The 144,179-nt window shown below is 49.9% G+C and overlaps 4 protein-coding genes across 7 annotated transcripts in view; 1 reads left to right on the forward strand and 3 right to left on the reverse strand.

Annotated features, from left to right (window-relative positions):
• Positions 1-3,676: 3,676 nt before the first annotated feature.
• akap7 (A-kinase anchoring protein 7) lies at positions 3,677-30,782 on the reverse strand (the record flags this gene model as incomplete). The annotated part of the gene is made up of 9 exons (XM_084453981.1): positions 3,677-3,897; positions 5,232-5,264; positions 23,434-23,581; positions 26,860-26,972; positions 27,359-27,519; positions 28,544-28,680; positions 28,991-29,124; positions 29,741-29,866; positions 30,602-30,782. The coding sequence occupies 9 exons, from the start codon at positions 30,780-30,782 to the stop codon at positions 3,677-3,679; spliced, it is 1,254 nt and encodes a 417-aa protein (XP_084310107.1).
• A 5,473-nt stretch (positions 30,783-36,255) lies between these two features.
• On the forward strand, positions 36,256-95,399 carry epb41l2 (erythrocyte membrane protein band 4.1 like 2). The gene is made up of 22 exons (XM_084453982.1): positions 36,256-36,374; positions 55,741-56,261; positions 57,856-58,047; positions 64,802-64,906; positions 65,574-65,616; positions 71,053-71,128; positions 72,118-72,339; positions 72,486-72,573; positions 73,612-73,764; positions 75,936-76,033; positions 78,927-79,099; positions 80,968-81,071; positions 85,506-85,565; positions 87,396-87,554; positions 89,435-89,488; positions 89,943-90,260; positions 90,357-90,698; positions 92,101-92,229; positions 92,390-92,488; positions 93,681-93,761; positions 94,262-94,370; positions 94,988-95,399. Exons 2-21 carry the CDS (start codon positions 55,755-55,757, stop codon positions 94,367-94,369), a joined length of 3,111 nt encoding a protein of 1,036 aa, XP_084310108.1. The 5' UTR covers positions 36,256-36,374; positions 55,741-55,754; the 3' UTR covers position 94,370; positions 94,988-95,399.
• A 23,891-nt stretch (positions 95,400-119,290) lies between these two features.
• Positions 119,291-126,275, reverse strand: tmem200a (transmembrane protein 200A). The gene is made up of 3 exons (XM_084453937.1): positions 125,781-126,275; positions 120,577-121,102; positions 119,291-120,372 (listed from the first exon to the last, which is right to left on the reverse strand). Exons 2-3 carry the CDS (start codon positions 121,080-121,082, stop codon positions 119,298-119,300), a joined length of 1,581 nt encoding a protein of 526 aa, XP_084310063.1. The 5' UTR covers positions 121,083-121,102; positions 125,781-126,275; the 3' UTR covers positions 119,291-119,297.
• A 14,139-nt stretch (positions 126,276-140,414) lies between these two features.
• Positions 140,415-144,179, reverse strand: part of l3mbtl3 (L3MBTL histone methyl-lysine binding protein 3) — a 29,244-nt gene continuing 25,479 nt past the window's right edge. For all 4 annotated transcript variants that reach the window (XM_084454126.1, XM_084454124.1, XM_084454125.1 and 1 more), the window contains exon 22: positions 140,415-142,299. In XM_084454126.1, the coding sequence (XP_084310252.1) occupies positions 142,156-142,299 (144 nt within the window). In that variant the 3' untranslated portion in view covers positions 140,415-142,155. The remainder of the gene's footprint in view (positions 142,300-144,179) is intronic.

Below are 144,179 nucleotides of genomic sequence, written 5' to 3' on the forward strand. Positions count from 1 at the left end.
CAGTGTTCTCTACTGAGAGTTCTCTATTCGGTTCTCTATTCAGAGTTCTACTCAGAATTCTCTACTCAGTGTTCTCTACTCAGAATTCTCTACTCTGTTCTTTATCAGAATTCTCTACTCAGTGTTCTCTACTCAGAGTTCTCTACTCAGTGTTCTTTAATCAGAGTTCTCAACTCAGTGTTCTTTAATCAGTGTTCTCTACTCAGTGTTCTCTACTCAGTGTTCTTTAATCAGAGTTCTCTACTCAGTGTTCTTTAATCAGAGTTCTCTGCTCAGTGTTCTTTAATCAGTGTTCTCTACTCAGTGTTCTTTAATCAGAGTTCTCAACTCAGTGTTCTTTAATCAGTGTTCTCTACTCAGTGTTCTCTACTCAGTGTTCTTAAATCAGAGTCCTCTACTCAGTGTTCTTTAATCAGAGTTCTCTGCTCGGTGTTCTCTACTCAGTTCAGGACTTCTCTCTGGTCTCAGGAAACATTAACAGCTGCAGAGCTGTGATGTCAGAAATGTCCACAATGAGAACAGAGGAACAACGCTACACTCTCTCTCAGGAACATCTCTCTTGCTCTCTCTTTCTGTCACACTTTTACTCTCTCTCTCAATTTCTTTTGTGCTTGTTATTGCCTTGTATGTGTCGATCCCCAGACTACCGAGGTCCTTTGTAGAAGCTGTGTGTGTGTGTGTGTGTGTGTGTGTGTTAACACAAGCAAACAGCCTTCTCTCTCTTCCTCTCCCCCCTCCCTCTCTCTCTCTCTTTCACAACAGAGGCCATCCTTCCAACACACACAGACACACACAGACACACAAGCTCCTCTGTGCTCCAGACTAACTCTCCTCAGCTGGATTCCGGGACATATCTTCAGTGTGTTATTGAGAGGGAGAGGAGAGGAGGGATTCCGTTTGCTTTAAGTAGCCTCATGCTTCATGAGGAAGATGCATACCCAACCTGGTGGGAATCAGAATTGACACATTTAAACACAGAGAGGAATGAACACAAGCAAGTGTGTGTGTGTGTGTGTGTGTGTGTGTGTGTGTGTGTGTGTGTAAACACAAGCAAATGGCCTTCTCTCTCTCCCCATCTCTCTCTCTCCCCATCTCTCTCTCTCCCCTCCCTCCCTCTTTCATTAAACAGAGGCCATCGTTCCAGCACACACTCTCACACACACACACACACACACGCGCTCCTCTGTGCTCCAGACTAACTGTCATCCGCTGGCAGATTCCTGTCAGCCACAACGGTAATCACACTGCTAACGAGACTACAGGGACTACACGTCTTAACTGTGTTATCGAGGGGGAGAGGATTGGAGAGGAGAGGAGGGAATTGGCTGGGCTCTGGCTGTCCAGAGGTCTCAACTGAAGCTCTCTACTCCTCTCTCTACTGATAAGAGAACAGAGAATCAATATCTCCGGTGTGGCGTCGTCCTCCTGACCGTGGCCCCGTGGACCGTGTGAATAATGACTCAACCCCGCAGGATGAATATGTCATGACTGGGACACGCACACACACGTAACTATGGACCCACATGGACAAAATAACATGGTACACTACTTTCCTTCCCATCCTCCCTCCCTGTTCTCTCCATCCCTCCCTCTGTTCCCTCCCTCGCTCTCCCCCCCCCGTTCTGACGTGCTACCGAGGTGACGGCAAAGCTCTCTGAGAACGGCGGCGTTATAACCTTCAGGCTGTTGACTTCCTGTCCTGATCCTAACCGGCGAAGCCGTCGCTGTGATGTCTGGAGCTCATGTTCCAGGGAAACGATTGGCTGACCCCACCCCCACCCTGTCACAATATCAGAAGAGCAACAGCATGTTTCTCACGTCTTCATTATGGTAAACGGTAGTGATATTGCGGTTTCAATCAAGCTTTGGAACCAACATTTGGAAAGGAGCAGTTAATCTGAAATAGTGAACCGATGGCCTACACTCTGGGCTCCGGTAGTCAGCCTGAGTCAGGGGGTGAGAGTGGCAGCTCTAGGCTTGATGGGTCAACCTGGATGAGTCAGATAGGAGCAGGAGACAGGCCAGAGAACAGATTCACACACTGATAAGTATAGAATCAATCTCAGCCTGTCAGTTATACACACACGCACACGCGCGCGCACACACACACACACACACACAGAGCTCTGTTGTGGCAGCGCAGATGGCAGAGTGGATGATCTTTTTCTTTTCTCAGTCATGTTAGAAAACATGACTGAGAAAAGAAAAACTCCCCCAAGACTCTCAGCTCTTTCAGACAGAGACAGAGAAAAATGGCTGATAACATTAAACAGCTCCAGGCATCGACACATCGACAGGAACACACAAATAACTGACCTAGCCAGCGAGACGAAAGCCTGCGAGGACACACAAACGCACGCACCTACACACACGCACACACACGTACACACGCACGCACACACACAGATCTGAATCAGTTATCAGAACACTCTGGAGGATATTGGCTCCAACTTCATTTCCTGATTTTATTGTTCAATGTGGCTTAACGTGATACACACACAGGATGATACACACCATGTTACGCACGTCCTGATACACACACACACACACACACGCATGCACACGCCCTCCCACACATATACACAGACACCCACACACACACACACAGCATGTCTTGGGTGGTAGTCATGGTGGGCACAGACAGATTAAGGGTCTGGTGAGCCTCTGACAGCTAGCTCCATCCTGTTACAGACCCAGATTAAGGCCACTTTGTTAGTGGTTAAATTAGCCTTACTTTCTTCAATAATAAAATCATATGAAAAATAATAAAAGCAGAAATTCATTCTTCTGAAATGTTGCACTTCTTCGGCAACCAAAGAGAGTTTTCTTTGACTTTTTTTTGTTACAAATATAAAATGTATCTGGTAGTTCATGTTATAGAAAGCTAACAGGATGTAACACCCGGCACTTCCTGTAGAGAAGGACTGGGGTGGTGTACTGTATCCAATCCTACAGGAGACAAACAACAAATCAACACACAAAAAAAAACTCCTTCTAATCATCATCATCATCATCAATAATGTGTTCATTAAACTTCATAAAGCATGACTAACAGCACACGTGAAGCCAGTCAGTCACGCCCCTCTGGGGTCATGTGTCAGGGAGGATGTAAACATGGGTCCACGGAGTGTTCTTAGCGTGTTATTAGCGTGTTCTTAGCGTTTTCAGACAGCAGAGTCCGGTTCAGCGCCTCCGCTCCGGGTCTGAGACGCAACAGTACTTCACACAGTATGTAGTGATGGGTTGGAGGTCATAAGGGTCATGGTTAAGGGTCAGGGTTAGGGTCAGGTTAAAGGGGACGGTTGTTTTTTTAGCTTAGTGATTGTCTCGGCACAGCACCGGGTTATGCGCTGATCCAGGTCAGTCTGTAGAGGAGCGGCCTGATCCGCTGCTGTCTGCCCCGGCTCTGGAATCTGATCCGAGATCAGCCGGGAGTGTGTGGCTCCCGACAGCCTCGGCCGTCCCCTTCGCAAGGTCCGGAACCAATCGCAGACGAGAAGAAATGGCTCCAGACCAATCAGACGGAGGGATGGAGGAAGGTGGCCTGTGGGCAGCCTTCCTCCGCCCTCCTCCTTCTCTTTCTTCATCCTCCTCCTCCTCCTCCTCCTCCTCCTCCTCCCAACCTTCCGACGTAGCAGGCTGTCTGTTAGCCGTCTGTCTGTCCGTCTGGCTGCGGTCACTTGCTGGCGTCGCCGTCTGCCGTAGTCGTGGCGACGGCGGCTGTAGCGTCTATGCCGTCGGCCGGCTGGGGCGTGGCCTGCTCCGTGGGCCCGCCCCCGTTCTGGCGGTGCGTTTCGTCCTTGTACTGCTGCACGGCGCGGAGCACCGCCTCCTCCACCAGCTTCCTGCTGATCTGCTGCAGCTCCGCATCGTCAGCCTCCAACACACGCTTCCCACCTGCAGGGAGGACAGCAGGGGGTCAACGCTGGAGAGATGCGCACGCACACACACACACGCAGGGGGTCAACGCTGGAGAGATGCGCACGCACACACACACACGCAGGGGGTCAACGCTGGAGAGACGCACGCACACACACACACACTCTCACTCTCACTCTCACTCTCACACTCACTCACTCACTCACTCACTCACTCACTCACACACACACACACACACTCGCACATACACTCTGACACACTCACGCACATACATACACTCTGACACACTCACGCACATACATACACACACGCATGCACGCACGCACGCCCGCACACACACACACACTCTGACACACTCACTCACGCACACAAACACACACACACACACTCACTCACGCACACACACACACACGCACACTCTGACACACTCAAGCACACACTTACGCTCATGCACACACTCACGCACACACACACTCACGCTCACACTCATGGTCTCACGCACGCACGCACACACACATACACACATTCAACTTAAAGGTAAATTCACAGGGGATACATTTCACCAGTCTTATCAGAGTTGTGGCCTATGAAGGATCTGAAACTAGCCTGTGATTGGCTCTGTGCACCAGCTTCACTACTTCCTGAAAGTCACTTGGCATCTTTATTTCCTGTCCTATATGATTGGATTAAGTGATTAATCAGGTGTGCGGAAGACCCAGCGCACACCTGATTAATCACTTAATCCAATCATATAGGACAGGAAATAAAGATGCCAATTGACTTTCAGGAAGTAGTGGAGCTGGTGCACAGAGCCTATTGGCTAGCTCTGTGAGACTGGATTGGTACGGGGCTGTTATGCGATCGGTCGGTACAGTGGCATTTTGTGACTGGCCTACAGGGGAACACGGTTACCGTGTGACCGGTGGTGGGTTTGTCAGGAGTATTAGTGATGTCAGAGCAGCACAGTGAACATGGAGGAGAGCGCGGCAGGACTAACCCTCAGCAACACAGGGACCCGGGGCCCCGGCCCAACACAGCCCCTGGGACCTACTGCCCCTACCACCTGAGGGGTAGGAGGGTAGGATGTGGGGGGAATGGGTTGGTTTGAGACAGGCCTGCGTATCAGAGGAGATGGTGCTGAGGCCAGAGAGAGAACGAGAGAGATGGAGAGAAATAGAGAGAGAGAGACAGCGAGAGAAAGAAATTAAGAGATAAGATGTTGACAGAGAGATCGATTGATAGCGAGTGACAGAGAGAGATGGATAGCGGGAGAGAGGAGGAGAGACAGACAGTAGGCCAGACAGAGAGAGAGAGAGAGAGAGAGAGAGAGCGAGCGCACAGGAGACACGTACTTGTACGAGCGCGAGGAGTGCGGTGAAATAGATCTGCAAAATAAACAATAAAATGAAAACAATAAATAAACAATAAACAAACAATAGATGCTTAGCAACAGGGTGAACAGTTATGACATCACACTCCAATCTCAACCAATCAGGGGGCAACTGTGAATTTGAGCAACTGTTAAATCTATTCCTCAGTTGATTGGTCAGACACAGTCTGAGACTGATTCAGATTTGGTTGATTGGTTGATTACATTCATCTCAGCAGGCAGAGTTTGATTGGATGTGCTGCATGTCACCACTCAGATTAGAGCTAAAGAGCGTCTAAGCCAGGTGAGGGTGGTTGTTAGGGTTAGATAACTGTTGCATTTATGTCTTTATGGGTCTGGAACGGGAACAAAGTCCCAACAAGACCCACCCAGACCAGATAAGAAATCCACCCCTCATCAATCGTCTCTGGGACAATTGTCTCTCTCCCACGCACGCGCACGCACGCGCGCGCACACACACACACACACACACACACACAGAGAGATTTATACTGTACGCAGCAGAGACAGGGTTAATGATTAGCTTCCATGACAGGAGGACCTCACAATAAAGTCCCCCCCCCCCCCAGCGTGTTGATCTACTGTACCCAAGGAGACGACCAGTGACATGCGGAGAGACAACCTTTGACCTTCAGAGCAGGCTGGCTCAGAGCAGCTATAGGTTAGTAACCGGTCACCACTCCCAGACCTCACCACTGACCAGACCCTGACAGACAGAAAGATAGACTGTGACTGTGTCTCTCTTCCTGGGTTTGTCTCTCTTTCCTCTCGCTCTTCTTTTCAGTCTCTGATGCTCCCCCCATCCCTCCCGTTGACCGACGCCCCCACCCTCTCTACTGACGCTGGCTGCGCTCGCTATATTTGGTTTCCTGCTACAGTAGGTCTCTGTCGGGTTTACAGCTAGGAGTACGAGGGGATGGGTGGATGAGGAAGAGGAGGAGGGATGAGAGAGAGAGAGAGAGAGAGGAGGACCGGGAAGGACGGAGGAGCTGGAGGAGGAAGAGGAGGGGGGAGGAGGGCTGGTATTTCCTGAGGAAAGGAGTGTTGATTAGTGGGATCCTGATACCCCTCCCTTCCCCCCCACCCCCTGACTGTCCCTCCCCCTGCCCTCACAGACAGACAGATGGGCGACAAACATATACTGTACAGGCAGACAGTCCCGATGGTGTGTGTGTGTGGGGGGGGGGCATCCCCCATGTCATTTTGAGCGTCGAACACTTCATTTCCGGCATGCATCTGGTGAACGTTTGGGTTTTTTCTGCATCGATTTATAGTGGAAATGTCTGGCTTTGAAATATTAATTCTCCTGCTCTGTGCTGCTTTGAAATATTTATTCTCCTATAGATCAACCGTTCTTTATTCATTTAATAGTAGCAGTGCTGAGTCAGCACACACACAGCCATGATTTCCTCTTGCCTTTGTGTCTTTTGATTGGGGGAGTAATGGTTCGTTCGTTTATAACTGGGAGGTGGCAAATTGCGACTTGCTACTAGGAATTTGCTACTAGGAATGATTAAATAAAACACTGCATGAACTCGCACTTCCTCATCGCAAATTCGGATATGTTTCTCAGCCCCCAGTTGCTCGAATGCACTAGATATAACTAGGTAACTGTGATATAATTGTATATAGCTCGAATGCACACAGGTCGGAGGTAGGTATTTTGCCACTTGCGACTTGCCACCACCTCCGACCACAAACGAACGCACCATAACATCTTTAACTGCACATGGCACCTATTCACATCAAGAATAAATTAAAGCATCTGGACTTTCATAGCTCATGTTTTTCAGCAAGATTTCTGTTCTTGTTCAAACCGATGATTTTTTAGACTTGTCTAAACTATGTAATTGATGCTGACTGAAAACAAGAATAGAACACATTCTGGCCATAACCGATAAACCCTTGAACAATAGTGTCTTCTGTTTGCCACAAAAGATTCAGTGTTTGTATGAGCTCATAATTCATATTCAGGGAGTAAAATAGACCCAGTGCTGAAGAAAAAAGGCCGACCCCTGTCAGAAACACTCGTGTCTCGGTCTCTCTGCTTCTTTCATCTTTTAACTGGGGGTGAGAAGTGTCCTTGTTCTAAATACTGAGGGGATGTATTCCCTACACTCCCACCCTCCTGAAATCTATGCCTATGGACGGACGGACGGACGGACGGACAGACAGACAGGTACTGTCTTTGACCGGGTCATTATAATTAATTAATACTAATATAATACTATTACAATATTGATATAGTACTATGATTTAATACTGATATAATAGTGATCACACAATACTGATATAATATTGATATAGTACTATCATACAATACTGATATAATACTATGATTTAATACTAATATAATACTATCATGGAATACTGATGTAATACTAATGCAATACTGATATAATACTATCATGGAATACTAATATAATACTAATCATACAATACTGATATAATGCTATAATTGAATACTGTTAGTGTTCATTTCGTTAACAAAAATATTGATGAAAAATAAGCGTTAACCTTTTTTCCATGACCAAGACGAGACACAAAAATGATGTCAAGAAAATGGATCTTTGAAATATAAAAACTGATTAAATCAATTTTTAATTTCATTACGAGACTTAAATAACAGTGGTGGACTAACAAACATACAAAATTGAAATTAATTATTTTTTCAGAATTTCACCTCGGTAATGACAGTGCATCCTGGTTGAATGTTCTCTCTCTACTCCACTCCCTGAGATCAGACAGGCAAGTGACGCCCACGTTATGATGGCATAAGACGCTCGGTACTGAAGGGGGGCAAGAGTGGATATCTGGGCTGGATGTTGATGGCTATGGCTATTGCAGCTCGTCTGTTAAAGGAATAATAGATATCTGTTACTAGCCATTAGCTGGCTTGTGTTGGCTATCGATGGCCGGCTTGGCAGATGTCTGTTCTGGCTTTTCTTCCAGACAGTGAGCTAACTTGAGCTAGCTAGTGTTAAGTTAGCTCTTCTAGCTATCTAGGAAAGTCATTGCAGACTATAGGAAATGCCAGGCATGACATTAATTAAGATACCTTGTCTATTTGAGCAATTGTTATTACCATTACCAGCTAGCTACAGTAACAGTTAATTTATGCTGGGAATGAGTAACGTTATTGCCAGGGACGGTCCGTGCACAGTGGAGGGACCGTCTGTGGCTCAGACTATGTAGGAAAAGCCAACATACTACTACTCGCCACAACTCACAAGTGCATCTCCTTCCTAAAACAAGTGACTAAGAGCATAATCTAGTGCTGAAGGCAAAGTGCAATAATAGCAAACAAAAAATACAATAGGTGCTTAAGAGGTAGGGTTGTGGTAGTATACTACAATACTATAATGTAATACTTATGTAACACAATACTTTCATGTAATATGATATGAAAGTATCCTTCCTGACTCATCAGTAATCTGGAGTCCTGCTGCTGTCCTACAGCTGAGTACTGGATGTTTCTGTCACCATGGGAAGCAGGCGGCTACACTCACACTGCTGGCCTTGGACACCCAGAACAAAGGCGCCGTGTTTAGCGTGGGTGTGTGTGTGTGTGTGTGCGTGTGCGTAGTGTGTTTTGTGTGTGTGTGGGGGGGAGAGAGAGATAGAGAGAGAGCCAAAGAGGCAGGCAAAAAACGACTAAAATCGATAGTAAAAAGAGAGGAAACAGCATAAAGGGTAATGAAAGAAAATGGAAATGGACAGATGAAGAGAGAGGAGGAAGACGGGAGGTCGGAGAGAGAGGGGGGGGTAGAAAGAGAGGGGGAGGAAGAGAGAGAGTGGAAGAAAGAGAGAGATGGAGAAAGGGGGGGTAGAAAGAGAGGGGGAGGAAGAGAGAGGTGGATAAAGAGACGGGGACAGAAGAGAACGGAGAGAGAGAGGAATGGATAGAGATAAAGGAGAGGGAAGAAAGATTAGGAAGGAGAGAAAGAGGGAGAGGAGAGAGAGCAGGGGGGCGGAGAGGGAGAGATAAAGAGAGGGGAGAGAGGAGATGGATGTAGAGGAGAACGGAAGGAAGAGGGAGAGAGGAAGAGAGAGGGATGAACAAAGAGCTGCAGCACAAGCGCACATGGCACAGGCAGACAGGAACTACCCAGCATGCTCCGGCAGACATGTCACACGCACACACACACACTCACACGCACGCACACGTACACACACACTACAATCCCACCAGACACACTACAATCCCACCAGACATCTGCACACACACACATACATACACAAACGTGTGCGTGTGTATTTGTGTGTGTGTGTGTGTGTGTGTGTGTGTGTGTGTGTGATCAGATGACAGGGGACTCACCCCTCCGCTTGTAAAAGTGCAGAGCTGTTGGTATTAGTGATGTCTGTCTGTCAGAGACACATGAGCTGACTGCTGCTGCTGGCCAAATATACAGCCCCCTCACATGCACACACACACGCGCGCACACACACGCACACACACACACGCACACATGCACGCGCGCACACATGCATGCACGCACACACACAAACACCAGGACGCACACACAGAGTGTGCACAAATACATACATACACACACAGACCCACACACACACTGCCGGGAGGCTAGAAAATGCATGCACGGATGCACACGCACGCACGCACATACACACACACACACACACACACGCACACACGCACACACCCTACTGCGCTCACGTGGGGTGACTATCGCCACCTCGTTGGATGACCATCTGACCTGCACAACAGCCCACTGCCCCCCCTTCCCCCATCTCTCTCTATCACTCTATCCATCTCCCTCTCTCTCTCCATCCCTCTCGTCCTATCTCCTGCATCCCTCTCTCCTCCACCCCTCCAATCCCTCTCTCTCTCTCTCCACCCATCTCTATCCCCTTCATCTATCTCTAAACCCTTCTCCTCCACCCTCTCTCCATCCCTCTCTATCCCCCTCCTCTCATTCCTCCATCCTCTCTCCATCCCTCTCTATCCCCTTCCCCTCATCCCTCCATCCTCCCTCCATCCCTCTCTATCCCCTTCCCCTCATCCCTCCATCCTCCTCTATCCCCTTCCCCTCATCCCTCCATCCTCCCTCCATCCCTCTCTATCCCCTTCTCCTCATCCCTCCATCCTCCCTCCATCCCTCTCTATCCCCTTCCCCTCATCCCTCCACCCTCTCTCCATCCCTCTCCCCTCATCCCTCCACCCTCTCTCCATCCCTCTCCCCTCATCCCTCCACCCTCTCTCCATCCCTCTCTATCCCCTTGTCTCTCACTCCTCCCCCACCCCTCATCTCTCCCCTCTCCCCCCCTCCTCTCTCTCTCTCTCTCTCTCTCTCTCACGCTGCTCCCTCCCCCCATCCAGAAGTAGGGCACCCAGCATGCTCACAGCCTCGCTGCGTGTGTGTGTGCGTGCGCCTGTTTAAAACAATGCAGAAAGCCAGCCTGGGTTTAAGATATCCTTATTAATACCCTGCTGGCACAGCCAGAGAGAGAGAGAGAAAATATACTGTAGCGAGAGAGATAGAGAGAGGGAGAGAGAGAATGGGAGACAGAGGAAGAGAGAGAGAGTGAGAGAGAGAGGGAGACAGAGGAAGAGAGAGAGAGTGAGAGAGAGGGAAATACAGAGGGAGAGATGGAGAGAGAGAGGGAGACAGGAAGAGAGAGAGTGAGAGAGGAGAGAGAGAGTGAGAGAGAGAAATACAGAGGGAGAGATGGAGAGGAGAGAGAGAGCAAGAGAGAGGGAACTACAGAGGGAGAGATGGAGAGGAGAGAGGGAGGGAGACAGAGGAAGAGAGATGGAAAGAGAGAGAGTTGGATGGAAGAGAGAGAAAGGAAGAGAGAGAGAGGGGGGAGGGAGAGAAGCTAGAGAAGAAATGTGCTACGCTGGTTTGTTGTACTATCTGATAAAAAGACAAGGTCTTAGTTATCAGCAGCTTTGGAAAACACTGACTGACACACACACACACACACACACACACACACACACACAGGAATGTCCACGTCTTCGGTGGCAAGGTCCATCCTCATGTCTCTAGCCCATAGGCGTGTTTATGACGTGATTTACAGCTGGTATGAGCCTCAATGGCAGGACAATGTCCCCGCACACGCACACACACGCGCACACACACGCGCACACACACGCACACGCGCACACACACACACACTTCCCGATCCCAGACTCTACTATTTCCAGCATCCCATAAATCACATTAGAAGCATGTCCACTGATTACATCTGACTGAACCCCCAGACAGACAAGACAGTTCGGACGGATAGACGGACGGAGGGACAGACAGACAGGCAGACTTACTGATCTTCTCCTCCGCACGCGAGAAAGGGAAGCAGCACAGCTGGCCCATGGTCGGTCGCGCCCTCCTCTCCTCTCACTTCTCTCCCTCTCCCTCTCTCTCTTTCTCTCTCTCTCTCTCTCTCGTTCCCTCTCTCCCTCCCCGTCCGTGGTCTCTCTGGCCAGACAGAGCGCTGCTAGAATCCTGTCACGCTGAGATGGAGCGAGGGAGTGAGCCAACCGACAGAGCTCTCTCCCTCTGACACACGGAGGAGGGGTGTGTGTGTGTGTGTGCGTGTGTGTGGGGGGGGGGAGGGTGAAGGGGGTGGCGACTCATGCTCCACCCCTTTTCGCTCTCACTGGCTCGAATAAGTGCTTTGGAATGGCCGGCAGCTGAGTGTGAATGTGTGTGTTATGTGCGTGTGTGTGGTGTAGGCTGCTACCGTGTGTTCACGCTACGTGTGTGTGTGTGGTGTAGGCTGCTACCGTGTGTTTACACTATGTGTGTGTGTGTGTGGTGTAGGCTGCTACCGTGTGTTCACGCTACGTGTGTGTGTGTGTGGTGTAGGCTGCTACCGTGTGTTTACGCTACGTGTGTGTGTGGTGTAGGCTGCTACCGTGTGTTTACGCTACGTGTGTGTGTGTGGTGTAGGCTGCTACCGTGTGTTTACGCTACGTGTGTGTGTGTGTGTGGTGTAGGCTGCTACCGTGTGTTTACGCTATGTGTGTGTGTGGTGTAGGCTGCTACCGTGTGTTTACGCTACGTGTGTGTGTGTGGTGTAGGCTGCTACCGTGTGTTTACGCTACGTGTGTGTGTGTGGTGTAGGCTGCTACCGTGTGTTTACGCTACGTGTGTGTGTGTGGTGTAGGCTGCTACCGTGTGTTTACGCTACGTGTGTGTGTGTGGTGTAGGCTGCTACCGTGTGTTTACGCTACGTGTGTGTGTGGTGTAGGCTGCTACCGTGTGTTTACGCTACGTGTGTGTGTGTGTGTGGTGTAGGCTGCTACCGTGTGTTCACGCTACGTGTGTGTGTGTGTGTGGTGTAGGCTGCTACCGTGTGTTTACGCTATGTGTGTGTGTGTGTGTGGTGTAGGCTGCTACCGTGTGTTTACGCTACGTGTGTGTGTGTGTGGTGTAGGCTGCTACCGTGTGTTTACGCTACGTGTGTGTGTGTGGTGTAGGCTGCTACCGTGTGTTTACGCTACGTGTGTGTGTGTGTGTGTGTGTGGTGTAGGCTGCTACCGTGTGTTTACGCTACGTGTGTGTGTGTGGTGTAGGCTGCTACCGTGTGTTTACGCTAGGTGTGTGTGTGTGTTTTGCTGTCTGTACTCTGTGGGCAGTCCGTCTCTCTGTCAGTCTGTCTACAGCTCGGTGAAACCAGCTCCCGATGAGTAAGAGCTGGGAGCTGTCCTCTGCTTGGCTAACATTTCACAAAATATGATCTGGTTGGCTGCCCGGCGTCGTACAAGGTTCAGAGCCGTCCTATGGATGGTCATCGGCCAACTTTCCAAGGGAAACGCATCATGGCCGTGTAGAAAGGACACAGACAGGAACTGCTTCACAGCAGATAGCCAGTAAGACAGTACGTCTGCCTGAGCTAGCTTGTTATGAGGAGCTACCTGGGCTAACCCTGCCTGGTGTCTAGACCTGGGCTAACCATGCCTGGTGTCTAGACCTGGACTAACCCTGCCTGGTGTCTAGACCTGGGCTAACCCTGCCTTGTGTCTAGACCTGGGCTAACCATGCCTGGTGTCTAGACCTGGGCTAAACATGCCTGGTGTCTAGACCTGGGCTAACCATGCCTGGAGAGAACAGAGGAGAGAACAGAGGCAATATCTTGAACCTCTCTAGAAAAAATAGAAACAGAACAGAAATACTTTCAATGTTAAAGAGAGAAAGATAGAGTAGAGAGAGAGAGAGAGAGGGAGAGAGAGATCACTGCTATTCTGTTCCTCTTCAACACCCCTCCTCCCCATGGCAAATACAGCACCAGCGTAACTGCTCTCTAACACACACACACACCTACCCTAACCTTTGACTCTAAAATTAACCCATGACTCGTAATGACCTACAAAATGTCCACACGAGACACCATTTTTCTTGTTTATCTATTCTTGTGGGGACATTGGGTCCCCAAAGTATAGTTAAATGTGTCCACACACACACACACACACACACACACACACACACACACACACACACACACACACACACACACACACACACACACACACACACACACACACACACACACACACACACACACACACACACACACACACACACACACACACACACACACACACACACACGTCTGGTTCCGCTGTTCTCATGGCCGGCTCAGTAGCATGTGATGCTGTGTGGGCCCTGAGCACATGGCCATGCCTTCTGGGCCTCACATGCAGGCCTGCTGTCTCATCGCCACACACACAGACAGACGTGTGTACTTTCTAAGGGCAGCTGTAGTAGGTACTGGTAGTAAGAAGTAGAAGTATGCGATTCGGAACGCAGCCTAAGAGTAACCTCGACTCCCAACTGAAATCATACGTGCGGTAACCGCTACATTGACATAACTTCCTTTTCCTGGTAGCAGATATTACGTCATCAGCGCACTCACAGTTCCTGAGAAGGGCTAACATTTCAAAAACTTTTATTTTGAAGTTTAATGTCACTTCCCATTCACCCTCTCCCCCTCCCGCGCTTGATTGATTCCATTGACGTGTGTTTGATTTCATAAAAAGAAAAAGCAATCAAGCAGAAGGCTAATAGGCTGCACCTTTCAGAAAAGGATACACAAAAGGCAATCAAGCATAGCTGTCGCTCTTCATGAAAGCAAAAAAGCAAAAACGGTTACAGGATCAAACGGAATGAATTCAAGCAGTGAGGAGGAAAGGGTTACACGACAATATGAGAAAACAATCGAGCATCCTATTGTCTTGTCATGAAAGCAAAAAGGAAATAACGGTAAAAGGATAAAACAACCGAGTATCCTATTCTCTTGTCATGAAAGCAAAAAAGGAAACAACGGTAAAGGATAAAATGGAGTCAAGAGAAATAACGATTGGACGGAGGGTACACGGACCCAGGATGTAGCCTATGTTAAAACGCGAAAGCAAAACCAACTTAGTTAGCAAGCTAAACAATATATTAACCTTACAATCTACAAGTAGCAGCAAAAGTTGGACAACAAGGGAATGACTGGCACATTGCTCAGCTTGTATTTAAGTAGATACTAGCTACGTCCAGCTAGTGCGAGACAAACATTACACACGATGCACCGCACCAAAATTTCCAAAGAAACTACAGTGTCCATAATAGGACATCCTCGGATGTCCACGAAAGGAAATTAGAATCGCATTCTTTGTGCAAGCGCAAAATAAGATTTTGTGACCAATAAAATTAATTTATTGCAACGATATATAAAGCAAAACCTTTGTTGGGCCACTTTTTACCCACATTGTGCATTAAAGGGCTATAGGGTAGGTTGAATACATCATGTTGACGTTGTTGTACATCAACGTACAGATATTCAACAGAATTTCAATGTCAATTTATAAGTATTTTATCAACCTTTTTCAACCATTGAGCATTCAATATTGTTTCAAGGTTGAAACGACGACTGACATTAATCCAACGATATTTCAAAGTTGGTATTTATCCTGCTATGCAATATATGTATATCAAGTAGTGTACAGAAGCTGGTTATCCTGAAACAGGCTTGTTCTGACTGTTGTGTTGCTTCAATGACTCAGTGTGCTACTAACTGTTTTCTGTCTCCCCTAGTGTCTCTCTCTCTCCCTCCTATCCTCTAACCAGGTCCAGTGTCAGCTGCGGAGCTGTGGATATCGTAGTATTTAGTACACACACACACGTACACACAGACACACATCAGTCCACATCCGGCTTAGGCCTGGACCTGATGCTCTTAGCCTTTCTTGCTCCGAAAATTTAATTTAATTTAATGTTATTTATTGTTCTTTAAATGTTCTTAGCCATTAGACAAATATATTCCAGGAGCTTGCCCCAGGTTGCCTGTTTCAATATCTGTGTGGTCTGTATGGCTCTATGTGCTACTAACCCTGATGATGATGATGCTTTTAGCCTCTCTCACTCTGAAATGTAATTTAATGCAATGTATTGCTTTATAAATGTTCTTAGCCGGTAGACAAACATACTCCTGGAGCTTGCTCGATCGCCTTGTTGAGAGGGGTCAGAGAAGAATTTTTACAGCTCACTTATCTGGCCCCCGGGTGATTACTGTTTTTTTTGCTTCCCTCTGGAATATGTAGAGAGTGGGTCGTATGCCCACCTCCCTTGTTCTCTGTAAAGCGCATTGTGTTGCCTCTGGGTATGAAATGCGCTATATATATAAAGCTTTGATTGATTGATTGATTGAGTTGAAGGTCGGTCGTGTGCCAGCTGGAGTAGGCTATACTATTCTTGTTAAAGTGCGAAGATAACATTTTATTGTTTTATTTTATTGCCATACAGTCATTTTGTGAGTAGTATGAAAGGACAACATTAAGCCTTGAGTTGTACAGTACAATCCTAAGACCATATACCGTAAAAAAAAACTATGCGTTCTTACGGTAGGCTACGTCCATAGAACGGCTACTGGCCGATATAGGTAGGCTATATAGTGAGCCGCGGTGGTTCTAGTGTTAAATCAAAAAGTGACATTATTCTTCTAAATATTCTCTCATGAACAACATGCCTGGCATTGCGATGCCTTCGCCTCACAACAATCACTGCTGCCATGATCAGCGGAAAGGCTGGCCATGACACACCCTTTGCGCTTAAATTGCGCGTCTCTGAAAACGGAATGAATTTCACTTTAACTGCGTGAAGCAATTGGCGCTGATCTTTGTGAATTGGGCGGATTTTGCAATAATGTTCATTTGCATAGAAAGGGGAACATTCTCCGCCCATATTACCCAATTTAAATATCAGCTAATAACACCGGCGCAGAGAAACGCTATGACGAAGGCAACGCACCGTATTTCACCCTTTGCGAGGGCTTTGTGAATAGCAAAGTTTATTTTTGACTTATTTGCACAGGTTTTGCGTCAGGAAAAGCTGCACAATCCTTTAGTGAATTCGCCCGTGTGTATATACCGAGCTGTGGATCCAAGCTCCCAATAGTACAGACTAATACCAGTACCTCCCATAGCAGTCCATACACACACACACACACACACACACACACACACGCACACGCACGCACACGCACGCACAACTCCAGAATTCCTTCCTTTCCTAATGAAACTCATCACCACATCTCTTGTATCAGGATGCTTTCCCTCTGCTTTCAAGACTGCCAGAGTAACTTCCCTCCTGAAGAAACCTTCACTTTACCCCTCAAAAAAACTACAGACCGGTTTCCCTTCTATCCTTTCTATCTAAAACACGTGAATGTGCTGTCTTTAACCAACTTTCTTCCTATCTCCACCAGAGCAACCTCCTGGACCTCCACCAGTCCGGGTTCAATGTGGGCCTCTCAACAGAGTCGCTGCAAGCCGCGAGAGCAAACTTTCTCTCCTATGTCCTGATTCTCCTGGACATGTTGGCACAGTGGACCACCAGATCCTTCTCTCCACCTTTGAGGAGAAAGGCGTCACTGGCTCTGCACTCTCCCTGTTTGCATCCTACCTGACGCGTCGCTCCTACCAGGTGACAAGGAGAGACTCAGTGTCGGAACCACGCAGCCAGACTACAGGGGTTCCACAAGGCTCAGTTCAGGGTCCTCTTATCTTTTCCTTTTCCTTGGCTTCTCCTAACATTGTTATGCTGATGACACCCAGCTAGTCCTGTCATTTCCTCCTTCTAACACACAAGTGGAGGCGTGCATTGTTGTGTGCTTGGCTGATATCTCGGAGTGGATGGCGACACACCACCTCAAGCTCAACCTGGACAAGACTGAGCTGCTGTTCCTCCTGGGGAAGGGTTCCCCACACCGTGACCTGGCCGTCACCAGTAGTGACACCAACTCTGGGTGTGACCCTGGACAACCAACTGTTGTTCTCTGCAAAAATCATTTATGTCCTGGCCCCACAGTGATGGAACGAACTGCCTGTTGATGTCAGGACAGCGGAGTCAATGCCCATCTTTCGCGGCAGAGAGACAGACAGACAGACAGACAGGTAGACAGACAGACAGGTAGACAGAGAGGCAGGCAGAGAGACAGAGACAGACAGGCAGACATAATAGGCCTCAATGTTATACAATGTGGATAAGGTGACACAAACACACACACACACACAAAGCCACACATGGGATAGTCGTTAGAGACAGAGAGGAACGGTCTTTAGAGGCAGAGAGGAACCGTCGTTAAAGGCAGAGAGGAATCGTCTTTAGAGACAGAGAGGAACAATCTTTAGAGACAGAGAGGAATCGTCTTTAGAGACAGAGAGGAATCGTCTTTAGAGACAGAGAGGAAGCGTCTTTAGAGACAGAGAGGAACCGTCTTTAGAGGCAGAGAGGAACTGTCTTTAGACGAAGAGAGGAAGCGTATTTAGAGGAAGAGAGGAAGCGTATTTAGAGGCAGAGAGGAATCGTCTTTAGAGACAGAGAGGAAGCGTCTTTAGAGACAGAGAGGAAGCGTCTTTAGAGGCAGAGAGGAACCGTCTTTAGAGGCAGAGAGGAACTGTCTTTAGACGAAGAGAGGAAGCGTATTTAGAGGAAGAGAGGAAGCGTATTTAGAGGCAGAGAGGAAGCGTATTTAGAGGAAGAGAGGAAGCGTATTTAGAGGCAGAGAGGAAGCGTATTTAGAGGCAGAGAGGAAGCGTATTTAGAGGCAGAGAGGAAACGTCTTTAGAGACAGAGAGGAAGCATCTTTAGAAGCAGAGAGGAAGCGTATTTAGAGGCAGAGAGGAAGCATCTTTATAAGCAGAGAGGAACCGTCTTTAGAGGCAGAGAGTGACGGCTAAATTGGAGACTACAGTAGAACAGCATCAGACTTCTCTCTTCTACAGGCTCTGATTGATGCTACTGGACGCATACTGGCAAGAGAATCATCTAACAACTGCCTCTGAGGTGGTAAAGGTGTGTCTAGGTGTGTGTATGTGTGTGTCTTGGTGTGTGTGTGTGTGTGGGGCGAGGGGGGGTTAACATGGTGGCTTCTGTGAAGGTGAACTCAGCATGGTGCCTGAAATCTGGTCACGGGGCAGGTGCATATGGGTGCACGCACACGCGCGCGCGCGCACGCACGCACGCACGCACGCACGCACGCACGCACGCACGCACGCACACACACACAGATAAGGAGCTGCAAACAGCAGATAAGTGGTTGTATTTCAGCCAGTATCCAGTTGCATGACTGCGACAGGTAGCCAAGCAGTCTCCACTCTACACCTGCACGCACGCACGCACGCACACACACACACACACACCCATGTAGACAGTACATGGAACACAGTGGAGGTCAATCCAGATGTAGGTCAGAGAGAGAGTATACCTCTCTCTCTCTCCCCTCTCTTTCAATCTGTCTCTCTCTCTCACTAGTTCTCTCTCTCTCTTTCTCAGTAGCCAGAACGTCTGGAGGACAATTGAAAGATGTTCACAGGTCCTCTCTTCCACCTCTCTCTCTCTCTCTCTCTCATTGTGTAAGCTGCACATCTAGACTGTATTTTGGCGTTGTGTGATTGTAGCTACTGTAGTTTCTACTGTCTGAAGATAGAAGCAGTCTTCCTTCCCCATGGCGCTAGCGAACTAAGACTAAGACTAAGTTCCACTGATTGTTACACACCTGAGTGTGTGAAATTTGTTCTCTGCATTTGACCCATCCCCTGGGGGAGCGGTGCCGCGCTCGGTAATCATTTGGTGATGTAGCCCCCCAATTCCAACCCTTGATGCTGAGTGCCAAGCAGGGAGGCAATGGGTCCCATTTTTATAGTCTTTGGTATGACTCGGCTGGGGATCGAACCCACAACACACACACACACACACACACACACACACACACAGCACTGAGGCATGGCACAAAAGAAGCGTTATTAGAGAGAGAAATTTTGTTTTTCTAGACTGTTGCCTGCAGGCTATGTACATGTACAGTAAATAGCTTCAGGGTAACTTTGTTTTATGTGCACAGACAGCAATGCTGCTGAGAGAATGTGGAGTTTTGAGAAGAATTTTACTGGCTCTCAAAGTCTAGACTGGGTACAGTCATGAGTTGTTTGGCCGGCTGAGGTGTGTGTGTGTGTGTGTGCGTGTGTGTGCGTGTGTACGTGCGTGTGAGGGAGAGTGTGTGAGAGTGCACGTCTGTGTGAGTGTGTGTCTGAGAGTGTGTTGGTGTGAGTGTGTCAGGGTGTGTGTGCATGTGAAAGAGTGTCTGTGAGTGTGTGTGTGTGTGTGTGTGTGTGTGTGTGTGTGTATGTGTGTGTGTGTGCGTGCGTGTGTGACCCCCCATGTATTTTCAAATGTACATGCAAATTCACTAGATGTCATTGTGATTGATGAGGAACACAGTGAGGGTCTCCTGCAGGAAGTAGCCGGTACTTTTGATTCTAGTTTAGAAGAAATGTTTCGATCCAAACAACAGCCACTGGTACAAGCCATTATACAGCAAAGCAGACTGTAAAATATTTCTCAATCTCCTCCATTATTGGCAGGTGCTGTATTTAGAGGAGATGTTTTCTCTACCCATACCTCCCCTGGTGTCAGTGAGTCAGACGCAATTGTATGCGTTCCGTATTTTCTGTATGCTCACTGTACATCATTATCATGTATATTATACCACCAAGATATATGTATGTATGTACATGTAAGTATATTGTGTAGATCCTAGAAGCTTGCTTGTAACGATGAAATGTGACACGTTAAAAGACCACACAACACGAGAGCAATGGAATTATATTTGGGCCCCTGCAATGTATTTTGAAAATCAGTGGCGTTTCTAGCTTGTATGCCACCCTGGGCGAATCTCCCGCTACGGCGCCCCCCGCCCCCCCCCCCCCCCCCCCACCCCCACCCTGTCACCCCCAGGGGCGGACAGGGGAAATAATTCAGCGGTGAGATGGAACACTTTCAGTTTCGTTTTGTAAAAGTGAAATGAACAGGCTTTCCGATTGTGAATAATAAACTGTCGGCAAGTTGTTGAGCGGGGGGCGGGTGGGGGTGTTGACAGGCTATTCAGATTGTCGTGCAATCTGTTGACAGGGGGTGGTTGTTTACTTTTTGCAGAGTTTTTTTTGTCTTCTCTCCTCCTCTTGCCGCCCCCTGCGAGATGCCCACATCGCCCGTGCCTAAATACGCCACTATTGAAAATAATGAATAAAGAATTTAAATGTGAGCGTGGGTGTCTCCACTTTTCTTCACACACCATTGTGTCTGACTGACAGTCTCCAATAGCCCTCCCTGAATGATCCGTAGATAATTGCCTGCTGGAGTCTCGCTCATTAATTGTTCTTTCCCTTTCACCAACCACCAAGATTGATTTGCCAAATGGGAAAATCTACCTGCACTTAGCACTTGGTGGGTGTTAATTATGGACCTTTGTCACCCCACCTGCTGCCTCCCTCTCTCTCTCCCTCCCTCCCTCCCTCCCTCCCTCATTCTCTCTCTCTCTATCTCTCTCATCTGGATCACATCTGGCAGCTGATCTCTTGTGATGTCACAGCCGTGGGATTACAGGATCAGAGTGTCAGGGAACACTGGATTAATCAACACTGCAGGAAGAGGACAGGATGTCCAGATTAAGGCCGTGTAAGATTACTGATTACAGAGAAGGCAACAGTAAACACACGCACACAAACACACACACACACACACAACCACACACACATACACACAACCACACACACACACAGGGGAGTGTCCATATGACAATATAGAACTTCAGAAGACATAGGAATAGGGATCTGGGCTGCTTCTCTCTCTCTCTCTGTGGATGTGTAATGGGGCAAAGGCTCCAGACAGCAGTGTGTGTGTGTGTGTGTGTGTGTGTGTGTGTGTGTGTTACTGTATCTGACTGAGCCCCCTGAGACCAGCCAGTATCATCAACCAGCAGGTGACTACATAAGCTCAACTACACCACAGAGACAGGAAGAGAGAGGATAGGAGGAGGAGGACAGGAGGAGAGAGGATAGGAGAGTGGAGAGGAGGAGAGGAGAAGAGAATAGGAGAAGAGAGGAAGAGAGGACAGGAAGAGGAGGACAGGAAAGGAGGAAAGAGGAGAGAGGAGAGGAGGAAAGAGGGGAGAGGAGAGGAGAAGAGAAGAGAGGAGAGGAGGAGAGAGGAGAGGATAGGGGAAGAGAGAGGAATAGAGAGGGTAGGAGGAGGAGGACAGGAGAGGAGGAAAGAGGAGAGAGGAGAGGAGAAGAGGAGAGAGGAGAGGATAGGGGAAGAGAGAGGAAGAGAGAGGGTAGGAGGAGGAGGACAGGAGGAAAGAGGAGAGAGGATAGGAGAGGAGGAGAGGACAGTCAGGAGTCGATATAAACCATCATTCTTGCACCCACCTTTATTTTTGGCGAGAACACAGCGTGACATTCGGGCCCGATAAAGATTGATTCTGTCGAAACACCGTTCTGCCCAGACAGCAGCGTCTGAATTATTTATCAGCAGAATACAAGTTAACTGACATGCTCGCTATCAATCTCTGCCACTTGGGCAGGCAGCCAGGCACACACACACACACACACACACACACACACACACACACACACACTGTATCTGTCTCAGTGATATCTAACCTTTAATAGGCATTTTTTCCCTCTGCTGCTGTACTTTTCCACTGCTGAAACACCAAATTCAAAAGAAAGAAAGAAAGAAAGAAAAAAGAGTGCAAGAGTGAGTGAGTCTGTGTCTGTCTGTCTGTCTGCCTACCTGCCTGTCTGTCTGTCTGTCTGTCTGCCTGTCTGCCTGTCTATCTATCCATGATGTGTGTATATACTACTAATCCCACCAACCATCTTCTCCAACTTCTCCACCCCCCCCCCATCCCCATCTGACAGAGAGACAGAATGAGTCTCTCTCCTCTCTGAAGGATCCAGAGCCTGCTGGAGTCTCCCTCTCACCACGTCACCAGAGAGCTCCCTCTGCTGGTCAGACATGAACACAACACCACAGAATGAGCTACTGTAATGGTGCCCGATAGGAAATCCTATCCCTGGGGAAATTCGCAGATGTTGAACTAAAAACATTAATGTCAGATTACGAATTGTATGTCTTGATAAAGAGAGGACTCGCTCGGGGGGTCACTCCCAACTGTAGCTTTAACGTCAGATATGCGTGACAGTATAGCATCATTTAAAAACATTCAACAGGGCAGCGCATGTCACACATCCCCCCGAAACAGCCCGCCGAACGCGGGCGTCGTGTTCAGCAGAGGGCCCCCCCTGGACCACCAGAACCCGTATTGAACTATGGCGATGTAATGTAACAGTATGGATCCCTGTGTGTGTCCTTGAGCTGGCTCGAACGTCTCGTTGAGAGAGGTCAGGGAAGAATTTTTTTTACAGCTCACCTTTTCTGGCCCCCGGGTGAAACTGTTTTTTTGCTTCCCTCTGGAAAATGTAAGGGTGGGATCTATGTCCATCCCCCCTTTGCTCTCTGTAAAGCGTGTTGTGTTGCCTCTGTGTATGAAATGCGCTGTACAAATAAAGATTTGATTTGACTTATTATTACTAGCGTTACGTGACGGATAACTGTGGGTTCCGTTTCTCACGCCGACGCAACTCTGTCTAGTCCGTACAGGTGAGAGGTCAACTCCCTATCACGGGAGTTTGTGTGTGCGTGTGTGAGCGTGTGTGTGTGTTGGGGGGGGGGGGTGAATGTGGTGTGTGAGCATGTGTCTGTGTCTGTGTGTGTCTGTGTGGTTGGGGGGGATGAATGTGGTGTGTGTGTGTGTGTGTGTGTGTGTGTGTGTGTGTGAGAGAGAGAGAGTGTGTGTGAGCGAGCGTGACTCACCGATGCTGAGCGAGGCGTCTCGGTGGTAGTATCCGTCGGGGGTCTTCTTCTTCAGCATGGAGCACAGGTCTAGTCGGACCACCCGCTCCTCTCCGAACCGCTGGTGGGAGTAGCTGGCGTACAGCTCTGGGTCCAGCTTCTTTATACCCTGAAGACACACACACACACATACACACACATATGGCGCGTGAGGATGTGCTGATGCGCACGCTTGTCCACAGACAGGGGACGTGATAAGACGCACATAGGAACGGGCCGTCTCGGAGGACGGCGGACGAGGGGTGTCTGGCGCGGGACGATAAACCCCCACAGGAAATGCGCCGCCGCCGGCCGGGGAGACCGGATTGAACCGCCTTCCCCTCCCGACCTTGCTAGGGTCGCTCACCCCGCTCTCCTCTCATCCCTCACTGTCGGGAGTACCGCCGCCGCCCGCGGGACACTTCATAACATCTCTCTCTCTGACGCACATGCGCACGCACACACACACACACACACACACACACACACACACACACACACACACACACACACACAGTCAGGAGTTGTCTACTGTATAGTATGAAGAGTGCGTTTCCCTGAGGCACAGTGATTTTGTATAGATAACCCTATCATTCCTCAGTTCAGACACACACACACGCCCACACACACACACGTCAGCAGCAGCAGCAACAGCAACAACAACAACAACGCTATGACAACAACAACTAGGCTATGACACCTCTGGAGCTAGGCTGGCTGACAGACAGACAGACAGACAGACAGACAGACAGACAGACAGACAGACAGACAGACAGACAGACAGACAGACAGACAGGCAAGCAGGCAGGTACACAGACAGCTAGGCTATGACAACAACACTCTGCTCCTGCTGCAGCAGCTGTTGTTGTCGGTTACATAAGTATGTTTTATGGGATGTCAGACTGCTGTGTGTCTGAGAGTCCTAGCTCAGCTGGAGGTGCTAGGAGGATGTTTGCTTGTCTGAGCATCTCTAGTATCTCAAGGGTATCTAATGGATACGCAGTCACTGTCCCTCACAGGAACACACTCTTGTACAGATTCGGCGAGGCAGTCCAGGAAGCCAAGCAACGCTGACACAACATCAGTTATCAGAGGGGATACGTCCGCTGTCTGGAAAGGCTTCAGACAGATAAGCTATAAACCAAAATCCTCCCAGACGACTGACGACTCATGCCTTGCCAATGACCTGAACGAGTTCTATTGTCGATTTGAAAAGCAAGGGAACCCCCTCACCATCCCCCTCCAGTGACCCTGTCAACCTGCTGACACCCCCCCCCGGTGCCGCCCCCCCACGCCTCTCTAACCTGGAGGGGGATGTGAACTGCCTGTTCAAGAGACAGAGCCCCCGGAAGGAGGCCGGACCTGACTCTGCCTCACCCTCCATCTTGAAACACTGCGCTGACCAGTTGTCCCCCGGTGTTCATTGACATGTTCAATGCCTCACTGGAGTCATGCCATGTCCCAGCCTGCTTCCAGACCTCCACCATCATCCCGGGTCCCAAGGAGGTGAAGATCTTAGGCCTAAATGACTAAAGACCCATCGCCCTGACCTCTGTAGTCATGAAGGTCTTTAAAGGTGCTCTGTTCGATTTACTGCACTTTTTGTAAAAAAAAAAAAATCCAATATATGCAATAAATAGGTCCAGGGGAGTCATAACTATCTTTACAGAAAATATAGCCAACGGTGTAGTGCCTGTGGAGCAAATGCAGAATTTCTTTTTATTATGAGCGAAGCCGGCCCGGTGCTGAGCCCCACCCCCTGAACGGCACTGTATATAAGAGAGGGGCAGCGTCATCTTGATGGACGTTTGAGACATGGCCGTTGGGAATAGGCCTATATAGCTAACGTTAGACACCACGGTCTTCGGCTAAAAAAAAGAGTCAGACAAAAGAAGATCACGTACACAAATCAATATTGGGCTGGATTTTACTATCTGGACAGAGGTTGGACCTACTTTGGGCATCAAAAAACGACTCGGAGCTCGCCTTTCTTCTCCTCGACGCGTAAGTAGCTAAATTCAGGTTCATAAGCAACGTTAGCCAGCCCTAGTCCCCCTACAATGTTAGCTACCATGTATTTCTGTATGATATTCATGTATATCTGTATATATTCTGTATGTGAAAACACCCACTTGTTTATATCTGATACGCTGCACCACTGCCCCATCTAGTGGCCGAAAAAAGAAAAGAGAAATCCAACTGAGCACCTTTAAGCTTCTTGTCCTGGCCCATCTCAAGACCATCACAGACCCACTCCTGGACTCAAGTGGGAACTGAACGTCAGCACCCTGGCGAAGAAGGCTCAGCAGAGGATGTACTTTCTGCGGCCGCTGAAGAAATTCAACCTGCCACGGACCATGATGGTACAATCCTACACCTCCGTCATCGAGTCCATCCTCACCTTCTCCATCACCACCTGGTTCCATCCTCACCTTCTCCATCACCACCTGGTTCCATCCTCACCTTCTCCATCACCACCTGGTTCCATCCTCACCTTCTCCATCACCACCTGGTTCCATCCTCACCTTCTCCATCACCACCTGGTTCCCCGCCGCTTCAGTTAAGGACCGGACTAATTTACGGCGGGTGATACGCTCGGCGGAGAGGGTGATCGGCTGCGCCCTGCCCTCCCTCCAGGCCCTGCACGACTCCAGGGCGCCAGAAAGATCATGGCCGACCCCTCCCACCCGGGCTACGGCCTCTTTACACCGCTCCCCTCTGGCAGGAGGCTGCGGTCATTAAAGACTAAAAGTCTTCGACACAGAAACAGCTTTTTCCCCATGGCCATCAGCCTTATTAAAATGGCTCCCCTCTGACTCTCTCCCCCGCCCCCTGCAACTTTTGCACTTAAACTGACTACTGCACTGACTCTTTGTAGTCCAATTGCACTTCTACTTTTTGCACTGTTTGTATCACTGCACTTTACGAGTCCTGTCATGCACTGTCCTATCTTGTCCTAGTTGTATTGTTGTAAGCACCACGGTGTCGAAATAAAGTACTATGTATGTAAAGTACAATGGCAATAAATAAATTCAGATTCAGATTCTGATAGACAGACAGACAGGCAGGTTAACAGACAGATAAGCTGACAGACAGACAGAGAGGCAAGCAGACAGACAGCCAGACAGACAAGTGAGCAGACAATCAGGCAGAGGTACTGTAGGTAAACAAACAGTATACAGACAGACAGACAGACAGACAGACAGACAGACAGACAAGTTAACAGACAGGTTAACAGAGACAGACAGACAGACAGACAGACAGACAGACAGACAGACAGACAGACAGACAGGCAGACAGGCAGACAGACAGACAGACAGACAGACAGACAGACAGACAGACAGAGAGAGAGAGAGAGAGAGAGAGAGAGAAAGAGAGAGAGAGAGACAGGCGAGTAAGCAGGAGTACCTGGGATCGTAGTTTGGGAGCTCTGGACAGCTTCATGAAGGTCAGGTGAGGTTTGAAGTCTTTGCTGTCACCTGGTGACAAGCCCCTCTCCTGGAATGCCTTCCTGGTCAGCTCTGCAGCCAATCACACACAGGCATACTACTGAGGTCATAACCAGCAGAGCTATTTACAGAGCGAACCCTAAACCTCCTGTAAGACTATCATATAATCAATACAGAGAAGAGGAGAGAAGGAGGACAGGACAGAGGGAGGAAAGGAGTGAGGGAGGAGGGAGAGGGAGGAGAGGAGAGGAGAGAGGAAGGAGACGAAAGGAAAGGGGAGAGAGAGGAGAGGAGAAAGGAGGGAGAGAGGGAGGAGAGGAGAGGGAGGAGAGAGGGAGAAGAGCTGGGGAGGAGAAGAGAGGAGACAAGAGAGAGAGAGAGAGAGAGAGAGAGAGAGAGAGGAAAGAGGGAGGAGAGGAGGATCTCTGAGAGAGACCAGCATCATCAGAAGTACCCACCGGCGAGTGATGCCAGAGTGACCGCGTGTCCTCCGGGTGCCAGCTCGATGAACACCACCTCGTTCCGGAAGGTTCCCAGGCCGGAGAAGGGCAGGACCAGGTCCCGCCCCCCGAGCAACTCCGCTAGCCCCGCCTCCATCTGGGACAGGGCGCACGCAGCCCTGCCAGGAAACAAACACAGATAACCTTGATAACCTTGTTAATCCCTCTCTCTCTCTCTCTCTCTCTCTCTCTCTCTCACACACTCCTCTGCCCCCCCCCTTCCTTCCTGGTTGACCTATAGGATCAGCCCCTGGCTGCTGCAGTGTCTGGGGGTGTGGCTATAGATCAAACTAACATCATGATCATCAATGCAGGGAAAGTCTTGGCTTATATCACACACAGCTTGCCTGTCTGTCTGTCTGTCTGCAGGTCTATCTGTCGGTACGTTTACCTGTCTGTCTGCCTGCATGCCTGCCTGTGTGTCTGAATGCATGTGTATCTGTCAGTACATTTACCTGTCTGTCTGTCTATCTGTCGTCTGACTGTCTGCCTGAATGCATGTGTATCTGTCGGTACATTTACCTGTCTGTCTGCCTGCATGCCTGTCTGTCTGCCTGAATGCATGTGTATCTGTAGGTACATTTACCTGTCTGTCTGTCTGTCTGTCTGTCGTCTGTCTGCCTGAATGCATGTGTATCTGTCGGTACATTTACCTGTCTGTCTGTCTATCTGTCTGTCTGTCTATCTGTCTGTCTGTCGTCTGTCTGCCTGAATGCATGTGTATCTGTCGGTACATTTACCTGTCTGTCTGTCTATCTGTCTGTCTGTCTGTCTGTCTGTCTGAATGCATGTGTATCTGTCGGTATATGTAGCTGTCTATCTGTCTGTATACTTGCCTGCCTGTTTGCTTGCTTGTTTGTCTGCCTTTCTGCATGTGTGTATCTGATGGTATATTTACCTGTCTGTCTGTCTGTCTGTCTGTCTGTCTGTCTGTCTGTCTGTGTCTGTCTGTCTGTCTGTCTGTGTCTGTCTGTGTCTGTATATTAACATGTCTGTCTGTCTACTTGCCAACCTGTTTGCTTGCGTGTCTGTCTGTTTGCTTGTTTGCTTATCTGTCTGCCTGTCTGTCTACTTGCCTGCCTGTTTGCTTGCCTGCCTGTCTGTCTAGTCGATGAGCAATATCATGGAGGCAGAGTCACTCACAGGTCTACTTGTTCCTGATTGGCCAGGTGTGTGACCAGCAGCGTGATGTGGAGACTTCCTATTGGTATCATGGCCTTAGCGAGCCGGGGGTCCTTCTCAAGCACCACCTCCTGGACCTCCGCCACTCCTTCACTGATCTACAGGTGTAGGGACAGAGAGTCACAAACCTGGCAACCCTGGATAGGAGGAGTCACAAACCTCACAATTCTAAATAGCAGCAAAAAGTCATTAATCTGGCAACCCCAGTAAGCAGCACATGAAAGTCACAAATCTGGCAACCCCGGCTAGCAGCACATACAGTACAATAACAAATCTCGCAACTCAAGTTAGAAGCGCAGGCCCTGGCAAACCTGGCAACCAGAGTTGGCATCAAGGTGTTTGGCGTAACATCTCTTTATCAATCACCTAGCTAGCCTCCATTCAAAGTGTGACTGTTATAATCATCACCTTGCTGTTTGTAATGGGGATTGAGACAAAGTAGTTTGGCCGTAGCGTCTCCTTTTTCTTCTTCTTCTTGGCGTCTTCTTCACTCTCCACTCTTCCGGTCTCTCCTATCTTTCTCTTGTTCCTCTGGCTAGTGACTAGAGAGGGGGGGGGGCAGGGGGGAGGGATGGAGAGATGGACGGAGAGATGGAAGGAGGGCTAGCCAGTACACCGAGAGCAAACACGACAGGTATGCTTACACAGACCGAGATGTTAAGTAGCTGGTGCACTCATGTTATGCTATATTGTGTTTATTGTCATGCACCAACAAACGGGGAAATTCCTCATAGGTGTAAGACTACTTGGCTAAATACAGTTAAAAAATCGGAATCTGATGTTATGCCTATGCCATCTAAGGCCTGGATTACACTAATGCGTATTTGCATGGCTAGTCTACGTATTCGAACCGCTCAAACGATACGCGATTACACGCTGCTCGGGCGTATTCCAAGGCCTCCGGATTCCAAGGTCCTTTTCGCCAGAGTAGTGTAATTGCTAGGTGCAAATGGAGGAAAGTGTATGCTTTTTTCGGTGAATGCGCATTTGTGTCATCCAGGCCTAAAACCAAAGGTTCTCTGGTGCCTGCCACTCTATTCTCTACTAAAGCAGCTCAGAGCGGCAGACGGTATGTGTTCTCGTCGTCTGATTTACAAACCATCTGTGTGTACCGTATGTGCAAGTGTTTGACCCCGGTGAAGACGCAGGCACACTTACAGCCCAGCTCCTTCCAGACCGCCGCGGAAGAGAACGGTAACTCTGACATCAAAGGGTCACAACACTCCTTCTGGCTCCGCCCCCGAGGCCTCCTGGCTCTCTGACGGGTCCTCTTCACCTGCTTATCTGACCGATCGAGAGACAGGGGAATGTAGAGAGGATGAGTGTGTTTGGAGACACAGGACCAAGAGGAACACACACAGCTCACAAAAGCCTAGGAGCAGCTTGTTGACACTGCGTGTAAATGTGTGAGTGTGTGTGCATGCGTGCGTGTAATGTGTGTGTGTGCATGCGTGAGTTTCTGTGTGTGTTTACACTGTGTCCAATTTTCTGCTTTGACAAACAGTGAGTACAGTAAACAATGTTCTTGTGAAACAGATATCTTGTGATACAGAGTGTGTGACTGATTGGGTCCCAGGACCTAGAGGATACACACGGCTCTCTAAAAGCTACAGTACAAGCAGGGCTAGGGCAGCGTTAGGGTGTGTGAATGCTTACGTATGCATTTGTCTGTGTGTGTGTGTGTGTGTGTGTGTGTGTATGTGTGTGTGTGTGAACTGTAGGAATGGAAGTGTCTCTTTTTATGTATTTTCTGCTGTCATGCTCTGCCTGCACTTATAGTTGTGTGTATAGATACTAGTCCTCCTGCTATTCAAGCCCAGACCATTACTCAGTCAGCACAGGAATAGACTTTTACAGTAGCCTAAATGACAAACATAGAACTGCTACATAGTATGAAGACAGACACTTCCGTTCCCCATCCTCTAGGTCAGATGACCAAGAAGTTGAATTATCAAAGTTAGTGGGTGTTGAATGTTGAATAATAACCAGACTGATAGGATATGAACTCTCTTTTCTCACCCGTGGCGACCGGCTCCTTGCCGCGGGGTCTCTGGCTACTCTCCCCTGTGACTGCACCGGGCGGCTGATCCTCCTGGACAGGTGAGGGCGGCGGATCCTCCTGGACAGGTGAGGGCGGTCCGTCCTCCTGCCGCTCCCCCGCTGCGGTACCTGTCCAACCGGCGGTGCTGCTGGGCTGCATGTCAGTCAGCTGGTACAGTCTGAACTGGAAGGTCTCCCCACGAGTCGCTCTGATTAAACTGAACCTGGGACTGGGGAAACTCACAGCAGTAGCGATCCGGTTAGCTGCGAGCCGTTCCTGCAACGCACAAAGCCCTCTCAGTGATGAACCGATGATGTGACGCGCAAGCATGTCCATTCAAGCGGATTAGGGCACATTAGGTAATGCAGCATGCTTGTCGTTTAATTCCAGCGCCTTTGGAAACCTGATGATCGTAGCCAGGTAATGGTACAGACGTGCCAGCCACAGCTGTCTGCAATTAGCATGGTAAACACCTCCCTTTCACTGACCATGCATTGACAACGGTTGTCTATAACGTATGGGTCGTAACCTACTTGTTGTAAGCTTTAAGGACAGCAACATATATCACATACAAGTCACACGCTCGCCGACACGAGTGGGTAATGAGATCGGGTTGCCAGGCTTGTTCTTTTACGCATTTTACACCCAGTAGGATTATAGAACATCCATTATTGGGGGTTATACAAATACCTGGCAACCCTTTGGCAACAGAACGTAAACAACACAGGACTACGGATGTCGGAAAGAGACAAATTACCTACCCTTACGGCGAGTATGAGAGTTACTGGTGTCATATGACATGCTCATGGTCTATGGTAGAGTTGTGTGGACATTTCTAGGTACTGTGGAAATCATTTCTATTTGTTTACCCTCATTCTTTTTTTTTTGTAAACTGCGTGATCATCACTAGCGGGGTGATAGCACTTATCATATTCAGCTGCAGGATGTGTGTGTGGCTATAATATAGATATTTCAATGATCTAGCTCTGTCTCACGATGACTATCTCTTTTTGTGATTATGACATGTAGGATGCGTTAGTCTACATCATTTACTACTAGCCTACATACTACATCATTCAAGATTATGCCACAAATACATTTCTATCATTGATTAGATATCTATTCTAATTCACACAATAAGCATCAGGAAATAGATCCGTCAGACCTGTCTCTCTCACTATCCTGTTCCGCCTCTGGGAGGTGCTCTTTAGTTTATACACAACTCCGGAGGGCAACGCACCTTATTGTCACATCACCCCTCAGAAAAAAAACTCTAAGGCCTGAAAGAAAAGAGATGGAAAGAATAAAAATTAGCCTCAAATTAATTAACTAACTGTATTTCTTGATAGACAATGCCAAAACTAGTCCACTGGGCTGGGTAACCAGCCATGACCACAGTCTCAGTCTTCTTGCCCCTAGTCTGATGCGAGAAGGGTCATTTGATTATTTAGTAGATGAGTCTACAGTCAGGTGGCTCTGGGTTCTCTATGAAACACTTATTAGTTCTAAAATGCTTGGTCTAAACCAGGGGTGGCCAACCAGTCAGAGACTAAGAGCCTCAAAAATTACTGTGGTACCACCCAGAGCCACACCATATATACCAGCGTTTCTCAACCTTTAGGCTGGACTGGGCTGGGTTAGGCTGGACTGGACTGGGTTAGGCTGGACTGGACTGGGCTGGGTTAGGCTGGACTGGGTTAGGCTGGACTGAACTGGGCTGGGTTAGGCTGGACTGGGCTGGGTTAGGCTGGGCTGGACTGGGCTGGGCTGGGTTAGGTTGGACTGGGCTGGGTTGGGCTGGACTAGACTGGGCTGGAGATTTGAAGCTTTGAAATGTCCCAATGATGTCTGGCATATCAGACAGAATGGCTTACCATTACGTTCTATGAAGAAAAAATGACTCTCCCACTCGGGTAAAAAATGTCCTGTGTTCGTCTTCATATTTTCTTTTCGCTGCGCATTTGTTTCCAGCCATTCTTTGGTTGTGTACAGTAGCCTAGGCTACGTTAGCTTTTGTCGTAAATGAGAATGACCCACGCAAAGCAAATTATTTTGTTTACAATTATTTTGTTACCAAGGTGATTTGCTACCTATATGATTGGTTTGAAGTGGTTCTCATTTTATGACAAATCTGCAATAAACTAAAATGGGCTGGAAGAAATGCACAGCGAAACTAGAGAGAGAGAGAGAGAAATGTTGTTATGGAATTGATTAATTATTTTTTTTAATGAAAGGATGGAAGAGTCGCAAGCCAACTTTTTTTTTAAATAAATGGATGGAGGAGCCGCACATTGACGGGCAAAGAGCCGCGGGTTGGCCACCCCTGGTCTAAACATTGGAGAGCAGTGGAAATATATATAAACGCTCATTTCATTTCCTCAAAGGAACACAACTCCTACTCTGGAACACAACTCTTACCCCTCCCCTCTTCCTCAGGTGTCAGTGGTATTGTGTGGAGAAGAAACGTCTCTATGACAAAGAATGCGGGACACGCCTCCCTCCACCTCTCACAGCATCTGTGTGTGTGTGTGTGTGTGTGTGTGTGTGTGTGTGAGTGTGTGTGTGTGTGTGTGTGTGTGTGTGTGTGTGTGTGTGAGTGAGAGTTCTGACTGTTCCCTGGCTGACTTCTGTTTCAGAGCTGCGCACTGTGTTTGCTGGGAGCCAACAGGAACAACAGCAGGACCAGTTTGGTGACTATACAGTTGCTCTGAATGCCTGGGGTGGTCTAAGACTCTCTGTCTCCATGCCACCCTACCACCACAGGTGCCCAGTGGTGCCCGTGTCAGCGTGAGAACCAAGGCGGCATCTCTGCCAGGTGAGTTAGAGAGGGTGGACCCCAGCTTGCCTCTGTGTTGGGTTGGGTTGTAGTGGCTCCATGATTAACCTCTGTGTTGACTCTGGCGGCTCCAGGATGTTTGGCTACCTGAGTGATACTGGTGATAAGTGGATCTGGTTACAGGTCATGTGGTGGTGGTGAATTTTTCATGTAGGTAGGATGGATGGATGGATGGAATGGAATTTAGTTTTGTAATATTTTCTTTCAATGTTTTTAAAAGCCTCTAACATTTTGACCCCTGTATTCCTGTAGCACTACTGCTGGTCATTGGTAAGTGTGGTCAGTACAGGCTAGGATGGTACTGGTAGGTGAGTGTGGTCAGTACAGGCTAGGATGGTAGGTGAGTGTGAGGTCAGGACGGTAGGCTAGTGTGGTCAGTAGAGGTCATGTGATTCAGGCTCTTTGCCAGGCATGTCCACCCTGCCCAATGTCAACAGGTCACAGCCAGAGGATTTAACCGCCCAAGAGCCACTGCAACAAGTGCTCTCGCGCTATATCCCTCCCTCCCTCTCTCTCTCTATCTCCCTCCCTCTCTCTATCTCTCTCTCTCTCTCTGCCGCCACCTCCTCCCCCCTCTCTCTCCTTAATCCATGTTTGACTTCTAAAACAAGCCCTCCTCATTGGCCAGCGGTAACCAGAGTGACAGAGCACGACTATTTTCGGCTCTTGGTCCGTGCTGAAGCAAAGCCAGGCAGTCCTAACCCAGGAACAGCTCAGATGCGGCAGGTGATGCTCAGCCATAGTCGGCACCTCTGTTGTCTCAGAGTCTCTGACACAGCTACACCGTCAGGCAGGCAGACTGTCAGCCAAGCTGGTAGGCAGACAGACAGGCTGGTAGGCAGACAGGCAGGCAGGCAGACAGGCAGGCACGCAGGGGGTGGTCATGTCCTCTAGGCTCCACTGTGCTAGTTGATGTGTTGCGTTTGATATTGTGCGGCCGGCCAGATGGCGGATTGGGATAATTCTTTGGCCTAATCCCGTGGGTGAAGAGCCTGTGTTGCTGCAGGATTGGACAGAGAGGAAGCAGCAGTCCTGCTTGGTTTTGCCCGGACATCCTGGCTCTGTCCATGGGCGAGATTGCTGCTCTGTTAGCCTAGTCGGGCTAATCAACACAGCTGGGAGGAATCTTTCTGCCTGTCATCATGGCCGCTCTCTCGGGGTGTAAACAGTGGTGATATCCAGGTCTGTCTGCTGATGGATAAAATGTGTTATGATGTGACCTCTGTAGCCTGTCGGTATGTGTGATGAAGCCACTTCTCTAACTGTGTTCCTCTGGTTCCTCCTGTCTGGGTTGTTTTGACGGACCCTGTCGGTCTCCATCACCTGGACCCTGTCTGGACCTGCCTCCCCCTCCACCCTGCCCCCACCACGGTCCTTCTCCTCTTGGTGAGTTGACGGGATGGGAAGGGTCACATTGGTAGTGGCACTGCAGTTTAGCCCCTGTAGTAGTAGTGCTTCACTGCTCTTTGAACTGAAATGTGTAGGAATGGATGAATGTGTGACTTTTTGAGAGGCAGTGAGTGCTCCTCTCAAAACTGCTTGTTTTTCAGAAATTCCTGCCTCTTTTCAACAATATAATTAAATTACTGGACCTTCACAGCAACAACATAGTGTTTGTCGCTGATCTCCGCTCTTTAGAGCGACATGTTAAACACGAACGGCGTGTTTGTGATACGAGCGTGTGACTCTGCAGGGTTCGATGTTTTAGATGCAAGCCTGTAGTGTTGACATAATGATTCCTAATCACATGACTCCGGCCTCCTGTGATCCCTTAATTCCGTCTGACACACGCCCGTTTGGAACTAAACCATGAGCCAAACTTTGAGCTGCACTCTTTGTGTGTGTGTGTGTGCGTGTGTGTGTGTGCATGTGTGTGTGTGTATGTTTCCGTGCTGCTCCACCCCATAGTAAGGTGAGCGACCATCGAGTAACTTAGGTTAGTGGAACTTGACAGCACAGTGACAATTACGTATGCTTTCCTCTGGTGCATTAGGACACAGAGTAGAAAGGACTACATTAGAACACAGAGTAGAAAGGACTACATTAGAATACAGCTAGAATACATTAGAACACAGCTAGAGGCTGGGTGCAAACAAATAGATTGGCTGTATATATTTTAATAGGGCCGAAATGTCAATCACAATGTCTAATATTGTGTACATATAATACCAAGAAGTCAATTTATCTTTTTGCTTCACAGTCTCTCATTTTCATGGATAGATAGATAGATAGATAGATAGATAGATAGATAGATAGATAGATAGATAGATAGATAGTACTTTATTAAAAGACGACACACAATAACAGAACCCTAAAGCACGACAGTACCAGTACAACGATTAAACAATAAAACACTAAAATCAGTACAGTAAATCAGTACATCAAAAAACATCATCAAAAACATGAAAGTGCATGTCATTTCCTCATAAAGAGCTGTGCCTGGCACACATTCTTTTATATCACCAGGACAAATACCACAGACCAACCCTTTTCATACCAGGTAAATTATTCAGAACCAGGTAGCATCATGTTAATGACACAAACGTTGCAATTATTCAATACCGCCAACAGTGGGCGCCGGTTCACCGCGTCTACTAGTGTCATGGATGTATTAATAGAACTAGTGTGTAGCACGGCACCGCCAATGGGAAGGACAGTTCCAGTGACCAGTCATATCGCTATTTTTGATACTTATAAAACGCCGCAGCCAATGAAAAATTAGAGACTGGTGCCCCCCCACCCTCCACCATACACTGGGAGGAGCCCGTGTGTGATCGACAGACTTGGCTTACTTCCCAGGCAGATCCATCCAGGTCTGGGAATTTCAATTTGAAACCTGGGGAGGTTGTGAGGGACGCATTTTGGGGAAAGCGCGTTCTGAAAGTTCGATTCTATCTGATCGGAAGCTGCAGCAGGTACGTTTTGATCACGACCCGTTAGATCGGCAGGCAGCGTTATCGATATGAACAAATCAGTGCATGTGTTGCATGCTTGTGTACATCAATGCAATTTTACACTTTAACCAGCTCAGTGCACGTTAGCTACACGCTTACTTGATCCCTTCTGGTGCTCCGTTATGTTTCCAGTCAGAACCTGATGCCGTAAGTGCGCTGAGCTGTTCAATTTGCCTTCAGTCATCACATACATTTGATATGATATTTTAGACGTAGTTAACGTCAAACTTCATCCGCGTTTTCAAATCCGATGTGATAACTAGCTAACTCAGCTATCTAGCTAGCGATATTTTGTTTTTCTGACTGCAAGCGGCTATACTCTGACGAGCGTGGTGGTTGTGTGTTGCACATCTGCAACATCTGCTAGCGTCGCGGTAACGATACTCGGAACTTGGGAACGTTAACCTGTGTAACCCTTATATCCTATCGCCTTCATTTACACAACTGTAACCTAACTAGTTGCCCCAGCTTAGATAAGACCTTGTTGTAACATTATTTTCAAAGGAGCACACGTGCCGTCAGGTTTACAATTCGCACGTGTTGCGCTACTAAATACCTTCATTGCCTACCGTGGCTAACAACGGATTTAAAACGTGTAACGTTAGCCTGCCAGACGGGCTCACAGGTATCTGCTGCTTAAGTTGTCTGTTTCTCCCTCGAGTACCGTTTAAAGAGCTTCGCTCTTTTGTTGAGCGGCGAACAGAATGACTGACCGCGGCTCCCTGGCGCCATCTTAAGATTCAGTGTGTAAAACGTTCGCTGACTCACACGGTGACCACTCCGCCCGAATGACCAGTCGGAGTGAATCGAGGAGAATTACGTGTGGAATTTGATTGACCATCATCATCGGCAAACCTTTAGCTCCCTCTCTTCTGGTGTGTGTGTGTGTGTGTGTGTGTGTGTGTGTGTGTGTGTGTGTGTGTGTGTGTGTGTGTGTGTGTTCGACTTCCAACCAAATCCATAGGATGGACTTCAATGTGCTGACAGATGGCTCGGGTTCAGGCGGTGCAGGGCTGGTAGACGCAGGACAAGCCGTGCTGGCCAGGGGCCAAGCGTATTTAGAAGCACCGAACCTCACCCAAAGCATAACTATAGAGCCTGCCCCACCCCTCCCCCCCGAACACAAACCATAATCCCTGTGTTTTTGACATGCCTTGCAGTCAGAGTGGTCTCTGCGGTGTGGAGAGGAGAGGAGACCAGGCGTCGTATTTAGTTTACAGCTCTGCTCTTAGCCCACTAAAAGATAACCCTTACTTCCTAACTAGCTCAAGCACACCATAGCCGAGAGCTTAACACGAGCATGCATTATAAAAGCGGTGAAGACTACGGTTTGAGACAGATCATTTGGTTATTTTAAACCCTCAATGTCTCTGGAGTACTGTAATGGCACAGTAAAGCTTAGGGCTATCTTGTAGCCTCAATACATATAGGCTATGCATATCTTCCTCATGGTGCAAGTGTATATTAGTCACGTGTATCTGGCTGAATGAATTACTGAGACAATGGCTGCTGTACCCAAGACTAGCGGTAATCCTCTTTGAGGTGGCCAGGACATCCCAACGTGTTGATGATGTCATCAGCCCAAGACGCACTGCTGTTGGCACTGTAGCAAGACCGGAGCATGAAATAAACGAACCATTGGGATCTCGGCAAATAAGATGCACTTTCCTGGCCAAATGTCTTGGCAGCTAGACGCTAAGACGATTGTGATCAGTTATTATCTTGGCTATTAGTGCCACCGCAGAGTGTTGAAAAGTAGTCTGACCCGGGAACAACAACAGCCGGCAGGTGTGTATTTATGAGGAGTTGCTGAGTCAGGACTGCGCAGGTGTGTGGGGGTGATAGGGGGGCTGGGCTGGGCGGGGCCCTGGTGGAACCGGGGGAACCCGGAGAGCCATAATGAATCTGATATAAAACAGCCTGTTGAAGAACTAGCCTGCAGGGCACAGAACTAGACCCAGACCGTGTTGATGGAACATCATGTCATCATCGAGCTGGCCCAGACCTGTAAGACTCCAGCAGAGCGGCGACGGCGGCCGTCACGTGTGCTCGCGCGTGTATGTGTGTGTGTGTGGGGGGGGAGGGGGGTCCGCGTTTTGTGCGGTAGGCCCAGGACAGGATGCGGAGAGAGAGGGGGGGTAGGGGGGACAGTGGGCCGGTTGTGTCAGGTCGGCTAATGAGACAGGTTGATTGTTTGCCGTGTAGCTCGGCTCCTCTCGGCGCTCTAATTACGGCGGCCTGGCGCAGCGGAGAGCCCCTGGTCCCGGCCGTTCGGGACAGTGCCACATTGTGCGGCGCTGCTGGCTAGCCGCTGCTGCATTGTGCGATGGTTGCTCACTTAGCCGCCGCCTTGTCTTTTGAGAGCCGCCACAGTCGGGTTGATGGTCATTCGAGTGTCCGGCCCTGGCGTGTTGGCTGCAACCTTTCAGCTGCTGCTCAAGGCTCGTTCTACATATCTGTAGCTCGGTATTCTTGTTTAGACGTAGCCTAGCGAAATACTGCCGGTTAATTTTCCAAATTGAAGGCTACAAAATGGGGTTTTAATTTAAACACTTGTTGGAGAGGTATTTCCTGTCTTGTGGACAATTCTGTGGTAGAGCCAGTGCAGCTGTGTCGGTGTCTGTAAATCCTAGTTTCTACAGTCTAGTTATCAACCTGCCCCTCCCTGTTGCAGCCTGGCGACCGCGACATGCTGGCCCAGCTACACGGTGCTGATCACAGATAGCATAACTAGTCTGCAGTCCTGCTGTTGGTTAAGAGTTGTGGGTTATGGTAGAAGGACTGTACTCCAGCCCAGAGTTCAGCAGCATAGACTTCTTCAGGGATAGAGAAGGTCAGTTGAGACCGATCTCTCAGTGTGTGGGAGCCTTGGTTTAGGTAGTAGAGGCAAAAGGGGTTTCATGTAACTGAGCACATTGCTGTTTGTTGATAATAGAGAGACAAGTCAATGCTATCAGAATCATATTTCAAATAAAAACATGTCATATTTAACAGCGTCAGAAGGAAAAGCGCCACGAGATCTTAACGTTTTGAAGGAGGGAGTGCGGAGGGCGCCACGTGTCTTATCTGGACCAACGGCTGCTCTTATCTAACTCCAGGCTCAAACCTCACAGCAGCCTATGAGATCACGACACCTGTCCCCGATTCCTCGGTCACTAAGCCAAGATTTGAATCCTCTGAAACGGCAGCCGTCCGCCCCCCCCTGTTGGAAGGTAACTGATCTGATCTGACACACGGATGGATTGGTGACAGTTGGAGAGAGAACGAGCACATTATACTCTCACCTATCCAGTTATGTTAGGCCAGAGATGACCTGGAGGAGGTTGGAGGGATGCATGTTTAGAGTAGGGTTGCAAAGTTCCCGGAATAGTCAGACTTACTGAAATTCCCAGCGGGAATTATGGGAATTTCCAGGAATAAACTGGAAATTTATAGCAATTAGCCTAGCGGGAATTCTGTTTCCAGGTTATTTCTGTTTATTCCCATTCATTCCCATACATTGCCATAAATTCCCTTGGGCAGGAAGAGGTGGAAAGCGACAGAGGGGGAAGATAAGAGGGCAACTTGTTTATCTGACGCACCTTGTTCGGATGATGTCATGCTCAACTAACTACAGTCAGCGGACGGTACTTGTTCTCACAGTTCAATTCAGGAAATAGAACCATTTCCTCATCTCTTCATGCAAATATCCTAGTCTCTGTCTGACCTGAACCAATTTCTGATGAAGTCAAGCAGCCAGCAGGCTGACCAGACAGATAATGGTAAATGGACTGCACTTATGTAGCATTTTCATCCAAGCTTTTCAATGGCCTCTCATTCACCCATTCACACATCAATGGCGGCAGCTGCCATTGCAAGGTGCTAGCCTGCTCATTGGGAGCAATGCAGGGTTCAGTGTCTTGGACACTTTAACAGTAGGAGCCGGGATTCGAACCGCCGACCCTACGGTCGCTGGGCGACCTGCTCTACCTCCTGAGCTACAGCCACACCTGTACCATAAGACCCCTGTACTCTGCAACCCCTCTGCCCGGCTACTTCAGCCAAGCATCTTTCAGCGTGCCTCTCTAGTAACTGTGTACTACTGACCACAGCTCGGCTCTTGTCAGCTGCACCTGATGAGCCAAGTCTAAATTACAGCAAAGAGGCTGAAATACCGTCTCTCTCTGTTAGAGCAAGCGGGGCCAGACGACGGGTGGCTTTGTCTCCCCTCGTGCCTCTGCTGAGCTGTCTGTGTGTTTGTGTGTGTGTATGTGTGTGTGTGTGACATTGCCCAACCATTCGGAAGGGTTATGGGAACATCCAGGCATCGGGGTCCTCAGTAGTTCCCTCTTCCTGCTGGCCTCTCCTGTTCCACCACTGCTGTCACAAGGCTTTAGACTGGCCACGGCTCAACCAGAGATAACATTCTCACACACACACACACACACACACACACACACACACAGATGGCACACAGATAACCCAGAGACAACACATTGGTCGTCAGCACATAGGAAACAGACAAGGCTTGGACGTCACCAGTCCCAAATGAACTTTTCAGGCTCGCCAAACATATTTTTTGTCGGCCAAAATGACAAATACGGCTTCTAACTGTCACCACGTAACGTTAACTATCTTTTAGGAGACGACGGTTAGCCTAGTTGAAACAAATCTGAGGTAATTTACGTAAACTACGTTTGTTCTCCTCACAGACCACGGTTGTGTTCCTGGTCTCACGACGACGCATAAGAGTGCACAGCGGTGAGAGCGATGGGTAGAAGCGCGTTCAGAGCATAGCGGTGATACAGGGACTCGGCTTATATGTTCAATTTCCTCTCAGCCGCCAGGCAAGATATTTAGTCACACATCGGTAATAATTCAGTACGAAAATGTACTGGGCTCTCCAGTATGGCAGGCAGGTAGCCTTCCGAGATTTACTTGTGAAATTGGTGTTTATTTTGGACCCTAGACCGTCACCTCTCTCTCTCTCTCTCTGCGTTCCATATGTCAGTTCTCATACAGAGAGAGTAGTACACAGAGATACTGAGAGAGAGACAGAGGGAGAGCAGTGTCCCGGTTTCTCAGATCTGTAGGCTCAGCTGCGCCCAGAAAACTCCACTGTCATCCAGAATGGTTCTCTACAGGCTGGACGCTTCGATCACCTGGATCACCGACAATAGTCACTGTCAGCTGTACGGACACCGCACACACACACACACACACACGGACACAGACCTCACAGCGTGTGGCTAATAGCTGTGCTGCGAGAGGGCCAGTAACAGCGTTATCCTGGGTCGGTACCGGCCCGGGGGAGCGGGCCAACACCGTTGCTCTCAGCGTTGCGGCAGCGGGGAAGAGACCCCCCCCCCCACCCTAGCCAGAGCTCCGCTCCGAAACAGACAGGAGGGACGGAGGGAATGAGGACGACAGAGAGAAAGAAAGAGAAACGCGGCCCTTGTAATCTGGCAGCCTGGGGCTTGGCCGGCGACCAGGCCTAGTTAAAAAGAGATTACGCTGGCAGGGGCGGCGGGGGTCCTGGAATGGACATGTCAGAGTAGCGCAGCGGTGACCGGACCGGACCCGGACTCGGAACACGATACGTTTTCGCTTTCCCTCACCGGCTCGCCCGCTCAAGCCCCCCCCCGGTGCTCTCTCTTCCTATTGGGTTACGTAGTTTGGGATTTGTGTGTCATGCGATCAGATGAACGCTCGTCTGCGGTGGACCTGCGTTGTTCTCGGATCTTCTCGCTGCAAAATGCGACCCCGTGTGTGTGTGTGTGTGTGTGTGTGTGTGTCTCAGTGTGTCCGTGAGAGAGAAAGCCCCTCAACTCAAGCTGTGTAAACAAGATGGTCTGACTCATCTCTGATTGGTTAGCGGAGCTGCAGTGCGACTGTGGGAGATATGAGAGCGCCCGATTGTCTCTCATCTCTTCTCTCCTCCTCTTCTTCTCTCCTCACCTCTCCTCACCTCTCGTCTTGTCCTCCACAGGGGATGATGCCCGCTTGTAAAGTGTCTGTCCCCAGTGTGAATACTAATGCGTCGTGTGTTTAACAAGCCTACAGTAGCATCAGCCCATGCCAGCTCTGGTCCAGGATTAGGAGGCCGGCTGGCAGCCGACACACACACCCTAACCCCACCCATAAGAGGATTCACACACCCCTATTCAGACCTGCTCTAATACACCTGTAGGCTCTTCGAATAGCACCTCTACATCCCTACTCGTGTCCTGGTTAGCTTAGCCCTAGGTCCCATGTCCAGTCCCAGTGGAGGAGAGGAGGAAGTGAGGGTGAAGGGTTAAAGAAGGAGGAGGAGGAGGAGAGGAAGTGATGGTTTGAGGGAGGTGGAGGAGGTGAAGGGTTAAATGGGGAGGAGGAGAGGAGGGGGTGAAGGGTTAGAGGAAGAGGAGGAGGAAGAAGTGATTGGTTGAGGGAGAAGGAGGAGGAGGTGGAGGTGAAGGGTTAGAAGAGGAGGAGGAAGTGATGGAGGAGGGATAATAATCCATCCAGACCTTTATCTATCCCATCCCAGCTTAATTTTATACTTATAGAAAGGGTACTTATTGTGTTTTGTATTATTTTATAAAAATGTAATTTTTGTTAATTTATAACTTGTAAATTTGTAATTGAGTATTAGAGTCTATCTGTAACATAATCTTGGAGCCGGCAGCAGCATTTCACTGTGACTGTACACCGTGCAGTACATATGACTAGTAACAGGAATGTTGGATGTTGGGAGGAGGAGGTGAAGGGTTAGGGGGGGAGGAGGAGGTGAAGGGTTAGGGGGGGAGGAGGGCCAGGGCTCTGGACTCGTACGCGTTAGCGTCGAGCTCCTGAGAGCTTCCAGAGATCCCGGCCAGTCCTCTGGCCGTGAGAGAGCGCTCCGCTCGCACCCCCTGAAGAAGACCAGAGCACAGCAGACCACACCGGCGGAGAGGGGCTCTCTCTGTCTGGCCCCTGATGGAACACCAAAACATCTCTGATCTCCGCTGTGAGACTCACTCATGGGGATGGAGGGGGGGGGCAGCGATAGCCGGGGTTGGAGCCGCGTCGGTGCGATGATGAACACAGAGTGAGTCTGTCTCACAGCGGAGGCCAGAGATGTTTTGGTGTTCCATCTTGGGGACGGCCGGACGAGGGGACGGTCTGGATGAAGGGACAGTAGGACGAAGGACGGTTAGATGGGGGGGATGGTCGTGTGAGGGATGAGAGGAACAAGCCCTTGTTTCCATGAAGTGACCGGGACAAAGAGACCCAGTGTTCCTACTGGAGGGAGGGAGGGAGGGAGGATAAAGAAGGGATAGCAGAATTGGGGGAAGAGAGGAGAGGAGACAGAGGAGGGGAAACGAGGGGCCTGAGAGAGGGAAGGATGGAGTGTGTCACCGCACCGCCAGACTTCCTGTTTCCCTGGCCCGGGGTCAGAGTTTAGGGGGCTGTGAGTGGCTGATACCAGGGGAGCGCCGATGCCTGATTGGCTTGGGACAGAAACGTGGCCTGTGTCATTGACGATGTGCTGTCGTCTCCTCTGTATGCTCTCATACAGTCTGTCTCACACACATACACTTTATCAGGGTAGAACATCCTGGTGGGGTTTCTTGCCAAAATCCGTTAAATCCCTCCAGCTCAAGGGTTGATGTGATCATAGTTAAACATGCCTTCACACTCACACACTTAGCTCACACACTTAGCTCACACACACACTGTGTGTGTTGTTGGTCCAGATACAGCTCTGTTGGACTGACATCTGGACCAGTCCCGACAGCAGCACCACCCCTGTCATCTCTCTGGTCTCCCTGGTCCCATAACACACCGTCAGGATGGTGTGGTTACATGGAATGTTCATATTCAAAACAATAACACCACTTTGGTCCATTCGCTTTGCAGCGACGGCAACACTGTCAAGTTAGCTAATGTTAGCGGCAGCTAACGTTAAAAATGACAAGCGGCTGTTTGAGCCTCCATAAAGGCAGGACAGTCGAGAGATGTAAATAGTAATCCCACCGCCGAACAGCAAGGTCGCAAAAGTTTATTTGAACATTTTGAAAAAGTTTTCGACTTGCTAGCGTTTGACTATTATCACAGATTGACTGGTTTGGTTTACTTGGACCGAGTCGTTGCCCTAGTGACTGAAAATTCCATTGAAAGTGTCAATAGAAAACTCCTGAGTGAGGTGGTCAGGCTTTGTGTCTGGATAAACACAGCAGCTTTTTGATCCCGGCTGAGGTTCTGGTCGAGACTGAAGGAACACCTGGCCCTATCTAGTGCAGGTATAAAGGGTTGCGTGGTTTTTTGATAGTTCTGTTGTTTTGTGTTTTTTTGCACGGAAGCTCTTTGAAGTGCTTGGGGCGTCTACACTGTTGCATCTGTTACCATAGGAACCATCTTGCACCTGTGCGGGGAGGAGCCACCTGTGACCGCACACTCTCTCGCTCTCCTCTTATTTTTTTTGTTCCACTTTCTGTCTCGGTCTCTCTCTCTCTCCCTCTCATCCCCCTCTCCCCGCCCTTCTCTCTCTCTACCTCCTCTCTCATTCCCCTCTCTCCCGCCTGGCTGCTGCTCTAGCGAGGCGTGTCCCAGAGTGTGGTGTTCAGCGGCAGACAACAGATGGTTTTGAGAGAGCGTTATTCAGATTAGGAACACCCACTCAGCCCTCAGAGGCACCAGCGTCCGCCTCACCTGACGGCAGGACTTAGTGGGACCAGACCACACGCAGCACGGCGGCTTGATGCGCTACGCCGCCGAGGAAGAAGGTCTAGAAGGTCCTGGGCCCGGTGTGTCGGGGGGCTTAATGTTCTGTGTGACAAAGACTTTTTCGTCTCGGGCATCTCTGCAGCTAGCTAGCTATTCCATCTGTCCTGTGTGTCCACTGTAAGTAAGTAAGTAAACTTTATTTATATAGCGCTCTTTACAGTAATACATTTAAAATCAAACATAAAATATGCAATCTAAAAAACACATTAAAACGAGAAATGGAAACAAAAAGAAAACGAGAACATTGCAAGCAGCAAAAAATATCAATTATATAAGGCCTGTCTGAACAAGTGTGTCTTAAATTGTTTTTTGAACATGCGTTCAGAAGGTGCAACTCTCAGGTCCTGGGGAAGAACATTCCAGAGCCTCGGGGCCACCGCCTCAAAGGCTCTATCACCCTTGGTTTTTCGTCTGGTCAGGGGCACCGCCAGGAGGCCCTGGTTGGACGACCTCAGAGACCGACTCAGCGAATAGGGATGGAGAAGCTCTGAGATGTAGGCCGGGGTCCTTCCGTGGAGAGCTCTGAAGGTGAAAACCAGGACTTTGAACTGGAGGTGAACTGGGAGCTAGTGCAGGGAGGCCAGGATGGGGATGATGTGGCATGTCTTCTTCTTTGGTGAGCAATCTTGCAGCAGCATTTTGGACTAGCTGAGACTGTCTTTCACTCCCCCCCCCCTTTCCCTCACCCCACCCCTCTCTCAGGAGCTGAGACCGAGCGTCCAGCCCAGAGTTGGACGAGAGCCATTGGCTCCGGGCGGATCTGGATCTGGGGTCCGGCCGGGGGCGGTACCGTGTCAGGGTTCTTCTTCTAGCTAGAACACAGATGTGTTGTTCTCCCCCGGGAGGGGGGGGGGGGGAGAGAGGGAACGGGGAACCGCCCAAGAAGTCCGCAGCCGTGGTGAACAACAGCTGACGTGGTCACCAGGTGGACCCTCCGTCCAGCGCTGAGGGACTGGGGAGGAGAGGTGGTGTTGGTGCTGCTGGTGTTGAGGCATTTGCCGCTGGTGTTTGGGGCTGCTGGGAGGTGTTGTTGGCTCAGGTGGCGTTGGTGCTGGAAGTGTCGGGGCGGGTGGAGGTATCGTTGGGGCAGGAGGTGTTGAGGTAGCGGTGGGTGGTGGAAGTGAAGGGGGGTCAGTGAGGCGGGCGTCTGAGATCCCCGGCTGCCGCAGGTCAGAGGTGAACACACAGGGGCTCGGCTGGTTGCCACAGTGACAGAGGGAACCTATGGATGGAATGTCAGAGACCACAGAGAACATTAGCGTGTTAACATGACCTCCACATGACCCTGCACTAGGTTAGGATTAGCTATGGGCTAGTTGGGGTAGCTAGCTTTGCGTTAGGGTTAGCTATGCATTAGTTAAGAGTTATGGTTAGCTATAGCTTTGGGTTAGCTATGAGTAAGTTAGGGTTAGCGTAGCAATGAGCTGGGCAGGAAGCTGTAACTCGTGTGATAGTGACTGTAGCTAAGCTGCTCCAACAACAACAGTCAGCTAATTATGGCACCCACCCAACCCCCCACCCCCTCTCTCTCATCACCCAGGTAACCGGCTGAGCCTCATGGCCAACAGGGAACTTCCTGTTGCTATAGCAATGCCCCGTTGAACCCCAGACGGGAGTCATAAAAGTCAGCGGCTGTAGGGGGGCGGGGCCCCGGGCCCTGACCGCGCTGGGGGATGAATGGACGACTGGATTAATCAATGTCTCCTTTCCTTTAAAGACTTTGAACCGGGTCGGCGGTGGCGTGTATGCGCGTGTTTAACCCCGCCCCCAAGGAGCAGACGTCATCGTCGAGATGGCGTGTGTGCGTATCGTTTTCAGTGTGTGTGTGTGTGTAGCAGAGATCTGAGCTCTGGGGTGAGGTATCTCCTCCGGGGAGGCGATCGGAGGAGGAGGAGGTGTGGAGGAGGTGTGGAGGACGCACCGGCCAGAAAGAAAGTCTAAACCGAGGGAAGGAGAAGAAGACTGGAAGGGTTTAACGAGAGAGAGAGAGGAAGAGGGAGGGAGGGAGGAGGAGGAGGGGGGTTTTAGTAGACGTTGTCATGCCAGTGTCCATTAACGAGCTCTCCCCTGGCACACGACGCAACCCGGGCGGAGTCTCCCCCCCCTCCCTCTCTCTGTCTCTCCTCCCCACTCTCCTCCCTCTGTCATTCCCTTATTCTCCCTCTGCCCTCTCACACTTTCTGATCCAATATGTCCCTTATTCCCTCCCGAACCCCCAACCCCCCCCACCCTCCACTGGCCTCATTCTCCAGCGTGGTACCGTGCTCGGTGTGTGTGCTCTCGGTGTGTCTGTGTGCCTCCAGAGTGTGTGTGTGAGTGAGGCTGAGAACAGAATGAGAGAGAGAGAGAGGGAAGGTAGGAAGGAGGGAGGGAGGGAGGGAGAAAGAGAGCAGGAGGGAGAGAGGGAGCAGGAGAGAGGGATCAGGAGGGAGGGAGGGAGAGAGCAGGAGGAAGGGAGAGGGAGAAGGAGGGAGGGAGGGAGAGAGCAGGAGGAAGGGAGAGGGAGCAGGATGGAGGATGGAGGGAGAGCACAGGAGGAGGGAGGGAAGGAGAGAGCAGGAGGGAGGGAGAGGGAGCAGGAGGGAGAGTGGAGATGGTAGGAGTGAGCGATCAAGCAGGAGAGGAAAGAGGACAGGACAGGAACAGAGAGCGAGAGATCACGGTAAGTCAAACATTGCAGAGGCTATAGAGACTGCTTGCTGGGCTAGGACAGACAGACAGACAGACGGGGACTACAGAGACAGACGGACGGAATGGGGCCTACAGAGATGTCTAGCGGACCTTGAGAGACGGACAGACCGGGGACTACAGAGACAGCTAGCTGGGCTGGGGAGGGAGACAGGCAGACGGACGGGGGTTACAGAGACAGACAGACAGACGGACGGAATGGGGCTACAGAGATGTCTAGCGGACCTTGAGAGACGGACAGACCGGGGACTACAGAGACAGCTAGCTGGGCTGGGGAGGGAGACAGGCAGACGGACGGGGGTTACAGAGACAGCTAGCGGAGCTGGAGAGACAGACAGACGGACAGACAGACGGGGACTACAGAGATAGCTAGCGGAGCTGGGGAGACAGACAGACAGACAGATGGACGGACAGACAGACAGATGGACAGACAGACCCTACATAGACAGCTAGCGGAGCTGCGGAGGCTGCAGGCGTGTATTGTGCATGTGCGTGCATGCAGTCAGACAGGAATCCACATGTGGAGCTGGAGGTCGTGCCAGGTTGGAAAAGGTTTACACTTGCATGCTGCGCACACGCCCACACACACACACACACAACCACGCTCGCTCCAACACATGCACGTCACACACTTGCACACATAACAGCCTGTATGGATGCCTGGTGTGTGCGTGAGTTGGAGCTTGTGAGAGTTTTATGAAGTTGGAGAGAGGGGTGTGGGGGTGGAGACCCAAGGGAAATGAAAACCTGTGTGTAGCAGATTCTTCTCTGGAGCATGGCGCTGCTACACACACACACACCGGATTAGCAAAACAACCCTCAGACAGGCACAAAGACATTTAGGAAAACAGCCTCTCTACTATCTGCTGGTTGTCATCCTGGTCCTCAGGCTAGCCCTGTCTAAACTATAGATCCCAGGTTAGCCCTGTCTTAACTATAGAACTCAGGCTAGCCCTGTCTAAACTACAGATCCCAGGTTAGCCCTGTCTAAACTATAGATCCCAGGCTAGCCCTGTCTAAACTATAGATCCCAGGTTAGCCCTGTCTAAACTATAGATCCCAGGCTAGCCCTGTCTAAACTACAGATCCCAGGTTAGCCCTGTCTAAACTATAGATCCCAGGCTAGCCCTGTCTAAACTATAGATCCCAGGTTAGCCCTGTCTAAACTATAGAACTCAGGCTAGCCCTGTCTAAACTATAGATCCCAGGCTAGCCCTGTCTAAACTATAGACCCCAGGCTAGCCCTGTCTAAACTACAGATCCCAGGTTAGCCCTGTCTAAACTACAGATCCCAGGCTAGCCCTGTCTAAACTATAGATCCCAGGTTAGCCCTGTCTAAACTATAGATCCCAGGCTAGCCCTGTCTAAACTACAGATCCCAGGTTAGCCCTGTCTAAACTATAGATCCCAGGTTAGCCTTGTTTAAACTACAGATCACAGGCTAGCCCTGTCTAAACTATAGAACTCAGGTTAGCCCTGTCTAAACTATAGATCCCAGGCTAGCCTTGTTTAAACTATAGATCCCAGGTTAGCCCTGTCTAAACTATAGATCCCAGGTTAGCCCTGTCTAAACTATAGATCCCAGGTTAGCCCTGTCTAAACTATAGATCCCAGGCTAGCCCTGTCTAAACTATAGATCCCAGGCTAGCCCTGTCTAAACTATAGATCCCAGGTTAGCCCTGTCTAAACTATAGATCCCAGGCTAGCCCTGTCTAAACTATAGATCCCAGGTTAGCCCTGTCTAAACTATAGATCCCAGGTTAGCCCTGTCTAAACTATAGATCCCAGGCTAGCCCTGTCTAAACTATAGATCCCAGGTTAGCCCTGTCTAAACTATAGATCCCAGGCTAGCCCTGTCTAAACTATAGATCCCAGGCTAGCCCTGTCTAAACTATAGAACTCAGGTTAGCCCTGTCTAAACTATAGATCCCAGGCTAGCCCTGTCTAAACTATAGAACTCAGGTTAGCCCTGTCTAAACTATAGATCCCAGGTTAGCCCTGTCTAAACTATAGATCCCAGGTTAGCCCTGTCTAAACTATAGATCCCAGGTTAGCCCTGTCTAAACTATAGATCCCAGGTTAGCCCTGTCTAAACTATAGATCTCAGGCTAGCCCTGTCTTAACTATAGAACTCAGGTTAGCCCTGTCTTAACTATAGAACTCAGGTTAGACCTGTCTAAACTATAGAACTCAGGTTAGCCCTGTCTTAACTATAGAACTCAGGCTAGCCCTGTCTAAACTATAGATCCCAGGCTAGCCCTGTCTAAACTATAGATCCCAGGTTAGCCCTGTCTAAACTATAGATCACAGGCTAGCCCTGTCTAAACTATAGACCCCAGGCTAGCCCTGTCTAAACTACAGATCCCAGGTTAGCCCTGTCTAAACTATAGAACTCAGGCTAGCCCTGTCTAAACTAGACCCCAGGCTAGCCCTGTCTAAACTATAGATCCCAGGTTAGCCCTGTCTAAACTATAGATCCCAGGTTAGCCCTGTCTAAACTATAGAACTCAGGCTAGCCCTGTCTAAACTATAGATCCCAGGTTAGCCCTGTCTAAACTATAGATCCCAGGTTAGCCCTGTCTAAACTATAGAACTCAGGCTAGCCCTGTCTAAACTATAGAACTCAGGCTAGCCCTGTCTAAACTATAGAACTCAGGCTAGCCCTGTCTAAACTATAGATCCCAGGTTAGCCCTGTCTAAACTATAGATCCCAGGTTAGCCCTGTCTAAACTATAGAACTCAGGCTAGCCCTGTCTAAACTATAGATCCCAGGTTAGCCCTGTCTAAACTATAGAACTCAGGCTAGCCCTGTCTAAACTAGATCCCAGGCTAGCCCTGTCTAAACTACAGATCCCAGGCTAGCCCTGTCTAAACTACAGATCCCAGGTTAGCCCTGTCTAAACTATAGATCCCAGGTTAGCCCTGTCTAAACTACAGACCCCAGGCTAGCCCTGTCTAAACTATAGATCCCAGGCTAGCCCTGTCTAAACTATAGATCCCAGGCTAGCCCTGTCTAAACTATAGATCCCAGGCTAGCCCTGTCTAAACTATAGATCCCAGGCTAGCCCTGTCTAAACTATAGATCCCAGGTTAGCCCTGTCTAAACTACAGATCCCAGGTTAGCCCTGTCTAAACTACAGATCCCAGGTTAGCCCTGTCTAAACTATAGATCCCAGGTTAGCCCTGTCTAAACTATAGATCCCAGGTTAGCCCTGTCTAAACTATAGAACTCAGGTTAGCCCTGTCTAAACTATAGATCCCAGGCTAGCCCTGTCTAAACTATAGAACTCAGGTTAGCCCTGTCTAAACTATAGATCCCAGGCTAGCCCTGTCTAAACTACAGATCCCGGGCTAGCCCTGTCTAAACTATAGATCCCAGGTTAGCCCTGTCTAAACTATAGAACTCAGGTTAGCCCTGTCTTAACTATAGAACTCAGGCTAGCCTTGTTTAAACTACATATCCCAGGCTAGCCCTGTCTAAACTAGACCCCAGGCTAGCCCTGTCTAAACTATAGATCCCAGGCTAGCCCTGTCTAAACTATAGATCCCGGGCTAGCCCTGTCTTAACTACAGATCCCAGGCTAGCCCTGTCTAAGCTACAGATCAGGAGGTTCTGATGCGTTTCCAGCTGTATCTGGAGGGTCAGGGATGGTGAAGAGGGGAGGCTCTTTCAAATAGAGATTCTATCTCAGTAGGTCTTTTTCCGCTGAAATAAACATCTAACTCTGTATTCCAGAGAGCAGCTGGAGAGTCTACAGATGGTAGAGCAGGCTTACGCAACTAACCCCACAAACGTTTCACTCTATAACGTACTTAGACTACACACACACACACACACACTAAACACACACACACACTTAATCGCCTAACCTACATAGAGAGACAGGACACACACACACACAGGGTTGGAGGAGAGGGAGTTTTTTCGGGCCAGAGAGGGTCTGAGAGAGCATGCTAGTCCCATTGTCCTGTAGCACTGTGGGAACAGGAGAGAGGGTTAGAGGGATAGAGAGAGGGGGGAGGGTTAGGAGGATAGAGAGAGAGGGGGGAGGGTTAGGAGGATAGAGAGAGAGGGGGGGGGGGTTAGAGGGATAGAGAGAGGGGGGAGGGTTAGGGGGATAGAGAGAGAGGGGGGGGGTTAGAGAGAGAGAGAGAGGGGGGAGGGTTAGGGGGATAGAGAGAGGGGGGGGTTAGAGTGATAGAGAGAGAGGGGAGATGGAGAGAAGGGGGGATGGAGAGAGACAGGGGATAGAGAGAGAGGAAGGGGCAGGCGAGGGATGTGTGTGTGAGAGAGAGATGGACAGTGACAGAGGGAGGGAGAAACGGAGTGGGAGAGGCTGTCTGTGGGCTTTCCTAGACCGTGTGTGTTTGAGAGAGAGAGAGAGAGCCAGGGCTGAGGGCGATCAACCCGGACACAGCCCCTCACTGACCAGAGAACAGCTCCGCGCTCTGCTCTGCTGCACTTAGTCCTCTCTCTCTCTCTCTCTCTCTGCCTCTCTCTCTCTGTCTGCCTCCCCGCCCTCTCTCCCTCTCCATCTCTCTCTCTTGACCATTGAGAAAAGCTGTTCTTCGGGAGGGTGTGTGATGTTAGGAAATCTCTGTTTCCGTTGTGGCGTTACTGTCTCAACAAACAGTGTGTGTGTCAAACAGTGTGTGTGTGTGTATCTGTACGCTTGTAACACACCCCGTATATTAGTGTATTAATCATTATCACAATTTCACCCTCTGCGATACTAATCACGGCGATTAATGCTTTCCTCGCCTGCTGCATTAAAACTCACAAATTCCTGGTTTTAAACCACTCTATTCGTTTATTAGCCTATATTGCCTAAACACAAATGCTAAAATGGCCCTTGATGTTGGGGAGCACGATTCATGAGACTGTAACCAATTTCTGATTATTTCAGGTCATGTCCATGATGAGTGTAATTATGAAGAATATTTTAATGCTGTTCAAAATTTATCACAAACATCTGTTAGTGGACTTTGAAGAGTGTAGAACGACCTCCACTCGCCTTGTTTTGAAATGAAAGTGGCACCACAGTTAATCACACCAATAATAATTGCAATCACAATATAAAAGCTATAGCTAACTTTGCTAGCAACTCCTGTGGCTGCAGCTATGTAACGTTAGCTCAATTCAGCTAGCTAGATACTTATGTTGCTATCTTCATCAATCACCGACTGTCATAGCAGCTTGCTATGCATTCTCAATTGCTAGTTGGTAGCTAGCTAAAGCTTTGTGTATTTATCTGATGATTAGGCTCTCAGCATGTAATCAGCCAGGTGGCGCTAGCTTAGTTGAAGCTTAGAGTTGAGAGACAGGGCAACACTGTCCACACCTCCCTCTGTGATGCCATTACCTAGCCAGTTAGGTTCAATGTGATGCTCCGATGCCATAGGCACAGATCAAACTTCACTCAAAAACTGACCAGAGTGAGTCAGAGAAGTGTTGTGAGATACTGAAAGTTAACAAACTAGTTATTATGTAGAATGAAAAAAATATATATTGAATTTGGGACGACGGTTGTCATATCTGGGAAGACGATTGTCATGTCATGACAGCTGAAAGTAGAATTTGGGACAGTTGCGGGACACTGAGGAATAAAGTGAATTTCGAGCCCTGGGTTGGTATCACTATCACACACACAGTCATCCACATCTCTTCTCCTACAACCGGTTGTGTGTGTGTGTGCGTGTGTGTGTCTGTTCTGTCCAGGGTAACATGATTATGTTGATTGAATCACCATTCGGAGCAGCAGGCCAGCTGGAGCTGGTTAGAGGCCTGAATGCTGCCTGTTGTTGATGATGTCAGAGGACCAGAGGGGAACCGCCCACTCGGCCATACAGACCTCCTAGATACAGACACAGCTACAGACACAGCTTTCTAAACACAGCTACAGACACAGCTTTCTAAACACGGCTACAGACACAGCCTTCTAAACACAGCTACAGACACAGCCTCCTAGACACAGCCTTCTAAACACGGCTACAGACACGGCCTTCTAAACACAGCTACAGACACAGCCTTCTAAACACGGCTACAGACACGGCCTTCTAAACACAGCTACAGACACAGCCTTCTAAACACGGCTACAGACACAGCTTTCTAAACACAGCTACAGACACAGCCTTCTCAACACAGCTACAGACACAGCTTTCTAAACACAGCCTCCTAAACACAGCTACAGACACAGCTTTCTAAACACAGCCTTCTAAACACAGCTACAGACACAGCCTCCTAAACACAGCTACAGACACAGCCTTCTAAACACAGCTACAGACACAGCTTTCTAAACACAGCCTTCTAAACACAGCTACAGACAGCTTTCTAAACACAGCCTTCTAAACACAGCTACAGACACAGCCTTCTCAACACAGCTACAGACACAGCTTTCTAAACACAGCCTCCTAAACACAGCTACAGACACAGCCTCCTAAACACAGCTACAGACACAGCTTTCTAAACACAGCCTTCTAAACACGGCTACAGACACAGCTTTCTAAACACAGCCTTCTAAACACGGCTACAGACACAGCCTCCTAAACACAGCTACAGACACAGCTTTCTAAACACAGCCTTCTAAACACGGCTACAGACACAGCTTTCTAAACACAGCCTTCTAAACACAGCTACAGACACAGCCTTCTAAACACAGCTACAGACACAGCCTCCTAAACACAGCCTCCTAGAGGAGCCTCAGACAGACAGAGCTCCAGTCCTGTAGACACAGCCTCCTGTCTCGGTATCTCAACTCTAACCTGATTTGGAACCCTGTCCACCCCCCCCCCCCCCCCCACCAGCACGCCTAGACCCAGCCTCAGAACCAGCCACCTCCCCCCTCTCCTCTCTTCTCCTCCAGTCATGTGTGAAGAACATTGTTCTATTAATAGATCCTCCTCCTCGGCATGGGGGGATTCTTGTTAGGGTTCTCTGTCTCCGGCAGTCTCAGAAGTGATCCTCACAACTCAATTGGTTGCAGGCCACAGCCCTGCCTGCTGTTCTCTCTGCACACCGCTGGTCATCCTCTGGTCATCCTCTTGTCCTGCCTGATCTAGCGGACGAGGGTGATGCTACCTCGCCGTTTGTAACCAGCTTACCGGAGCGCGTACGGGGGGCGGCGGCACGAATGGCCGACGACTAAAACGTCATCTGTGGTCAGTGTGAAGGGCGCTCCTTCCTAACAGCGGTGAATGTTTTGATTTGATTCTCTTTGTTCGGAGGACATCGTTTCCGGTAAGGCGCGTCCTTCGCCCCGTCGGAGGCGTGGGCAGCGGCTCTGATCGGTAGCGACGGTGTCCGGCGCCGTTCTCGCGGCGATTTCCGGCCTGCCGGCGGCGGAGACCGTCGGCGCGAACGGAGCCCGTCGACTTTAGATGGCGTTACTCCAGAACAGCGTGCCTCGTCTCGTCCGCGCTGACCGCGCCGCGTTCAGACGCCGGCGTTGCTGTCATGGCGACTCGTGACCCAAGCCCGAGAGCCCCGCCCCTCCGGCAAGGCAGCCCTTGGTCCGGTTGTCATGGCGATTGAGCGTGAGAGAGCCCGGCGCTGTCACTGATATTTGGGTTGAAGACTGGCCATGGCCTTGAGGGTGTGTGTGTGTGTGTGTGTGTGTGTGTGTGTGTGTGCGCGCGCCCCCCCCCCCCCCCGTCTCCACCTCTCCAGCACCATTACCCGGGCTGACCTCTCTCCTCCAGTCACGTAATGTCTAACAGATCCTCCTGAGGTGTGAAGGGTGAGGGTTGTTATCCAGCCCGGTGTCGCGTTGCACGTCAGCACTATGGCTGCCGTGTAGGCGTGTTCTCTCCTGACCTGCTAGCCATCCGATACTACACACAACATACGTATCATATGAATTCTAATTGCTCCCTTCTCTCTTTCTCTCCCTCTCTCTTTCCCTTTCTCCGCCAGTGTGAACGGTCGTCATGACAACAGAGGTGGGATCCGAGACCGAGGTGAAGAAGGAGCCGGAGAAGGAGGAGAAAGGGGAGGAAGAGCCGGCGCCCGACCAAGCGCCCGTCGGCGACGCCACCGACGGCCCCGCCCCTGCCCAGGAGGGGGAGGAGGAGAGCCGGGAGGAGGCGGCGGAGAGCGCCGAGGGGGAGGAGCCCGTAGCGGCGACGCCGGAGAAGAAGGAGAAGGGCATTTCTCGCTTCCTGCCCCCGTGGCTTAAGAAGCAGAGGTCCCAGAGTCAGGTGGGGCCCAAGGACGCCGCCGCGCCCAAGGAGGCGGATCCCGCAGAGGAGGGGGGCGTGGCCACAGTGAAGGAGGAGGAGGGGCAGAAGGCGGAGCCGGCGGAAGAGGCGGGACAAACGTCGCCCCCGGCCCAACCACAGGAGGAGAGCCAGGAAGTGGCAGGAGGGAAAGAGGAAGTGAAAGGGGAAGAAGTAGAGAAGGAGGAGAACCACTCGACAGGCAGCGCCGACACTCAGGTACCCGAGCCTCTAAGCACAGTCCACACACATGCACATATGCTTTCTACCTTTAATGATGAGGACATGATCATCTTAATTCCATTAAATTTTACATTTTATTTCACAGATCATAAATGTTTCTGCTGCCAACATGCTGTATTTCAATCCGTAGTCAAACGGATACGGAATTGGGCGTTGGGAGAAAAGACATCAATTTGGCATGAGGTCATCAGCGTTTTGTTGTGGACGACCTGTCCCAGTTGTCCTCGCTGGCTCGTTTCCTCCACTTGTCTCTTCCCCATTAGTTCTCATAGGGAGGGAGGAGGAAGTAGAGACGCAGAACAGCCAGTGATTGGTGTTTTTATACTGTCAGACGATGACAACACCATTTACACAAGCTCCCTCTTTAAGATAGTCGTCACACCTGACCGCCTGGTGACATGACCTGATTCCAGCCTATCACACAGGTCCTCCCTGAGGAAGGGTTCCAGATCTCTGTCTCCAGTATAAATGTGGCAAGGTTAGCAGCTAGCTTTCAGTCTGGAACTGGGCCTGGTATGGCTAGCACTGGCAGCTAGCTAACAGTCTGGGACTGGGCCTAGTATGGTTAGCACTGGAAGCTAGCTAACAGTCTGGGACTGGGCCTAGTGTGGTTAGCAGCTAGCTAACAGTCTGGGACTGGGTCTGGTAAGGTTAGCAGCTAGCTCTCATTCTGAAACTGGGCCTGGTAAGGTTAGCAGCTAGCTAACGGACTAGGACTGGCAAGATTAGCAGCTAGCTAACAGTCTGGGACTGGGCCTGGCAAGGATAGCAGATAGCTAACAGTCTGGGCCTGGTAAGGTAGCAGATAGCTAGGCTCACGAGTCAGTCACTGAACGCAGCGCTCAACTTCCTCCAGATTTTGTGCTTAAAGTGGGTGGAAACAATTTGAGAGACTGAAAAAAAACACAACGCATTGCAGAACCAAACCAAAGTCTCTAGGTCTCTTTCCTAATGGGGTGGTGACGCATTTTGATTTTGATGTTTTGATTCTCCAGTTTGTTTGTGGTACGGTGGGTCCTTCACCCTGTTGGAGATGTTGGCAGTGGCTCTGATTGGTCGCACAGACGAGAGTTCAGTAACGTGGCGGCTGTTTGTGTTACAGTAGAACAGTCTGCTATCTGTTCAGCACTCTCTCCCAGCACACACACACACACACACACACACACACAGTGAATAACAGCTGTATTGATCCGTGAGCTCCAGCAGCAGTAGATGGGTCCTGTGAGGTTGTGGTCTTGGCCCTCATCAGGCGCCCCCCCCCCCCCTCCCCTCCCCGCCCTATGACATCATCACCGCCTGACAGCCGGGCGATGGAAACTCTTACAGCAGGGTGCGGAGAACGTTCTGTGATAGAACTCTCAGATGGTTCTACTCACTGACACACACACAGGCCGAGGGAGGGTGTGTCGCTGTTGAACAGCGTTCTGGTCCATGGTGGAGATACTCCTCAACACCACTTGGTCACTAGATGGTTTCTGCGGATTCTGTGTGCTTCTGAGTGTTTACGGTCTCTCTCACCAATTGCGTGTGTGTGTGTGTGTGCCTCTGTGTGTGTGTGTGTGGCGTGCAGCCCGTCAAGGAGGAAGAGAAAGAGGAGGAGTGCGTAGAAAAGCCAGCGGAGGAGCAGAAGGCGGACGAGCCGAGCCCCAAGCCGGAGGGTCACTCCATCCTGAGGTCTCCGCTGAAGCTCACCAAGAAGATGAAGATGGTGGTGTGTCATGTGACCATGCTGGACGGAACGCAGTTCACCTGCGAGGTTGAGGTGAGTGGAACCCTCGAGGAACCCCGCGTGAGAGGAGAACCCTGGGAATAGAACTACTAGATCTGGTAGACGCCCAAGGAGCGTTCCCAATTCTGCCTACAATAGTGTTTTATTCCGTCCCAGCAGAAGGAGTTGAGGAGAACATCTCTCAACTAGAACGCTGAGAGATGGTTCTCAAGCGTTTTTGAATCGTTGCCTGACCAGTAGAAATACTCCATTTCTGACTGATATCCCTAGTGTTGATCCTACCAGAGCAGGGATACAGCTACTAGACAAACACTCCCACAGGTCAAAGGTCATTAATATGATTTTATGATAAAGTGTGCTTTACGTTAATCTCAGAGAGACTGCTGCCTGCAGATCAGCGATGTGATGTTGTTGAGCTCCGGCAGTCTGTTTTTCAGAGTGGTTGTGTCAGATTGATGGTGGGTGTTGCTGTGTTGGAGCCTGAGGTTTGCGCATGTGTGTGTTTGTGTGTGTGTGTTAGGGCCGTCAAAAAAAAAATTGAAGTTCGGAAAAAAAATGGAATATCTTTTTTTAAAAGAAGTTCGAACCTAAATTTGAGAGATCGCATATTGTAATATTAATAAATAATATTATTTATCGCTGTCCCTTGCAGGTTATTGAATAAGTAGGCTAAACATTTATAGGCTACAATTTATTTACGGGCAATAATCCAATAATCCAGACCCAGCACCCTATCGAAAGATGAAAGTTAACACCTCAGCGAGGGGTAACAGTGTTCACAGTACAATATTACAGTCAAGGGTTATTTTATTAGGCTATTATATTCATGAAGAATCTTAAAAAAAAAACAACATTTGAATATCGTTCGAACTCTACTAAATTAATTCGAATATATTCGAACTCAATTTCATGGCACTTTTGACAGCCCTAGTGTGTGTGTGCGTGTGTGTGTGTGTGTAGGGAATTATTGTGGATGTGGATGAGGAACCACTGGCAGTTATTGTCTTGTTCTGATGAAAACAGCTCTGTCGACACACACACACACACACACAGACATGCTGTCGATATTGGAGATAATGTTATTGTTGTATGTTATTAGGATAATGTTGTTTTGTACAGGAAGAGGAGATACAAGGGAGTGGCCTATGTGTGTTTCTGTGTAGTGTTTGTGTGTGTGTGTGTGTGTCTGTAGGATGTGTGCCGTGTGTGTTTAGTGTGTCTGCAGGGTGTGTTGCCGACGCGTGCTTATATTTTTTCAGGTTGTGTGTGTGTGTTTTGTGTGTGTGTGTGTGTGTGTTGGACAGATGAGGAGTGTCTGTTATTGTTTCCTCCCTGGGGGGGGCTATATTTAGCACCACTGGTGATTTCAACAGGACATCCACCTGTAAACAATCGGGGGGGGTTAGGCACAACTAGGACACGCTCGCATTCCACACACACATACAAAAAAACACACACATACACACACACACACACACACACAGTGTGCTGTCAGGCCAGAGTGGTAGTGCATTGAAGGTCTAAAGTGTTAGCAACACAAGCTTACCGTTGGATCAACTCAACGTCGCCGGGGCCACAGAGCTGGCTCACCTGTTAAAACCAGGTCAGTTTCCACGGCAACACGTCCGGGACAGGTGAACTCGGAGCTTAACCCTGCCAGCCCAAATGAAGCGTCTGAGTCACGCGTTGACGACCAGCGAAATCAGATTCCCTCCCTCGGCAAAGATTCCGTGGGTGGGGAGAAGACTGATATTTATTTAATTAGTCAATTAAGTGCGTGTTGACAAATGGTAGAGCAAGAATACCTAGAGTATCACAGAATGAGTTGAAAACACGCCCAGTGAAACTTAGACGCACTTGGGAGCTTTTGTATGCACTTCAAATGCCTTTATGAAAACCTCTCTCGGTACAATAACACGCTCGCGGTCTTTCTCGTTATTAATACGCAGGACTGCGTGCCAGAACTACGAGCACGACCTCATCGCTTGGGCTCTGGCAGCATCCGAGCGGCCGCGCTGCTTTTAGCGGCTGTAATGCGTTTAACTTCGCCCGTCGGCGCCCGTATCGGGCCGCTGATCCGCCTTCCTGCCGCGCGGCTCGGGAGATCGCTGGTCGATACGGGCCGGGTTCTATCAGGACGCGCACTCAGCTGGAGTGGCCAAACCTGATTTGGAGTCGGGCCGGAGTGGGGGGGCGGGGGTGGGTGGGGTGTTTTGGATCACAGATCTGCCTTGGGGTAGCCGCAGCTGGGATGTGGACCTAACTCAAGCAGGCTAACTTGATCTAAGACTATCTAGATCAAGCCTGCTTTTGTGGTGCGCTACGCACCCCTCAGGTCTATAATATGCTGAGGGATCGGCTAGGGATCGTCTTATTCCAGAAGCCACCGCAGTTTATTAAAGTGGTTTAATTAGGACATGGAGCGATGCGCTGCTTAGGGTCATGCAATCTCCTCCTCTCTTCTCCTCCCCTCTCTCCTCCTCTACTCCCTCTCCTAACTCAGTTTATTATCATTACCATACTAATGGACTGTGGCATGATGGGAAATTGATACACTGTGTGCCTGCACAGTATGGTTCCCCAAGGCGACGTAACGAGCCAATCGGGAGCCTTGTCGGGTCCAGCTGAGGTGACGGTGAGTCATGTGATGAGTACAGCAGGAACACAGAGCTGACAAGGTGTGAGTGTGTTTAACACCATCTGACTGAGCTGAACACACCACCCCTCCTCAGTGGCAGATTAGACCTGCAGCATCTGCTATCTTCTGCTCTACTCGACTCTCCTAGGTTCTGCTCTACTCGGTTCTGCTCCACTCGGTTCTTCTCTCCTCGGTTCTGCTCTCCTCGGTTCTGCTCTCCTCGGTTCTGCTCTACTCGGTTCTGCTCTCCTCAGTTCTCCTCTACTCGGTTCTGCTCTCCTCAGTTCTCCTCTCCTCGGTTCTGCTCTCCTCGGTTCTGCTCTCCTCGGTTCTGCTCTACTCGGTTCTGCTCTACTCGGTTCTCCTCTCCTCGGTTCTGCTCTACTCGGTTCTGCTCTACTCGGTTCTGCTCCACTCGGTTCTGCTCTACTCGGTTCTGCTCTGTCTCTACTCTACAGCCCAGCTCTGTTTGAACAGGCCCGGCTTTGTTCTCCTCAGAAGAGCTGAGACCTCACTAGTGGCCATTGTTGGGGTGTATTCATCCAGAAGACACTGGCATATTTATAACCACATGTAATGTCCTCTGCCTCTCTCTCTCTCTCTCTCTCTCTCTCTCTCTCTCTCTCTCTCTCTCCACATCCCTCACTCTCTTCTCGCATCCCTCTCTCTCACTCTCTTTCCCTCAATCCATCTACCTCGCTCTCTCTCTTTCTCTCTCTCTCTCTCTCTCTCTCTCCATCCCTCTCTCTCTGGTCCATGGGAGTGTTTGGTAATTCCAGAAATGAAATATCAATTCAGACCAGGTCCACCCTAACCTCCCCTCTCCCAAACCTCCCCTCTCCCAACCCCCAGAACCCTTGCCAGACCCCTGCCCCCCTCCACCCGCCCCAGAGAGCTGAACGATCACACATCTGAAACGACAACTAGGTCCAGCTCTGATCAGACTAAACATCTGTACTGCAGTCAACCAGCCAGCCAACCAGCCAGCCAAATAGTCAGTCAGTCAACCAACCAGCCAGTCAGTTGGTCAACCAGCCAGTCAACCAGCCAGCCAACCAGCCAGCCAACTAGTCAGTCAGTCAACCAACCAGCCAGTCAGTTGGTCAACCAGCCGGTCAACCAGCCAGTCAGTTGGTCAACCAGCCAGTCAACCAGCCAGTCAACCAGCCAGCCAACTAGTCAGTCAGTCAACCAACCAGCCAGTCAGTTGGTCAACCAGCCGGTCAACCAGCCAGTCAGTTGGTCAACCAGCCAGTCAACCAGCCAGCCAACTAGTCAGTCAGTCAACCAACCAGCCAACTAGTCAGTCAGTCAACCAACCAGCCAGTCAACCAGCCAGCCAACTAGTCAAGTCAGTCAGTCAACCAACCAGCCAGTCAGTTGGTCAACCAGTCAGCCAACCAGCCAGTCAACCAGCCAGTCAGTTGGTCAATCAGTCAGTCATTCAACTGGATGACAGTTCGACCTTGTATGGCAGGTCTAGGAAGTGTGTGTGCGTGCGTGTGTGTGTTCACTCCGAGATCCGGCGCTGAATTCATATCCGTCCAGTCCAGTGAGCTTCAGAGCGGTCTCACAAGCGTGATTGATTGACCATAACCACCACCGCGCTGTTTCTCTCGGCTGTGCTCCTCCCTTGTTTTCCAGAGAGAGAGAGAGAGAGAGAGAGAGAGAGAGAGAGAGGGGGGGGGGAGCAGGGGGACAGTGCTTCTACAGTAAGTAGGACAGAAAGACGTCCCCTCTTCCAGCCTTTCTTTCAGCCCTCTCTGCATCCATCCCTCCATCCCTCCATCCCTCCCTCCCTCCCTCCAGGGACCAGCCCTTCCCACCTCCTCCGTCCTCCCCTCACTCTTGTTGCTAAACTCTGCCCAGACCTTCAGGAATGTTCCCTACTACGCACGCACACACACACACACCGTGACTATGTTGACGTGGCCGCGCGCACCGCGGGCTGCATAATTCATCACTCTCTAAACGCGTTACCCTGGCAACGCCCCCCCCCCCCCTCCTCCTCCTCCCATCATCCATAAATCATCGGCGTCTTTAACCGCGTCCCAGGAAGAGCTCCGTTTAACACACCTGGCGGGGCGGGTCCCAGCGGACGTCCAGACCTGTGCGTGTGCGTGTGTGTGTGTGCGTGTGTGTGTGCGCGCGCGTGTGTGTGTGTCCTCCTGGACCCCCATGGTGGTGCCCGACGGCCCGGCCGGGCGGCCTGCAGACGCTGACCCGCCCGACCGGAACCCCCGGTGTCGGGATCGACCGATTGGCCCAAAACGGCGGCTAGCTCGGGTGACCTAGATACCCTGAGCGGCAGTCTGAAACCTCCCTAAACGCCCCCCCGACTGTCCTAGTGCACCCCGTTTCAGGTCAGCCAGCTGTGTGTGTGTGTGTGTGTGTGTGTGTGTGTGTGTGTGTGCCCATCTCGGCCTAGCCTGGTCCCTAGCTGCCCTCTGTTAGCATGCTAATGCCGCTGCTAACGACCGGCGCTGGGCTGCGTGGACCAGTGGAAGAATCCTAATGAGGCAAACAGGCTAGCGTAGCGCCTAGCGGTAGCCGCTACCGGCTAGCCGGACCCCACCTGTCTCTGCCGGGGGTCCTGGGGGGGGGGGGGGACTCCTTCAGACAGTGACTGACCTCACTCCATCGTTACCAGTCAGGCAGAAAGTGCTGCTGCTGCTGTGTGTGTGTGTGTGTGTGTCTCTGACTCAGAGTAACATTGTGTGTCCAGTCAGACAGAGACAGTCTAGCAAGCATAACGGCTCCCAGTGTGCTGGTGATAACTGCATACCTTAGATGTTTACTACTGTCCAAGGGCACCGAGAAAAATACACTCTTTCTTTCTGGCCGTCTCCTCCTCCCATCCCCTCCTCCCTCGGTCTCTCTCCCCGCCCGAGGCTCTCCCCTCCTCTAACTCTGCCCCCCCCCCCCAACCTCCTCTCTCTCTCTCTCTCTCTCTCTCTCTCTCTCTCTCTCTCTCTCTCTCTCTCTCTCTCCCTCCCCCTGTCTCTCTCCTCTGTCTGTAGTGTAAGGTCATGTTCATAGTTGTGTGTGGAGGTTTAATGACCCAGACTGGACCAGAGAAGGGATTGTGTGTACGAGGAGGTAGGGGTCAGGTCAGACCAGCCCTCCTCTTTTGTCCCGGCGGCCATTCAGCCAAAATACCAGCCGGGTTCCAGTCCGGGCCGCGGACTCTGGGCCCGCAGATCCACAGGGATTTTGTTCCGATTGTCCTTTAATACCGGGCTGGGGCGGTCCTGCTGCCCCCTCCCCCCCCTTGACACAGCCCTGGGACCTGGGCATGCCAGCCTGGCATGAGTGTGTGTGAGTCTGAGTGTGTGTGTGTGTGTCCACTCCTCTAATGCCAGCTCACACCTCGGCCATGCCCTGTAGGTATGCATTCTCTACAGTTTTCTAGAGCTGTTGGCCTGACACACACACACACCTGTTTTGTGCCAGGAGTGTGTGTGTGTGTGTGCATGTGTGTGTCCTGTTGTTTGCCAGGAGTGTGTGCCATGCCAGTCAACCTCGTGCCAATGAGCTGAGACAGAACACCTTTGTAACCTGACATCCTAAACACACACTACACTACACACACACACACACACACACACACACACACACACCGGACGAATAAACCTAATATCCTTTAGTTCAGTTGACTCTACGTAATGTTGGGGCGTTGTCTGCTGAAAGAACACCAACTAGTAAACAAAGTGTGTTTGTGTGCGCGAGTAATGAAAGACTAGTTTAAACGCACAGGAACAGGAAGCTGGACGCTGGACGGAGGACGTGTCCCTCCAGAAACGTTAGTCCGTAATGGCAACTGGGATTGATGATGATGACTCGTAGCTTTCTTCCTCCCTCTCTCTCGCTCTCTCTTTCTCCTCTGTCTCTCTTTACATTTTCTTCTCTCTCTCCCTCTCTCCGCCAATGGAGATCATTAAACTCCAATAACAGCATGTGTGACGGATGATGGGTGTCAAAACATTCTCTCTCTCTCTCCCTCTCTCCCTCCTTCTCTCTCCCTCTCTCACTCTCTCTCCTTCTCCCTCCCTCTCTCTCGCTCTCTCTCTCTCTCTCCCTCTCTCTCTCTCTCTCTCTCTCTCTCTCTCTCTCTCTCCCCCCCCCCCCCCTCTCTTCGTCTGTCTGTAGAAGCGAGCGAAGGGGCAGTACCTGTTGTTCAAGGCGTGCGAGCAGCTCAACCTGCTGGAGAAGGACTACTTCGGCCTGACCTACAGAGACAACGCGGACAAGATGGTACGGAGGGGCACGGCACGCCCCACCTCGGCTCTTCTGCTGGAAGGAGGGGAGGGGGGCGGGTTGGGGGGGGGGGGGGTCTAGAAGGGGGAATCTGTGAGGGAGAGGGCTGTGGAATCGGGACTCGCGATGACCATAATCCCGAAGTAGCTCTGGCTCCTCTGAGGTCATGTCATGCCACAGTCCCCTCCCCTCTGTGGCCGAGAGAGAGAGAGAGAGAGGGGGGGAGGGGGGGGGTCCCCCGCAGTGGCCTGAGTGTAGAACGAGGTTGACACGCTGACCAGTCTGACCGACACACACAGTCTGCTGTTTACAGCGCCTGACTGGAGTAAACTACGCACGCAGAGTATACAAGATCTCTCGCTCGGTCCCTCAACACCCATCTGTCTCCCTCTCTCTCCCCCTCCCCATATCTCTCTATCTCTTTTCCCATCTCTCTCTCTCTCTCTCTCTCTCCCCACACGATTATTTACAGTTCATTTTTACATAATCAAACCTCCAACTGTGTTTGTCTTCAAGGCCTTGCCAATAGCCATGGTTACTCAACAGGGGGAAATATAAAATCTCTTTCCAAGTGTGTGTGTGTGTGTGTGTGTGTGTGTGTGTCTGTGTTTTGCATACCTGCTAGAAGAACAGTCAATAATCTTTGTGTTGTTTTTCCCTACAGTGCTGGATTGACCCGACCAAGGAGATCAAACGCCAGATCCGCAGTAAGTTGTGCGTCCGACCACCGCAGAACACACGCATCACATCACACCACCCCGCATACCACGCCAACGAGGGCCCCCGCCGCCGCCACAAACCCACCAATCCCTCGCCCCGCTGCCATCGGTCCAACCGCCGCCGCGTCGTCTGTGATTGGCCCGCGGCTTCTCCCTCCGGCGCGGTTGGAAGCCCCGTCGCCTGTTGACGCTCGGACCATCTGGAGGAAATGGGCCGGCTCATCTGGGGGCTGAGCAGGGGCTGTGTGTGTGTGTGTGTGTGTGGGGGGGGGGGGGGGGGGGGTAGCTGGGGACTGGGCTTGGGCTGTGATCGTACTGAGACTTGGGGTGGAGGGTGGGGGTGGGGTGGGTGTAGTTGGGACTGGGTTTGGGCTGTTGATCAAGCTAGGGGGTTAATAGTGTTGGGAGGGGGCTTGGTAGTGTGTAGATGGTGTGTAGTAGTACTGCATATGATGTGTGTGTTTGGGGGGTGGGCGGGCTGCTGTGTTTATCTGAGGGAGAGCTCTCTAGTCCCACAGCACTTAACGCTGACAGCGGTACGGGCCAGACACACACACACACACACACGCTGCAGTGGAAAGCGCTCAGTTGCCATGGGGATGAGCGTGAGTATAGGATAGGTACTTTACGGTGTGCGTGACCTGGGATGTGTGAAGAGCAGGGAGAGAGAAGACTCACTCTCTGTGTGTGTGTGTGTGTGTGTGTGTGTGCGTGCGTGAGAGAACATCTAACAGAGCAGACAGAGCGATGCACTCTCTCTGTGTGTGTGCATAGCAAACAACAGTTGACACACACACACACACCCATAGGAGCGGTCCTAGGTCCCCGTTTGTCCTCTGCTCTGTGACGGAGAGAGGGAGAAGCAGACAGGTGGAGACACCAGGAGATACGTGCCAGCTCCAGTAGAGAGATACCAGTAGAGAGATCTGAGACAGTGGCTGGATTCAGAGGATCTTTCAACCCAATGTCCCTACAAGAATAGTTAAACAAGATAATGGTGACTTGTGGGGATATTTGGAAGGTCCTCACGAGTTTAGGGTTAATTTTAGGGTCAAGGGTCAGGTTAGGTTTAGTTTTGGGGGGGAGGGGGAGTAGGGGTAGGGGTAAAAAGTTATGGTTAGTGTTTACGGCTAGGGTTAGGTTAGGTCCACCACGAGTATAGCAAAACAGCTGTGTGTGTGTGTGTGTGTGTGTGTGTGTGTGTGTGGGTGTGTGCGTTGGCTGGGTTTTCTACCACATCTGCTGTGAATCTATCGTCATCAGCCTAATGATCTGAGCCAGGTGTAAGGCTGTGTTGTTGATGGCGGAGGCTGGGCTTGAGGCCGAGGCTGCAGATTGGATCGAAGCAGGATTGCTTGGATCCACGCTGGGGCTGAAGTTCAGATCCAGCTTGGTTTGGATCCACGCTTGGGCTGGAGCTTTGTTAAGGTTCAGGGCGGTTTGGAGCTCTGAGGCTGGATTTTGGATTGAGCCGGGCGAGGGGCCTGAGGCTCAGATCTCTTTCCCTTTCATTCTGTGCACACACGTGTGTGTGTGCGTGTGTGTGTGTCCTCGGGGACAGACAGTCTTGGAGAGGCTTGGAGGAAATGGTCCAGCTGTGATGTCATCTCTGGGATGGAATTTTCCAAATAGTGCGCAACTATGGACCCCGTAACAGACATGTGTGGGTGGAGGGAGAGGGGGAGGAGGGACAGCCGAGCGATGATGGAGAGAGGAGAAAAGAGGAAGGGACGGAGAGAGAGAGGAATGTGGAGGATTTTTATTGGTTTCTCCGTCTGAGTCGTGCGATTGTTATCCCATATGCCACAGGACAATAGCCTCGGTGAAGTAGGCTGCTAATGGTATAGTAGGCTGGTGATGGTATAGTAGGCTGGTAATGGTATAGTAGGCTGGTGATGGTATAGTAGGCTGGTAATGGTATAGTAGGCTGGTAGTGGTATAGTAGGCTGGTAATGGTATAGTAGGCTGGTAATGGTATAGTAGGCTGGTAATGGCATAGTAGGCTGTTAATGGTATAGTAGGCTGGTGATGGTATAGTAGGCTGGTAATGGTATAGTAGGCTGATAATGGTATAGTAGACTGGTAATGGTATAGTAGGCTGGTGATGGTATAGTAGGCTGGTAATGGTATAGTAGACTGGTAATGGTATAGTAGGCTGGTGATGGTATAGTAGGCTGGTGATGGTATAGTAGACTGGTAATGGTATAGTAAGCTGGTGATGGTATACTAGGCTGGTAATGGTATAGTAGGCTGGTAATGGTATAGTAGGCTGGTAATGGTATAGTAGGCTGGTAATGGTATAGTAGGCTGGTGATGGTATAGTAGGCTGGTAATGGTATAGTAGGCTGATAATGGTATAGTAGACTGGTAATGGTATAGTAGGCTGGTAATGGTATAGTAGGCTGTTAATGGTATAGTAGGCTGTTAATGGTATAGTAGGCTGGTGATGGTATAGTAGGCTGGTGATGGTATAGTAGGCTGATAATGGTATAGTAGGCTGGTAATGGTATAGTAGGCTGATAATGGTATAGTAGGCTGGTAATGGTATAGTAGGCTGGTGATGGTATAGTAGGCTGGTGATGGTATAGTAGGCTGGTGATGGTATAGTAGGCTGATAATGGTATAGTAGGCTGATAATGGTATAGTAGGCTGGTAATGGTATAGTAGGCTGGTAATGGTATAGTAGGCTGATAATGGTATAGTAGGCTGGTAATGGTATAGTAGGCTGGTGATGGTATAGTAGGCTGGTAATGGTATAGTAGGCTGGTAATGGTATAGTAGGCTGGTAATGGTATAGTAGGCTGATAATGGTATAGTAGGCTGGTGATGGTATAGTAGGCTGGTAATGGTATAGTAGGCTGGTGATGGTAAAGTAGGCTGGTGATGGTATAGTAGGCTGGTGATGGTATAGTAGGCTGGTAATGGTATAGTAGGCTGGTAATGGTATAGTAGGCTGGTAATGGTATAGTAGGCTGGTAATGGTATAGTAGGCTGGTAATGGTATAGTAGGCTGGTAATGGTATAGTAGGCTGGTGATGGTATAGTAGGCTGGTGATGGTATAGTTGGCTGGTAATGGTATAGTAGGCTGGTGATGGTATAGTAGGCTGGTGATGGTATAGTAGGCTGGTGATGGTATAGTAGGCTGGTGATGGTATAGTAGGCTGGTGATGGTATAGTAGGCTGGTGATGGTATAGTTGGCTGGTAATGGTATAGTAGGCTGGTATTGTTAGTGTGTGTTCTTGGGGTTCAGGGCCAGTAAAGATGTCCAGGCATCCACTGTACGGGGCTCCGGTGAGAAGGCATACAGGAAGCCAGAGACTGTTTATATAATAACTGCTCAGTGTACAGGAGGCGGGGGGGTCCGCTCTTAACAGGTTGTGAACTCAGAACCCACCGTGATTTCAGTGGGCCGGAGTCCTTCAGCCAGCGTAACAAAACCTTTGCCAAATCCAGTCGTAAGAACGGCGAAAACGTATTTTCCTCCGAGAAACTCACAGAGGAAACACCCATTTCTAGTACCCTGTATTAATGATTATAATCTGAGAAAGTTTTTGTCCCACAATCACAATGAAAAGGCGGGACTGTAAGGATGTGCGTTCATTGGCTCATGTGGCGCTGACCTGGTGATCAGTATCTTTTGAGAAGAATTCAAGTGGTCAGATCCTGATCTGTACATGGCCAGACGTGAGCACGCTGTGATTTTTTTCATACTGACCTTTTGAATATCTTCTAAGTTAAGTGTGTAGTCTGTGGCACCACTGTGTGATGAATATCTGTTCCTGATGACCCGGGCCTGATGCTAATAAAGGGCTGATTCAATCTGCAGGCGAGCTCCGGGAGCCTTCCTCTCTACAAGTCCTCAATATCAAGTTTCAACTTTCATCCTATCAGTATCCCATGGCAACAGGCAGTGCCGCTGCATGCAAGGACTGTCCCAAGAACGCGAACACACACACACACACACACACACACACACACTTAAGCGAGAGTGTTTATCTGAGCTCATCTCTCCCAGAACCCCGCGGTACAGTTCAGTTAAGCCTGTTACATCAGAAAACCCAGGAGGTCAGCTGGACCGTCGTTATATAACCTTCTGGCCACGCCCCCTTCCCCCAGCCCCCGATGACTAGGGACGGTCATCATCCTCCTCCTCATCCTCGCTCTCCGAGAGCGTTTAATCAGCCCTAGAGATCACATCATCTGGCCTCCCAACTGACGTTGCTAGGTTACAGCCAGGCCTAGTAGGGATGGAACCTGTGTGTGTGTGTGTGTGTGTGTGTGTGTGTGTGTGTGTGTGTGTGTGTGTGTGTGTGTGTGTGTGTGTGTGTGTGTGTGTGTGTGTGTGTGTGTGTGTGTGTGTGTGTGTGTGTGTGTGTGTGTGTGTGTGTGTGTGTGTGTGTGTGTGTGTGTGTGTGTGTGTGTGTGAGACATCTCCCATGAGTACACAGCCATAAGATGCTTATCATGATAAGAGAGAGGGAGAGAGATTTATTCCTGCATCTGAGGATGTTAAAACCAGTTGATCGGGTTTAATTTGAGGACATTCCATGTGTCTAGTGGATTAATGATATAGCATTACTGGATAGAGAGGTGATTGTTCTGTTTGTGTGTGTGTGCATGTCTGTCTGTCTGTCAGTCAGTCTGTCTGTCTGTCTGTGTCTTGTGTCTTGTGTCTTGTGTCTTGTGTCTTGTGTCTTGTGTGTGTGTGTGTGTGTGTGTCTGTCAGTCTGTCTGTGTGTCTTGTGTGTCTTGTGTGTCGTGTGTGTGTGTGTGTGTGTGTGTGTCTGTGTGTGTGTGTGTGTGTGTGCATGCTTCCGCTACATAGCTGGAACAATCCAAGCGCTTCACAGGTCCTAACAGAGCAGAGCAGAGTTCAAAGCTGCTCCTCATGACTCCTGGCGGCATGATTACGACCAGATGTTACACACACATTCTCTCTCTCTCTCTCTCCCTCCCTCTCCCTCTCTCTCTCTCTCTCTCTCTCTCTCTCTCACCCTTTCTCTCAATTGAGTTCAAAGGGCTTTATTGGAATGGTAAACATGTCTGTCTCTCGTTTTATTTATTCACCCTTTATTCACCCTCCTCTTCACGGTTTCTCTCCCCCTGTGTTCCCACTCTCCACACACACACACACACACACACTGACACACACACACACACACACACACACACACACACATCCAGAGTGTGCTCTGGAGCCAGAGTGAACAGTATGTGTTCTCAGTCTCACTGTCCCAGATCTGACAATAAATAAAATAAAAGTATTGCTTCCTCTATACACACACGCGCTTATACAGGTTATAATGTGTTCTGTCTGACATGTTTATGGATCTTTTGACAGGTTTATGTTTAGTTTTTTTTCTTTATCTCTCTTTCTCTGTCTCTCTCTCTCTCTCTCTCTCTCTCTCTCTCTCTCTCTCAGGTAACAACTGGCAGTTTTCTTTCAATGTCAAGTTCTACCCTCCAGATCCCTCTCAGCTGACCGAGGATATAACTAGGTACTGCGCGCGCACACACACACACACACACACACACACACACACACACACACACAGCATCACCTGCTTCTGGACAGTCCTGATTGATCATCTGACCATTAGACTTTATTCAGTAGCAGTAAAGCCCTGACCTCTGTGCAGGAAGGGCCTCCCAGGTGACCTCCTGATTGTTAATGTTCAACCTTAACACAGTCTGACTGCAGTATGACGGACGGCACGCACATAGCAGGCTACTGATTTACACCAGTCTTGGCTGCTTCTCTCACTCTCTCTCACTCTCACTCTCTCTCTCTCCCACTCTCTCTCTCTCTCTCTCTCTCTCTCTCACACTCTCTCTCTCTCTCTCTCTCACTCTCTCTCACACTCTCTCTCGCACTCTCTCTCTCACACTCTCTCTCTCACACACTCTCTCTCTCTCACTCTCTCACACACTCTCAAACTCTCTCATCTTTTTATAGCTCTTGATGTTAGAATATACTCTCATTCCACCTCATCTCTCTCTCTCTCTGTTTCTCACACACACACATACACACACTCACACACACACACACACACGCACTCCAATTATGCCATAGCCCATATAACCTTGAGCCAGCGTGGGTTTGCTGCGGCTGCACTCTGCTGCAGTTCTATGCATTAACCCCGACACAGCTCGTCAATAAGGCCAATACACACAGGAGCACACACACACACACAGGAGCACACACACACACACACACACACACACACACCGTCTCAGCTATTTCAGCTCTACGACGGTACCCGAGTTATGCACTGAAAAATTCCATCCCCCCTCCTCCCTTGCTACACACACACACACACACACACAAAATCACTCACAAACACACCACCCCCAGGTTTCTCATGCATGGTCCTGTGTACCAGAGCGGTATAGTGTGGGCGGTATGGAACCGCTGCAGGTCACGCCTCAAGGTCACGGCTGCTCACTCTCGCTAACCGCCCCCCCCCCCCCACCCCCCCGCCCCCAGATATCTGCTGTGTCTGCAGCTGCGCCAGGACATCTCCTCGGGACGCCTGCCCTGCTCCTTCGTCACCCACGCCCTCCTGGGCTCCTACTCGCTGCAGGCGGAGACGGGCGACCACGACGCCGACGAGCCCCGCCCTCAGGAGCACCTGGCCGACCTAGGCCTCGGCTCCGCCCAGGGCAAGGAGATGGAGGAGAAGGTTCTGGAGCTGCACAAGACGCACAGGTGAGGGACGCACACACACACACACACACGCTGTTCAGAGCCGGACGGAACGACTATTCTCCTCCGCCCTGGGCGTGTAACTCCCTCTGGTCTCTCGCCGTCTTTTTCTCGACTCCCTCGCCGACTTTTCCTCGTTTCACCTCCAGGGGGATGACACCGGCGCAGGCCGACGCCCAGTTCCTAGAAAACGCCAAGAAGCTGTCGATGTACGGAGTGGACCTGCACCACGCCAAGGTGACGTCATCGCCCGACAAGTAGCGCCCTGCCGGACCGGTGACATCACCGCCCCCTGTGACGCACGGCCCGTCACCGGCCCGGTTAAAACAACGCCACGGTCGGAACGAGGTCGAAACATGCTATGGTCGCGCCCGGTTAAAAGCCTCGTTAGGTCAGGTCAGATAGGGGGGGGGGGGCGTGTTAAAAGCCTTTATTGGCGTCTGCCAGTCTGCCCGCCATCATCAGCACAGTACATTGATCTGCCATTTTCCCAGTCAGACGCACACATCGACACACATGGCCGGCATCAACACACACAACAACATCAATACTCTCCCAGAAACTCAGGGGGTAAAAGGCCCTTATGGCTTTTAGAGAAGTCCGCTAACCCGGTTACCATCGACTTGACCGGGGCAGGATCCTCCCATCCCCTCTGGACGGACCCCCGCGCTGCACCTTGTCATGTGTGATCATGTCCTCATGTTCCACGGTGTTAAGATGAGGACGAGCGGGTATGAAACCCGATACGCCTGCTTCTGCACTTAAACCAAGCACTGTGGTCTGTTCCAGGTACACGTGATGGTGTGTGTGTGTGGGTGCGCACGCATTTGTGTGTGCGGGATTCATATTCTGAAATGGTGGACATCATTTAGGAAGTTTGTGCGTGTCTGCTCTAACCGTGTGTGTGTGTGTGTGTGTGTGCAGGACTCTGAGGGTGTAGACATCATGCTAGGTGTGTGTGTGTGCAGGACTCTTGAGGGTGTAGACATCATGCTAGGTGTGTGTGTGTGCAGGACTCTTGAGGGTGTAGACATCATGCTAGGTGTGTGTATGTGTGTTTGCAGGACTCTGAGGGTGTAGACATCATGCTAGGTGTGTGTGTATATGTGTGTTTGCAGGACTCTGAGGGTGTAGACATCATGCTAGGTGTGTTTGTATATGCGTTTGCAGGACTCTTGAGGGTGTAGACATCATGCTAGGTGTGTGTGTATATGTGTTTGCAGGACTCTGAGGGTGTAGACATCATGCTAGGTGTGTGTATATGTGTGTTTGCAGGACTCTGAGGGTGTAGACATCATGCTAGGTGTGTGTGCCAACGGTCTGCTGATCTACAAAGACCGCCTGAGGATCAACCGCTTCGCCTGGCCCAAGATCCTCAAGATCTCCTACAAGCGCTCCAACTTCTACATCAAGATCCGCCCTGGGGAGGTAAGACCCCGCCCCCCAACTCAGACCCCGCCCCTCTGCCTCCCAGTCTCTCAGTCTCTTAGTAGTGTTGCCAGTATACCGATACTAGAAAGGTACCACGATACCCTGCCGTCAAAAACGGTATAATACTCCATTTTATTAGTACCGGTACTTAATGAATAAGCTGTATTTCCGAGTGGCGTCGAGGCAGTGTGTTGGGGCGTTTGCGTGCGTCTCTTTCCCTGTCTGCTATTCTGTCCCTCTGGGGCAGTGTGCGTGTGTGCGCGTAGGGCTTTCCTCTCTGTCCCTCTGGGGCAGTGTGTGTGTGTAGGGCTCTCCTTCTCTCTGTCCCTTTGGGGCAGTGTGTGTGTGTGTGTGTGTGTGTGTGTGTGTGTGTGTGTGTGTGTGTGTGTGTGTGTGTGTGTGTGTGTGTGTGTGTGTGTGTGTGTGTGTGTGTGTGTGTGTGTGTGTGTGTGTGTGTGTGTGTGTGTGTGTGTGTAGGGCTCTCCTTCTCTCTGTCCCTCTGGAGCAGTGTGTGTGTGTGTAGGGCTCTCCTTCTCTCTGTCCCTCTGGGGCAGTGTGTGTGCGTGTGTGTGTAGGGCTCTCCTTCTCTCGGTCCCTCTGTTACTAAGCTGTGCGCATGCCAACCGTCAGTCCAGTTCACCAAACTACTCGCAGACCATTCGCTTATAAATTAACGTTTGGGGCGAACACAAATCTCAAGGAAAAAAAGTTGTAAAATAGTTTGCAAAGACCGTTGGCGAAGGAAAGTGAAAGGGCTGAGGGCTGCTCAGCTGGTTACTCTAGACAGTGTCGGAGTAGAATTTCCAAAAACAAAAGCGCTAGGGCTGGGTTAAAAAAATGGATTAACATATTCTGAATCGATTCTGAATCAAATGATTCAGAATCAATTCATGAATCCCAAAATCGATCTTTTATTTAATGAATGAATGAATAAATGAAGGAATGAATAGTTCATTAATTCATTCAATGATTCATTTATTCATTTTTGGAAATCAGTATCGATACCCAGCCCTAGTATTGATGTGTTGCATAAATTGGCAGTCATGTAATTAAGGTTACAGCTATAAAATAAAAAAAACGAATCGATATCGAATCGAATTGAATCGTGATAATCGATTCTGAACCTTGTGAATCGGAATCGAATCGATTCTTGAAATTCAAATCGATACCCAGCCCTAAAAAGCGCCTATTTGGCAATATTTTGGATTTAAACCCAATGCTAATAGCTGGTGAATCTCATAACATCAATGAGTCAATCTGTAAACTCTGGAGCTCGTCAGGCTGTAACGTGAACACCGTTGCTCTGTGCTGCGAGGCTGCGACCCGCTCTGCTGCACAAGCAGACAGTGAAGGAGAGGATCAGTAGCCTGGCTCCCGCCCCTGAATCTGAATGGCAATTCAATCTGAGTGTCAGACTAGTGGAGCAGAGCAGACACTTTCATCTTATAATTGTAGCATCCCAAGCTTATTATTTTACAAAGTAGGGTTATTGTTAAATTATTGAATAAAATAATAAAATTGAATATATATGTAATTTGTTTAGTTTAAACAGTTCACATTCCTGCTCCGCCTCAGCAGACAGCAAACACAGATCAGCAGGCTCCACCTGACACTGGATTATTCCATTAGCCTACTCTTCCTGATGTTTTAGGTTTTTGCCGTGGTATCGTTCCAGTATCGGTATCGAGATACTTTTAGCAGGTATCGTATCGAAGTTATAATTCTGGTATCTCTTAGTCTCGGAGCCCGCCCCAGCAGACAGAACCTTATAGTCTGGACAGCATGGAGAACCTTACAGAACCCAGACAACAGAGGGAACCTTCTGTAACCCAGACAACAGAGGGAAGCTTCTAGAACCCAGACAGCAGAGGCACAGAACCTCCTCTGCTCCTGAATGAAATGAGGGGAAAGAATGTGACATTTGGAGGGAGGGAGGGAGGGAGGGGGAATTTCTAAAATGTTTTGAGAAAATGTCTCTGGGGAGCCGGAGTTACTGTAGGTCGTCACTGTGAAACACGGAGCCGAGGAACATGACGTTGTTACAGCAGTAAACGCCAACACCCATTCATTGTGAGCGTCCAGGGTCACGCGAACGTCGCCCCGAGGTCATGCAGACGCTGTCGTAACGTGTGTTTGTGTATGTAACGTTACGCGGACGTTGTGTCCAGACAGAGCAGTTCGAGAGCACGGTGGGCTTCAAGCTGCCCAACCACCGAGCCGCCAAGAGGGTCTGGAAAGTCTGCGTGGAAAACCACACCTTCTTCAGGTAACCACCACTCCCTCTCTCTCTCTTTCTCTCTCACCACAATACCTCTCCATCTCTCTTCTCCATTCTCGCACTCTTCTCCGTAACCTCGAGGACTGAGCGCAGTGTGTACTATATGGGGGCGGCTGTAGCTCAGTTGGTAGAGCGGGTCGTTCAATGATCGAAGGGTCAGTGGTTCGAATCCCAGCTCCGACTGTCCACATGTCGAAGTGTCCTTGAGCAAGACACCTAACCCCAAATTGCTCCCAATGAGCAGGTTAGCACCTTGCATGGCAGCTACCGCCATTGGTGTGTGAGTGTGTGTGAGAATGGGTGAATGAGAGGCCATTGCAGTCCATTTACCATTTACTATCTCTGTACTATCTGCGTACTGTCGTCAGTGTGTACTATCTCTGTACTATCTGCGTACTGTCGTCAGTGTGTACTACAGTATCTGGAGTGTGTCCTCAGTCGAGTGTGTAATTGGTCAGGCCTCCGAGGGGGCCGGCTTCCGGAGCCTGCCTTCTCTCCAGTGGGCGCAGGGGCATTAGTTCCGGCAGCTTCTTCTCCGAGGCCTGAAGACATCATCCGTTATGGTTCTGAACACACACACACACGAGCGCACGCACACCGTTGCATTCTTTCTCTCCCACACACACAGGGTTAAGAAAACATGTAATATCCTGGAGGAGACCATTCCTCTGTGTTCCTGATACAGTCGCTCAGTTCATCTCCCGACTACAGTACAAACTTTCCCTCCCCCGGATGCCCCCTCTGTCCCCCAGGCCCCCCCTCCCCCTCTGTCCCCCCTCCCCCCCTGTCCCCCCTCCCCTCTGTCCCCCCTCCCCTCTGTCCCCCCTCCCCTCTGTCCCCCCTCACCCCCTGTCCCCCCTCCCCTCTGTCCCCCCTCCCCCCCTGTCCCCCCTCCCCTCTGTCCCCCCTCCCCCCCTGTCCCCCCTCCCCTCTGTCCCCCCTCCCCCCCTGTCCCCCCTCCCCTCTGTCCCCCCCTCCCCTCTGTCCCTCCTCCCATCTGCCCCCCCTCACCCCCTGTCCCCCCTCCCCCCTATCCGCCCTCCCCCCCTGTCCCCCCTCCCCTCTGTCCCCCCTCCCCCCCTGTCCCCCCTCCCCTCTGTCCCCCCTCACCCCCTGTCCCCCCTCCCCTCTGTCCCCCCTCCCCCCTGTCCCCCCTCCCCTCTGTCCCCCCTCCTCTCCCCTCTGATCTGATGTCATGTTATTGTTCGTAATGACACTCCCAGAAGTCTGAACCGAACAACGGCCCAACAACGCCTCCGTGTTAAATAGATCCCACCTGGTGCTGTGTGTGTGCGAGAGTAACCGTTTGTGTGCGCGTGTGTGTGTGGGTGTGAGTAACCCTGTGTGTACGTGTGTGTGTGCGTGCGTTTGTGTGCGACACCCAGTCCAAATAGAAACCAGACCTGGCCCGGCGATCCTCGACGGTCTAATCTAGCCTGTTGTTGTTGGCAACCAAGACGAGAGACGCGGCCCCTACACGTGCGAGGCACATCACCTCACCGGCCCCGCCCGGCCAATCACTGCCAAGCATCCTGTATTGCCCACCCCCTCTCTTCTCATGTTTTGGTCTGCTTCAGTACTAATAGCTTTTAATCATGGCTGGCTGTTGGTATGGTCTTTAGTAGGGGAGGGTGGGGGGGTTGATCAAATCTGTTTGGGCTGGACTGTAGCGCTGGCATGATGTCACTCGCACCCCTCTGGGCGGGGCTGGGACCAAGCGGGTTTAGGAAGGAGGAGGGGGGGTGTAATTGAGGTCATGATTATGATGAGATCCGCAGACGGCATCGGAAACCTGGGGGGGGTCGATATTCTCCGATGCGGCAGCTGGTTCCGGCGGGTCAACCGGCCCCCGGTCACCGAAACGGACAGCGCCGGCTGACCGCTCTGGACGGCTCGATTGGTTCAGACCTGCTGCACCTCCCTCCTCTGGTCCTCCCCCCCCCCACCCTCCTCCTCCTCGCTCCCTTCTCCTAACCGCCCCATAACCCCAGACTAGGAGTGGACCCCCTCTGAGAGGAAATCCGATACCACTGGAGAGACCAGCAGACATCTGGACCGAGCCCCTCCCCTAACCCTCTCTCTCTGCCTCACTTTTCTCTCACTCTCGTGTGTGTGTGTGTGTGTGTGTGTGTGTGTGTGTGTGTGTGTGTGTGTGTGTGTGTGTGTGTGTGTGTGTGTGTGTGTGTGTGTGATTAAGGATAGGGGCTTGCTGTCCCCCCACCTTTTTTGTCTGATGATAGTATCTCCTCCGCAACAGCTGATAGAGAGAGGAGGGGAGAGAGGGAGGAGAGAAGGGAGAGAGAGATAGATGGGCGAGGAAGAGATGGAGAGAGAGGAAGAGATGGAGAGCGAGGAAGAGATGGAGAGAGAGAGATACGGAAGGAGAGAGAGGGAGAGATGGAGGAGGGAGGGATAAAGAGAGAGGAGGAAGAGAGGGATAGACAGAGTGAGGAGGGAGAGATGGAGGGAGGTGAGGGAGAGAGATGCAGGAGGGAGTGATGGAGAGAAAGGAGAGAGAGAAAGGAGAGAGAGGAGGGAGAGAGAGAAGGGACAGACAGCGTTAGGAGAGTGCTTAAGTGTTGAAAAGGTTTCTCAGGTCAGGCTAACAGAGATGGTACAACTGATATGATTTTACCGAGCGGGAACACACATGCACGGGCATACGCATACATACACACACACACACACACACACACACACACACTCACTCATCAGACAGGCTTCAACAGATCCCCTCATTCACCCCTTAGGAATCATTATTTCTGGGAACATTCTGCTATTCCTCAGCTCACTGGGGACACAAAATGTGTGAAGTGTGTGTGTGTACGCGTGCGTGCGTGTGTGCGTGTGTGTATATCTAACAATCCCTCCCCCCTCCCAGGCTGATGACTCCAGAGCAGCCCCCCAAGGCCAAGTTCCTGACCCTGGGTTCGAAGTTCCGCTACAGCGGGCGGACCCAGGCCCAGACCCGCCAGGCCAGCGCCCTCATAGACCGCCCAGCGCCCCACTTCCAACGCACCTCCAGCAAACGCATCTCTCGCAGCCTGGACGGAGGTAGGACACACACACACACACACACACACATTTCTCTCTTCCCCACCCTCTCACGATACACACCAACGGTAGCCCACAAATACTTGTTAGTATTTGAATACTTCACCATCCATAGCCTTGAACCACACGATAACCTGAGGGAGTCAATGCATAGATATGTGTGTGTACACACACACACACACTCATATACACACACACACACACACACACACACACACACACAGCTGTTGGTCTAGCTAGTCCTTTTGTCTCTCTGAGAGAGCTGTTCTCCCAGCTCAGACAGGGAGAGAGTAACAAGTTTTAATTTGGGATCAAAGGAAAACCATTACTGTCAGCAGAGAGCCGTGTGTGTGTGTGTGTGTGTGTGTGTGTGTGTGCGCGCGCGTGTGTGTGTGTGTGTGTGTGTGTGTGTGTCATGCCTGTACATGCACAGTGGCTTCCTGCCAATCAACCAGCCTGTCTACAGCAGGACTGACACACCAGCACCCACCAGTCTCTCTAGCCAGTCTAAAGTCTGTCTCTCTGCAGACAGACAGGCAGGCAGACAGACAGACAGACAGACAGACAGACAGACAGACAGGCAGGCAACTAATCAGCCATCATAGATAATGGGTTTCCAAGCTGATTCCCAAACATGATTCATGAATGATTGACAAGAGAGAGAGAGAGACGTGGAGAGAGAGACGTGGAGAGAGGAGAGCAGAGTCTGGGTCTGTTCAGTGTCCCAGGGAGAGAGCAGGGACAGCACACCTCTTTATGTGACAAGAGACACGTACAGGAAATAGCTGCTGCATCTGTTTCCTGTCTGGGGGAGGGCTGGGGACTCAGCTAGGACAGACCAGACCAGGTCCGGGACTAGACTGAGCTAGAGGTAGTCAGCTAGGACAGACCAGACCAGGTCCGGGACTAGACTGAGCTAGAGGTAGTCAGCTAGGACAGACCAGACCAGACCAGGTCCGGGACTAGACTCCGCTAGGGTTAGTCAGCTAGGACAGACCAGACCAGGTCCGGGACTAGACTGAGCTAGAGGTAGTCAGCTAGGACAGACCAGACCAGGTCCGGGACTAGACTCCGCTAGGGTGAAGTCAGCTCAGACAGACAGTTGACCAGACAAGGAATACAGGGGGACTGTCCCCAACCAGAGCACCTGGGGTCTAGGAGGATGTAGCCAGTGGGACTGTCCCCAACCAGAGCACCTGTGGTCTAGGAGGATGTAGCCAGGGGGACTGTCCCCAACCAGAGCACCTGTGGTCTAGGAGGATGTAGCCAGACTCCACTACAGCGACACAGACCTTCGAGGAACATTCTGTCAATACTTCACTATTGATTAATATGAAGACTGCAGAGTGATGCCAGCCTGGCTCCTAGACTCCCCACAAACTCACACACCTCCCGGTAGCAGATCAAATCAGTGTGTGTGTGTGTGTGTGTGTGTGGGAGGGGGTGGGGGGAGGGGTAGTGTAGTTTAAGCCTGTAATGACGATATCAGGTTCCCATTCTCACCCTATCATCCAATCACAGCTAAGCCTCAGGAATCCATGACCAACATGGCTTGGTGTGTGGCCGCGCTGCTGGGAACACGCACACACACACACACACACACACGCTAAGATATTTATCTATATTCCAAACCTGGTCAGACCAAGCACACATGTAATGTTTGCTGTACAGTAATGTCTCATGTCCTGTGTGTTGATAGCGGTTAATTCCCAGACTTCTGGTGTTAGACTGCCACCTGCTGGACAGTCAGTGGTACAATTAGCAATGACTGCGATGGTAACTAAGGATCAGTGGAGCTGACACTTGTGGTGTGTGCGTGTGCGTGTGTGTGTGCGTGTGTTTGTGCGTCCGTGCGCCTGCGTCTCCAGCTCCGGTGATCAACGTGACGGACGCCGACTCGGCCCCTCCCCTCTCCTCCGCCCCCGGGGAGAACGGCCACGACTCCGCCCTGGAACTCAACTCCGACTCCAAGGTGAGAGAGGGAGCGCTAACCACACACACACACACACACACACTCTCCTCCCCTCTCTAGGAAGACCAGACCAGGCCGCTGCTGCTGCTACTTCGCGGACAGAACACACACGTGCATCGATCTACACGTTTTTTTTTTTAACGCTACCGAAACAGGTTCCAGCTGCGGAAGATGAGCGGTGTACGTGTGTAGCTGTGCGTCGCTCCCCAGCCCGCCTGTCTGGGGAAGTGACCCGATGGCGCTAGCGGCCGCGTAGCTTCTTTCCAGCCTCATTGATGTCCTGTGTTATGGAGAATCTGGCGTGTTTTCTTAGGAAAAAAGACACTTTCGTTTAGGTGTGCGTGTGTGTGCGTGTGCGCGTGTGCGTGTGTGTGTGTGTGTCAGAGTTGAGCAGAGCCAGACAGACCGTTTAAAGGGTCGTTCCTGATGTCCAGTTGCAGGCCCGCTGGCTTCCTGGTCAGGGGTCCGGTTCTCACCTGCAGACGAGTACTGGCCACCGGTCAGAGAAGGTCCAGTCTCTGGGTTCGCTCAGCGAGGTTCTGATCCCGCAAAGCTCCTGTTCCAATAAGAGTTTAGGTCTCGTCTCAATCCCTCTCTCTTTCTCCTGCTCTCTCTCTCTCCTGGTCTCTCTCAATCTCTCTCTCTCTTTCTCTCTGCATGTCTACTGGTAATGTCACTCTCTCTGCTGGTGCACTGCACTGTAGTTATCTCTCTGTACCCCCTTCCTCCCTCCTCCCCCCACCCACACTGTGCCCCACCCATCCCTGGGTGACCTCTGACCCCCCCCCACTATGCTGACTTCCTGGCCTTGTTGTTGCGTCTCACTGACTAATGCTGTCGTTTCTCTCTCCCTCCCTCCTCTCTCTCTTTTCTGCACACACCTCTACTTATGATTTCTCACACACATCTGTTCCTCCACTCCCGTCACCCTCCCTCCCTCTCCCCGCACGCTGCGCCTCCTCCTCCTCCTGGCGTTCTCGCCCCACGCAGTCCATCTTCATGTTCCCCCTCTCCTTCTCCTCCTCCTCCCTCTCCTCGCTCCCCCCCGCCCTCGACACCATCTCCGAGCTCGACATCCTGTCGGACATCTCCGAGGACGAGGGCGCCCCCCCCTGGCCCCGCCCCCCAAGCCCCGACCACCTGGGCGGCGCCAGCCCCTCCCCTCTCCGCCGGCCGCACCCCCCGGATGGCCCGGTGGCGGAGCAGCCCCTCCCCCCGCCTTTAGAGGCTCCTCCCCTTCCTGTGAGCCCGGCCTCCCAGGCCTGCGTCTCAGAGCCGGAGGCAGAGCCTGTCGATCAGGCTTCGTGGGTGCGGGGCTTCTCCCTGGGCGGTGTGGTTAAAGGCGCGGGTTGGCTCCGCCTCCCCGCGGCATTGCAGTTCCGCCTCCCCGGCTCCTCCCCCTCTCTGCTCCCCCGCCGCCTCCTCCTCCTCCTATTGGCCGTCCTGCTGTCCGCCAGCCAGTCACCCACCCTGGCCCTGCTCCTGGCCCCGCCCCTTGTGCTCGCGCTCTGCTACCTGGAGGCCAAAACGGCGTCCAAGCGGCGGAGGGCGTGCGGCACGGAGGAGGAGTCGCGAGCCGATAGGTCGAGCCCCTGCCGCGACGCCACGGCGTCCACGCCCCCTCCATCACCCCTACGCCACTGCCCTCCCAAACACACTCCAACACACCGCCACCCTCACACACACTCTCCAATACACCGCTATCCACTCACACTCTCTCCAATACACCGCTATCCACTCACACACTCTCCAATACACCACTATCCACTCACACACTCTCCAATACACCACTATCCACTCACACACTCTCCAATACACCACTATCCACTCACACACTCTCCAATACACCACTATCCACTCACACACTCTCCAATACACCATTATCCACACACACTGACAGCCCTGCAACAGGATCTGTGTGATCCTGCAGCCTGAAGTGTCACCCCAAATCCCCCCCCTCCCTCCCCCGCGCCTCCCTCTGCTCCCCCACCTCGGACCCCTCCACACCCCCCGCCCGCTCGTCTGTGTGCGTGCCGTGCACTTCCTGCTATGCTCCGCCCCCCGCCTTCTCTCTCCGCCCCCGCGGGGGTCTTGTTTCAGTATGGCCAGACTTAGTATCGCTCTCTCTCCCATGCTCTCTCTCCCGGAGCTGGCTGCTCTCTCTCTCTCCCAGAGCTGTCTGCTCTCTCTCTCCCAGAGCTGTCTGCTCTCTCTCCCAGAGCTGTCTGCTCTCTCTCTCCCAGAGCTGTCTGCTCTCTCTCTCCCAGAGCTGTCTGCTCTCTCTCTCTCCCAGAGCTGCCTGCTCTCTCTCTCCCAGAGCTGTCTGCTCTCTCTCTCCCAGAGCTGTCTGCTCTCTCTCTCCCAGAGCTGTCTGCTTTCTCTCTCTCCCAGAGCTGTCTGCTCTCTCTCCCAGAGCTGTCTGCTCTCTCTCTCTCCCAGAGCTTTCTGCTCTCTCTCCCCCAGAGCTGCCTGCTCTCTCTCTCCCAGAGCTGCCTGCTCTCTCTCTCCCAGAGCTGTCTGCTCTCTCTCCCAGAGCTGTCTGCTCTCTCTCTCCCAGAGCTGTCTGCTCTCTCTCTCCCAGAGCTGTCTGCTCTCTCTCTCCCCCAGAGCTTTCTGCTCTCTCTCTCCCAGAGCTGTCTGCTCTCTCTCCCAGAGCTGTCTGCTCTCTCTCCCAGAGCTTTCTGCTCTCTCTCCCAGAGCTGTCTGCTCTCTCTCTCTCTCCAAGAGCTTTCTGCTCTCTCTCTCTCTCCCAGAGCTTTCTGCTCTCTCTCCCAGAGCTGTCTGCTCTCTCTCTCTCTCCCAGAGCTGTCTGCTCTCTCTCTCTCTCCAAGAGCTTTCTGCTCTCTCTCTCTCTCCCAGAGCTTTCTGCTCTCTCTCCCAGAGCTGTCTGCTCTCTCTCTCCCAGAGCTTTCTGCTCTCTCTCTCCCAGAGCTTTCTGCTCTCTCTCCCAGAGCTGTCTGCTCTCTCTCTCTCTCCCAGAGCTGTCTGCTCTCTCTCCTCTAGTGTTCTGACTGGTCATATGATGAGGAGCACACCTGCTTGCTGTTGTATGTTAATAGTGATGAAGTTATTATATTATTATAATGAAGTAGTATCTCCTCTGACTCCAGAAGTTTAACCGCATATGTAGTAGCCCAGTAATATAGATAATTTATGCTATTAGCTCTCTGATAAGTTTATAAACAGTGTTGCAGTCCCACCCTCCCAATTCCACTCACTACCTCCCCCTACTGGTAGAACAGAGGGGCAGCGGTTGACACTTGTTACAGGCCACAGTAGTATCCACCAATGAGATCAGCCTACGCAGACAAGTCCCGCCCCCCTAACGTCCTGAGACCAGCATGCACTTTGCCATGTCCCGCCATTCATCGCGCCACCACGGGTCCGAGGCCGACGACGCTACCTCGGTCACATGACACATTTCCCATCATCCATTTCACCTTTTCTTTCTCCCCGCCCACCATCCCCATGACAACGACCACGCAGGTAGAGGAGGCGGAGCCCGGGGCCGCGGCCACACCCACAGGGAACAGCGAGGTCTGTGAGGGCGACACCCCCCCCCCCTTTTTACCGTCAATCTAGTTTGCGGCCATACAGCCGCCAGGGTAGGCAGGTACCCGACTAACGTCTCTCTCTCCCGCACGCGCTCAGAAGACAGGACAGGCCAACTTCGCCGAGTTCCAGGTTGATTAAAACTCATTAACCGGACGAATGTTTTGATTGGTGTATTGGTCTGTCAATCATCCCGGCTTGTTTATAATTTCCCACCCCGGCTGCTTTCCGATGGGTCATCTTGGTTTCAGTTCGGCTGCTCGGCTGCGCCGGTGTCACCGTCGCGTTGTGGAGCCACTGTTTTGTTGCGTGACATGTTTTTATTGCATTGGTGTGTGGTTGTGTGTGTGTTTGTCGTCATGGGAAAATGGGTACCGAGCACTGCTGTCCTGTCCAATCACGCATCACCTGGAACATCACATTACCTTTCCAGGATATCCCCGCTCGAGTGCAACTCCCGAACTAGCATCACATACGGTCCACCATTGATGATGTGATTTGTCTGCACCCTACCCAGGCAGGGCCCAGTGGCTCTGTAGCAGATTCAAACAAACCCAACTTTATTATACCTTCATTTATCCAGGGGGGAAAACCCCTTTGAAAGTCTCATTTGCGATGGTACCCTGCTTACAAAGTATCCCCCCCCCCCCCCCCCCCCCTCAAAAAAAGAAGGTATTATTGACGCAGCAGTGCTGGTACCCATCATCCTGCACGACCTCAGTCCCTCCGCACCCACGTCACGTGACCGCGGTCAGGTCACCGCGCGGGGCTGACACCTCTGACCCCCCCCGGCCCGGCGGTGAACTCTGACCCCCGCTGGGGCGGTGGAGCGCCACTGCTGTCCCTCCTCCTCACCTCTGCCTCCCTCCCTCTGATCCACAGAAGCAGCTGAGGGTGCAGGGGGAGAATATATATGTCAGACATAGCAATTTAATGTTGGAGGTTGGTACCGCACTCTGTCTGCCCCGGCCCCCGCTACCCGCCAACCAAAACTCCCAGCCTGCACCTCTCTCTCGCTCTCTCTCTGCTAGACTGGCGTACTCTCACACTCTCAGCCTCCGTGGGTGTCCACGCCTTTCTGCGTGTGTGAGTGTGTGAGTGTGTGCGTGTGTCCGTGTGTGTGTGTGTGTGTGTTTGGCGTGGACACTTTGCATTATCTGCATGTTGAGTGGGGTTTGCGATTTGTTTGTGGGTGGGGTAGGGTGGGGTGGGTGCATGTGTGTGTGCGGGGGGGGGTCAGAGGGAGAGTCTTGTCTTCCTCACAGTCTCATTCCCCCCCTGCAGTGTCACATTGATTGTATGGATCAGCGGATTGGTTCCCCGGTGGTTGATTGATCCCTGCGGCGTGTCTAACCAGACTAATCCGGTTTCCCCCCCCCGTCAGCGTTGCAAGGGGGGGGGGGGGCGTCTCTGCTCTGGGTGGCTTGGAGCCGTCTCTCCCGTGTTCCTCCTGTGACTGCGAGCGTGTGTGTGTGTGTGGTCCGACATTAACACCCTAAACCCAACGCGCCCGTTTGCGTCCTCTCGTCTCCCAGAAGGCTGTGCAAATGACACTGAGGACCCCTGGACAGACCCCCCCCCGACACACACACACACACCTTATATAGACGGTAGCTTCTTACCCTGGCACGCCACACACCCCTAGAGAAACACCTGGGGCCTCTGTGCTCCAAAAGTGTCGATTCGGACCCACAGTCAGCAGAATCTCCTGGTGCCAATGTTAAGCGTGCAGACGCACAACTCCAGCCAATCATACGGTCAGACCGAGGAGGTCCGATAGATCAGACAGCCAATCATACGGTCAGACTGAAGAGGTCCGATAGATCAGACAGCCAATCATACGGTCAGACCGAGGAGGTCTGGATTTCGTTTTAACCCCCTCACAGAGACTGGCAGGCACAGGAAGTTTTTTAGACGAGAATGTAGTTATTTTTCTATGTCCCTCCAGATCCTGAGATTCTATCCAGGCCAGATATTCTCAAGGGGAATGGGCTGTTCTTCTTCTCTGAAGGGGTCAGAAGCAGGCTAGCTACCCCCACATTATAGCCTGAGGGGTCAGAAGCATGCTAGCTACCCCCACACTATGGCCTGAGGGGTCAGAAGCATGCTAGCTACCCTCCACACTACGACCTTATAAGGCCAGCTGGAAGCTTGGCCTTGAATGAGTGTATTTCAAGCCTGTATCGGCCCACGCACTCAAAACAGACTCGCCAGGTCTATCCCCAGGGTTCCTCACTGTCCCTTCCACAAGATGATGTCCTACTGAACTACATACTGGGGGCTACGCCAAGCCTCACTGACGCCACGCACACACACACACACACACACACACACACACACACACACAACAGACACAGAACCAGGGTTGCAAAAATCTGGGAATACTTGGAAACTTCCCATGGGAATTAACTGGAAATTGGGGGAATTAATGGGAATTAACGAGAATAAACAGGAAAACAGAATTTATTCCCATGAATTCCCATAAATATCCAGTTTATTCCCATAAATGTCTCACTAATTCCCAAATTTTGGGAGGTTTGTGAATATTCCCAGAATTTTTGCAACCCCCCACAGAACACCTCTACTCTCCCAGAGCTCAGTGAGGCGTGGCAGCCATGATGTGTCTCTCCTGGTTGACAGACTAATGTACTGTTGATGTTCCCCCGTGTCTCCCCCCCCCCCCCTCCCTCCTCTCCCCTCCCCTCCCCTCCTCCCCGTCCTGTCCTGTGGCGTGTGTCCCCTCTTCCCGGGGGGGGGGGGGGGCGGGTTCAGGACCTGGATAAGACTCAGGAAGAGGTGTTGAAACACCAGGCTAGCATTAGCGAGTTAAAGCGCAGTTTCATGGAGGCCACGCCCGAGCCGCAGCCCAGCCAATGGGAGAAGCGCCTCACGGCCAGCCCGGCCACCAGCCTGAGGCTGCAGGGACCCGGGGTACGTCTGTCTGTCTGTCTGTCTGTCCGCCCGTCAGTGCGGCGAGCACGCCAGCACGCCCGCCCGTTCACTCCCCACCACTCTGGACCGTACGCGCTCTCTGACACTGTACGCCCTCTTCACCTGCCTGCATGTCTCTCTCTCTCTCTCTCTCTCTCTCTCTCTCTCTCTGTCCAGGCTTCTCCTCCTGCTCTCTCTCTCTCTACTCCTGCTCTCTGTCCAGGCCTCTTCTCCTCTTGCTCTCTCTGTCCAGGTCTCTCCTCTCCTGCTCTCTCTCTGTCTAAGTCTATCTCTCCTACTGCTCTCACTCTCTCTCTCCCTCTCTCTCTCTCTCCCTCTCTTACCATCTCTCTGTCTCTCTCTCTCTCTCTCTCTCTCCTCACTACTCTCTAAGAACAACACTTAAATGGGGTACCCCATCTATCTGTCCCTTTGTCTGCCTGTCAGTCAGACTGTCTGTTCTGTGTAGATTTAGGAAGTATACCTACCCACAATCCCAACTGTCACACAAGCTTCTCTGCTTGTGCTATTCTTTTGCTGTTAGCCAATGACTGAGCTCTCTTCTGAACTGTCAGCCAATGACTGCACTCTTCTTTTAACGGATCGGCGAACAGCTGAGCCTCTCTCCTCTCTGTGGCTGTACGATTGGCTGCTCTCTCTCTGCTCCCGGCTCACACGCGCCACCGTGGCCTACATCTCCTTCTGACAGTGTAGAGAGATGGGCCAATGGCGTGTCACGCTCCGTGTGAAGTCCCGCCCCCCTGCTCTTGCCTGTCACAAGCACGCTCTCACAGGAACTAGGGTGTTTATGCACATACCTGCGTTTCTCCACCCCGGCCCAGAACGGCGCCTATGCTTACCTCACTTCCTGCCGCGCGCCACTGTAACTGCTCCTCCTCTTTTCAGCTGGACACGCCGCACTTTCCGTTCCGCTTTGTGAGTTCTGCTAGCTGCGTCTCCTCTGGGTCAAGAGCCTGTCGTGTTGCAGGTCCTTGTCGTGGTGTTGGTTTATGATGTGTGCCGTGTCAGTAGCGTTGCTCCGGTCACTTCGACCTGAACAGCACAGGCACACACACAATCATCCACACGGTAGTGTGTGTGTGTGTGTGTTTGTGTGTGTGTCCCCTCACTTCTCTTCTTCACTGTCATTCCTCCGTGTTCCACAGCTTAGAGCCTATCTTAGAATCACCGTTGTCGTCTGGCTGCCTATTCACTATACTGCTACATACTTTAATCCTATACTACATACTATAGTATACTCTCCTATACTACTGTACTGCTGTAAAGGCTTGCTTGTGAAAGTGACTACTTATGCTCTTTTCCTTTCTGTCTCTCCTTCTCTTCCCTTCCTTCTCTCTCCTCCCGGTCTGTCCATCCGTGTGTGACCTCTGTGTTTCACTCTCTGCCCCGTGTAGAGCTTCGAAGAGGAGATCACCTCCATCTTGTTCAATAACCCCACCAGCGTTTGCTCTGGCCTGGCGGCGTCCCGCGGTACCCCCACGCAGTCGCCAGGGGGCGCTCTAACCCAGCACACCTCCGAGGTGCTGCTCGCACGCTAACCTAGCCGTTCTCCAGTGATGCTAGCTAGTGATATTCATGCTAACGGCTAATCCCTGGTGTCTATGTATCTCGCCATACATACAGTAGGCGTTGAGCATGCTGGCTGACCTCAGTTTGATATCTCATCTACAGTTCATTATCTTTCATCTCTTGGCTACTGTACCCGTCTCCCTCACTGCCTGTGATCTGCCCGCTTCGTAGTGTGTGTGTGCGTACGTGTATGCCTTGTGTGTTTAAACCTGTAGGTTATGTTTAATTTTGCAGGTTACGTTTCATTTTGATTGACCGTTGTTGCCGCGGTTACCTCTCTCCCTCCACAGAAAACCCCGCCCAGAACGGACTTGACTCTCCCTGACCTCACAGACGCCAGCAAGGTGGACCCCGCCCCCCCACCCCCATCTCCGCCTCTAACCACCTCCATTCTTCTCATCCCTCCATCCCTCACCTCTAGCTCGTCATCTGTCCGTTCTTACAGCCATCACACCTCCAGCCATCCACCTCTCTCTCTCTCTCTCCCTCCACTCTCTCTCTCTTCTCTCTCTCCCTCCTCTCTCTCTCTCTCTCTCCTCTCTCTCTCCCTCCTCTCTCTCTCTCTTCTCTCTCTCTCTTCTCTCTCTCTCTCTCTGTCCTGTGTACCGTGCGAGGCAGCGGTCTGCCTGTCACTCATCTCAGTGTTTGGTCGCCATCTTTCCTCTCAGTCACATTGCTGTTTTTTTGTTTTTTTTGTAAGCTGAGTTCCGTGGTGTTTATTGTCGTTTATTTTTTGGTTATATGTTTTTTTCTCCCCATGCGTTTGTGTGCGTGCGTGTTCCGCCATGGCGCCGGCAGGCTGAGGTAGAGGTAGAGGAGACCGTGGTCGTCCAGGAAGTCAGGAAGACGCCCAAGCAGCCCGTCCCCGAGCTGGTGGTCACCGCCGCCGCCGCCGTGGAGACGGAGCGGCCCCAGCAGGACGCCGGGCAGGAAGCGCACGAGGAGGTCGAGCAGGAAGTGAAGGAGGAGGTCGAGCAGGAAGTGAAGGAGGAGGTCGAGCAGGAAGTGAAGGAGGAAGTCGAACAGGAAGTGAAGGAGGACGTGAAGGAGGAGGGGAAGAGCGCGTCGTCGGACAGCGAGAGCGAAGAGGAGGCGGAGTTTCACCCCCAGGTGACGGTCGGCGCCTCAGTGGACCAGATCAAGGAGGAGCCAGAGGAGGAGGAGAGGGAGGAGCAGAGAGGAGAGGAGGAGGAACAGAAGGCAGAAGAGGAGGAGGAGGAGGAGGAGAAGAAGGAGGAGGAAGAAACTCCAGAGCCGGCACCGGCTGAGGCGCCCGAAGCCCAGCCCGCCCCCGCCGAAACGGACCAATCCCCCGCGGTGGTCGCCACGCCATCGTCGGAGGCGGAGCCCGCGGCAGAGGGCGGCGAGGGAGAGGACGAGGGGCTCGCCGACGAGCCCGCGGCCACGCCCGGCGAGGCTCCCAACGGGCACGCCCACGCCGAGCCCGGGGCGGCCGCTCTGGAGGAGGAGGAAGAGGAGGGGCCCCGAGTGAACGGCGAGGCGTCTCACGCCGAGGCCGAACGCCACCAGCCGCAGGTTATATGTTGCTCTGAGGTAATTGGCCCCACCCCCCAAGTCCCAGGGCTGCGTAGCGCAGAGCCCCGCCCCCTCGTCCCGTTGCCACTATAGCCCCACCCCCACGCCCCTCCCCCCCTCACACACACACACCCCATCACCATACCTCTCCATAGTCTGCCGTCCTATCAACACTGCTTCATCTACCGTACCTACCTACCGGCCGGCTCCTCCTATCCACACACACCTACCTCCACACTCTCCGTCCGCACCCTCGAGGCCCTCTTCCGCCGCTCCCGTCTCTACCTCTGAGCAGACGCCTCTGTACCCGTACCCACCTCTACCCGTACCTGGGCCCCCCCCCCCCCCCATAAGCTAGCCCCCCTCCCAGGATTAGACGATAACGGCTATAAAGGGGTCACCCGTGTCTGTGGTGTTTTGTTTTTTTCCCCCCACACCCGTTACCTCCATCTCTTCACCGCCATGCTTCTGTTCGGGGGGGTCCGCTCTCTCTGTGTGTTCACCTGGGCGCCGGTATCTCATAGAAACGCATGGAAACGGACACGCCTCTCACTGCATGTCAACCGCGTGCGTGTCACCGCGTGTGCACAGTGGTCGCATGTATGTGTGTGCGTGCGTGTGTGTGTGTGTCTTTAAGTGCTTGGGGGGTGACGGACTAGTCGGCGGCGGCTGCTATTGGGTCTCGCAGTCGCCTCTTTCCAGAACCCCGCCCCCCACCCCCCAACTACTTCCTGTCCCGGCTCTGGGATCGTGCGGTCATCCCTGGGGACGTCCCTCTGGGATGGTTGGGTCATCCCGGGTCCCTGCCTGCATGTCAGTGGTGTTGTGCCGTTGGTTTTCCTGTGTGGGCGAAGTTCATCATCTCACATTTCCTGCCTGTGTCAGCAAAAACGGTTCCTCTCGACCGGCCTGTTCTCATCACGGGCTGGGTAGCTTGCATGGTTCCTCTCATTTTGTGTGTGTGTGTGTGTGTGTTTCAACAATTTCCCCTGGGGATAGATACAGTAGCTATCTATCCGTCTTCGCCTGGTCTCATCAGCAGCTGGGTACCTCGCATGCGCTTGGTTGCATGGTCATGTAAAAGATATATGTGTGTGTGGCTGGCTAGTTCTGTGTGTTCTCCATGGTGTGTGTGTGTGTGTGTGTGTGTGTGTGTGTGTGTGTGTGTGTGTGTGTGTGTGTGTGTGTGTGTGTGTGTGTGTGTGTGTGTGTGTGTGTGTGTGTGTGTGTGTGTGTGTGTGTGTGTGTGTGTGTGTGTGTGTGTGTCTGTGTTCCTCAGCAGCCTGTGTATCTCCTATTCAGCCGAGTTGTGCTGTGGTGGGCCTGCCTCTCCTTGCATGCGGTGCTGTTGGACTGTGTGTGTGTGCGTGTGTGTGTGCGCGCCACGTTAACCCTGTCCCCATCCCTCCCCCCACCCCAGCCCCCCGTGGTGAAGACCGAGATGGTCACCATCTCCGACACGTTCGCGGCCCAGAAGACGGAGATCGCCACCAAGGAGGTCCCCATCGTCCACACAGAGACCAAGACCATCACCTACGAGGCGGCCCAGGTAGCTGACCCCTGACCCCTGACCCCGAGCCTAGCCAGAGAGCTGCTGCAGGGGTCTACATCTGACCATGGACAGGAGACCCGATCTATCATAGTTACCGTGTGTGCGCGTGTGTGTGTGCGTGTGTGTGTGTGTGTGTGTGTGTGTGTTTCTCCTCCAGCTGGATGGTAGTGGAGATGGAGAGCCAGGTGTACTAATGACGGCCCAGACCATTACCTCCGAGTCCCTCTGCACCACCACTACCACACACATCACCAAGGTACCCGCGCACACACACACACACACACACACACATCACCATGGCAGACACACACACACACACACATCACCAAGGTACCCGCGCGCACACACACACACACACACATCACCAAGGGACCCGCGCACACACACACACACACGCACACATCACCAAGGGACCCGCGCACACACACACACACACACACATCACCAAGGGACCCGCGCACACACACACACATCACCAAGGGACCCTCGCACACACACACACACACACACACATCACCATGGCAGACGCACACACACACATCACCATGGCAGATACACACACACACATCACCATGGCAGACACACACACACACACACACACACCACCATGGCAGACACACACATCACCAAGGTACGCTCACACACATCACCCTGGTACACACACACACACATCACCAAGGTACGCACACACAAATCACCAAGGTACGCACACCCACACGCACACATCAGCAACGTACGCACACACTGAAGCAACTGCACGTCACTTCCGGTGACAGCATCAGGGCAAACATGCGTGTCACCATAGTAACCACATGCACATTGCTGTGATAGCTCCACATTTCCCCGGTAACAGAAGGAGAGTGTTTGGGGGGGCTTAGTCCCATCTGTGGGTTTATCAGTCTAATCTCAGGTTAAACAGAGACATCTATTCCTCTTGTGGGCTGCGGCGGTTGCCTGGCAACAGTCCACCGCCAACAGTCTTCAGATGGAATACACACGTGACAAACTAGGAGAGACGCACAAAACTTGCTCCACAAACAGCACAACAACAACAACAACAACGCGTCTCCAGCTGGCAGAAGCACACGCATCAGACCGAGACGTTGGCTTGGACGGCCGAGGTCGCCGCGGCATCATTAGCAGTCCACGCGCACGCTGAGGATTCATGCCATCACATTAAAATGACATTTCCCTGAGAGGAATGTTAAAATGACCACATGTCCCTGTGGGGAACTGCACTCAGTGAATAGTCACACATTCATTACACCGTATCAGTCGATATCAGTCCTCTGGTCCCTAGGGAGGGAGGGGCTTGTGAGAGATGCCCAGTGCACGTGGTGTTAGGGTTAGTGACTGGTCAATCAATCAGTCAGTCAATTAATCAGCCAATCAGTCAGTCAGTCTTACAGTATCTATCAATCAGACCTGAGAGTGTGTTGTCATTCCAGACACTAAAGGGTGGCCTATCAGAGACCAGGATCGAGAAACGCATCGTCATCACCGGGGACTCTGACATCGACCATGATCAGGTAAGAGACACACACACACACACAAACACACAAGCAGCCACACACACACACACACACACACACACACACACACACACTCTCTCTCACTCACTCACTCACTCACTCACACACACACACACACACACACACACACACACACAAGCAGCCACACACGCATGCACACAGAGACCCTAGATAGAAAGGTTTAGTGTAAAGGACATCTTTACATCTCTCTACGTCACTCTGATTCTAAAGTCTTTGTGCCAGAGGAACAGATGCCATGTGTCTGTAGGACTGTTACACACATCTAAATAACAACAACAACAACACCATTAACGTCCTCCACACCAGAGTACCTTCTCTGTACCCATACATCACCATCCACCCTCGGCTCATTCGCTTGTTTACGTTTATTGTTTATTTCACCGTTTGCTGGTTCTGTTGCCGTGCACTCCTTTATTTCTGTTAACGCCACGTCTCCCGTCTCTCCCCCCTGCTCCGGCCGCGCCCCCCCTCCGCAGGCGTTGGCCCAGGCTATAAAGGAAGCCAAAGAGCAGCACCCGGACATGTCAGTCACCAGGGTGGTGGTTCACAAGGAGACGGAGCTGGCCGAGGAGGGGGAGGATTGAGGTGAGGAGGGGGGTTGGTGGGGAGGGGGGGGGGTGAGGAGAGGAGGGGGGGGGACTGGGGTGAGGAGGGGGGGGCTGAGGGGGGAGGTGAGGAGGGGAAGAACTCAGTGGAGGAGTGGACTGAGGAGAGGGAGGAGAGCTGGGAGAGGGTAAAGGTTGAGGAGGAGGAGACGTGTGGAGGGGGGGGTGTTGAAAACTGGTGGAGGAGCCATTATTTCATTTGTTTACCTTTCTGTTCTTCGTCTCCGAGTCCGTCTGTCCTGCTCCTCTTGTCATGAGGTGGCGCAAACAAACGTCAGAGTAACGTCAGAGTATTGTCGGGTCAGAACTGGTCAGATCAGTCCCGTCTGCTGTGCTGTGTTGATCTGTTTGCTAACCACCAACTCCCCTCACTGTCACACTCAACAGCTACTATTGGGGGGGGGGGGGGGGGGCATTTCAGTTTAATTAATCGAATTCTTCATGTTGGAGCGATCAGGACTGTGGAGCTTGGTGAGAGGCTGATCCTCTGGGAGACACAGAAGATCAGGTCCACACTCAACAGACTATTAACCCCCCCCCCACCCTCTCTCTCTCTCTCTGTCTCTCTCTCTCTCTCTCTCTCTCTCTCACTCACAGAGTTAAAGGGCTGAGTTCATACGTGTATCCTGTCACCCCCCCCAGTGTCTGAGAGTTGGTCTGGAGAAGAGGAGAGGAGACTGACTCTCTGTTGTGTCTGTGCATCACACACCTTCATTTTTTTTAATCGTCATTCTAAAGAGAACCACTTTGCTAACATTTGTAGTAGCGTGTTTTTATTTTTTAGTGCTTTTGCAAAAAGAAGCCTCCTGTTCTAAACAGAAGAAAAGAAGATAGGGTCGTATGAGATGGTGATTATTCTGCTTCTGTGGTCCTCGCGTGACATTCCTAGTATGTACAGAAGATTGAGAACATGGTGATGTCATCGTCCCGCCCCCTTGTCGGTCAGCCAGTAGGGCAGGGTGGGTGGAGCTTGAATCGCACAGGCATTCCATGCTGTCATGGTAACACGTTGATCAATTTGGAGGGGGTGGGAGGGAGGGGCAATTAAGGGGCAATTTCTAATTGGAGGGAAGAGTTTCATAGGGACCAATCAGCAGGTGACGACGGAGCACTGTGTCATCTTGTACACTTACAGAACAGTGCCAACAAACACTCACACACACACACACACACACACACACACTCAGCATTCCGCTATGCAATCTGAACATTCCACTAGAGGCAGGTGCAACAATGAATCCTGGAATCACACTTGGCAGCTTGGGAACTTTATTACTTTTCCAAACTCTCTGGACCAGAACTCACAAATATATTTGTAGAAAAACCTTGTTTTTATTTTATTCTATTTTTTCTATCTTTTATTTTGTCTCTTCTCTGTAATCCGATTTTAAATGTTGACGAGCTGGGTTTCCTGTGCCCCTTTTAAATATTTTTAATATATTTCAGAAAAAAAACACTTCAGAAGTTTTTTGACAACAACAAAAAAAAACATGATGAATTGAACTGCCACCATTTTAGTAATCTTTTAGACGACAGAGGAGCTTGTTGCTATAGTGATCATCCACCAGACCACCCAACCCCCACAGTGCGACTGTGTGACCCAGGACCCTGTGTTTATAGGAGCAATCTTAGATTTTTCTAGCAGCTTAAAAGACTGTGTCGTGCTTTACCCACCCCCCTCTCTCTGTAACACTGTTGAAATAAAGTTTGTTATTCTCTACCCAGACCTGCTGGCTTTGTGGCTCAATCTGTTCAGTCTGGCTTCCCCTCTCTCAACGCACATGGATCAATATCAGACAGTGATCAATAACAATACTGACTCGGTTAAAGGTCCACGGTCCCTCGGCCCCTCAGATGATCGCAGGGCCTCTCCGGTCTGAATGGAACCGGTGGCCTGGAATAGTCACGGCTTCTAGAATGCGTCCTGTGTTCTAGAACCTTCGCTGGGTTCTAGAATGTTTTTGTTTCCCAGCCCCAGGGAGGTGAGCAGACACCTCTTCAGAGTCCGTCCATGTGTGTGAGGTCCTCAGGTGTGTGTCCGTGTCCCTGCCCTGCGTCGCTGTCGAGGAGGGCCATCCCTGTGGGCTAGCCGGTAGGCGGTGGTCCTGGGGTGGGGGGCCGCTGCCAGCTCTGCCTCTACTGGGGGGAGAGAGGAGAGACGGTGTGTGTGTGTGTGTGTGTGGTCAGACGCTAAAGGTCAGCTGTGTGTGTGTGTGTGTGTGTGTGTGTGTGTGAGCACCTTGGCCTGCTCCCTGCTGAAAGGAAGAGCCTTCCCAGTAATTCCATCAGTACTAGGGGACTAAAGAACACATCGACCAGCCAGCCTACAGACACACACACACCTTTCTGAGACACGGACAGTTCTCTCTCACACACACACACACCTTTCTGAGACACGGACAGTTCTCTCACACACACACACACACCTTTCTGAGACACGGACAGTTCTCTCTCACACACACACACCTTTCTGAGACACGGACAGTTCTCTCACACACACACCTTTCTGAAGCACGGGACAGTTCTCTCACACACACCTTTCTGAAGCACGGACTGTTCTCTGACACACCTCTCTGAGACATGGATAGTTGTCTCCCACACACACACACACACCTCTCTGAGACACGGACAGTTCTCTACACACACACACCTGAGACACGGACAGTTCTGACATCTCTGAGACAAATAGTTCTTTGACACGGGGCTCTCTTGGGACACACACTCTGGGACACAGCTCTGACACACATGATACAAAAGTATACATCACACCAGGTTTAAACTGCTTGACTTAATATGGTCAGTTTGTGGTAAGATCCTGTGTCCTACCTAGTTTGAGGCGTGTGTGTGTGTGTGTGTCCTACCTTGTTTAAGTTTCCAGATGAGGAAGAGGAGGATCTGGACCAGCAGCAGAGCCACGGGCAGGAAGAGTCCAACCCACAGCAGCCAACCAGGGATCTCCCTCAGGAAGAGCACCAGGGACGCCAGACACATGCTGGGGTCAGGGGTCAAGTCAGGCTGGGGCTGGAGGTCGGGGTGGGTCTGAGGTTGGTTCTGTCCAGGTGTTGGGTATTGATCCTGCTATGTACTGTGCACTTCTGAGTCTGAAGGGAGCAGAGAAGGTCCCAGAAGCTGGCGCAGTGGAAGTGTTGATATTAGGTCTGTTGTAACTGTACCGTGGAGTACGCTGGTTGGGTTGCTGGTTCCAGAAGTAGAGGTGAAGGACCACCCAGCCAGGCCTCCTGGTTCCAGTAGAGGTGAAGGTCCCAGGTCTCCTGGTTCCAGGTCTCGTGGAAGGTGTAGACGCAGCACGGAAATCTAGCTGTATAGCGGCGGTAGTTTCTAAAACTTCAGTGCTCTGCGGTTGGTCTCCTGCTCGTCAGTCCCGTTGATGGCCTCCTGTCTGCTCGTCAGTCCTGTGGCTGGGCTCCTGTCAGTCTGTTTGGCGTCCTGTCTGTCACTCAGTCAGTCTGTTTGGCGTCCTGTCTGTCACTCAGTCAGTCTGTGTGGTCTCCTGTCTCCTCTGCTGTCAGTCCTCTGCTATGCCTCAGGCCGCTGCTGTTGGTTATGATGACGTGGACTTTGTTCTGCTCAAACAGCCCCGTGATTGCTAAGAGGATTTACCACCGGGGGTTAATATTTACCCCAGTTGTGGGGGGGGGGGGGCAGTTTAGATGTTGCCCTTTGGGTCATAATAAACAGAGAGACTAACAACTGATTATGGATGATGTCATCAGAGGGAGAGGGCTGGGAGAGAGGTGGAGAAATGGAGGAGAGGCAGAGGGATGAGGGAGAGAGGGATGGGACAGAGAAGTGTAGAGAGGGGGATGGTGGGAAGTGAAGTATGCAGGATGCAGAAGACCGGACACGGCATCTTAAGCGCGGTCAGCGTCTCTCCCCTGACCGACGGCGCGCTCGGCTGAATCACCATGTAGCGGATCGGTGATCCAATCAGGTGTATCGATCAGGCCGATGATATCTTGTCCTCTCCATAACCAGCTGCTGTATCTGTTCTCTTATCTGTAGCTGCAGTGATCAGGTCAGAAACATCGACTAGGCTGATAACTTGACCTCCGCGTGATCAGCTGTTGTCACTGTCTGAGTTGTATCTGTGGCTCTGAACGGTGATATCTGGCTGATCTTCTGCTGGGACCTCTGTGTTCATGTGGAGCTGTGAGAGGATTAGGCAGGTTGCTATGGTGACCAGGTGATCCTGCCTCAGTCTCTCTCTCTCTGCTGGTATGATACGCCATGCTGCTGTTTACAAACCAATTATCTCCACAACACCTTCACATGACCTGCAGAATGAAACACAGCTGTGTGTGTGTGTGTGGGTGGGTGGGTGGATACAAACTGTAGATATTAAGTATCTAATGTGACTCCTTCCCTCTCCTCCTCTCCCCCCTCTTCTCCTCTCCCCTCTCTTCTCCTCCTCTCCCCTCTCTTCTCCTCCTCTCCCCTCTCTTCTCCTCCTCTCCTCTCTTCTCTTCCCCTCTCCTCTCTGAGGAACACCATTACAATTTCCGACGACAAGGCTTCTCAAAAACAGCTTTTGACAAAACATGAGTTTCAGCAGCAGAGTTCCTCTGTTGGACCAGTGATACTGCAGCGTTTGAGAACTGAACTGTCAGATTTTTCTTTGATCTCCTGTCGTCGTGTGTGTTCAGTTCCCGGACCCTAGCCAGCGTCGTCATGGTCTCAGCCCTCAGATGTTGAGTGGGAGAGTGCTCAGTAGAATCCATCAGATTATAGATGGGCCTTCTCGCCAGTTGATTTGAGATTTGGCAGACTTTTATGGACCAAAAACACACTCACACACTCAGCAGTGAGTGTCATGTATAATGTCCTCCTTAACACAAACATGGCAACTTTTCAAAGTTGTTTATTTCTAGTCATACAGCTTGTGGCACAACACACATGCGATGAGTGGTGACACAGAACATACATACGCACATGCTGAAGCAGTCACAATGAAATGTGTCCTCTGCATTTCTCCCATCCAAGCTGTCCTCCTCCAGGAGCAGCCAGGAGCAGTTGGCAGTGGGAGCAGTGGGCAGCCCTCATCAGTGGCCAAGTCCAAACACTCAGTCCACATCCTGATCAGGGACAGGACTGAAGAGCATCTGTTCTTCTGCATGTTGTTCATATTGGGGTTCCATGTGGAGGGAACCTGAGTGAGCACGGGGAGAACATGCAAACCACACAGAACCACCCGGGAGATGGCCCATGCGGGAATCGAACCCAGGACCTTCTGGCTGTGAGGCGACGGTGTAACGCACCGAGCCAATAGGACACCACGCTAGGGAGGACTGGCAGGAATGATCACTTTGAGGCTGTCCTCCCAGCTCTTCTCTTCTCCTCCTCTCTTCTCCTCCCCACTCTTCTCTTCTCCTCCTCTCTCCTCTCTTCTCTTCCCCTCTCTTCTCCTCTCTGAGGAACACCATTACAATTTCCGATGACAAGGCTTCTCAAAAACAGCTTTATTTTTTTTGATATTTTGACAGGTACAAACATGACAACGCACAATGCACATATCTTCAAATAACTGTCATAATTTTCTCCCCTTTTTAGCCCCCAACACAAAAGCCCCCCAAAAACAAACTACACATTGACATACCCACCCCCAAACACAACCCCACTCTGGCAAAACAAACCAGACCCGGTGAACATGGAATCTGTTCAACACATTCACCCGGAAGAACCAAACAAAAGTAAATATATATATAAAAAACCAAAACTAAATTATAGATATAGAAACATACAATAACTAAAAACACAACAATGGACAAAACACAGTCAACATGCCTACATTCTTACCTACAGACCAATTCCCTCAACATCCAGCATTAAATCTTTCAATTTCAGTCACAAACAATCCCCATACTTAATTATACAAGTCCTCCCTACCTGCAACTCTATATGTGACTCCTTCATATGTTGCCATTTTAAACATTGCTTCTAACCATTCATTGTAGGTGGAAGGGGCGGAGGACTTCCAGTGTCTTAACGTTACTCTACAGCCAGTTGTCATAGCCAGTTGCAACCACAACCTCCAACGATTTGACATTTCAATATCCTCTGGTATCAATCCCAAGAGACAGAGTTTTGGGGTTTTGATCAGCAGTACCTTCAGAATCCTATTTAATAAAACAAAAATCTTATCCCACATGCGTTCTGTTTTCTCACAATAGTACAATAAGTGCACTAAGGTCCCAACTTCCTTATTACATCTCCAGCAGATGTCACTGTTCCTTAATTTCAGTCTAGCCAACTTACATGAGGTCCATTAGCTTCTATTGATTATCTTATAACGAATAAGTTGTGATTGCATTTCACGTGAACACTTATGCTAGGACGCAACAAGTTTATTCCAATCAGCAGTTGAGATCCCCTCCCCAATATGCTTTTCCCAACTAATCTTTAGCCCTTCTAGTCGCGGTGTGTGCGCATCCCTAAAATGCTCATAAAATATTGAGGCACCACCCTTTCTATGCCATGTTACATGGAATAATTCCTGAATCCTAGTTTGTTGATTTAATTTAGATTTTACATTGGCCAATATACCTTATATATATATAAGTGGCTTATTTGTCAGAACCTCCAGAATTCTGATTTGTCCAAATTATATTCTTTCTTTATCTCGTCATAGGATCTCAATCCTTCCTTCCCAACCAAGTCCCCGAGGAGATGGATACCTGCCTTGGCCCAATGTCCCCATATGAAGGTCTTCTTGCCTATCAAAAGTTTCTTATTGTACCATATGGAAGCTTTAGGCGTGAGAAATGGGCTAGATTTTGTGTAATGATGCGCCATTTTCCAAGATTCTCTAGCAAAAGACAACACTGGGTTCTTAAATGGTACCGCTCTACCCATTTGAGTTAAAAAGGCCTCCAAGGAGGATGGATACACTAGTTCTTCCTCTATCCTCACCCAAGCAGGAGCCTTCTGGCGGAAGGTTCATTTTAGAGAGTTGGGAGAGAGAAAAAAGGCAAAGTGGTACCAGTCAATCCTTGAGAGCGATAATCCCCCTTTTTCCTTAGCTGCACATAATTTAGTACGATTAAATAAGGGCTTTTTTCCCATCCAAATAAAACTTTCAATTATTCTGTTGTATCGCTTTAACAACACGTGTGGAAGTGACAGTACAGTAACATGTACACAATATATTGTATCTTAGGAGCTATAATCATTTTCACCAAATTGATTCTACCCATCAGCGATATATAGCCTACATCTTAGTCCAATTCTGTAATAGAGAGTCAATATTTTGAATAATGGGAGTTAAATTGGATTCCATTATCTTATTCAAACCCGGTGTTATCTTAATCCCCAGATATGTCAGGCCCAAAGGCATCCATCTAAACTGCCATCTGTCTCTAATGATTATGGCTGGAGGGAAAAATTTAGACAGGGGCATGGCTTCAGATTTTGCCCAATTGATATATCCTGATATTTCAGAAAAGGAGTCTATCACTCTGTTAATCTCTGGTGCTGCTGTTTCAGGGTTACTAGAAACCACCAGAATGTCGTCAGCGTACAAGAAAAGTTTGTGTTCTTCCTGACCCGCATGTATCCCCATTATATTCTTATTCCCCCGTAAGGCAATTGCTAATGGTTCAAGAAAAAGAGTACAAATTTGAGGTGAAAGAGGTGAGCCCTGTCTTGTGCCACGACTCAACTTGAAAGAAGGTGACATAATGCCATTGGTAAGTACCGTGGCCCTTGGATCTGTATCAGCTTTACCCATTGTAGAAATGAAGGACCAAAACCAAATTTCTCCAAAATATAAAATAAGAAAGAGAACTCCACCTTATCAAACGCCTTCCCCGCATCTAGAGAGAAGGCAACCACTGGATCTTCCTCATTTCTTGAATTCCACATGAGGTGCAACAGCCTACGCAAATTATCAGATGAGTTTCTACCCTTTTAGAAACCCTACTTGGTCCGGGTGAATCAGACTCGGAACCACATCCTCTAGTCTGGTCGCTAGAATCTTAGCCAACACTTTTTCATCCACATTAATTAATGAAATTGGGCGAAAGTTACTACAGTACTGCGGGTCCTTTCCTTTTTTATGAATAAGTGTTATAACAGCCGATCTCATGCTTTCAGGAAGCTTCCCTTTCTGCAAGGCATCCTGATATAGGCTACAACTTGTAACCTTGGGGCTAACTCAACCATACATTTTCTATAAAAATCTGAAGGGAACCCATCATTTCCTGGCGCCTTCCCCAGGCTAAGATTGAGAATTGCTTGCTGAATTTCTTCAATAGAGATGTCTCCTTCTAAAGTATTATTTTTGGGCTTCCATTAGGCTCGGCATGTTAATTGACGAGAAAAAAGTCTCCAGTTTAGAGTCATCCATTGCCCCTTGTGATGTATAGAGCTCTTGGTAGAAGGTCTTGAACACCTCATTAATTCCTTTCTTATTTGTGATCAATGTATTGTCGCTATCATATATTGAGGGAATAACATTTTGAGTTTGTAACTGTTTTACTCTATGTGCCAATAATTTCCCCGCTCTCTCTCCTTGCTCATAATATTTTTGCTTTGTACAGAACAAAGCAAATTCAGCCTTCCTTTGTAATATATTATTCATATATTTTAGTTTATTAAGGTTATTCCATATCTCTGGTTCTTGGTGCTGCATGTATTGCTTTTCAAGTTCTTTTATGTCCCGTTCTAGTTTCAACATTTTATCACTTTCTATTCTTTTAACTATCGCGCTGTGTTGAAGACGCCCCCTCACATATGCTTTAAAGGCATCCCATGTCACCCCAGAGTCCGAGATTGAGCCCTCATTAAATTCCCAGAACTCAGCCATCACCGTTCTTATAAACGTACAGAATTCTTCTCTATTTAGCATGAGACTATTAAAGCGCCATCTGAACTCCCGCCGCTCATTTTCTTGGGGGGATATAACTAAATCTACTGGTGCATGATCATCACAACAATGTTGCCAATCGTAGTACTCAATACTTGTTCCACCAGAGCCCTAGAAACTAAAAAATAATCAATCCTTGAGTATGTGGCATGCGGGTGAGAGAAGGTATAATCTCTTTCTAGAGGATGTAATAACCTCCATATATCAATTAGTCCCAACTCTTCCATCATCGTATCTATTGCAGTAATTGACGTGGAACTAGTTCGAGGTGGTTGCGAGGACCTGTCCACACTCAGGTCTCTCACCTGGTTAAAGTCTCCCCCTACAATGACATTGTCATTCCCTACCTTTCTAATTACATTGCAGACTTCATGGAAAAAGTCTGGGGATACTGAGTTTGGACCATATATATTAGCTACCGTCAGTCTTTGACCTCCCATAATAGCATCCAATATCACCCACCAACCCTCCTTATGTGAAAAATGATTCAGCACCTGAAAATCGATGTTTTTCTTAACCAGAACAATCACTCCCCTTTTCCTAGATGAAAACGTACTAAAATAAGCCTGTCCCACCCAATCCCTTTTTAATTTAGCAGATTCTTCGTCATTCAAGTGAGTTTCTTGAATAAGCGCTATATCAGCCTTCTTTTGTTTCAAATATGTTAGGATTTTCTTCCTTTTAATAATATGCGTGCACCCTGCTATGTTCCAAGATACTATTTTAAGTAAACCCATACCTAATTACTAGAGATCCCGTGCGAAGAAAAATGAAAGTTGCCTTTAAGCTATATATATTCATCCCATGGATGTACCCATCTGAAGAAAAGTACATCTGCACCGTACCTAGGCCCAATGCTGTCTGTACAACGTTCACCTGTAGACTATGACTAGACATGACACACATAAACGCAACACTCAAACCACAACTATAACTGATTCCACAACTATAACTGATCGCACACCGTTTTGTCCCGTGCTGATAAATGATTAATTTCCCTGAATCAACGTTATGGCTGATATCTTATTTTTAGATATTAAACGACGCAATGACACATTACTTTAAACACGAAGAGAACAGCAATTAACATCCCACGTAGACTATGCTATAGGCTACATATTTTGTGCCAGACTATCATACAGTAGGCTACATTCCAGTCCTCACCTAGCTTTATGTTAGGCCTTCTATAAACCTACCGACCGAAAATATAAGGCATCATAGAAAACTGAAACCACCAAAAAGGGGAAATGGAATAAGAACTCGTAGCCTACGTCACTTCATAAAATAACGGGGCCTCTATTATTATTCAGAATAACCTTACCCAGCTAGCCGGATGTAGGCTAGCAAAACGGAGAAAAGTAAAATGTCCTTCGGTTACAGTTTATAGTCTGGTGCGTCCGTTCAGCAGGTGCAGTCCCGTAGGCTTGTTTGTCCTATTCCGCGAGTGCTCTCCAAGTAGGCTAAAACAAAGAATCAGTCATAAGTAGCCTACATCCATCAGCCAATCAGTCTCTAGTATCCGAGTCAATCCTCACCGCCAGAGCGTGGTCCTCTCGCCCCAGCCTCCGCTTCATCCAAAGCACCCAAGCCGCTGAGAAAGTTCTTCGCCTCTCCCGGGTCGGAGAACTCGTGTCGCCGCTTGTTCAGTGTGAAAGTCATCGTGGCTGGATAACGCAGAGAATATTCAATCTTGCGTTTCTGCAGCATTCGCCTCACTTCATCATACTTCTTGCGTTTCTCCTGTATATCCTGGGCGTAGTCTTGGAAGAAGTAAATCCTAGTATTTCTCCACATCACCTGCTTCTTCTTCCTCGCTGCTGACAGTAGGCCTACCGCAGATTTTGCCTTATCACGCGGGAACCGAACTATTATGTGTCTCGGTCTGGGGTTGTCACTCGCCGGAGCCGGGCCTACGCGATGGATCCTGTCAGCTTCGTACCAGTCGTCTGCGGTTATTTCCAGGCGGTTGTGCCCTCTGCATTTCTCCCATCCAAGCTGTCCTCCTCCAGGAGCAGCCAGGAGCAGTGGGCAGCCCTCATCAGTGGCCAAGTCCAAACACTCAGTCCACATCCTGGTCAGGGACAGGACTGAAGAGCATCTGTTCTTCTGCATGTTGTTCATATTGGGGTTCCATGTGGAGGGAACCTGAGTGAGCACGGGGAGAACATGCAAACCACACAGAACCACCCGGGAGATGGCCCATGTGGGAATCGAACTCAGGACCTTCTGGCTGTGAGGCGACGGTGTAACGCACCGAGCCAATAGGACACCAAGCTAGGGAGGACTGGCAGGAATGATCACTTTGAGGCTGTCCTCCCCCCTCTTCTCTTCTCCTCCTCTCTCCTCTCTTCTCCTCCTCTCTCCTCTCTTCTCCTCCCCTCTCTTCCCCTCTCCTCTCCTCTCTGAGGAACACCATTACAATTTCCGACGACAAGGCTTCTCAAAAACAGCTTTTGACAAAACATGAGTTTCAGCAGCAGAGTTCCTCTGTTGGACCAGTGATACTGCAGCGTTTGAGAACTGAACTCTGTCAAATTTTTCTTTGATCTCCTGTCGTCGTGTGTGCTCAGTTCCCGGACCCTAGCCAGTGTCGTCATGGTCTGAGCCCTCAGATGTTGAGTGGGAGAGTGCTCAGTAGAATCCATCAGATTATAGATGGGCCTTCTCACCAATTGATTTGAGATTTGGCAGACTTTTAGGGACTTGCAAAAACACACACACACCATCTGGAGGTAAAGTGTCCTCCCTCCCTCGTAGTGAGTGTCTCATGTGTGTCCTCCTTAATAAACAACCAAACATGGCTGCTTTTCAAAGTTGTTTATTTCTAGTCATACAGCTTGTGGCACAACACACATACCATCCAAGCTGTCCTCCTCCAGGAGCAGCCAGGAGCAGTTGGCAGTGGGCAGCCCTCATCAGTGGCCAAGTCCAAATGCTCAGTCCACAGCCTGGTCAGGGACAGGACTGAAGAGCATCTGTTATTCTGCATGTTGTTCATATTGGGGTTCCATGTAGAGGGACCCAGAGTGAACATGGGGAGAACATGCAAACCACACAGAACCACCCGGGAGATGGCCCATGCGGGAATCGAACCCAGGACCTTCTTGCTGTGAGGCCACGGTGTAACGCACCGTGCCACCCACAAATGATCATTGATGAGCATTAATGATCATAATAAATGACGACTACAGATGACCAGATCAATCGGATCAGGTCTTACTGAGGAAAGCAGAACATTCCAGCAGAGCTGCTAAATGCTTTTAGCCAATCAGAGAGATGGTATTACACGGACCAGCCAGCCACACTACAGGACACATGAGCTGCGTGTCCTACAGTACTACACTAACACACAAACACACACACACACACACACACTGTCTCTCTCTCGCTCTCTCTCTCTCTCTCTCTCCTGCTCTCTGGGCCCCCCACTCTTCCACCAGTGCCCCCACCCTCCCATATCTCCCATTACATTACATTACAGTCATTTAGCTGACGTTTTTATCCAAAGCCACTTACAATAATTGCATTTAACGTAGGAAGAGGGAGGATCGTTGTAGTACTTCTCGAAGAGATGAGTTTTGAGCCTGCGACGAAAGATGGGCAGCGACTCTGCTGTCCTGACGTCAGTGGGCAGTTCGTTCCATCACTGCGGTGTCAAGACAGAGAAGAGTTGTGACCGCGTCTATCGACCGCAGGGGCCTCGGAGTGACGGAGGTAGCGGAGCGGAGCGGTCGGGAGGGGGTATAGGGTTTGACCATGGCTCGGAGGGTTTGGCCATGTTGTCTGTCGCACTCGTCTCCATCACACACTCCCTGCAGCTCAACATGACCGTCGTGACACCCGCCACTCTCTCTGTCCAGCATGCCGCCTGCCTCGCTCACACCACGGCTCGCACACACCCGTCACTTGCCACACGGGAGGACCGGCAGGACTGGTCACTTTGAGGCTGTCCGTCTGGATGTCCATCGACGTGATGTCAGAGTAGCAGTGTTCGTGTTAGTTTAGTTACTGGAGACGCGACATCATTCCGCTGTGTCTCTGATAGCTGAGCGGTCAACATTAGAACTGACCCTCCAGGTCCACCTTGGAGATCTCTCTTTACTCTCTCTTTCCTTCTCTCTTTCTCTCTCTCTCTCTTGCTCTCACTCTCTTTCCCTCTGTCTACCTCTCTTTCTATCTATCTATTTATCTATCTATCTCTCTCTTGCTCTCACTCTCTCTGTCTACATCTATCCATCCATCTCTCTCTCACTCTCTCACTCTCTCTCTCTCTCTCTCTCTCTGGGAACTGGTCCAGAATTCCCATCGATTTGTTGAGGAGATGAAAGAATGACCTGAACCCCTCACCCACACACAACACTCCTGACCAGCCTCCACAGACCTGCACGCACGCACACACGCACGCACGCACACAAGCGCTGATTAGCTGTGGGTGTGTGTTTTAGCTTTAGTTCTCATTAGCAGCTGCCATTCCAGGTGCAATTATCATCATGACGTTGTTGTTGTTTGTGTTTATTTGTGTCTAGGCTTTTTTCTGAGTACACGCGCGCTGCCAGCCACCCGAGAGGGCCTCCGATGACGCAAGATTTTCCATTGTGTCATTGAGGGAGAGTGGGAGGTCGAGGGACCCACATTCATGAGCTGGCTGCTCTTTTGTACACTAATCTGTTAGCCGGTAACTTTGAAGGAGAGCCAATCAGAGATGAACTTTGAAGGAGAGCCAATCAGAGATGAACTTTGAAGGAGAGCCAATCAGAGATGAACAGCTCTCAGCTTAGGAAGACGGACCCTGAGACAGAATTGATTATGATTTTGATTCTATAATATTGATATTCAATTGTCGTGTCATTCTGAGAATAGAGGTGCTTCTGTGAATGCAGGGTATGAGAGGGTGAATACAGACTCGGTATGAGAGGGTGAATACGGGACCAGTATGTGAGGGTGAAAACAGGGTATGAGAGGGTGAATACAGACCCAGTATGAGAGGGTGAATACAGGACCATTGTTTTAGTGAAAGGCTGCTGGTTCTGTGACAAAAACAACAAGGGAAGGAGCTGATTAGAGGAAGAATGTGCTTTAATAACTTGGATAACTATTAACAGATGCATGAGATGGTTTTGGGTAACAACCCCCTCCCTCTCTCTCTCTTTCTCTTTCTCTCTTTCTCCCTCTCTCTCTCTCGCATGTTTTTCTCTGCTACTAATCAATATAGAAGTGTAGTGACGTTTTTCCTGTGATCTGTCATACAGACCTGCTTGCCAAGCAGCTCTCTCTGGGAATACCCAGCTATATGTATGTTGTTTTAATGAGAAACATTCCCTCTCACGTTTCTATAGATCTACACACACACACACACACACACACACACACACACACACACACACACACACACACACACACTCACTTATATACTGTACACTCCCCCCCACACACACACACACACACACGCACACACACACACACACACACACACACACACACACACACACACACACACACCGTCTCCTCCCCTGGGCCTCATTATAGTAAGAGGTACTATGCTCTAAAGCTGGTTCTAGTTGTCCCTCTGACAGGATGGACACACACACACTGTGCATATATAAAACATGTGAAAGACATGTACAGTAGAGGCAGGAGGGAAGCTGAATCAGTGTGGTGTGCTGTACAGTAGAAATACATTAGAAACCCAGTAGAAGCACTCAGGGGGTAGATTATCTACTGAGCTGCTCTGGGGGCAAAAGAATCACTCTGTTAATTTCCATGACTATTTAATGAAAGACAGATGAAAAAACAAGCGGTATAATTCGCAATTAATTTGCCGTTTTAGCGCAACGGAGGGAGGTGGGGGCCTTCCAACAGCGGAGACTGTTGCTATAGAAACGCTGTGTACATCAGGACTCTAAATGCTCTGCGGTTACATGTAGTGACCAATCAGGGGCCTGCTGCCCTTAGGAGCCTCCGGGTGATCAGCCAATCACAAGAGGAGCTTTATTACAGAATCCAGTGTTCTCTCTCTCAGAGACCGTCCGCTGGGCTGCACTTGTGTGTGTGTGTGTGTGTGTGTGTGTGTGTGTGTGTGTGTGTGTGTGTGTGTGTGTGTGTGTGTGTGTGTGTGTGTGTGTGTGTTTGTGTATGTATGAGGTTGAGTGTGAGTGCATGTGTGTGTTAGAGAGAGAGAGAGACACCGAGAGAATGAGTGAGTGAGAGAGAAGGAAAGGTTCTTTCGTGAGAGGAGTAATCGCCCTGAGAGAGGACGATTGGCCCTCACCTCTCCCCTTTTCTCCTCTCCCTTCCCCTCCTCCCCTCCCTCATCCTCCTCTCCTCTCCTCTCATCTTCCCCACTCCTCCCTCAGGCTGGCAGATTATTACATTGAGTTAGAAGGAGGGTCATAGTGGTATTAATCCTCTTAGACTAGCTTTTTAATTTAGAGCCCAATTAGGGTGAGAGACTCGGAGAGTGTCGCCACCTCCACCCACGCTGGGGGAGAGGAGAGGGTGGGGGCAGCAGGGAGGGGAGAGGGGGATGGTGGAGAACAGGAGAGGATGGGAAGGGGAGGATGGCTGATGTAGAAAGTTAGCGAGGAAAGGTGAAGAGCAGGGGGGAGAGGAGAGAAGGACGGGGGGAGGAGAGGAGAGGAGGGGTGGAGTGGAGAGTGTGCACGTGTGTGTGTGTGTGTTTGCGCTTGTGCGTGTGCGTGTGCGTGTGTGTGTGCGTGCGTGTGTGTGTGTGTGTGTGTGTGTGTGTGTTTAGGGATCAGGCCACCCCCACAACCATCGGCAGCACCTTTTAACGTGATGGAATGGTAAACAGTGTCTGTCAGTATAAACCCTGTTCTGTTTGGCTGGCGGGGCCATCTACATAATTCATTAATATAGAGACTGAAATATTCAGAGCACTGTGACAGAGGGAACAGAGAACAAAGAGAACGAGAGATGGAGAGAGAGAGAGAGAAGAGGGATAGCGAGAGAGTGAGAGGTGTGCCAAGCACTATGGTCACCTTGGGGCTGTTTGTGTGGTGTACTTGTGGTGTATTAGACTCCAGGTTCTCTCTCTCAGAGGGCTGCTCTGTGTGTGTGTGTGTGTGTGTGTGTGTGTGTGTGTGTGTTTGTGTTTGTGTTTGTTTTTTTGTGTTTGTTTGTTTTGTGTTCTCCAGTGTTCAACCAGCTCCCAGACAGAGTGTCTAGTGTTTGTGTTAACTCCCAGGATCTTGTATTGAGGCCATTGTGTATAATGAATGGCATTATGCTGTTAAATATTATATCTGGGGTGCTTGAAATACAGTATGGAGCCGTCTGCTGATGCCAGGGGCTGAAGTATGCAGAGGCGTTGAAGGGTGCTTAAGTAGGTGTTTATGATTGTGTGTGTGTGTGTGTGTGTGTGTATGTGTGTGTGTATGTATGAGTGCATGTTTGTGTGTATATTATGTGGGTGTGTGTGTGTGTGTACATACAGTGCGGCGGCCCTCTGACTGATTGGCGTGCTTCCTGTTAAGTGGAGCAATTAGGCCAATCAGAGACACCATTACTCCCACCTCACGCCTCGCACACCATCTCCCGGAACGAGACGCATCCATCATGGCCGCCGGCGTCGCTAACGAGCCCTGAGCCCTGTCGGGAGGGGGGAACGGCGTCACCGCTGTCACGCGTGAACACGAAGCCGGTCGTCGTGTAGGCAACGTTCTTCCGTTGTTCCTCCGTCGTCACGCGGCACCACAGAGAACGTCTGTTCCACAGAGAACGTCTGTTCTCGTCCGACTTGTGACCACGCCCGCATGCATGTGTGACCGGCGTGCGTCACGCCGCTCGTGTGGCGCAGGAGGGGAGAGAGCTTAACACCTCTGTCATAGGGGGGGGGGGGGGGGGTTGGGAAGGAGGGTAGGAAGGGGAGAGGAGAGGGGAGGATGGCCTAGCGGTGTCTCTCGTCCAGGGGAGAGAAACACGGGTTGTGGGGGGGGGGTGTGGGGTTGGGGTGTTTTCGGTCACTGTGGGCGTTGTGTTACGCTGAGACAGAATCATGAGAAGCTGTTGTGAGATGTCGTCTCGGTTTGCCTTTGTCTCTACCCCTCTTTCTCTCTCCCTTTTGCTCTCTCTCTCTCTCTCTTTCTCTCTTTCGTTCTTTCTCTCCTCCCTCTCTCTTTCTTTCTTTCTCTCTCTCTCCCTCTCTCCCTCTCCCTGCAGGAGAGGTTTAATTGGCTCATTAGGGAGAAGAGGAGAAGTCAGCGCCATGTCCTCACCGTGTGGGCGGTGATGTCAAAGGAGACAGGAAGTGAGGGAAGGGCTTGGAGTCTGAACTCATCCCCTCTCCAGCCACCGGGGCATCACGACTCGTCCAATCAACCTCAACAGATGTGCTGCCATTGCTATGACTATACTTTCAGGGATTCTGTAGTTCATGACTTGAGGAATGTGTTTCTAAAGTGTTCGGCATGTCTGTGTAGAGGACTAGAATAAGTAAGAATAAGATAAGAAAAGAACAGCACGCACACACACACACGCAATCAGTTCACCCTGTTCATCTTGTCCCTTGGCTGTGTGTGTGTGTGTGTGTGTGTGTGTGTGTGTGTGTGTGTGTGTGTGTGTGTGTGTGTGTGTGTGTGTGTGTGTGTGTGTGTGTGTGTGTGTGTGTGTGTGTGTGTGTGTGTGTGTGTGTGTGTGTGTGTGTGTGGAGGGGAAGTGTCGTATAAATAATGTAAAGTAAAGCCATGTTTCCTCCTGGATGAACAACCAGACTGAGCTGTTAGAATGAACCACTCTAACCTTAAAGGAGTAGTAAAGGGAAAATGCATGTTTAGCCCTGTTTTAAGGTTACTTATGATCATATACAATGGTTCAGATCAAAACATTGACAAAACTAGCACTTTTGAGAAAGTCTGATAATTGCTCTACCAGCGCTTTGGTCATACAATGGATGTGGTTGGGCACCTTGAAAAATCTTTCAAAAACATGTTAATGATTTAATCCGGAGGCAGTCTGTGAATATATAAACCTCCCTCTGTCTCCCCATTGGCAGTCGACCCGTTTCTTTGTGTGCCTGTTTAGTTTGATTTGTCGACTCGTAGTTCTCTATTGTTTGGGTATTCTGCTGTTAGCTTCTAGTTACGTTTTGTATTTGATAATTGATTCTTTAGTTCTTCCCTAGGGTAAAATACACCAGGCTGGGGGCGAGTGCCACACCTTGTAGTTAATTTGTATATTATTATGCACTAGGTAGGGGGGTCACTTTAAATTGATAATTTCTTTGAGTTGGTAGCGCTCATACTTCCCTTATTTGCTTGGCAGGTCTTGTTCTCTGTTGGCCTGCCTGTGTATTTGAACGATGGGCTTGCAAGATGTTCTCTACTTAGTTCTCTACTCCAACCTCACACCAGGGCTTTAGTGATATGTGATAACACACACACACACACACACACACACACACACACACACACACAGACACACACACCACTCACCACTCTGGAGTGTAGGTGGGCATCTACGATGCCCCTCCCCACCAGATCAGCCCTCACATGCATAATTTCCTGGGAAGGAACCGAGCTGGTATCTGTTCTGCAGTTCGGGTCGGTGGAGGATGTAGTAAACATGGCTCTTCACTACATTCTTCAGCATCTGGAACATGCAGGCACCTACTCCAGGATCCTGTTTGTGGATTTCAGCTCTGCTTTCAACACCGTTCTCCTGGAGTAAAAGCTCTCCCAGATGCACGTGCCTGACTCTACCTGCAGGTGGATCACCGACTTCCTGTCTGACAAAAAAACCTCACGTGAAGCTGGGCAAAAACATCTCAGACTCCAGGTCCATCAGCGCCGGCGCCCCCCAGGGCTGCGTCCTTTCCCCCCTACTCTTCTCCCTGAACATGAGCAGCTGCACCTCAAGCCACCAGCCTGTCAAGCTCTCTGAGAGCGACGAGTCCGCCTACAGATGGGCGATCGACCAGCTGCTGTCCTGGTGTGGCCAAAACAACCTGGAGCTCAACGTTCTCAAGACATTGGGGATGACGGTAGACTTTAGAAAGAAACCAGCCACCCCCTCACCCCCTGTCACTGAATGACATCCCAGTGACCACTGTTGACTCCTTCCGCTTCCTGGGCACTTCTATCTCCCTGGACCTCAAATGGGAACTAAAGACCAGCTCCCTTACAAAGAAGGCACAGCAGAGGATGTACTTCCAGAGGCAGCTGAAGAAATTCGGACAAAGAAAATGATAGGACTCTTCCACACCTCCATCATCGAGTCCCTCCTCACCTCCTCCATCACCATCTGGTACATCTCTACAGCCAAAGGACAGAGCCAAACCGCAGCGTGTCATCCGATCCGCCGAGAGGGTGCAACCTGCACAGCTCTAGGACCCTGAAGCGGGCCTGGAAGATTGAAGCCGACCCCTCCCACCCCGGCCGTAATCTCTTCATGCCCCTCCCCTCAGGCAGGAGGCTGCGGTCCATCAGGACCACGTCTGCACGCCACAGAAGCAGCTTCTTCCCCGCAGCCATCAGCCTCTTCAACAAGACTTGTGTCCCCCTCTGACCCCGCCCCCTCCACCACCACCAAGGACCCCGCCACTGTTGAGAGATACAGTTGAGAGATACTTGCACATGACCTGAATGTACTGTTGAGGACACAGCGCACGCACATATCACAACGCACACACGTATACATATACACACACTCACATACATACACATTACACTCTGCTCCCTCACTGTATACAAACTGACTGCACTACTTTTTGGATATTGTTCTTTTTCTTAGCTTATCCTTTTTTGCACTAGCAGTTTGTCCTCGCTCTTTGCACTGTCCTGTCTTTGCGCTGTCCTGTCTTGTCCCTGCACCCTGTCCAATGTTATCTCCATGTTATGCACCGCTGCAGACTCCAACTCTCCACAACTCTCTCTCTCTCTCTCTCACACACACACACACACACACGCTAACCCCACACACTTATTTAATTATTTAGCGGACACTTTTATTCAAGTGACTTACAATAGGTACATTGACATTGACATTGTATGAACAAGTGAGGAGACTTTAAGCATACATCCCATTTGTCCTTGAGTCTCTTTCTCATTGTGTTAAGAAATGGGTTTCCAGACTGCCTAAAGGTATCTCTGTCTGTGGGAAGAGAGAGAGAGAGAGAGAGAGAGAGAGAGAGAGTGTGGACGGCTATGGAGACAGCCAGTCTTCACAACCAGGCCGCAAGTTGCAATCAGTCGGTCAGCCTTCACAACCGGACAGCAAAAACTACCAGCCTGGGAGGGTGAGTCCACAGAACAGAACCAGTCGACCCAGCCAACCAGCACACAGAACCAGGCAACAAGTCCACAGAACCAGGCAATAAGTCAATAGAACCAGCCACTAGCAAGACTCAGCCGGCTAACGGAACTATCCAGCTCACAGAACAGAACCACGCTACCGTATGTATGAGCAGACTTCATTCTGGAGAAAGAGAGGGAGGGAGAAAGAACGATAAAAGAGAGATAGTTAGGATTCAGAGAGACGGAGAGGGTGAGGGGGGAGGGAAAGAGACGGGTAGGAAGGTAGAGACAGAAGGAGAGGGAAAAAGAGAGAGAAATGAAACAGTGAGGAGGCAGCAGGTTAATAGTGCTCTGAGCCACACACACCTGCATCTCTCTCCCAGCCCCCCATCCCCCATTACATTACAGTCATTTAGCCGACGCTTTTATCCAAAGCGATTTACAATAATTGCATTATTGCGTAGGTAGTCTGTGTACTACTCGCCAGAGCTCATAAGCGCATCTCCTTTCTAAACGAGTGACTAAAAGCTTCATCCAGTGCTGAAGCCAAAGTGAAAGCGTAGCAAAATATAAATACAATAGGTGCTTAAGAGGAAGGATCCGGTTAGTAACCTTTGAAGCGGTGAGTTTTGAGCCTGCGGCGAAAGATTGGCAGTGATTGTGCCGTCCTGATGTTAGTGGGCTGCTCATTCCACCACTGCAGCGCCAGAACAGAAGAGAGCCATGAAGGTATCGATCGACCGCAGGGGCCTCGGAGTGACGGGGTAATCACTCGCCTGAGGTAGCGGAGCAGAGCGGTCAGCAGGGGGGGTATAGGGCTTGACCATGGTCCCGGTGCGGGCAGCCCTTCCACAGGAGGAACAGCAGCTCGGTTTTGTCCAGGTTGAGCATGATGTGGCACGACATCTCCCTACACACATACACACACACACACACACACACACACCTACCAACAAAACAGGGCTGCAAGGACAGGGGTATGGGTCTAACCCAGAATCAGATTTATTTTGGCCAGGTACTGTAGGTTTTCACACATAGGAACACTAGGAATTTGTTCTGGACTGTTGCTGCATCCAGTAAATAGACAACAAGACAGGACAGTGCATGGGCAGAGCAAGGGGATCTCCTATCACCACCACTCTCCTGTCTCATATCAGCACTACTATTCATTTCCTGTCTCATTCACAGCATGTCCTTATCATCTACAGTCATGGGTTTATCTAGTAATCATCCACAGTCGACGGTTTATCTATTAATCATCCACAGTCATCCACATTCCAGCTAAAGCTTCAGGCATCCTCGCCCATAAATACAATATTGAACAACAGGACATCAAATATTTACTGTGGCAGCTGTTGGTCCACACTGGCTTTTTTTTCCATTTTCCTTTTTTTCATATTACAAAAATACGAAAAAAGGTTGTGAAGAACTCTCTCAATATAACAAACAACAGTTTTAGAATCACGAAATACTCATATTTTGTCGTAAAAGTCCATGTCCTGTGAGAAGTGTGAACAGCTCTGAATCTTTGAAGCCCTTTTTCTCTGCTTAGTGATTTCAGGTGTACCGACATTCACAGAAGCATATCAATTTGCACTTTCATAATCTGTAAAAAGAAAAATTACCTTGGCAGACATCAGGACCAGTGGCGGTCACAGTGTGTGTGTGTGCGTGTGCGTGTGTATATATGTATGTGTCTGAAAGAGAGAGAGCATGTGTGTAATGAGCATGGTAAGACATTAGAGAAGCAGGATAGTCTCTGGGTGTCCTTGGGGATAGTTTACAACTACAGTATAGTACACACACACACACACACACATACACACACAGGTCAGAATCGACAGACGGTGGGCAGCCAATTAGGAAAATCAGGGGCAAGAGTGACTTAATGAACGGGAAAGGTGAGATGAAATTGATCCAACCGCTCTATGAGACGAGTTCTGCGAGGTTCAGACTGTGAAGACGATGGCGCCTAACCTCATCATATAAACGGTTCGTCCCGTGACCCATAATGCTTCACTTTGTTGTGAGCTGACTATCCCATCAGGGCCAATAAGGCACACTGTGTAAACCTGCACTCCAAGTCCCAAACCGTATTACTGAAGTTCAACCCCAACTCCCCTGGCCAGACGGGCGCTGAGCTTCACTCAATGTAGCGAAAATAATGTGAAATAATGGGAGCGCGGCGGCGGCGGCTCGTCCTGTCTGAGCGGCCCGCGGCTCTTAGCTTGGTCATTACATCATCGCTGGCACTGTTACCTCTCCAGACCCTTTCTCAGACCGTTGTCCTCCTGACGACCTCAGCTGGCTGTACTCTCACCTCCATTAGCAAGACATGGAGAGGGGGGGGGGGTGGAGGGAGAGAGGGAGATGGAGAGAGAGAGAGAGAGAGGGATGGATGGATGGATGGATGCAGCCAGCAGGGATTCAGATTTATATAGATGTGAGACAGTAGAGAGAGAGACACACATGCACACAGGGAGAGAGGGAGAGAGGGAGAGAGAGAGGATATTCAATTACAATGTTCTGTATCCCTCTGCCACAAATTACATTACACTACTTTGTGTGTGTGTGTGTGTGTGTGTGTGTGTGCGTGCATGTGCATGTTTATCTTTTGTTCAGACTGCTCTTCTTACAGATTTGATTGAGGAATGCGAGAAAAAAACACCACCTACAACCTTGAATAGCCAACAATGTATTTGCTGTACAGTTTGCTCAAACACATACACGCATCTCACATTTCAGGGAACACACACTATGATCCTCCATATTGTCCATTTTCTCTATCCAATGGCGGCGTAACACCTAGACATCCTGGCAGTAACATGTGTTATGATTGGCTCCTCTCAGATGGACCCACCTGGCCAATTGACAACCATTAGAGGAAGACATCCCATTGTTCCCAGGTAAGTGCTCCTTTTACTACAGTACATGGGTCTTATTGAATTTAGTTGATTTAATTTAGTTTTACAGGCGAGTGCACATTGATCACACATTACAAAAAGTGTGCCAGTATGAATCAGTATGAGCTAACCCACTGGTCCTCAACTGTATTCCCTGGGCAAGTTGTTATAGTCTGAACTCAAGGTCAACTAGGACTCAGTTAGGGTCAAGTTCAGGGTCAAGGCTAACCAGGACTCAATCAGAGTCAAGGTCAGGGTCAACCAGGACTCGGTGAGCACTACCCAGGACTCCAGGCTACCCTGTCATGAGAGCATGGTTCCAAATCACCTCTAGGACTGAGCGAAAGTCCCGGTACATCGCTCACTCCACCACACCGAGGACTGATGGTGTTCTACGTTTAGACCCTGTCTCCTTTTTATCTTCTCAAAATAGCTGTGTGTTTTGAGAACAATAAATAATGTTGAAAAGTAAGCCAACTATATGTGTAACTGGCCATTAGAGACAAACAATACTGTCTGCTTCAAAAAAGCAGAGTAACAAACATTACTGGTACTGTAGAAACACAACCACATCACAGGTCACCTTGACTTGACGCTAATGTCAATATAAGCTAGTTAATGCCAGGCTCACACTACAGGATTTCGTGGCCGATTTATCCCCGATTCACCCCTCCCGACAATTGGAGGAGAAATCTGGTACCAAATTTGGTACCAATGTTCAGCCCAGATTATCTTGTAATGCGAGGGGTTTAGAGATCCAATCTTAAACCTCCCGATTGGCTCACAGATCCATCTGGGCGGCCCCGATATTTAAGATTATAATATCACTACTTTGCAACCGAGAGAGGGGTTCGTTGCTCCCTCAGGCACAGTAATATCCTGTAGTGTGTGATGAGCCGTTATTTTAAAATCTTGTAGTGTGTGCATGTTTGAGATTCCAGAGAAGAACATCTGTTAAGATTATCCTCATGTGTGTGATGCAACCCGATTTCCAAATCGGTTAGAATTTTAAATATTCTGTAGTGTGAGCCCGGCATAACTCACATGAGCTCTCTCTGTCTCTCTCTCTCTCTCTCTCTCACACACACACACACGCACACACGCACACACGCACACACGCACACAGGCACACACGCACACGCACACACACACACACATACACACACACACACACACACACACACACGCACACACACACACACACACACACACACACACACACACACACACACACCTGTAATACATCTGTGTCTCTCCTGAGAGCAGTCTGTCTACCTGAGTGTCCATCTCATCACTATATAGTTCACACCTCCAGCAAGATGACGTCCACGGCTGGAGCTGGGTTTGGAGCTGGGTTTGGAGCTGGGTTTGGAGCTGGGTTTGGAGCTGGGTTTGGAGCTGGGTTTGGAGCTGGGTTTGGAGCTGGGTCTGGAGCTGGGTTTGGAGCTGGGTTTGGAGCTGGGTCTGGAGCTGGGTTTGGAACTGGGTCTGGAGCTGGGTTTGGAGCTGGGTCTGGAGCTGGGTTTGGAGCTGGGTTTGGAGCTGGGTTTGGAGCTGGGTCTGGAGCTGGGTCTGGAGCTGGGTTTGGAGCTGGGTCTGGAGCTGGGTTTGGAGCTGGGTTTGGAGCTGGGTCTGGAGCTGGGTTTGGAGCTGGGTTTGGAGCTGGGTTTGGAGCTGGGGTTGGAGTTGGAGCTGGTATTGCTGAAGGATATCTCCAAGGATCTGTCTATGTTCCATATAACGGCAGTCCGTGTTAGAATGTTCCACGTTAGAATATCCTGTTTGAGTACTCAGAGTTCCATGTTCTTATATTCCGTTTTAGAACACGGGCATTCGGGTTCTGGTGTTCCGCCGGGTTCCGGTGCTCCTCCAGGTCAGAACCTGGTCTCCGACGTCCCCCTCTTCAGGCTGCCACCCGCGAAGTCCTCGTGCTCGAAGCTGAGGTTGTTGTGCGAGCGCGAGATCATCAGCAGCTTCTCCTTCTTGGTGTAGTCCCGCCTCACGGCCACCGGGGGCACCAGCAGCCGGTCCACCGGGTCCTCGCGGTCCTCCAGCCTCATGTATCCCTTGCTGCTGGAGCGGTCCAGCCGGGGCCAGCTGGGGTGCTTCCTCTGCTCCGGTGACACGGTCAGAGACACCACGCCCCGCTCTAGGTCCAGCGACTTTGAGTGCGCACTGAGCATGTGCAGGGAGCCGTTGGAGCCGAAGTCCTTCCGCGCGGCGCCCGGCGAGAGGTACCGCCCGGAGGCGGAGCCGGGCGACAGCGAGCCGCGCGAGGAGGAGGAGCTGTGGGACTCGGAGGCGGAGTTGCTCCTCAGCAGCGCCAGGCCCGGGGGCTTGTGGGCCTTCGCCGCCGCGGGCGCTGGGACCGTCAGCGACACCGCCGTCGGGGACGGCCGCAACCTTTCCGCCGCGACCTCGCCGTCCGACGTGATGTTGTCCATGTCCGATTCGTCGAGCACGCAGTTGTTCAGCTTGATGACGGGCAGGGTGAAGGCGCTGATCGACGACGACACGATGGAGCGCGTCTGGCAGCGTTTCGACGCCCCGCCCGCCTCCTCCCACTGCCGGCCCGCCCCCTGCGCCAGCTGGAACCCAAACACGGACCCCGACCTATCCCTGTATCCCGGCGACAACAAGCCACACCCCCCCTTGGCCTCCCCCAGTAGCCCCTCCTCCTCCTCCTCCTCCTCCTCCACTGAGATGGCTCGGAGGGACCCGCACCGGCTCCGCCCCTCAGCCCCCAGGCTCGCCAAGGTCAGCAGGGTGTGGGCTGCCAGCCGGGATGCAGCCACCGGGTCCTGGTCGGAGCAGGGGCCGGGGTAGAGGGCCCCGGGGCCCCGGGGGCCGCCGTAGGCCCCGTTCATGTGCTTGTGCTCCTGGAGATGCAGGCTGTGGATGTCGATGACGGTGGAGTACATGTCCCTCATGTGGATCACCTTGGTCTCCCTGCAGGCGGGACACAGGGTCAGGAGGCCAACAAAAACAATAGTGATGATCACATCAACAGGGGAGGGGAGGATCAGAATGAAGGAATACAATACTACTGTAGGTGGACAGACAGACAGACAGACAGACAGACAGACAGACAGACAGACAGACAGACAGACAGACAGACAGACAGACAGACAGACAGACAGGCCGCGGCCCTACCTGTCTCTGTTCTCGTGCAGGATGGCGTTGGCGCAGATGAAGATGAAGATGCCAATGCCCATAGTGAAGGGCCCCAGCATCCTCATCCTCTCCGAGTGCAGGTAGCGCTCCAGAAACCGCGCCAGCACGCCACTGTGGGGTTCAGGGGTCACCCCGAGGTCACCAGAGGTCACGGACAACCCGTCGGGCGTCACCTTAACCCTGGGGGCTGGGCCCGGGCCCGCGGCGGGGCTAGCCAGGAGCTTTTTTTTGAGCGGCCAGTAACCGAGCACCGCCATGGCCACGCCCACCATCAGAATCAGAACCCCCAGAACCAGGAAGAAGCCAGAGGCGGAGTAGAGGCGGAGCTTGCCGCGGACCACCACCACGTCGGAGCGTGGTTTCCTCTTCCTGTTGTGGGCGGTGCCGGCGCTGGGGGGCGGGGCCTGCAGGTAGTGCTGGGAACGGATGGAGTCCTGTCGCTTTAAGGCCGCCAGGCCCGTGATCACTCCGCCTGTCGCGATCATCACCACGGTTGGCCAGAACCCTGGAGAGAGACGCACGCTTAGATGAATCACATTTATGCACCTGGAGGGCAAGTGTCAGTCTACTTCTTTGTCTGGTGGTGTGTGTGTGTGTGTGTGTGTGTGTGTGTGTGTAGAGCCAAGTATCACATAAACTGGTTTGACTTATCAAATAAATTGGTTTGACGCCGTCTACTACGCCTACTGTCCACTACTGTAACTGCCGTGTGTTTCCCTACGCTATGAACTTCAGTACCTTGTGTGCCTAGAACCTCAATGGTTTCATCTTTTCCTAGATTGCATACAAATTAGAAAGACAAAGGCACAGGGTGTGTGTGCGTGCGTGTGAGTGTGTATGTGTGTGTGTATGTATTGCAGGAAAAGTGATGGATGTGAGAAAGAAGTGGATGTGTCTAGTGCTATTTAGTTTCTCCTGCACTTTGCCTTTAGTACTAGATTATGCTCTTAGTCACTTGTTTAGAAAGGAGATGCACTTGTCTGGCGATTAGTACTACACTGACTAACTACATTAAAATGCAATTATTGTAAGTCGGTTTGGATAAAAGCGTCTGCTAAATGACTGTAATGTAGTGAGTCACAATAAAAGATCTACAGTAAAAGCTTGCCTGTCTGACTTGCGACCCAGGAAGCAGCTCTGCTCTGGTTGGTCCAAATATTCCCATATTTACTTTGACATCAACAAAGGGATTTGGACACAGCGACACACTTTTAATTTGAGAGTATTTGGAACCATTATCTGCTGAGCTGTTTTAATGTTTTCTGGTGTCATGTTGATCCTGGTAGCAGCAACGGCAACACCAACGACAAGCATGCCATCCAAAGGCTGGTGAAGACAGCGCAGAAGACGTTCCATCACAAAAGACACCAACCACCTGTTCGCAACATCTTGCCGGAGAGACGGAAGATGGCTGAGCATCAGGACCGCGAAGGAGAGGTTCCACAACAGCTTCCTTTCTGACTCGGCCCGCAAGCTCAACAGTAGACTGCAGTAGACTGACCCTGAAGACCCCCCTCTGGTTAGAACCCCCACCACCCATCTGCCTGGACAGCTAACCCCCCCCCGTGACTGGTCTGTTCTGATGGACCAGTCTCTCAATCCCACTCCCCTGCTCTTGCTGCCCCCTCTCCCCCAACCCCCCATTGGCTTACCACCACTACGGTACGTTATCTAATTGCACTACCTACATCATGGACACAGACATAGTCATCCTTGATTGGATGTAGATGAGGACGATTCTGCTAGACTGCTAGACGACAGATAGTATAGTAAATTGTCAGTTTGGGAACCTTTAAATGTCTAGCTGGGTACCTAGGACTGGAATGAGGAACTGATAAGCACTGATAAGATACTGTAAGGACAAGCGATTACAAGAATTCCAGTGTACTTGTACACGTGCTTGTCACCCACGGCAAAAATAAACGTTCTATTCTTATTCTAGCAGAGATCTGGTGTTGCTATGTCTAGATGTGTTCCTGTAGTGCTGGGAGGGTGGAGAACAGAGCTGTAGATGAAGCAGATTGCGCTTTAAATAGAGGACGGTTCTTTAACATGCAACCTCTCTCTCTCACTCTCTCTCTCTCTCTTCTGCTCCATTTCCCTATTATCTCTCTTTCCATCTTTTACTCCCCCTCTCTTCCCTCTCACCCTGTCACCCTCTCTCCATGTCTCTCTCCAGCTTTCTCTCTCCCAACCCCCATGTTTGCCTGCTACCCTCTCTCGCACCCTCTTCTGTCCTTCCTCTTGGTCTCTCTCTCTCTCTCTCTCTCTCTCTCTTTCTTTCACTCAGTCTCCATCTCTCCATCTCTAAGTCTCTCTCCCTCGCAAAAACACGGCATTTACCACCGCGCCTCATCTCAGGAGAACCATCTAATATAACTCTCTCACACGTTCTCTCGCACGCACACACGCGCGCACACACACATACACACACACACACACACACACACACACACTCCATTTTCTCCCTGTTCAAGTCTCCTCTCAGGAGGATCATCATGTCAAAGTAAAGAGGTTTTAAAAGCGTAAAAGAGTCTGACGTTCCTCCGTACAGCTCTGATCTTAAATGAATGAGCCGTCCTGGAAGGTCAAAGTGACTTGAGCACGGCACCGCGGTGAAATGTTGTTACTCGATCCAACGTAGCACCGCTGAACAGGCCTCAACAGTACATCTGTAGGTGGTCTTGCTACCACACACACACACAAACACACACAAACGGTCACCCTCCAGCCCACTGCCATGGTGTTGTACTTCATAGCACGGTGCACCCACTCGGCTGTGCTATGTAGAGCTCTTTTATTTGTTGTTGTTTTAGCTCCGCAGACTGCTCTTTGATGTAAAACGCGCCGCCGAATGTCCCTACAGACACCAGGTTCTCAGAAGTCTCAGAATTGCAAATAGAAAGGCTTTCATGAATAGGGGGTAGAGAGCAGTGAAACGGACAATTATTTTTATGAAAAGGTTTGACATGATCACTTTAACAAGGTAGCGGTGATAGGGTAATGTTTTAACAAGGCAGGAGCAGTGATAGGGTAATGTCTTAACAAGGCAGGAGCAGTGATAGGGTAATGTCTTAACGAGGTGAGGGCAGTGAAAGGATAATCTTAACAGGGTGGTGATAAGGTGAAGGAGAATGACAGGGTGAGGGTGGTGACAGGGTGAAGCAGGTGACAGGGTGAGGCTGGTGATTTGGTGAGTCAGGTGACAGGGTGAGGACAGTGATGTGGTGTAGGTGCTGTCAGACTCATAAAGATCATCACCTGTAGGCCCTAACAAGGACAGGCGTCTGTGTTAACTCTACACATGGAGGAGCGAGAGAGGAAGAGGGAGAGAGGGAGAGGGAGAGAGGGAGAGAGAAAGGGCGCGAGGAGAGAGAGCATGTACCACACCGACGTGTGTGTGTGTGTAGTACTTTACAACCCCTAAGGCGTCTTCTCATTACTGTGGGGTCACTACACACAGTTACATGGTGCAAAGTAACACAAGCTAGCAGGCATGATGATTGGCATCTGAGCTTGCCTGATCTAAACTAGAAAACAAGTGTTGTACTGCCATACTAGAACCCAGCGCAGAGGCATGATCCCCCCCCCCCTCTCTGCTCTGACAGTTCAGGGAGAGGGCAGGTGAGGATGCTGTAGTTCCTTGAGAGGACAGGTGTGGGAGTTGTAGTTCATTGTGAGGGCAGTTTCTTAAATCTTTTTTTAACCAGGCAAAGCCTTTAAGAACAAATTTGTATTTACAATAGCAGCCTAGCAGGAGGCTAAGCCTCTTGGGGTTAGGGGGGGTTGGGCTGAAAGGGAATGTCAAAGTTAATTTAAAACACAGTTAAAAGACAACAGCACACATCCAAACAATCAACACAGTTAACAGACAGCTACTGTGGGAGTTGTAGTTTATTACTGTAGCAAAGCAGATGTGAGTGTTCTAGCTTTCAGAAGCTGACTGGCTGATCTAAAGTTCATCGGTAAATGGCAGCATTAGAGAGGAGAGCAGTGGGTGGCACTACCCAAACACACACACACACACACACACCTATAATACATCTGTGTCTCTCTCACATAATTACTGGACCTTGGAGGGTCATTTATTCCACACACCCACACGTTTACAGTGGTTGGCAGTGGAGTTTATCCTCTGCATTTCTCCCGTCCAAGCTGTCCTCCTCCAGGGGCAGCCAGGAGCAGTGGGCAGCCTCATCAGTGGCCCCCTGGGACCAGGCTGGTCAGAGACAGGACTGAATAGCATCTGTCCATGTTTGGACGGGACCGAGTGAGCACAGGGAGAATATGAACTCCACACAGAAAGGCCTGGAAGAGAGCCCATGCGGGAATCGAACCTTGGACCTTCTTGCTGTGAGGCAACGGTGTATCCCACTGAGCCACCCATCTAGCTGTCCTAAAAATGAAAAACAAACTACCTGCTAGCCAGGTAGTTATGCCCCGCACACACCAGAAAGAGATTGTTTTTCCCACCCAAAATAAGAGGTTATGAATCTCTTTGAGAACACAAGCTTTATAAATCTGTGTTTTAGTTTGAGTCTGCCTGGTATAGCCAAACCAACTAAATAGGTTGGAAATGTCTGACAAATTGACATTAGAAACACCATGAATAGCCTAGGCTACATAATAAATATTTAGGATGACAGAGTCGAGACATTCTATAGTAGTCTTGCCAGGAGAACCTCGCCGAACAAGAACTGTCACCGTGACAGGCGCGTGTGTCCGGTTTGTGGGTGGACGCCGTGAGAGGACCGGCGATTCCAGGACAATGAATCATTCTCCCGGTGATAGGTAAACAATAACTAATGTGAGCGCGGAGAGGTTCAAGGGTGATCAGAAGTTACAGCCGTCTACCGCCTGACTCCCAGACATGGTAAATAAGGGCTTTGGTCGCCATAGAGACACGCAAGACTGTTCCTCTGCAAATCTATTTTGGCCTATTCCTATGCTAAAAGACATTTGGCCTATTATTGATTACGAGGTGAAAACGGGATGAGGGGTTTTCACCTTAAAAGTCCACCTGTGGAGTCACACAGGTGAGAGGGAATGTAGGATCAAGAGATGAGATATTCTTGCTGATGTCATTGATGACTTTCCAGAGAAATATATATATATTTAAAATAGGTATTTTGAGTCTCTGCCGAGAGTGCGTATTTTGAGTTCTGCCGAGAGTGCGTGCGTACCTGGAGGGAGCGTGTTCCTTCTTCTTATTTGGCCATTACGCACGAAGAATTATGATGCTACCCATATTCCTCTCACCCATGTTCGGTCTCACATGCCAGTTTGTATATCCATAATGTTATAATCACATGCCGCTGTGAACAAGAATGCACATCCAAGCCAAGTAGGTCTTGTAATAACCGTACTCCATCTCCGGACCGCGCGCCAGGAAGTGTGCAGCGACCACCGCTCCAAACCGGAATCAACGCGCGAGTTTTCTTTTTTAATTCTCACATTTACAACTTTTCGTCAGTGAATCACGAAAAAAATCCACCAACAACACAGTAATATGTGTCAGAAAGTCATGTAGTCTATTATCTAAACTTAGAGGGAGTTTGTTACGCGCTGGCAAAACATAATGTGCCCGTTGTTGTAATTTGAAACAGTTGAAACTTCTCATTAGAGAGAGGTGCCATACAGTTTGTAATCCTCATATCAAGTTGAGCAGAACCAATATGTTCTTCGCTTGGAAAAAAAAATCTGTCCCTGTCTAGTTGGAACGGTAGATAACGGCTCCACGGCTCCAGCAGCTGCTCCGTACGATAACGTTTTATCTGGGAGGGGAGACCAAGCTCTCTTGTCTCTACCGCCACGTGACGGCTCACTATGAGTGACGCACAATGAGCATGGCATAGAGAGAGAGGGAGAGGGAGAGGGAGGGAATTCATTTAAATAATGCATGCTGAAGTTATTGCATGTGAATATCACATTTGCATAACTGCGATTGTTTACTAAGGCAGACAGGAATGGGATTCAGATGATAGGAAACACGTGTTCCCCTCCCTGCCTGTGTGTGGGTTCGTGTTAGGACTGCCTCTCTCCCCATGCTAATGTGTGAGGGGCCTCTGTCATGCAGCAAGAGGTGTGTGGTGATGTAGATAGATAGATGGATAGATAGATAGTAGATAGATAGAAGTTAGCAACGGTATTTATCAGAAGGAAAAATCCTTTGTTGCAGCCAAAGATACACACAACAGTACAATACAAAAACTCAACACAAAGGCACAGTAACAATACCTGATTAACAAGCCAATAACTCAGATGTCCTGACGAGAAGATGAGAAAAAAACGACTGATACCAGAGCAGAGCGAACTCTGGGGGCTGCCATGTCTGCCATTAGACCAAAAGGACATCGTTGTAGACCGAGGTCGGTGGGTGTGGGGCTGACAGTGTGTGTGTGTGTGTGTGTGTGAGGGTGGTTGGGGGGGCGGGGGTGTTGGTGGTTGACAGCTGGAGTGAGGCACTCAAGGCACTTCCGGGGCGTTTAAATGCAGTTTCTGGCTCCGCTGAGACGCATTAAACTGTATTTCTCTTGGGTGCCAGGGCCAGGTGGGTTTAGTGACCTGCAGTAGGTTTTATACCGTATACTCTCGGTCCCATGGACGCGAGTCAGCTCCCAGCATGCCTGCTCTCTGCTCTCCTGTCTCTGCGCACGGTTGGTTAGTCATCCTCGCGGTTAGTTACTTACGGCGCAGAAACACGGTATGAACACCGTGGGGGGGTTGTCTGTGGGCTATTTTAGGCGCTCTGATTGGGGGTTGCAGTACAGTGGGAGGAGTGGATGTTTGACAGAAAAGCCCCCAGGGTCTTGAGAGGCGATGAGAAGTCATGAACCATCTGTCTGTCTGTCTGCCTGCCTGTCCGTCTGCCTGTCTGTCTGCCTGTCCGTCTGCCTGTCTGTCTTTTACAGTATGTCTGCTCTTCAAACAGAGAGGGAGGAGAGGAGAGAGAAGTGGATGAACTGAAAGAGATGGGGAGAAAGGAGGAGTGCAATGTGAGAGAGATAAATGCTAGAGAGAGAGAGAGAGAGAGAGAAGCTGAGAGAGAGAGAGAAGCTGAGAGAGATGGTCTGTGGGATTCCAGAGGACTCAAAAGGAGCTGATTATTTCTCCCAGGATCCTCTGCTCTAAGCAGCTTTCAGACCGCCAGGTTCTTCTATTGTACTCCTGAAGAGAAGAGAAGCTCTTTCATTTAAGTTGTACTGTATATAAATATACTGCATACAGAGAGAGAGAGAGAGAAAGAGAGAGAGAGAAAGCGAGAGAGAGAGAAAGAGAGAGAGAGAGAAAGAGAAAGAGAGAGAGAGAGAGAGAGAGAGAGAGAGAAAGGGAGGATAATAGTAGAGAAAAGAGGGGATCATTTGGAGAGGAGCAGGATTTACTGTAGTGGGGACTAAAGAAGTGGGTACACTCTCAATAAAGAACTGTGGGTAATAACGAGAGATGGTGCTCAGAGAGCACAGACCTCCACCCCTGAATACATTTCGTGGTCCTGTGCATGGCAAAATGTAATGGGTTCTACAGAAAATTGGCCCAAGCTACACCCCTCCACTGAGTTTCATAAAAAGCGGTCTGATAGTTTTTGCATAATCCTACAGTAACCCAAAAAGTGAATGGCGGCTCATCGTCGGCCTGGCTGTGTTTGGGCGGCTCATGGACCCGCCCTAAAATCTCTCATTTTCTGCTACGACCTGTCACTCTTTCAATTTTGAACTGCGGCGAAGTGGCACAGACTCTATTATGTATTATACAACGGTTAGTTCTGGTTCTTGATTCTGATTGGCTGGAAGCCGTGTTAAAATACTTTGTAACACACACCTGGGACCGCATATCATTCAATTTTCAGTATTAATGCGCCTCCCATTTGATCCTATGCATTGTAGTTGTTGTTGTTGCTTGGCAACCCTTTTGTTAGGGGAACTATTTTGCTCAGGCGGAATTGAGGGAATGAGGCTTCGTTTTGAATAAATGTTAAAATTGTAAATTTCTGTGTGTTTATTTTACACTAATACCCTCCGCTTCGGGTCGTGCTTAACAACGCCCCCTAGCTGTTATAAAATCACTATAACACACGGCCTTGAGTGGTTTATTGCTTAAGTATGCGGAGCGCATAATTTCAACATAAAATTTTAGTCTGGAGAGAGACAAGAATATCAATATACAGTATATAACAAGCTTGTTGTTTGACGCCATGGTTACAGTGAGGAGTTGTGAAAAGAGGAGAGAGGAGGTTGCCATGGATATCCTCCTCCTGGCCTTGAGGATGTGATATGGTAACAACTTCTCTCTCCCTCCCTGGAGAACAGTTACAATTCAATTAAGTTCGCTTTATTAGCAAATTGACAAATTGTTCATCTGTGTTGCTAAAGCTTTCTAAAATGCATGTAGATTGAAAATCAATCAATCAATCATAGAATAAATAATAGAAGTAACAATAAGCAGTGGTGAATAACAGTAAAGTGTTAGCATGTGTGTGTGTGTGTGAGAGAGAGAGAGAGAATAAATGTGTGTGCTGTGTATGAATGTGCATGTGCTGTGTGTGTCTAGGTCACTCATTCCCTCAGGTTGTGGCATGCTGATACATACTGGGCGGCCATACATGCCCTATCTCCTTCTCCTAGGAGTATTTTTTATTTAGAGAGGTCATTAAGCTGGAATAACATATTTGAACTTGTCAAAGTAGATGTTCCTTTTTTCATTGAATTTATTACAGTGTAGGAGGAAGTGCATCTCTGCGTCTTTACCTCACTCTGTGTTACCATAGGGAGAACGCAGAACTCTGTCAGATAATTCCACATGTTCTAGAATGGAACACTCATGTTCTGAAATGGAATATTCTTGTTCTAGAATGAAATACTCATGTTCTACAATAGAATATTCATGTTCTAGAATGGTATATGCATGTTCTAGAATGGAGCACCATGTTCTAGAATAGCTTTGGCAACGAGTCTAATAAGATGTGCCTGTTGGAGGTACTGTAGCCCTCTCTGCAGCTCAATGTCAACTCTGGTTAAAGCAACTGAACAGGCCAGTCTCCTGGGGAAAAGCTAAGCCAACTCTCTCTCTCTCTCACACACACACGCACGCACACACACACGCACACACACACACACACACACACACACACACACACACACACACACACACACAAAACAAGTTGAGCCAAAAGGTTCTGACACACACGGATTTTTCCCCAAACAAGGACAAGCACAAGTCAACCCTGGCCGTGGAAACTTGGCTTTGTTGAGGGGTGACTTCAGAGCTCTGGAGTTCCAATCTGTTATCGGGAGTCATATCGTAACGGGAGTCACATCCAGCTGGGCCAGGCTCTACAGAGGCACATAGCTGGACCTGAGGGTCCACACACACACACACGCACGCACGCACGCACACGCGCACACACACACACACACACACACACACACACACACACATAGTTGGACTTGAGGGTGCCCCCCCACACACACACACAGTTGGACCTGAGGGTCCACATACACACACACACACACACACACACCCACACACACACACACACACACACACACACAGTTGGACTTTAGGGTCCACACACACACGCACACACGCACACACACACACACACACACACACACACACAGTTGGACCTGAGTGTCCACATACTGTACACACACACACACACACACACACACACACACAGCTAGACCTCAGGTTTCACAGCACACAGACACACAGCTACAGGACAGAACTGCAGTGGTGTAACGGTACCAAGGGCCTATAGGTGCTTTCACATGGCCCTGCTTTCCCCCCCGAACTACAGACCTTAGAGGTAACTCGCCATGTTCACACCAAAGGCGCCATGGTCTATGGGTGGGTTCGTGAGGGACTTTTGACCCCCCAAAAAGACCCCGTTTGCGAGCACTCTTGCCGGGGAAAAAGTACTTTGTGGGTGGGGAGGCAATGCTGAACATCTCTGATTGGCTGAGTAGGGATCGAGCCCCCTGGCAAAGTTTTATTCCAACGGTGTTTATAGCCTATTCATTGCGCAAGCAATCACATTGATTTTCCAAGTTGATTTTCTAAAACGGAATAAATCCCACACACGAAATCGCTTTCCTAGTTCAATATTGTTGTAACTAAGACATCTGATGGACCAGACAGATGAGATTTATAAGTCTGTTATAACAACCAAAACACATATATATTTCAGAGCATCGCGGGGATTTCTCAAACTAAACTGCACAAATACCATACTGTACATTTAACACAAAACTGCTCTCCTAGTTCAATCGCCTCCTCTGTGTCCTCGAGTCCCTGGTCTCCTCTGTGTCCTCGAGTCCCTGGCCTCCTCTGTGTCCTCGAGTCCCTGGTCTCCTCTGTGTCCTCGAGTCCCTGGCCTCCTCTGTGTCCTCGAGTCCCTGGTCTCCTCTGTGTCCTCGAGTCCCTGGCCTCCTCTGTGTCCCTGGCCTCCTCTGTGTCCTCGAGTCCCTGGCCTCCTCTGTGTCCCTGGCCTCCTCTGTGTCCTCGAGTCCCTGGCCTCCTCTGTGTCCTCGAGTCCCTGGTCTACACTACTACACTACTACTACCCCGCTGTCTGGGGGTCATCTACATGGGGAGTTCTAGGGGATTTTCCCCCAGGGAAAAAGGACAGGGGGGTTTCTGGTGGGAAAGCACCTTATCATGATATTCTGGTTTGGAACTGTAGAACTGTTACTGATTGCCTCCTTTTTTTCTTCTTCTTCAGAATCAGAAACAGGTTTAGGTTGGTGCATAACAATAACCAAAGTGCAAGGGACACGAAAAAACAAGAGCAAGAACAATACAATACAATGCAATACAATACAATACAATATTTTGTGCACTCTCCTATTAGTCATGTCTCTCTTATGAAGTATCTAGCCCATGTTTACTGCTCTGCATAAGTTCTTAGCCAATAGACATTTAAACATTTTCCAGGAGCTTGCTCGATCGTCTCGTTGAGAGAGGTCAGGGAAGAATTACAGCTCACTTTTCTGGCCCCCGGGTGAAACTGTTTTTTTGCTTCCCTCTGGAGTATGTAGGGGTGGGACCTATTCCCACCCCCCCCATTGGTCTCTGTAAAGCACATTGTGTTGCCTCTGTGTATGAAATACGCTACACAAATAAAGTTTGACTTGATTTGAATACAGTACAATACACAATACAATCTACGAGTGTCGAGTGTCAGTGGGGGTCTCAGGACCAAGAAAACACAACAGAACATCAACTATCACAAACAAACATATCAGTATCAGTCAGGTGCCAGGAGTGCAGCCAGAGACAAGAATACCCAGCATCCGGCTCACAGAGACCATCCATTCATGGTAGTATTCATCTCCAGCCTGTACACACTCTCCATTGTCTGGCCTCGGTTCTGGCCTAGTGTGTGTGTGTGTGTGTGTGTGTGTGTGTGTGTGTATGTGTGTGTGTGTGTGTGTGTGTGTGTGTGTGTGTGTGTGTGCGCGCGCAGTGTGTACTGTAAATGTGTGTGTCTGGCAGCCACCAACTATGCACACATGCGCACACACACACACACACACACACACACACACACACACACACACACACACACACACACACACACACAGAGCTGTAGGGCTTTTCGCACTACATATTCATAGCCCAGGGCTACAAGTTAATTTAGCCGCTTCTCACCAAAGCATTGTTAACCCAGGGTTAAACTAAGCCCAGGGCTACACAGTTCACACTGCAGTTCTACTAGCCCTGGGTTAAATGTTCATTGGAACACGTGACTAATTCTAGAATGACATGTGACTTACTCATTAAGAGCACGCAGCAACGTTAAAATGTTGCTAACCGTGTAACCGTGTACCATCTGGTTTGTTCTGAATTTACTTTTCCGGCCACTCAGAAACATTGCTGAGACCAACTTGATCTTTTTAAATCTTTTACAGACATATTATTATTGTTTTAGTTAGTTATGATGCTGCCGTTAGTACAACAGTACACAGGACACAGTGTAAAAAGTGTCTCACACACACACAGGGCTGTCTGACAGTACAGCTCTGAATACCACGCCTCACTTTACTACCACACACACACACACGCGCGCACGCACTGACAGACAGAACAGCTCTGAATCACACACTTCACCTCTGGCCTACTCTGAAATTCCTTCAGTCTGCTTGGATAGACCAAAGTGTATACATGCACACACACACACACACACACACACACACACACACACACAGATATACCTACAGTACACACACACACACACACACACACACACACACACACACACACACACACACACACACACACATACATACTGTATATACATGCACAGCCTACACAGGTATAGAGGAGTGAAAGGCAGTGATGCCCACCTCCAGTTCTGGTGTCTCCATGGTAACGGTGATGCTGGTTGCTGTGGCAGCATGGTGGGAGACGACCAGACAAAGAACAGCAGTGATTCACTCTCTCTCTCTCTCTCTCTCTCTCTCACACACACACACACACACACACACACACACACACACACACACACACACACACACACACACACACACACACACACACACACACACACACACACATCTAGACAAAGAGCAGTGATTCACACACGCAGGCTGTGAGACTGATAAGAACATGAGCCTAGCTCTCCTTTATAACCAGAGACAGAAGAATAGACTCAGACAGAATTGCCTGAGGACTTGGGGACACATCCAGTCTGTCACTAAAACGTTATTTTAAGTCCCGGTTCGATCGCAGCTCCCAAAGCCGAAAGCCGAAGTGTCCTTGAGCAAGACACACCCCCAAAATCGCTAAAGTGCGGCACGGTGACGCAGTAGGGGAGAACCGGGTCAAAAGTCGCACTTTTTGGTTTGATTCCATTTACTCCGAAATTAATAGAGATAGAGATTCCACATGTTATGACACACAACTTGCACATGTCCTTCACTATTATCAACTGTAATTTTCATGCTAGGATATAAGAGCTTAACATAAATAGGGCGAGAACGGACCGAGTGCAATGCGACATTTGTCCCTGCCGAGCGGGACAGAAGTCTCATAGGAGAGGGGCAAACGTCGCACGGCTGCAAAATGTGTCCTATCTCTGTTTTTTGGGCATGTAATTCTCTTTACTTTCAACGAATGTATTATTAGACATAATATCATGTTTGTATCAAAGTAATCAATGTTATAGGTTCAAAATCCATAGAAATAATGCGGGGTTAACAGCAATGTTTGGCGATAGGATAGCCTATCGGCAGGAAATTAATTTATTAGACGAATGGTTAGTCTGCACTAGTCATTTCCTTGTCTCGTTTCCACTTGAATATAACAGCCTATGAGCTGTCTTTCTTCCAGGAATTTAACAGCCTATCAGCTATCATCCTTTCAGGAAAGACCACCCCTAGTTGACCTCACTTATCCAGGTGCGCGCGGAGACCCTTACCAGTCAGTTGCCAGTGCGTTCGCTCGAAGTGAAATGTCAATTTATCACATCAAGTTGCGTCTGCTTCTCCACAATATTTAGGCTATAGGTAAGTGATAATCTGCATACAAAGTTGGTCAATAGCATTAGAAAGATCATTAAGAGAGCTTTCATTTGACCTGTTCATTCTGCCCAAATGTCACTCGCGCACCCCTCTGGTTCTAAGCCATCACAACGCGACTTCTGTCCCTCTACGGGACGCGACTTCTGCCCCGCCACGGTCTCCTGTCATTTCTCCCTGGCTTGCAGGCACGACTTGATCGCACGAAACTTGAAACCTATGCTATCATGTAGCCAGCAGATGTGCTAAGAAAAGTGCATATGTTTGCAAACTAATACAAGTTAACACAATTTTACAATCGAAAAATGCTTATGAGACCATTATTTTACTTATATGGAGCAAAAGTGGTTTTCCGTCGTTCTCTCCGTCAAATATGCTGCGATCGCGCCCAAAATTTGAACGGAGCTCGTACACGGTAATATGCGCAGGCATGTTTAACCACGTGATTGCAGGTCCAGTCATTCTGGAGAAAATGGCAACGCGACTTTGGTCCCGCGCGACTTTTGACCCGGTTCTCCCCTACCTAGTACTGTCGGCCGCCTCACAGCAAGAAGGTCTCTGGGCCTTTCTGTGCAGAGTTTGCATGTTCTCCCCGTGTTCGCAAGGGGTTCCTCCCCCCCAAAAAAACAATATGAAAAACATGCAGAAGAACAGATGGCTAACGCTGTCCGTCCCTGATGAAGACAGACAGGAGCGCTTGGTTGGTCCCTGTGGCGCGTCCCATGCATGCTGCCTACTGTCTGCTCCTGGCTGTCCTTGGAGGAAGGATGACGGGATGGGTTAAGAGCAGAGGACAATTTCATCAGTGGACACTATTGTCACTCTGTGTGTGTGTGTGTGTGTGTGTGTGTGTGTGTGTGTGTGTGTGTGTGTGTGTGTGTGCGCGCACCAAGGTTATAATAGTTTTGCTTTTTTCATTAGTTTTTATTTTTATATCGTTTTAACTTTTTGTGCTCAATTTCAGTTAAGTTTTGATTAGTTTTCAAAGCAGGTTTGCAAGTTTAGTTTATTTTTTATTTTTTGAAAATGTTTAGTTTTAGTTTCGTTTTTATTAGTTTCAGTATTAGTTTCAGTCTTTTTTTCTTCCTCGTGAGCATCCTGATCTGGCGAGCTCATGTTGTTTCACTCTGTGAAACAAACCATCTGGCGCACCTCAGAAACAATGGAGGATAGATTTCATATCCACCCAAAATACTAGGCTTATGTATGAAATGAAAAAGACTAAAACTAAGGACATTTTCTCAATAATTGTAGTTTATTTTAGTAAGTTTTGTAAACACACAATGCAGTTTTAGTTAGTTATTGTTTTTTTTGTAAAGCCTAGTTTTTATTTTTATTTCAGTTAACTAAAATGTTTTTTCCCACTTAGTTTTCGTTTTTAAGTTAGTTTTCGTTAACTATAATAACCTAGGTGCGCACGTGAGTGTGTTTGTGTGCGTGCGTGTGCATCATCACCGTGTGCTGTGTAAAAACCACTCTATGACAATAAAAGTTGTTTGTCTTGTTGTTGTTTTGGTAGTCATAGTGATGTGCTTCTATGTCATCATTTCTCATCACTATTTTCTTCTCTGTGGATCTGATGGGAAATCACAACTGTGCACGTCTAGTCTATCCAACATTATAAAACTACCTCAACAAGACCCATCCAATCAATGAAATACAATGACTTTAACCAACACCGATTTTTTGGGATTGCTTAACATTAAAATCAAAAGTAACAGAGCTAGTGAAACCTGCCACTCAGCCCCGATCTGTATAACTATAAGCACATTCTCAGCCTGACTACACGTTTTTTTTTTTTGCAAAACCCAAACACTTCTCTCCATCCCAGCAAGCAGATCATCAGTGCCGGCCAGTGGCCCACTGACGACCAACTCGACGGCCCACCGGAACTCGAACCTGATTCTTTGCCGTTTCAAGAATACCACACCCATGAAGCAGCTGATCACATACAGAAGAAACGACCTCACCGATTTTCATTTGAAAGGAATTCTGAGAGCGTAGAAAACCTGCAGCATGAACGTGTGGAGGTGAGTGCACTTCGGTATTGTACACTGACCATAGGCCTATACGATATACAGTAGGCCTGTATTGAACTACAAAATGCTTTTTTTTTCTGTTTGAATCATGCATAATTGTATCTTGAGGCCGGGTTTACATAACCAGACAAAAGTAAGATCATTGGCAACAGAGCTATTTTGAACGGCCTTGGCCAACGTGGTGGTAACATCATTGTGCGCCGCAATCTCACAGAATGGGGTCCTCCACCGCTATGCCCAGAGTACAGTAGGCCTACTTACTGTACAACACGGCCCACATGCGCAGATGTGTAGACAGACTACACAGCATCGTCACAGCAGGAGACCGAATGGATGCAGAGCTGAGACAATATCGTTCCACCGATCTGTTCTGGTCCAAAACTGTTTTCATTAGCACACTGTTTTCAGTCCAACTGCCACCAGTCTCCCTTCCTTGCGTAACCACATTGAGGAGCATGGCGGTGGAAGGTTTACATTACAATGTGGAGAGAAATACATTTTTTCATCAGTGTGCAGCACTGCATGGTCTTGTGTGTTGTGTTTGGTCAAAATATTTACTAACAATATATCAAACCCAGAGTATCATCCGAAATGTAGAAATGTTAAAAGTTGCGGCTTGTAGGCCTAATTGGTTCAAACAGAATCAGTTCATATGGTGACAAAATCTGGTTTTTATAAATTGTATAGTTTTGAGGGAAGCGTTTCATTTTGCAAAAGATCTGAGGCATTCTGCTACGTGTGTGTGGTTGTGAATTTTGTGTAGTGTGTGTGCAATGGGGGGGGACATAACAATAACTGTACCGGCAATGCACCTAACCTCTAGACTAACATGAGAATCCTAACATGTAGGCCCAGTCTAAAACCAACCCCTAAGCCCTCGCCCTATCCACCCCCCCCCCCCATTCGCGCATTCATGCTTCAAGCTTCAATTCAAGCTTCGCCATGTTAAGAGCCGTCCCAAATCAATTAGTGCGGAGTGCGCTTGGAATGTGAGTGGACTGTCAAACCCTTAAATAGCAAGCCTTAATTTGAAAAAAACAGAGAGAGAGAGACATATTATGAAACCCCAGTCTCTTGAGAGGTTTCTGCACTGGATCTAAAACACATGGAAACATACCCTAGACTTCCTGCTCGACTATTCCAACTCAGAGTAAACCCGAGTCAACAGAGAGTAAACAAACAGTAAACAAACAGTAAACAAACAGTAAACACACTGTGCGTCAGTCTTTCCTAGAAAATATTCAGGCGAGAGCAGTTGTTGTACATTCAACAACATTCCATATCACAATCCCAACTACAACTTTGAGTTCCGATCAACACAATACAATTGTGTTGTTACGAAAAACCAAACAGAACAAAAAACAAACCTGAGCCCCTCTGGTCAGTGGAGGGCTGCCCTGCAGGCTGACCTGCTGGAGAGAGCTGCCCGGCAGGCAGAGCAGGCAGAGACCTGCAGTCTCCAGGTTCCTACTGGCCAGCCTCCTCTCGGGTCGAGGGATGATGACTGATGGAATGTGCCTGGTAGGGAATCATCCGTTTTGACCACCGTGGTTCCCACACCATAGAGACCAGCTGCAGCCTAGCAGGCAGCCAACCTGGAGACAGTGAAACTCATCTGCACAGTATCTCTCCCCCTCTGTCTCCTTCTCCTCTTTCTTCTCCTCCCCATCTCCCCACCCTTCTCTCTTCTCCTCCTCCGTCCTGCTCATCTCTCTTTTAGTCTCTGCTTTCTCCCTGCCCAGAGCCAGGCTGTGTAGCTGGACTCTGATAGCGTCCCTTCTCTCTCTCTCTCTCTCCTTCTCTTCTCTCTCTCCCCATCTGTTTGTGTTAAGGGATAGAGCCCCATGTCTGAGAGAGAGAGAGAGGAGCAAGGGGAACAGCAGGGGGAAGACAGGACTTCAAATGATTTTATGCTATTTTCTCACAGCAGTGTCTCATTAATTCATGCTGTCGAGCTGCCCTAACACAGGGCCCCCAGAAACACACAGAGCTGTCCTAACACAGGGCCCCCAGAAACACACAGAGTCATAAGCTTGGGCCCCCAGAGAGACATACAAAAATTATGTAAATCTGATGTTTTTGGGCCTCCTGAATTTTGTAAGTTGGCAGACGCCGCCAAAGATAGTCTCATTGTGTGATTGGAAGGCTGTGTGGAAGCATCTGAAAATGAAGTCTCCAACGCAACTTCAGGCGAGGCACGGATGTCAACGCTGGGCTAGTCGGCAGAGGCTTAATCAGTCACACCCCGTAATGACGCAACCTACAGTACCAGCTGTCAGCTGTCATTGGTCCAGCACGCTAGAGTGCATGTATTTAAGCTGTCAAAACATGTCATTGTTCGCTCTTGCCATTACTGCTGATCGCTTGCTATCTGCGTGCTCGCCCCACCTCCTCCCCTGCTCCACCTGTGTTCTGTCGATGTCATCTCTGTTGTCATCGTTGCTCTCTGTTCCGGGGGTATTGCTGCATTCTTCTGGTATTCCACTATGCGTCGGCTAGTGGAAGCCGGGGAACTTGCTTAGTCTCTGTGGCTCTCCATGGTGATCGTGGGCCGAAACATCTCCGGTCACCATGGAGGCAGAGGCTCTAGGCTGTACTCCTTCGGAAGCATCGGCCCATGGAGGCCGGGGACTATAATGTACAGCAGTCCCCCTGTGGCTCTCTTTGACGGTCTTAGTGGGCTGAGTTACCCCCGAGCAACTTCCCGATCACGGCCCACTCTGATCGTTATAGAGGCAGGGGGCTAAATCGATGCCGTTCCCTCTTCCAGCACTCTGGGCCAAGCTGGCCCAGAAGGGGGAAACATCTAATTATCGCCCCCCCCCCTACTTTCGCGCTTTCCACTATGCAGTGGAAGGCAGGGGGCCAGAGCACACCGCCAAAATTCCATATGCTGTATTTGCTGCATGCAAAATAAATGGGTTAATTTTGACTAAAGTGATCTCGACTGAAAGTCTGTTGGACAGAATGTTAATGGCTAGTGGTAATCGTGTGTGTGTGTGTGTGCTGTCAATATTCTGTAGGGGAGGATATGACCTCTATTCGTGTCAACACACAGTCCTACGGAAGCATGGGGATTAGGTATGTGTGCGTATGTGTGTGTGCGAGAGTGTGTGTGTGTGCGAGAGTGTGTGTGTGTGTGTGCGTGAGAGAGTATGTGTGGGCAGAATCTCAGACTCTTAAACAGTGGGCTGCTGTTTCATATGCCAAAACAGTTAGAATGTAGGAATGAAGGGAATTTGTTCAACTACTCATATTTTTTAAGAAGTGTTTTCAAATAAAACGTCTTACTTGTTTAGATACCACATATTTATATTCAGTATATTAATATTACAGTATATGACACAGACTAATGTTTCTTTACCTGTTGTTTGTCCTGAGTTGATGTATTTGTTAAGAGACCTGGGTCAATACCTTTACACAGACTGTGAAATACTCAGTACACTGAGTGCACTTGATTTAACTTACCTAGTGCACTGAAACGGTTTTTCATCAAATCGATCAGTCCTTGAAGTGTCAGATGTGAGGCGAATCAAACAAGTCGCAATTTACTTTCAAGTAGCGAATCAATTGCCCCAGGTCTGATTTAGCTCAAATGTACAGTAGACTATTATCCTCACCAGTAGGTTCCTCATCCTCACTGGAGGGTTTTATCCTGTTCTCCTGTTGTTCCCTGGAGTAAGTTATTCCCGTTCTTGAGCAGGAAAAACGGCACCAAACGTTTTGAAGACATAAATATTCATAGTCCCGGTTAGGAATATAAATTAGATGCATAATAGCAGCCTCAGCCTCTAACACACACACACACACACGCACACACACACTGTACATACACATATTCACACACTCACTCAAAATCTCACAGCGCTGACAGCAGACGGAGGGGTGGTCTGTGGCCAGTTTCCACAGCTAGCAGCCATCAGAGAGATGACTACAAACACATGACTGCTTCCAGGGGTCACTCAGATCAGTTCATCAGCTAATCCTGCACTGTGACAAACAAATGTGTTTTTTTCTTCATTTTATTTTAATCACCAAGTCTCTGGGTTGATGCCGAATGCTCAGTTAACCTTGAACGAAGACTGAGATCACACAGCTGAAGAAATCTCAATACTGATATTTAATTCAGTTCATCTGCGTATGATTTTATGCTGTCAGGAAACATGGGGACATTGTCACTATCTAATTGCATTGAATCCCTTTATGGGCTGTGAGGTAATTGTAGTTAGGAGCTAGGAGTTAGGAGCTAGGGCTTAGGAGCTAGGGGTTACTGTGAGAGGAAAGACGAGAACACTTTAAGAGGAACCGTCATCTTTCCCTACAGATACAGAATATCCCAACTACATCACGCTCCGATTCAACAATAGAGACTTACTGTATAAAGACTGACAATAATCAACGAAAATACAGAAGTAGAGACTTAGAGGAAACACATTGTTTGTCCTGTTGTTGTTTATGGCTCTTGTCATGTTGTTGTTTATTGTTGATGAGTCTCTAGACAGGTGTTACTAAGGTAGCCTCCTCAGGGTGCAGGACAGACAAGCAGATGTTCCATGCCGCTGCTGTAAAATAAGCTGCATTATAATATTATAATATCGTACTATTACAATACCGTAGTACATATTATAATACTATAATACATGTAATATAACAATATTGTAGTACAGGATGCTTCTAGCACATACATTAGGACAGTCAGCCACCATCATCAGGAAATAAATGAACTTGACTAAAAAGGGAGTGCATAGAAGCACTTTGTTCATGCCAGAGTTTAGTTACACTCTGAGGATAATGTAATTGCATATTACAATTGTTTATTGAAAGGGCAGCAGGAATGCTCTTTCTGAAGATCGGGCTGATTTCATCAACCGACATTTAATTACTTTAAATACATCGCGGGAACTATTTAAACAAACAAAAAAAAGAAATGATCAGAATTGTCCCCATCAAGCAAAAACCCAGTAAGTACCCAGTATCATACACTCTTATAGAAAGACCAAACCCAGAAAGAGAGAGAGAGAGAGAGAGAGAGACCAGAGGGCTGGTAGGCAGGTCTCCACATGGCCATAATATCATATCACAGGCTTATTAATAGGATGATGAATAGGTTTCGTGCTGTTCCAGGCTGGAGAGATCGTACCAAATCTCTTGCAGGACAGAACTGTCTGCTCATACTCACTCAGAATACCAGCAGCCCCGCGGGACCACAATTACGGAGCGGGACAAGGGTCAAAAAGCACTATTTCCAGTTCAACTGGAACTGTAGCTAAGTGGGGGGGGGGGGTGCACAGTCTCTCTCGCATGCATGTTTTCATGTCCTCTCAGCTAGTCAGCAGGGCAAAGAGCTGACCGGAAAATCCTGAACTTACCTGGCAACCTCCAGCCATGATTACACTATTGGACTCAGCTGGAAATCTCTGACCTTATCTGGCGACACAGCTGTTCCATTATGTTTCTCATTACCTGCTGTGACAGCAAGCAGACTCTGTTTGGAGACTGACCTCTACCGCTGAAAGATACACAGGAAGTAGGAAGATGAGATCAATCCTGAGTTCTCTGTCTCTCTTGAACCCTCATTTCCCCCGACACACAAATCCAAACAAAAACAAACCTATACATTATGTACTGTACGTACGCTCGTATTGTACTGTACACATTTACTGCAGACGACGTGATGATAATGGCGTTTCTCTCAGTGTCTCAGATGAACAGAACAGTGCAATAAAGTCACGTGTGCATCAAATGGCAAGAGACACTTCTTCTGGGGGGGGGGGGGGGGGGGGCGGTCTTTGTGCTTTACTTCCTGTATCTACAGGCTTCTTGATTGGCTAGACGATCCATACTAATCCATACTAAACCCTCTTGATTGGTTGACCCGTCCAAAGCAAGCCTGTTGATTAGTTGTTAAGTCTGCTTCAGACCACCTGACTGGCTGGCCCGGTGTGCAGCGGGCCTGGTGATTGGCTGGCCAGCGTAGTGGTGGTCTAGCGCCCCCTGGCGTGTCAAAGCTCATTGCAGGCGCTTTCCTCCGCCGTCTTGAACATCAGGATGCTGCTGTAGATCTTAATGGCTGGACCCAGCTTTATACCCAGAATCCTCAGCAGGTCCACCTGGGTCAGCAGGAGCAACGCCTCGCCATCTATTAACTGTCAGGAAGAGGAGGGGAGGAGGAGAGGAAGAGGAGGAGACGAAGAGAGGGAGAAGGAGAGGAAAAGTAGGAGGAGAGCATGGAAGATAAGAGGAGATGAGAGGAGGAGGGAGGTGAAGAGGAGAGGTGGAGGAGGAGGAGGAGGAGGAGGGAGGTGGGGAGAGGAGGAGAGGAGTAGGAGGAAGAAGAGAAAAAAAGTGAGGTGAGTTTACAGACGCATCACACTACGGTCCAGTCTCAAACCAGCCCCTATCCCCTCGCCCTGTCCACTCCTCCTCCGTTTGCGCGTTCACGCCGACCTTTGCCATGTTAAGGGCCGTCCCAAACCAACTAGCGCGGAGTGCGCTTGGCGTGTGAGTGGACTGTCAAACACTTAAAGGGCAATGCTCGTTTTTGACAACCTGGACCTTATTTACGACATATTATAAGAAGTTTGACTCACCGAGATCACTTTTGTGTAGTTCGGAGGCCTGTAGAAGAAATTTAAAATCCAGCGCGAGCCAGTATATCCATGTAATGACGGTGATCGCGCAGACTGGCTACACTCGCGGCTCACATTCTCTGCGCTACGATTGTTGTTGGTGCCGAGAATATTGTCGTCGTCATTCGTCAGCAACAATCCGATCGTAGCGCAGAGAATGTGAGCCGGAGAATAGCCAGTCTGCGCGCTGGCCTGTGCGCATGCGTGCTGGAGCAAGTGGGGAAAGGCGTGTAAAGATCATATTACAGAGGCTAAAGACCCCGTATTTGAAAACCACAACAATGCCTCGCGTTGAGGAATCTCAACTGTCGATTCATCCAATCTGATTGATGAAAACCGTTTAGCGGCCGAAAATAGATTTTGAGAAACTGCATTCTCGGTGCCCCGATCACCGACATTACATGGATATACTGGCTCGCGCTGGATTTTAAATTTCTTCTACAGGCCTCCGAACTACACAAAAGTGATCTCGGTGAGTCAAACTTCTTATAATATGTCGTAAATAAGGTCCAGGTTGTCAAAAACGAGCATTGCCCTTTAAATAGCGAGCCTGCTTCAGTGAAGCTCCCGATATCCAAAACATAAAGTGCACCTGTCAAAGCGATGCCGGAGGAAACAGCATATAAATAAAGTTCCGTCTTCCTACACTGTCAATTATTTTAGACAGGCAACAAGACAACTTTTGTTTTCCTCACATTGATTTCACAGCCTTAAACAAAATCACAAAATGTGGTGTCAAAAGATAAAACCAAACATCACTTTAAACCAAACAACATCATGTTCACTTGACTTGTAGCACACTCTTAAAAGCCTGTCTTCATAACCAACATAAAAATAAATCAAAATAGTCCTAAGTCTACGTCAAATTTACATCATACATTCCATTATTTACAGGTACAATGGAACAGACAAAGCAGCTAATTATGCTGTCATATGCAAATACCTTTTCACACAAAAGTTAAGTTATGTATTTATTACATCATACATTCCATAATTTACAGGTACAATGGAACAGACAAAGCAGCTAATTATGCTGTCATATGCAAATACCTTTTCACACAAAAGTTAAGTTATGTATTTATTGATCTATTTGTCTCAACAGGGACAGTGCACAATATAGTATAGAGTTCATTTGCAAAACCATATCTCCGTTTGGCTTTTTGATCATGTCCTATTATATACTGTATGCATCTATTTAATTAAATTGATTTATATTTTATAATTTCCCCCATAAATCACCTAAACATGCCATGGTGATGGCTGCTTTCCTGTTCTGGTTGGTTCCGGTGGAGTGGGGAGTCCGTCCCACATTGGATGTCCATTTATATACCCTCCCCCTCAGTTGACATGGCAGGCATGCATACTTGGTGTAGGAGTGGGTGGGGGCTAGTTTGGGA

This window comes from Borostomias antarcticus (genome assembly GCF_949987555.1).
Source record: "Borostomias antarcticus genome assembly, chromosome: 19".
In the NCBI taxonomy this organism is placed as follows: Eukaryota; Metazoa; Chordata; class Actinopteri; order Stomiiformes; family Stomiidae; genus Borostomias; species Borostomias antarcticus.

Bases quoted from the DNA above. Each gene is read 5' to 3' on its own strand.
- epb41l2 (XM_084453982.1), top strand. From the start codon at position 55,755: ATGACAACAGAGGTGGGATCCGAGACCGAGGTGAAGAAGGAGCCGGAG. The intron at 56,262-57,855 runs GTACCCGAGCCT...TGTGGCGTGCAG, and splicing joins CAGGCAGCGCCGACACTCAG to CCCGTCAAGGAGGAAGAGAA. The intron at 65,617-71,052 runs GTAAGTTGTGCG...TCTCTCTCTCAG, and splicing joins GATCAAACGCCAGATCCGCA to GTAACAACTGGCAGTTTTCT.
- tmem200a (XM_084453937.1), bottom strand. From the start codon at position 121,082: ATGATCGCGACAGGCGGAGTGATCACGGGCCTGGCGGCCTTAAAGCGA. The intron at 120,373-120,576 runs GTAGGGCCGCGG...TCCCGCCTGCAG, and splicing joins CTGCACGAGAACAGAGACAG to GGAGACCAAGGTGATCCACA.